This window comes from Chlorocebus sabaeus, chromosome 11 (assembly GCF_047675955.1).
Source record: "Chlorocebus sabaeus isolate Y175 chromosome 11, mChlSab1.0.hap1, whole genome shotgun sequence".
Lineage (NCBI taxonomy): Eukaryota > Metazoa > Chordata > Mammalia > Primates > Cercopithecidae > Chlorocebus > Chlorocebus sabaeus.
In genome coordinates, this window is record NC_132914.1 from 49,779,547 (window position 1) to 49,892,812 (window position 113,266).

General features: G+C 52.7%; 1 protein-coding gene, 2 long non-coding RNA genes and 1 pseudogene across 4 annotated transcripts; 2 read left to right on the forward strand and 2 right to left on the reverse strand.

The window, feature by feature from the left end:
- The first annotated feature begins 28,889 nt into the window (after positions 1 to 28,889).
- LOC119623895 (uncharacterized) lies at positions 28,890 to 63,204 on the forward strand. The gene is made up of 5 exons (XR_005239986.2): positions 28,890 to 30,113; positions 38,141 to 38,305; positions 39,657 to 39,798; positions 54,151 to 54,303; positions 54,617 to 63,204. It is a non-coding gene; the product is annotated as an uncharacterized lncRNA (long non-coding RNA).
- On the reverse strand, positions 50,164 to 73,529 carry KRT80 (keratin 80). Of its 2 annotated transcripts, none has more exons than XM_008003324.3 (9): positions 72,711 to 73,529; positions 66,495 to 66,703; positions 62,038 to 62,098; positions 61,648 to 61,743; positions 54,727 to 54,891; positions 54,172 to 54,297; positions 53,366 to 53,586; positions 52,827 to 52,882; positions 50,164 to 52,726 (listed from the first exon to the last, which is right to left on the reverse strand). In XM_008003324.3, exons 1-9 carry the CDS (start codon positions 73,008 to 73,010, stop codon positions 52,692 to 52,694), a joined length of 1,269 nt encoding a protein of 422 aa, XP_008001515.2. In that variant the 5' UTR covers positions 73,011 to 73,529; the 3' UTR covers positions 50,164 to 52,691. The 2 variants fall into 2 exon arrangements, with proteins under 2 accessions (XP_008001515.2, XP_008001514.2); XM_008003323.3 differs by having other exon boundaries at positions 50,164 to 52,691; positions 72,711 to 73,483.
- LOC140712766 (uncharacterized) lies at positions 67,503 to 69,030 on the forward strand. Its single transcript, XR_012094500.1, has 2 exons — positions 67,503 to 67,612; positions 68,637 to 69,030. It is a non-coding gene; the product is annotated as an uncharacterized lncRNA (long non-coding RNA).
- Positions 73,530 to 107,733: 34,204 nt separating the features above from the next.
- On the reverse strand, positions 107,734 to 111,170 carry LOC103239490 (thiol S-methyltransferase TMT1A pseudogene; annotated as a pseudogene).
- Between the last annotated feature and the right edge of the window lie 2,096 nt (positions 111,171 to 113,266).

Below are 113,266 nucleotides of genomic sequence, written 5' to 3' on the forward strand. Positions count from 1 at the left end.
AAAGACAGAGAGAAGATTTCAAAGCAGATTTGGCCGAATAATTCTTTCACCTCCTTCTTTTTTTTAAAGGAGCATCTCATGGGACCACCATTCCAACAGACATGGTTTGGGAAACATTCTAAAACCTTCCCTTTGGAAGAGTACAAAAATTTTAGAAAACAAAAAACAAAACAAAACAAAACAAAACAAAAACTACACAAAACAAAACCATGCCACCTCAGATGCATTTCCTTTGCTTTGTCAGGACAACAGCCTAAAATTAATTTTATTTCCAAGGATCGCAATGCCATGTTACTAAACTTAAATTTAATTTTTTTTAGTAAAGTAGTTTTTTAAAAACTCTTTTAAAGAGTGATTTAGAGAATACACATTTTGGGCCGGGCATGGTGGCTCATGCCTGTAATCCCAACACTTTGGGAGGTTGAGGCGGGCAGATCATGAAGTCAGAAGATCGAGACCATCCTGGCCGACATGGTGAAACCCCGTCTCTACTAAAATACAAAAAAAACAAAAAAAGATTAGCCGGGCGTGGTGGAGCACACCTGTAGTCCCAGCTACTCGAGAGGTTAAGGCAGGAGAATCGCTCGAACCCAGGAGGCAGAGGTTGTAGTGAGCTGAGATCTCACCACTGCACTCCAGCCTGGTGACAGAGCAAGACCCCGTCTCAACAACAACAACAAGCAACAAACAAAAAACCCCACACAGTTTGGAACTACAACTTACATGAAACAAACCTCTACAGGGAGTGATGGCCAAGGATGTTCAATAATTTCACACAGGACGGAAATGTAGCCCCAGAATTTCATTTCTGCCACAACTATCTTACCCAAACTTTGTTGTACTCTGTGGTTCCGGCAACTTGGCTGGTTTTCCTGCAGCATAGTAGTCACAAGGAAGGCCTGTTCCTTGCAGGTGAACTATTTCGTTTACTGATCTCTGTGGCAGCCCAGCAACCCTGTTGTCTAAAATGAACTGACCCAGAGACTGGGGTCAGTAGCCTGGGCCATTGGCTGAGGTATGGGAATTCCGGGCCAAGCCCAGGGAGCCTAAAGGCCTGACTCGCTGTTTCTGCTGGGAAGTTGGCTGTGTTGGCCAAGAGACTGGTAATGTTTTACTAAATTAATCAAGCTTGTCTTGGTATGTTTTTATCATGTTATACATTTGGAACTTTAGCTTCTGAGTTGTAATGCTGGCTTCTGTGGCTATGGCTGAAGATTGTCATGTTGGCTCTTTTGCTGGACTAACATAATGGAAATGGACAGATTCTTTATTCAAAAGCAACCCTTTTGGAAAAATCTGGCTGGGTAGGGTGTGGTGGCTCACACCTGTAATCCTAGCACTTTGGGAGACTGAGGCAGGTGGATCACCTGAGGTCAGGAGCTCGAGAACAGCCTGGCCAACATGGTGAAACCCTGTCTCTACTAAAAATACAAGAATTAGCCGGGCATGGTGGTGGGCGCCTGTAATCCCAGCTACTCAGGAGGCTGAGGCACAAGAATTGCTCGTACTTGGAAGGCAGAAGTTGCAGTGAGCTGAGATTGCGCCACTGCACTCCAGCCTGGGCAACAGAGCAAGACTCCATCTCCAAAAAAAAAAAAAAAAAAGAGAGAGAAAGAAAAATCTAACTTGAACAATTCCCACAAAGCTTTTTGAATTTTTTTTTTTTTTTTTTTTGAGACGGCGTCTTGCTCTGTCACCCAGGCTGGAGTGCAGTGGCATAATCTCAGTTCACTGAAACCTCTGCCTCCCAAGTTCAAGTGATTCTCCTGCTTCAGCCTCCCGAGTAGCTAGGACTACAGGCGTGCACTGCCACGGCCAGCTAATTTTTTTGGTATGTCTTTTTAGTAGAGACAGGGTTTCATCATGTTTGCCAGGCTGGTCTCGATCTCCTGACCTCAGGTGATCTGCCTGCCTCGGCCTTCCAAAGTGCTGGGATTATAGGCCAGAGCCACCGTGCCCGGCCAACACAAAGCTTTGTTCTTGTTGGGTTAAGGCTCACTCAAAGAGGGAAACTCTTCCACGCACATCCAGGTAACCTGTGCCTTTGTATGCCCTGGGATGTTGGTGAAGCTATGGCTTGGCCTCCAAAGGCACTTGCAGCTGACCATTGACTGCTCCTTCCTCTTGCAGTGCTCTCACCTCTTGGCTCTGTAGTGCTCTTTGCTGTCCTTGCCCCCTCTGTTGTCAGTCAGTGCAGGTGTTCTCTGGACTTAGTGGAGCTTCTGTCTCTCCTCTGGGTCTCTTATTTTAAAGTCTAGCTTGAGTGTCTTCACATGGTGCCGGGGATCTTGGCTCACTGCAACCTCCGCCTTCTGGGTTCAAGCAATCCTCCTGCCTCAGCCTCTGGAGTAGCTGGAACTACAGGCATGTGCCATCACACCCACCGAATTTTAAATTTTTTTTGTAGAGATGGGGTGTCACTATGTTGACCAGGCTGTTCTTGAACTCCTGGGCTCAAGTGATCCACTCTCCTTGGTCTCCCAAAGTGCTGGGATTATAGGCATGAGCCACTGTGCTTGGCCTCCTCCCACCTGAGCTTCTTTTTTTTTTTTTTTGAGACGGAGTCTCGCTCTGTCACCCAGGCTGGAGTGTAGATCTCGGCTCACTGCAAGCTCTGCCTCCCGGGTCCATGCTGTTCTCCTGCCTCAGGCTCCTGAGTAGCTGGGACTACAGGCGCCCGCCACCATGCCCGGCTAATTTTTTTGTATTTTTAGTAGAGACGGGGTTTCACCGTGTTCGTCAGGATGGTCTCGATCTCCTGACCTCATGATCCGTCCGCCTCGGCCTCCCAAAGTGCTGGGATTCCAGGCGTGAGCCACCGCGCCCGGCCTTTTTTTTTTTTTTTTTTTTTAAAAGTTTTTCCATTTGCTGTACTTCATGCTAAGTAGACTGCACCTTTTGCTGAGAGGAGTGCCCAAAGTCACACCATAAAGGGGCCTGTGACTATGTGTGTGGGGGTTGTTGTAAGTGTCTTTTTTTACATTTTTAAAAATTGTTTTTAGAGACAGTCTGGCTCTGTGACCCAGGCTGGAGTACAGTGTCACAATCATAGCTTACTGCAACCTTGGAGACCTGAACTTAGGTGAGCCTCCCACCTCAGCCTCTTGAGTACCTGGGTCTACAGGTACATGCTACCGTGCCCAGCTATTAAAAAAAAAAATTGTTTGTAGAGATGGGAGTTTTTTTATGTTGCCCAGGCTAGAGTGCAGCAGTGCAATCATAGCTTGTCCCAGCCTCAACCTCCTGGGCTCAAGTGATCCTCCTGCCTCAGCCTCCCAAATAGCTGGGGCTAGAAATGAACACCAACATGCCTGGGCAACAACATTTTTTGTAGGGATGGGGTCTTGCTGTATTGTCCATGCTGGTCTCAAGCTCCTGGCCTCAAGCCATCCTCCTGCCTTGGGCTTCCAAAGCCCTGGGATTACAGGGGTGGCAAGTCTCTTTTGCCACATCTACTTGGAGTGGGCAAATACGCTGCCCACTAGTGGTGTCTGCTGGCTGGGTGTCGGCCTGAGGAGGGGCTGCTAGGCAACTCTAGATGACTGTCGCATGAGGAAATTCAGGCCCAATGTTGTCAGATCTTCTCAGTTTTCAAGAGGAGATGGAAATCCAGATTTTTACATAAATTCTGCTCATCTAAAAATGTAGCCTCTGGCCGGGCGCGGTGGCTCACGCCTGTAATCCCAGCACTTTAGGAGGTGGAGGCGGATAGATCACTTGAGGTCAGGAGTTTGAGACCAGCCTGGCCAATGCGGTGAAACCCTGTCTCTACTAAAAATACAAAAATTAGGCTGGGCGCAGTGGCTCATGCCTGTAATCCCAGCACTTTGGGAGGCCAACGCGGGTGGATCACCTGAGGTCAGAAGTTCAGGACCAGCCTGGCCAACATGGTGAGACCCCATCTCTACTAAAAAAAATACAAAAATTAGCCGTGCATGGTGGCACGCACCTGTAATCCCAGCACCTCGGGAGGCTGAGGCAGGAGAATCACTTGAACCCGGGAGGTGGAGGTTGCAGTGAACTGAGATCGTGCCACTGCACTCCACCCTGAAAGATAGAGCGAGGCTTCATCTTAAAAAAAAAAAAAAAAAAAAAAAAGGCTCCATAAGAAATCAATGGTGTCAGCCAGTCTAAACCTCCATCTGTGACCTGAAGCTGGCCTATGGGCTGCCGGTTTCTGACCTCTGATGACTGACAGAGCTGTCTTCAGTTTCAGTTCCCTGCTGAGTATCAGAGCCATACACAGAACAGCCTATCAGATGCTTCCACTGGGATATCCTGAGGCTTCTCAGTTTCCATGTGTTCAAAACTGCACTTGTCATCTCCAAGCTGATTCATCATGGGTTCCTGTTCTTAGTGATGATACACAAGCACCCTGTTGCCCCAGCCAGACCCCCAGGAGACCTCCGAGGCCCTGAGCCTTCCTTCCCCTTTTCAGTGGATCTCCATGATTTCCTGGCTCTGCTCACTTGTGGCATGCCAGTTCTCACGAGCACAGGCCTCCGCAGGCCTCCATAACAACTGTTTCAGTACTGGCTGAGTGAATAAGTTAAATATTAAAAAGCCAGCGCCCTGACAATCCCAGGGTCCATGCCCTCCCCATTTCTTTGCCACCAGCTTCAGGCCGCTACCCTTCCTCACCTGGACCATCTTCACAGCCTCCTAACCGGTGTAGCTACTTACATTTGAATTAATTAAAAGGGACCAGGCTTGGTAGCTCACACCTGTAATCCCAGCACTTTGGGAGGCTGAGGTGGTGGATCACCTGAGGTCAGGAGTTCGAAACTAGCCTGGCCAACATAGTGAAACCCCGTCTCTACTAAAGATACAAAATTTAGCCGGCAGTGGTGTCACGTGCCTGTAGTCCCAGCTACTCGGGAGACTGAGGCAGGAGAATAGCTTGAACCCAGGAGATGGAGGTTGCAATGAGCCAAGATTGCACCACTGCACTCCAGCCTGGGTGACAGGGCAAGACTCTATCTCAAAAAAAAAAAAAAAAAATTAATTAAAAGTAAATAATGTTTAAAAATTAGTTCCTGCGTCTTACTAGCCACATTATTTCAAGGGCTCAATAGCCACACTTCGTTACTTCATAAAGTCCTGTGGGAGCACGCTGCCCTGTGATCATGTTTACTTTGCCTAAGCCCGCCCTGAGGGTCATTTCCCTCCTGCAAGAGTCCAGTCTCCTTGGTCCAGGTTACCTCCTCACCCTTGTCACCACCTCACCCTCCTGTTGCCCCTCCTCCTGTTTGTCCTCAGGTGCACCCTCTCTAGCCACTCCCGCCTGGCTGTCTCTACCTTCATGCTCCAGGGCCCTGATGCTTGGATCGCCTCCCGACACCTTGTTTACCTGCTCACCCCAGGCTCAGTTCCAACAGGGCTCACTTGGGGTTTGGTAGCACCCCACCCTCCCCCATGCACCTGCCTGCATCACCCACACAGGCGGGATGCCCTTGAGGGCTCCCTGTAGCACTTCTCACCCTGCTGATAATCTGTCCCCCTCTCCGGGTGAGGTCCAGCTGCGCTTCCTTCCTGTCTGCACTCTCCAGGCCTGCTCAGGAGGTGGCACCCAGGGTTGGGGCTGGAGTTGGGGAGCTGACGGGAGCCCGCATCTTGAGAAGTGACTCTGGGTTGGCAGCAGACTTTCATTTGCAAGGAAGCACCTCACTCACTTGGGGATAAGCAGGAAGGGGGCTTATCAGTTGGAGTAACTGGCCAGTGCAGGGCGTTTGACTGTGCTCTGGGGTGTTGGGGTCTCCTGTTCCAGGAGGGAGTGGTGCAGTCACCTGAGGCTGGCACCCCCGTGTGGCCCCAAGAGTATAGCCGCTCCCAGGGCCTGGACTACCTGGTGCAGGTCCCTGGCGGGAGGGGGAGGCTTTGGGAAGCTCTCCCAGGAGGGCGAGGAAGCAACTAAGAAGCCTACAGCAGGCCGGGCGCGGTGGGTCACGCCTGTAATCCCAGCACTTTGGGAGGCCAAGGCAGCCGGATCATGAGGTCAGGAGATCGAGACCACAGTGAAACCCCATCTCTACTAAAGATACAAAAAGAAAAAAAAAAAAAAATTAGCCGGGCACGGTGGCAGGAGCCTGTAGACCCAGCTACTCAGGAGGCTGAGGTGGGAAAATGGCGTGAACCCGGGAGGCGGAACTTGCAATGAGCTGAGATGGTGCCACAGCACTCCAGCCTGGGCGACAGAGAGAGACTCCATGGGTACAACCTTGTATGCCCAACCTAGAGCCCACGGAGGAGTCAGTTCCCAACAAAGATGTGGATCGCTTGGGGAGGTGTGTACACCGGAAATAAAATTAAAGATGTTACCAAGGAAAGGAGGAATGGTTGTGTTACCGGAAAGGGGTCCCAATCCAGAACCCAAGAGAGGGTTCCAGGATCTTGCACAAGAAAGAATTCAAGGTGAATCCATACAGTAAAGTGAGAGTAAGTTTATTAGGAAAGTAAAGGAATAAAAAAATGGCTACTCCATAGGCAGAGCAGCCCTGAGGGCTGATGGTTGCCCATTTTTATAGTTATTTCTTGACTATGTGCTAAACAAGGGGTGGATTTTTCATGCCTCCCCTTTTTAGACCATACAGGGTAAATTCCTGTCGTTGCCATGGCATTTGTAAACCGTCATGGCGCTCGTGGCAGTATAGCTGTGAGGATGTCTTGGTTTTGTTGGGTTTTGACCAGCTCCTTTACTGCAACCTGTTTTATAATCAAGATCTTGAACAACTTGTATCTTGTACAGATCTCCTATCTCATCCTGTGACTCAGAATGCCTTAACCATCTGGGTATGCAGCCCAGTAGCTCTCAGCCTCATTTTACCCAGCCCCTATTCAAGATGGAGTTGCTGTGGTTCACACGCCTCTGACAGTTGGCTAGGAAGAAAAGGAGGAGTGGCCGGTTGCTGGGGAGGATCTGTTGACTTTCCCAGAGGTGGTTAGCTGGGAGGCAGCAGCAACCCCCTCATGTAGGAGTGGGTGAAAATCCGAGAGGCACCCCCATTCTTTCCCTCCTCCAGCCTCAGGGAGGAACAGTCTCTGCCCACAGTTACTTAATGGAGAAGTTTGGGGAGGCGGTGGGGCGTCCCCCCACACCCGCCGTCCCCCCAGCTCCAGCTGCACTGGCCTCCATCTCCTCTGAGCATGCTGTCCTCACCAACCTCAGGGTCCCGGCAGAGGCTGGGCCTCTGTCCTGGAAAACTTCCCCCGAGGGTCCCCCGCCCATGCTCCCTTACCCGTGCTGTGGGTGGCTGGGGACTTGTCTCAGCTTAAACATACCCTGTATAAGCTCTCAAGCACTCTGAAAGGGTGGCCAGGGTGTTGCAGAGCCCGCTAGGTTCTTCACAGGGAAGCTGTGAGTCCAGGAAGGCCAACCACGCAGAGCCCTTCTTGCATTCTGGTTCCAGCAGGCCCTGGGGACCAGGAAGCAATAAAGGATTCTGGACAGAACAATGGGGACCTCTGGAGCAGCACAGGCTCCTTGCAAATGTGGAAATGCTCTTTTCTCAATCTTATTAGTCTGAACTTCTAGTCCCGGGGAGATGCTCTGATGTCCGTCGCAGCTGGAGCCACCTGGGAAGGAACTGGCGGGACTGTCGCGCCCTCTAGTGGGGGGTCCTGAGAAGGAACCAAATGCCAGGATTCAGTTCATTGTGGCCCCAGGACCCCAACCACCTCTCCCTCCAAGCCCCCCCCACGGTGCTGCTGAGGGCTGGCAGCAAGGAGTTGCTTCTTCTTCTTCTTCCACCCTCCCCTTGCTGAGGCTTGGGTGCTATTTAGGACCGCAGGACTCAGATCTGACGCTGGTGATGAAGGAAGGTGAAGGGGAAGGAGGCTGGGAGCAGGGTGGTTTCCTGATAGTCAGGGAGAGAAGGAGGGAGTTGCTGGGGGGTGGGGGGACCCCGAGAGCAGCTGGAGTGGGGATACTGTGGGTAGGGAGTCACTTCCTTGGGAAGGTCCGGGATCTTTAGGTACATTTTTACGTGAAACTCAAGGGAAAGTCCAAGTCAGTTGGGACTTTAACAGTTTTCTCTCAGAAGAGGAATAATTCCCCTTGAAATTGCTCAAACATGTGAGTAAAGAAATGTGCATGACTGGTAAATGTGTCCTCGGGAGATTTAAGGGATGCAGTGGCAGTGGGAGCCCGTGGCACTCATTTCTTCCACGTTGCAGCAGAGAAGGTGTCAGCCTGCTGAGTAGCCAGGAGGTTTATGGGGCAATCTAAGGCTCTAGAGGTGGTGAAACAGCAGCGGGATAAATAAACCAGAGGACATATGCAGTGGTGACAGAGACCAGGTCTTCTGATGGTGCCCAGAGAACAGAGAATTCTGCCAACCCTACCCTGGGAAGAAAAGGAGGGTTCCAGCTTCCCAGGGTCCTTCCCAGGAGCTCCAGGAGCACAGATGAGGTTCCTTCATGTGTGCTGGGAACAGTGTCCCAGCCCTCAGCATCCGTACTTCCTCCTTCTACATGTCTTTCTGGACTGCTGAGATGAGAAAGCCAAATGCGCTTCCCAAACTCCCTGCAGCTAGAGCACACTGGGCGCCTCTAATAGACAGTGCTCGGCAGGATTTGGCATGGTGAAGGCCATCTTCCTACCGCTGCTTCTGCTGACCAGCAGGGTTGTAGAAAGTGGCTGTGGCCTTTGGACTCTGTGTTCCAGTGTCTGGTCATGAGTGTCTTGGGTGTCCCGGCGTTGTGGAGGCAGCGGCAGTGCAGCAATTATTGATCCACAGATGGCAACGTGGTGGTGGGTGGGTGTGTCCTTGAGCTCAGCAGCCCCACTGGGAGCCTCCTGCCTCTCCAGCTGCCACCCACCACCCGCTCCCGTGATTTTACAAGCACCTGATTTCCTGTGCCCCACTTGCTCCTACTTTTTTTTTTCCCACCTAGAATGGTTTGTTTCTGCACTGCTGATGCAGTAGGCACACAGCAAAAGCTGGCTTGGATGGATAAAACAGGAGTTGAATCTACTTCTAAACAGATCTTTGGGACCCTTGGCTGTGAAAGGGAGGGTCACAGTGGATTGGCGGTAGGAAGTAGGAGGAACCCCAGAGGTGCAGGGCTGGATGGAGCCCTGTGTGATGGAAGGCAGTGCGAGGTGGGAGGGGAAAGTGTAGTTGGGTCATGAAGCAGAAGCTCCTGGGAGGAGCAGCCTCTGGCTAAATGGTGACATTGACTGAGTTGACCTTCAGGACCTTAGACTCCCCTTCTCTCCTCACTCTTCCCAGGATCCTGTTAGGGTGGACTTTTGGTAAAAACACAATGGCCCAGGTGCTCCATCCTCCCTCGGCCACAGTTGCTCCCTGCAGAGGCCTGGCGAGCCCACTGACATGGAGGCAGAAGGGGCGTCAGGGCCCAGTACTTCTCAAGGGTGGTGGGAGAGGGGTTAGGAGGAGCTGCTTTAGAATAAAAGTCCCCTCCAGATCGAAGCCTTTGATCTCTCTCTGGGAATTCCAAGCATCAGCTGTGGGAAGGGGAGTTATTTTTTGATGTTAGGACACCCTGAAATCATAGACCTGAACTGGCTGAGGAGACCTCAAGAGGGCGTCGCTTATGGCGTTATGGAGCATGGCAGTTTAAAACAAGCTCCCGCATTCTTTGACACTCCTTCCACGGAAGTGGGGTCTATGTCCCCACCCTTTGAAACTGGGGAGGCTTGTGACTACTGCCACCAATACAGCATAGGGGATGCAAGGCCACGTGACTTCTTCTGTTTTTTTTTTTTTTTTTTTTTTTTTTTTTTTTTTTTTTTACAGAGTCTCGCTCTGTTGCCCAGGCTGGAGTGCAGTGGCACAATCTCAGCTCATTGCAAGCTCTGCCTCCCAGGTTCACGCCATCCTCCTGCCTCAGCCTCCCGAGCAGCTGGGACTACAGGTGCCCGCTGCCACACCCGGCTAAGTTTTTGTATTTTTAGTAGAGACGGGGTTTCACTGTGTTAGCCAGGATGGTCTCGATCTCCTGATGCTGTGATCCGCCTGTCTCGGCCTCCCAAAGTGCTGGAATTACAGGCGTGAGCCACCACGCCTGGCCCTTTCTTCCATTTTCTTGAGACAGTGTCTCTCTCTGTCACCCAGGTTAGCATGCAGTGGTGCGATCTCAGCTCAGTGCAACCTCTGCCTCCCAGGTTCAAGCGATTCGCCTGCTTCAGCCTCCCAAGTAGCTGGGACTACAGGTGCCCGCCACCACGCCCAGCTAATTTTTGTATTTTTAGTAGAGATGGAGTTTTGCCATGTTGGCCAGGCCGGTCTTGAACTCCTGGCTTCAAGTGATCCACCCACCTCAGACTCCCAAAGTGCTCGGATTACAGGCGTGAGCCACCGCACCGGAAGGCCACATGACTTCTAAGTGCAGGTCATTAAAGGCCAGGCAGCTTTGGCCTGGGTGTCTCGAAATGCTGTTCTTCAGGTGTCCCTCTCTGACACTCCCTCTGAGAACCTCACTGCCAAGCTATGAGAAGTCATGGGGAGGTGTCCTGGAGGTGCTTCAGTTGACAGTCCTACCTGAGCCATGGTCCTGTCCAGATATGGGAGTGAAGAAGCTGGAGCAGTGAGTCCAACCCAGCCGTCCCAGTCACCCCCCAGCCATTCCAGTGCTCCCAGCTGAGGCTCCAGGCTTCAGCCCGTCACACCCCACACCCAGTTCCAAACCCCTGACCTCCCCAGACTCTGAAACATAATACAGTGATGGCTGTTGTAGGCCATGATATTGGAGGTGGTTCAAAACACAGCAGCACCTCAGTGCAACGTGGGGTCACTGTCCCTGCAAGAGCCCTGCTGTGGGCTGGTTGCTGACTCCAACATCAGTGGGTTGTGGTGGGGCCCAGCCCCTGTTAGATTCACATTCCCAGATGCACCTTCTGAAATCTGTCAAATGTGTGGCTCACTTCCCCTCCACCGTGTGTGCCACCCTCACGTGGCAGCCAGGTCACAAGTGGACCCCTTCACAAGGCTCAGTGTCTTCACCTGGCTCCGCAGAAATCCCATGACTGCAGTGTTTTGTGATGTTTAAGAAGACCTCACTGAGAGGTGGGGAAGGCAGCCTCCTGCCATTGTTCTCACCGGTCTTCCCTTCCCCCCTTCCCCCTCCCTTCCAGCCCCCAACACCCCATCCCCACTGTTTCTCCCTTTATAATGCAAAGGAGCTTCCCTCTGATGCCTGGTCACAGCCTGTCCTGCAGACCTTAGGTGCTGGCCTGGCCTCCAGACAGGCTTATCCAGGCATTTCCCCACAAATAGGGCCTCCACCGCTAACTGGGCAAGCAGTCTCTGCTTGGTTGAGCAGGTGAACAACAGGACCCAGCCCTCTCAGGGGAGCAAACACTGTGCAGCTGGCAGGCCTGGATTTGGGACTGGCTCCGCCAACCTTTGCTATTGAGCCCTCAGGCAGATTTGGCCATTCCTCCGAGCTTCGGTTTCCCCATCTGTAAAACAGGGATGGTGTTAAGTCCTTGTTGGGGGCTATTCTCCCTCTGGGAGTGTTGGTAGTGGAGACTGTGCCAGGAAGACATGCAGTTAGACACAGTGCTCAGGTGCCGGCCAGGTGGCCCTGGAGGAAGGCAGTGGCATTTCATTGGTAGCTCCTGGGACATGAGCTCATCTATAGACTTGTCTGTTGCATTAGAGACTCAAAACCACAGTGGTTTAAACAACATGGAAGCTTGGACTTCTCTCACATAACTGTCTTGGCAGGAGACTTTCAGGGCTGGAACAGCGGCTGCACAGGGCCAGTGCCTCAGGCTCTTTCATCTGGTTGCTCTGAAGGTTGATGGACAAGTTTGATCTGAGATGGCCAGCTACCACCTCCTCTGTGTTCTAGCCAGAGAGAGGACACAAGGCAGGGAGAGGGTGTGTTCAGGTTATCACTTCTACTCTCCTCTTGTTGCTCAGGACTCAGGTGTGTGACTCTCCCAATCGCAAGGGGTGCCGGAAAGCAACATGGGAAGCCATGTGTCCAACTACAGTTAGGGCTCCATGACTTCTACAGAAGCTAGGGGACGAAAGAAGAGTCTGCCACTTCTTTTGATTGAGGGACCCACCTCAATCATCCACCCACCTACCTTTTCCAGTCATCTCAGCTGTTGAGGGTGGGGAAGGGGCTGAGTTACAGAGATAGAAAGATATGTCCCTGCTCTCAAGGGACAACCAGTCTCTGGACTCAAGGGGCAACCAGTTCCTTGGCAAACAAAAGTGGGTAGAGGGTGTTCAGAGCAGGGCTTCGAAGGGCTGAGCTGTCCAGCTGGCTGCCGGGTACTCCGAGTTCTGGTCCTGACCAGACCCTCTGCCCTGGGAGAGTGTGTCCTTGGACCACTCTGGCCTCTCTTCTGGAGGACTCTGCCTCCCTGAGGGTTGTTGGCGTGGTGTCCTCTGTGTTGGTCAACAGTCACATGAAGTATGCTTTCCTTTTGCTGCAAAAGTGATTTTTCAGGACATAGCCAATCCATCGCATCACTCAGCGTTCCTTACAGGAAGGCCCAAGCGAGCAAATTTTATGAGAAAGTATTGTAGGGGGAAAGCTTTGTCCCTGCAGAGCAAACAGTCTGCTTCCTGCAGATAGTGATGGATCAGATTTCTTCTTCCGCCTTGGCTGCCTTGAGACGTCTGTAATCATGGCATCTGTTGCCGCCCAGTTCTGCCTTTTACAATCTCTGTTTTCTGCAGCCTAGCATTTTACATCTTTGAAGGATGTCGCCTCCTACATTCTCAGTCTATCATTACTGATAAAATAGAAAACGAGGGAAGAAGCAGACCTGGTGGCCATGAGGGGTGGTACCATTGCTGTGCTTGAGTATCGGCATTGTCTCTAGTTTCCCAGCAGCCGTGGCAGAAAGGGAGGGTTTACAAGACTGTCTCTGCAAGAAGGAAGCAGAGCAATGTTGTAAGAGAAGCCAGGCAGCAAGCCCTGAGCTTGCGGTAGAGGCCCCTGCAGCAGTTCCGGGTGCAGAGAGACCGGGAATCTGGGCACTGATTGCAGCTCCACCATCAGAAGCTGTGTGACCCTGGAGGAGTCACTTAACCTCTCTGTGCATCAGCGTAGTAATAGTTACTGCTAGATGGGTTGTTGGAAGGGTTGGATGTTTAAATTAATGCATGCAAAAGGTGAGAATAGAGGTTGGCACTTAGTAAGTGCTCAATACACGTGAGCTTGCATTATGCTTGTTACGGATGGAGGAAGGATTAGGGGGAGGGGGTGAGTATTATGGAGACCTTTAGCTCCATAAGTGTTGATAAGGATTTGGAAACCCAACAAAACCTAGAAGGCAGAGGGTGGGGGTAGTAAGCCCTGATGTAGAACTGCCAGCTGTGTTTTATCTCACTGAAGGTGGAAATTGGGATTCACTGGAATGGAGGAATTCAGGGTGGGGGCTCAGCTGCTTGGCATGGGCATGTCTGAGGTCATCCTCACTGTGGGCAGAGAGGCATCCCTGGGGACCTTCTTGATCCCTTTTGAGGCAGGTCTGAATTGAGTATACACTGACTGTCTGGTTTTGAGAGACTGGGGCAAGCTTGATTGAGGGTGGGCCCAGGCCCATAAGAAGGTAGCCTGGTCCTTCTATGTGAGGACAGACCGGCAACGGGACAGTTTCTTCAGAAATGGTCCCAGAGGATTTTAGGGAGGGCCTGGCAAAGGCCGGATCTCTTCTTAACCACCTGTGACTGTTGGACTATTATTATTTGGACGTGAGATGCAAGCAGGAGCTCTGAAGATCAGAGATGCTGGGACCTCTGAGATCACAGGGGGAAAGTGGGAGAAAGAGAGTAGGGAGATGATCAAGAGAAGCTAAGAGGAAGGAACACTAGGAAACATTTGAAGTGATGAATGTTTATTTTGATTGTGGTGATGGTATCACAGTGTATGTATATGTCCAAACTCATCAAATTGCATACGTTAAACATGGGCAGGTTTTTTTTGCTGTATCAATTTCTCAATAAAGCTATAAAAATGAACTGTTATACATCAGTAAGACAAAGTTAGATAGCCCACTATGAAAGTCTTAGAGATTTGAACAGGCACATTACAAAGGATAATACCCAAATAACCAATAAGGATGAAAAGTTGTTCACCCTCACCAGTTACCAAGGAAATACAAAATAAAACCACAAAGAGGCCGGGGGTGGTGGCTCATGCCTGTAATCCCAGCACTTTGGGAGGCTGAGGAGGGTGAATCACTTGAGGGCAGGAGTTGGCCAACATGGCGAAAACCCGTATCTACTAAAAATACAAAAATTAACTGGGCATGGTGGTGGGCGCCTGTAATCCCAGCTACTCGGGAGGCTGAGGCAGAGAATTGCTTGAACCCGGGAGGCAGAGGCTGCAGTGAGCCGAGATTGTGCCACTGCATTCCAGCTTGGGTGACAGAGCGACACTGTCTCAAAACAAAAACAGCAAACAAACGAACAAACAAAACCCCCACAATGAGACAGCTAGCTCTACAACTCCATCAGCATGGCTAAAACAAAAAAGACTAAATTGTTGGAGAAATAGAATTTCTCATACATTGCTGAGGGTTGCACAAATTGGTAGAGATACTTTGGAAACTATTTTGACATTAAGTATCAAATATGAAGATTCTCATATCCTATATCCTAGGCTTATGACCAACAGCAATGCATGCATATGAGCACCAAGACATATGGTCAAGGGTGTTCATAGTAACTTTATTTGTAATATCCAGAATGGAAACAACCCAAGTGCCCATCAACAGTAAAATGTATACATAAGGCCAGGCCCGGTATCACACCTGTAATCCCAGCACTTTAGGAGGCCGAGGCAGGTGGATTACGAGGTCAGGAGATTGAGACCATCCTGGCTAACACAGTGAAAACCTGTCTCTACTAAAAATACAAAAAATTAGCCAGGTGTGGTGGCGGGCTCTTGTAGTCCCAGCTACTCGGGAGGCTGAGGCAGGAGAATGGTGTAAACCCGGGAGGCGGAGCTTGCAGTGAGCTGAGATCCGGCCACTGCCCTCCAGCCTGGGCGACAGAGCACGACTCCGTCTCAAAAAAAAAAAAAAAAAAAAAAAAAAGTATACCGGCCGGGCGCGGTGGCTCAAGCCTGTAATCCCAGCACGTTGGGAGGCCGATGCGGGTGGATCACGAGGTCAGGAGATTGAGACCATCCTGGCTAACACGGTGAAACCCCGTCTCTACTAAAAAAAATATACAAAAAACTAGCCGGGTGAGGTGGCGGGCGCCTGTAGTCCCAGCTACTCGGGAGGCTGAGGCCGGAGAATGGCGTGAACCTGGGAGGCGGAGCTTGAGCTGAGATCCGGCCACTGCACTCCAGCCTGGGCGACAGAGCGAGACTCCGTCTCAAAAAAAAAAAAAAAGTATACCTAAATTATGGTGTATGTAGACAATGGAATTCTACACAGCAATGAGAATTTATAAACTACCAGAAATGCATGCAAAGCGTGAGAATAGAGAATAGAGCATGGTACTTAGTAAGTGCTCAATAAATATGAGCTTGCATTATGCTTGTTATGGACGGGGAGGATGAGTAAGTATTATGAAGACCTCTGTCTCCATAAGCGTTAATACAGTGTTGATAAGGATTTGGAGACATTTAACAAGATGAATAACACAAATCAGACACGAAAGAAAAAATACTGTATGGTTCTAGTTAGATTAAGTTCAAAATCAGGCAGAACTAAACTATAACATTAGATATTTACAGTGTAGAAGGCCAGGCATGGTGGCTCAAGCCTGTAATCCCAGCACTTTGGGAGGCTGAGGTGGGTGGATCACTCGAGGCCAGGAGTTTGAGACCAGCCTGACCAACATGGCAAAACTCCATCTCTACTAAAAATACAAAAATTAGCCAGGTGTGATGATACACTTCTGTAATCGAGCTACTCAGGAGGCTGAGGCACAAGAATCACTTGAACCCAGGGGATGGAGGTTGCAGTGAGCTGAGATCCTGCCACTGCACTCCAGCCTGGGTGACAGAGCGAGACCCTGTCTCAAAAAAAAAAAAAAAAAAAAAAAAAAAAAGAAATTTCTAGTGTGGAGATAGAGGGGTAGGCATGAGAGAGGTTAATGGGGTGGTAACAGTTCTCTTTCTTCACTTGGGTGGGGATTAAACAGGTATTTGCTTTATTATGATTTACTGAGCACTTTTAGCTTTTGTGAATACATGTATATGTACGTATATATTTTCTGTACGTGTGTTATACTTAATAAAAAAGTTAAAAGTAAACAAATCATACACACACACACACACACACACACACACACACACACACAAAAGAGAGAGGCTGAGAGTTGCTCACTTCTTTCTGGGGAGGAGGGTCTCCGCCATCTGGCATCCCACTAGGGGTCCTGGGAAGGAAGGAGCTGAATCCAAGTGCTGGGCTCAGTCCACAGTCCTTGGTGTGCTCCTCACACACCTGCCGAGTTCCAACACCATGGCAATCACCTCCCTGGCTCCTACTGTGAGTCTCAGGTGGCCCTGCACAGATGTCTCTCTCTTCCAGCCTCTCTGCAAACAAGCCCTGGAAGGCCGCTTTCTCCCAGAGAGCTCAGGAGTCCAGGCAGCCTGAGGCCTCCTCCCTGCCAGCTTCCCTTTTGCTGTCTGCCTCCAGCTGTGACTTCTGCGCTTTGGCCAGAACAGCCATTCAGCTGTTGATTGGTTCATTGATTCTTCTTCTTCTTTCTTCTTCTTCCTCTTCCTCGTCCTCTTCTTCTTCTTCTTCTTCTCTTTTTTCGTTGAGATAGAGTCTTGCTGTGTTGCCCAGGCTGGAGTGCAGTGGTGATCTTGGCTCACTGCAAACTCTGCCTCCTGGGTTCACGCCATTCTCCTGCCTCAGCCTCCCAAGTAGCTGGGACTACAGGAGCCTGCCACCTCGCCTGGCTAATTTTTTGTATTTTTAGTAGAGATGGAGTTTCACCATGTTAGCCAAGATGGTCTCGATCTCCTGACCTCGTGATCTGCCCACCTTGGCCTCCCAAAGTAGGGGGATTACAGGCATGAGCCACCCCGCCCGGCCTCATTTCTTCTTTTTTTTTTTTTTTGTTAAGACGGAGTCTTGCTCTGTTGCCCAGGCTGGAGTGCAGTGGAGCAATCTCGGCTCACTGCAAGCTCCGCCTCCTGGGTTCATGCCATTCTCTGGCCTCAGCCTTCCAAGTAGCTGGGACTACAGGCGCCCACCACCATGCCTGGCTAATTTTTTTTTGTATTTTTAGTAGAGACAGGGTTTCACCATGTTCGCCAGGATGGTCTCGATCTCCCGACCTCGTGATCCACCCGCATCGGCCTTCCAAAGTGCTGGGATTACAGGTGTGAGCCACTTGCCTGGCCTCTCATTTCTTCTTTTTAACAAACCTTTTATGAGCACATATTATGTGCCAGATGCTTTGTGAGACACTGAGAGTACAATGATGAAGAGTTCCTGCCCGCACAGGGCCTACAGTCTGGCAAGGTCCTATGGACATTAGCCGGCCAATCCCTCAAATGACGAAAAACTGCAACAAAGGCTACAAGGGAGAGGCTGAGACTTAGTCCGCAGCACAGGGAACAGGAAATGTGTCTGTGCAGAAGTGATATGTGGCCTTAGTGGATCTGAGGCTCGAGGAGTTAACTGGAGAGTCAGTGGGGGATTGGAAGAGCATTCTAGACAGAGGGAACAGCATGTGCTGAGAATGCATGGTGGTGATAGGTGAGGGTGGTGAGCACCACTGACAGAAAAAAAAAAAAAAAAAAGCCAGAGAGGCTGATGCAGTGAGACTGGCTGGGGAGGAGCTTACTGATTTGGCAGCACACTCCTGAGAGACAGGATTTCACCCCCTGGCAAGGACTCTGGGAGATGAGGTCAACTTACTACTAGGATGGAACCTAGAAGCCCAGAAGAGACAGATTGCACGAAGTGAAGTTGCAAGGCCAGCCTTGCTATGGCAGAGAGTGGAGGAGGGGAATAAAAGGCTCTGGGAGTGTGGCATGCTGGAGGGGATATGGTGTGTATGGCCAGGAGATTATCCTGATACGTTCTTGGGGCAGGACCAGAGCACACATCATTTACAACCGAGGCAAAAGAAATGGGCTGGAGAGAGGGGCACGGACCCCCTAAACATATGGGGAGGCTCTCCTCATGCCAGGCTGGTGGTAGGAGGGGCTTTTAGAGACCAGGCTCAGTGATTGCACAGGGAGGGGTGGGGTGGGCTGAATGAGGATAGGACCCTGTCCATAGACACTGTCCATCGTCTCTCGTGATGACTGTAATGAGCACAGGGTTGCAGCCAAGGAAACCTAACCTACAGAGCTAGGAGATGGTTAAGAGAATACAGTGTTCCTAGGGGCAAATTAGATGAAGAGCCAATCCAGAAACTACCCAACTTGTGCCATCAGGAGAAACCAAAGATAGATGACTATAAGACTGGGCAGTTATGACCCTGTGTCTGGTTTCTGGACATGGAAGCAGAGGAAGAGAATGAAGAGGAGGTTGGGTCTCTGTGAGGAAGGAACCTGCAACACCACAACAGCATTAACAGGATTGATTTCCCCAGTCCTTTCCCAAAGGGACCTGTGGCCATTTGCTTGGAGAAACTGTAGATGGGGGAAATGGTAGTAGCCAAACATTCAAGGGCTTTTAGACATGGAGCCTGAGTTGAGCTTGACACCCAGGAACAAGAAGCATCGCTGTTAGAGTGATGTGTGGGGGTTTCGAAGCGTCTCCCTTCAAGAGATGAGCTTATTTACCCTTCCCTTAAGGGTGGGTTGGACCTAGTGACTCACTTCTCGAGAATAGATTATGGCAGAAGGGAAGGCCTGTCACCTCCAACGCTAGATGAGGGGTTGGCACACTTTTGCTGAAAAGGGCCAGAGAGTAAATATTCTTGGCTTTGTAGGCGATATGGGTTCTGTTGCAATTGATTACTCAACTGTGCCATTGTAGTGTGAAAGCAGCTGTAAACAATATGTAAAGGAATGGGTGTGACCAGATTTGGCCAGCAGGCTGGAGTTTGCCAACTCCTGGACTGGTTCATAAAAGGCATCCTGACTTCTTTTCTGTCCTCTCTTATATCAGTCTCTTTGGAGGAAGCCAGCTGCCATATCATGAGGTCAAGTGAGTAGCCCGAGGAGAGGTTCACGTGGGTAGGTGCAGGACCTGAGGCCTTTTGCTTGCAGTCACGTGCATGAGCCATCTCAGGAATGGATCCTCTGTCAAGCCTCACCAGCAGCTTCACTGCAACCTCACACAAGACCCAGAGTTAGAACCAGCTGCTAAACCATGCCTAAATTTCAGACCCACAGAAATTATGAGAGGATAAATGTTTTTGGTTCTAGGCTGCTAAGTTTTGGAGTTATTTGTTACACAGCAATAGATGACATATCGGGGGACAAGTAGGGGCTGGGTAATAAGGTGTCCTAGCCAAGCTCTGAACTTAAAATGGCTTAAAGTTAATCGCATACACCCAGTGGCCATTTCCTTGATCCTGAGATGTATAATTGGGATTAAGAGGGAGTGCAACCCCCACCTTAGGTCCTTGGCCTGTGGGGTAGGGCTATCAGAGTGGGAAAGGCCAAGTGGAAACCTCTGAAACTGCCCCTCCCCACCACCCTCAGCCAAGAGTGAAAGTCAAAACAATATTTTATCCTGGGGGAATGGTCATTAGTGCTATCCTTAATCATTGAAAAAATGCAGAGGTGGTGGTCCCCTTCACATCTCCATTTAATTCCCCCACATGGTCTTAGCAGAAACCAGACAGAATCTGGAGGGTGGAAGTAGACTACCACATACTTGACCAAGTAGAAGCCCCAGTTGCAACTGCCATGCTGGATGTGGTGTCTTTGCTAGAGAAGATCAACACAGCCTCAGACACTTAATATACAAGCATGGACTTGGCAGACACATTCTTTTCTATTCCAATCAGAGAAGAGGATCATAAGACAGTTCACATTCATATGAACTGGGCAGTAAAATAATTTGCAGCTTTGCTCCAAGGTCCTATTAAATCTCCTGCATGCTGTCATATGATTTTTTTTGTGACAGGGTCTTCTTCTGTGCTCAGGCTGGAGTGCAGCGGCATGAACATGGCTCACTGTAGCTTCCACCTCCTGGGCTCAAGTGATCTTCTTGCCTCAGCCTCCCCAGTAGCTCTGACTACAGGCATGCACCATCACACCTGCTAATTTTTAAAAATTTTTATAGAAACGAGGTCTTGCCATATTGCCCTGGCTGTTCTCAAACTCCTGGGCTCAAGCAATCCATCTACCTCAGCATCCCAAAGTGCTGGGATTATAGGTGTGAGCCACCACACCCGGTCTGTCATATGAATTTGAAGAGATCCAGATTCTCTGGACATCTGCAGATGTTCTATTTATCTGTCACATGGATGATATTGTGCTAATAGGATCTGATGAGCAAGAAGTGGCTAGTTCTCTGGGGGCAAGATATGTGTGCTTCTGCTGGTGGGAGATAAACTCTACAAAGACTGGCCGGGTGTGGTGGCTCACACCTGTAATCTCAACATTTTGGGAGGCTGAGGGAGGTGGATCACCTGAGGTCAGGAGTTCAAGACCAGCCTGGTCAACATGTCGAAACCCAATCTCTACTAAAAACACAAAAAATAGCTGGGTGTGGTGGTGGGCACCTGTAATCCCAGCTACTTAGGAGCCTGAGGCAGGAGAATCACTTGGACCAGGTGGGTGGAAGTTGCACTGAGATGAGATCACGCCATTGCACTCCAGCCTGGGCGACAGAGTGAGACTCGGTCTCAACACAAACAAACAAACAAAAAAACTCTACAAAGATTCAGAGGACTATGAAATTGGTAAAACTTTCAGTGTCCAGTGATCAAGGTGAATGGCAGGACATCCCTCCCAAAGTAAATGAAGGGGAGAAACAAGAGTCTTATTTGACATGTTAACTTTGAAATGTCCATGAGGAATTTCAGTGGAGATGTGAGTAGGCAGGTGGGGATAAGAGTCTGGAGCTCAGGGGAGACCTTTCACCCTATACCTCTCATCTATGTTATCTATATGTGCATGAAAATACCTATCAATGACTTATCAACATCACCAAGGTGGAAGTGATCCCCCATGTCTCCCCTACGCCACCTCCCACTTTCTGTCTTATCTGTTGCTGTCTATGGGCAGGACTCATTTCCAACACAGAGGCCATGCTCTGTTGGCAGGAGACACGTCCAACTCACTCTTGGATTCCCAGCAGCTCACATAGGGCTTAGCATGTAGTAGGTGTTTACTAATTATTTTTCAAATGGATAAACTACCCTATGCAGCTCTGTACACTGAATTCCAGCAGCTCCACGGGCAGAGTTCTAAGGCTGGAGCTGCATGCAACTTCCTGATCTGCTCTCTGGGCTGATTTGATTGGCTGGTGGGTGGTGCAGAGCCACAGGTTGAGCTTTCCCTGTGGGCTTCTCGTCCAGGGCTGTTTGTGGTTCCCTGTGGGTGCTCCATTCAAATGCATGATACAGAGTTGATCTGAAACGGAAAGTTTGTCTTAAAGAATTAATACACTTTAAACAATATATTTCATATCTATAAATATGTACAAAGTTTAATAAAATGAATATCTATGTATCCACCACCCAGCTTAAGGAAGAGTGTTGCCAGCATGGTGGGTGGACACCCTCTCCCTTTCGGGGGTCTTGATAAGGTCACTGTTTCAAGTTTGCCTGACACCAGAAACAGGTACAACTTAGCTGCTCAGGGACTGTATGAGTCCTTCTGCTAAACCACTGGGTTTCAGAAGACTTTTTTTTTTTTTTTTTTTTTTTTTTTTTTTTTTTTGGAGCGGAGCCCAGGCCGGAGTGCAGTGGGGCCTGGAGTACAGCCGGGCAATCTTGGCTCACTGTGACCTCTGTCTCCTGGATTCAAGCGATTCTCTTGCCTCAGCCTCCCGAGTAGCTGGGATTACCGGCATGCACCAGCACGCCCGGCTAATTTTTGTATTTGTAGTAGAGACGGGGGTCTCACTGTGTTGTCTAGGCTGCTCTTGAACTCCTGACCTCAAGTGATCCACCCGCCTCAGCCTCCCAGAGTGTTGGGAGTACAGCCGTGAGCCACTGCGCCCGGCCGGGTTTCAGAACTCTTAAGGTCTCACCTGCGTTCATACCAAAAATGAGATGGGACCTTTGAACAAACAACAGAGTTTTAGCGGCACCGCTCTGCAGGGGGCTGTCTTCTGACTGGTAACTTTTGGAAGCAGATCAAATGTGCAGCATTGAACGGCACCCCCATAGTGGGGAGATGGATGGCGCTGGGGATTCTGAGTCTCTGCCTCAGGGCCCGGTGCCACTGCACTGAAACCTCTGCAGCGCACGCTTCTGTCCCTAGATGGCACTGCTGGACTGTGCCGCTTCCCACCTGGTCCAGGTGTTCTGGGGAAAAGAGGCTTTTTGTATTTTGGAGATGGTGGAAGAGAGAAATGATTTAAATTGAAAAGTGAAACTCTGGCCCAAACTTAAAACCGGCAGAGCTATGTGCTAATTTCAGCTGCCTGCTCCTCTGAGCATGGCTCCAGAGTTCACATTCTGCATGACTGGGCTGGTTGCATATGTGAAGAGAATAACAGAACCCGACCTATCTAGGGCTTTGGGAATAAAGAAATAGTTTGCTTTATATAAAGTGCTTAGAACAGTGCATATTACATGGTCATTGCTCAATAAAGTTCAATATTCTTTTTTTTTTTTTTTCTTGAGATGGAGTCTCGATCTGTAGCCTAGGCTGGAGTGCAGTGGTGTGCTCTCAGCTCATTGCAACCTCTGCCTCCTGGGTTCAAGTGATTCTCCCACCTCAGCCTCCTGACTAGCTGGGATTACAGACGTGTACCACCATGCCCGGCTAATTTTTGTGTTTTTCGTAGAGACGGGGTTTCACCATGCTGACCAGCCTGGCTTCAAACTCCTGACCTCAAGTGATCCACCTGCCTCAGCCTCCCAAAGTGCTGGGATTACAGGCGTGAGCCACTGCAACTGGCCTCTTTTCTTTTTTCATTGGCATTGTAGTGATCTATCTGAGAGAGTACCCTCTCTCCCCTGAGGGCAGAGACCATAGCTGACTGTTGATACCTGTGTCCCAGGGGCCTGGAACAAAGCAGGTGCTTCAGAAGCTAGTTCTCTCTCCACCCTGCCCCTATCACATGGAGGAGGAGTCGCTGCATTCCAGGTGTCTTCCATGGAGACCAGGCAGGGACTTAGAGAGAGCTCGATGGGTGGGTAGATTTGCAATCTGAGCTGTTGAAGAATGGAAGGGGCTTCCTGGTGAGGAAGTGAGTTGCTGGGCACTGGCAGTGCACAAGCAGAGTGCACTTGCCACACCGGATGCTGCAGAGGAGACCCTGATTTCAGGCTGGACTGAGCAGTGCTGTCCTATCTGGAGGTCCCCTCTGTGAGTGAAATGCTAATTCGCTATTGCAGAAGCTGTCATGCTTCCTGAGGTTGTGAGAGAGATGGGAAGGGGTGGGAAGATCTGAGGGAATCAGGAGGAGAAGGTGCCCTGATTCCAGAGAGCAGGAGAAGGTGAGAGGCAGCTCTAGGCCTTTATCCTCCTGTCAATATGTAGGAATGGTTGGGCTTCAGTGTGGGGTGGGGTGTAGGTGTCTGCAGGTGGGCCTTTGACTTTAGCAGGGCCTGTGGTCAGTTTCCGGGTGAAAGCTGCCATCCGTGGGCCCCTCGTCTCCCCATCATTCACCCTGCTCACTCTGTCTTCTGATGGTCTCTGGATTCGTTTGAGTGGCTCCTCTGCCCTCCTGGTTGCCCAGACCAGACACTTGTGTATACCCTCCAATGCCTCCACTCCTCCTCCCCGCCTCAGTCCAACAGGCCTACTGGGAGACAGAAAGGTGACTTCAAGTACATGTTAAGGTGACCTCCTGGCCTCAGCCCTTGCCCCTACAGCAGAGGTCCTGCTGAATCCTTAATCAGCTCATGTCACTTTGCTATGTGCCCCACTATGCTATGATGTGCATCTTCTGGTCTAAGTAAAAGAAAGCCAGTCTTAATGTGAGCCTCTCAGGCTCTCAGCCCCCACCTCCCACCACGCTCTCTCCATCCATCACCCGCTCCCACCCTCGACAACATTGCTGGCTCTCCTGTCTCCTTCAGGTCTTCAGAGACATTAGCTTCTAGTGAAGCCTTCCCTGATTACACTATTTAAATGTGTGATCCCTCCTCCTGCTCCTCCATTCCTCTCTCCTGCATTATTTCTCTCCATAGCAGTTGCTGCCTAACATACTGTCTTTGGACTGGCTGTATACTTTGTAGTCTCAGTGCAAAATGAAAATGTGGGGACTTTCGCTTAAAAATTATTAAGAACTCCCAGGCAGCAGTGCGGGGCCCTGGGTGGCTGCCTGGGCTGCCTGACCGCGTAGTGGTCCTCACAGTGTTCTGCTGGTTTATGGTCCTTCTTCCTCAGCCAAGAGGGAAGCCCTACTAGAGGAGGGATCTGGGCTTCGTCCACAGTAGTATTTTAGGATCTGCAGCATCTAGAATGAAGATTTCTTAAAGTGAGAAAGAAAAGAGTCACATTAGAGGTCAGCACAGAGAAGGAGCACCTCACTCAGCCAGGGGGCGTGGGGAAAGGCTTCAGTGAGGACACGTGAGGCAGCCGGGTCTGGAAAGGTGGGTGCAGGGCTGGGGAAAGCCAGCTGGGGCCTAGGCAGCCTGTGGGCATGAGTGCAAGCACAGGGGTAAGAGAGTGCAGACCCCCGGGCTCTGCTGTTTCTCCGTGGAGCGGTGCTGGGGATTCAGATGTTACCCTATAGGGCTGGGGTTGCATGTGCCTTATGTGGGCCATAAGGAATCTCCCTGCTTCCCTGCCATGTCCCTTGACTCACCAGAGCTTCAGACGTGAGCGTCCTCCTCCTGCTGGCCTCCACCAGGACGCTGCTCAGGTCCCTCAGACCCAGCATGTCTGAGACGAGCTCTTCAGCCGCCTTCCCAGTCCCTCGGTCCCCCCATCCAGCCAGTGCCAGAAACCTGGGAGTCGCATGAGATCCTTTCTTCATCTCCAGCCCCTGGCCCCTCCATCACTGAGCTCGAGGCGACATCTACACTTCGGCCACGCTGCCTTCCTCTGGCCACTGTGCTTTTGCTAGCGTGATGCCAGGCCTGCCCTCCCCTCTCCTCTTCTCCTGGGTCGTGCCCTCTAATGTGGGCCTGGGTGCTCAGTAAGGTCTAGAAGCAGTGGGTGGCCAGGAGGCCTGGGGCATGGAGGACTCCTTTTTTCTGGCCTGGGGCCTGGATGGGGTCCTTGTCTCCTGTGTGTCCCACACCTGTCAGCTGAGGGCGCTCCTGCCCCACAGAACCCCGGCATCCCGGCTCCAAGTGGGGGCGGGGAGCTCTGGAGCCTCTCCTGGCGGCTGGGCCTGCTCAGCCTGCCCAGCAGGTCTGGGCGTGGGTGGTGGAGGCCAGAAGAGGGAGTGGGGAGGAGCACATCTGTGTGTGGGTGCGGGCCTCGGGGTGTGGGGGTACAGGAGCTGGGTGTGTGCATGCAGCTTAGCTGTGTGTGTGTGGTGGGGACATAGGTCATGGTATGGGTTCTGTGGAGCCTGGGGACCTCACAGTAGGATTCCTTGGACTTAGGCGAAAGTCTGGGCCTGGCCCTGTCTGCCCTCCAGCCCCTTCCCCAGGGCACCCCACCTCGTCACCCACTTGAGGCAGATCTTCAACAGGCTGCTTTGGAGGGCGAGCTTTGAGGTGTAATCCCCACTGTTCACCTTGGTCCATCCCTAAAAGGTTGTAGCCTCGGTGTCCTTGTAAGTCCAGTGGGGACAAGGACACCAATGTTGCAGGACTGTTCTAAGAACAGTGGGAAGCACCTAGGGCCTGGCCCCCACACAGTGGCAGGAGGGATGGTGGCGTCACAGCTGTGCCAGGCAGCAAGTGCTATACCCAGAGAGGCTGTGCCCTCAGGAAGCTGGAGGGCTGGAGGGTGGCAGAGGCCCACCACAAAGCTGTGGGGCAGGGGCGGGGAAAGGGCCACCAGACCACGGAACACGGTGGTCTGGGCTCTGCTTGTAGGAAAGACAGGATTTCACCAGGGAGTGCACTCCAGGCTGTGGGCGGCCTACAAAACCAGTGGGGTGGAAACTGGGGCCTTTGGACAGCAGTAGTGGTCTGGTGCGGTGGGCTCTGTTGGGGTCAGGCTGCCGGGTGGGATGGCTGAGTGTTGGGGCCTTGACTGCTAGTGAAGAGCCTATAGTGGAGGGGAGGGCTCCAGCCAGGGAGACCAGCTGGGGTGGGGGTAGGGGCCCGAGTGGTCAGTGGACAAGAGGTGCCGGGGCCTGGGCCTGGATGGCAGCTGGAGGGGAGAGGTTCACTGGGAGGAGAATCTCCTTTTCCTCTTGGAATGCATTGTAGGGAATTGAGGTTAGATGACTAGAAGAACTTCCTGGCACAGATCTGGGGACGCCCTGGCCCAGGGGCCTGGCCCTTACCCATCCCTGGATCCCCTGCCTCTCCCCAGCTCCCACTGTCTTCAGACACCCCTTGCCCTTGTCTGGGCTTCTAGGAGTGAGCCCCACCCTGGCTGAGGCCTGCTGCGGGGTGAGAGTTCTGTTCCAGCTCCACTGAGTGACAAGTGATGCACTGCGACCTCTCTGGGTCTTCCTCGCCCACCACGGTGGGTCTTGGGGCCCCTGCTCCGTGGGCTGGGGCTTCTGACAAGACAGTGGCAGGCCAAGGGAAGGACCTACCAAGGCCACCTTGGCTTGAAGGCTGAGGGGGTGAGAGAGGGCTGGGCGGGGCCTGGTGAGTCTGGGGCACCTGGGCCTGCCTGTGAGGGGTCTCTGGAGCCTTTTGACAGTGACTGTAGCACAAGGGCTTCAGGCTGAGACTGAGGGAGGAGTCCCAGCAGCTTCCTGGGAAGCGGAGGAGGGTGCTGAGCTCAGCTTGTGTGTCCCTGAGTGGCAGGTCTGGGCTTTCTGGGAATGCAGCCTGGGCCTGAGGGCAGGCGAGGGAGGCCAGCCAGGGGCCCTGCACCCCCGCCTCCATCCGCAGACATTCCCAGTCTGGCTAGGAGAGTGGGGGGTCTCCAATTCAGCCTGCTCGGCCTTTAGAGCAGGGCAGGGGCTGGGGTGATCTGGGGGCGGGGCAAGAGTGAGTGGTGTGGGGTGAGTGGGGAGCTGAGCCCCCTGGGCGTATTAGAACCCATGCCTGGGGCTTGGGTTTGACTCCCTCCCCTGAGGCGCGCCTGGGGTGCGTCAGGGCCTGGGGGAGAGGAGTGGGCGTGGGAGTGTGCAGTGGAGCCCTGAGCTGGGAAGGCACAGAAGTGCCTGCTCTGAGCCATCCCCGACCTCTGCAGGGCAGGCAGGCTGGGGCTGGCCAGCAGGCCTGAGTCTGAATGACCCCATCCAAGTCCTGTCATAAAGCCACTGGTGCTGGGAGAGCGTCTGCTATTCTTAGTAGGGGACACGTCAGGTCCCCAGCCCCTGTTCCTCCATGTCAGCTCCCAGCCTGGGTGTGCACAGCCTGGTGCAGCAGAGGTTCCTGATGGCTGGACAGTGGGCCAGAGTGGGCGCAACGTGGGCAGTCTGCGCACAGGTGGGGTTTGTGAAGAGTGCGGAGGCTGCGAGGCTCAGTGGAGGGTTACTGGAGAGGATAGAGGTGTGCAGTGCTCCTGGGCTGTGGAATGGGGAGGAGGATTAGAAAGGGCCTGGGAAGGCAAGGCTTGGAGGGCTGGTTAGGTTTTGGAGTGGTGGTAGGGCTGACAATGGAATTTGGGGCACACAGATGATCTGAGAGGGGTGAGGGTCAGAGCTGGGTTTCGGATGGGATTGGTTTAGGGCTGAGTTGTGAGGATGGAGAAGGGCTTAAGCATAGAGAAGAAAGTAGAGTTTGGGGCACAGTTCAGATTTGTGGTTAGGGTTGGGATTAGTACCATGTCAGATGAAGGGATGGGGTCAGGGCTGAGAGTAAGGGTCATTTGCAGTTAGCACCGGGTACAGCTCGGGGTTGGTGAGGCTGGGTCAGGGCGAGGGCTTCTGGGGTAGGGTCAGGTGTGCGGGGCCTGCTGAGGGTGTCCGAGGATCGGCTCGTTCTGCCCTGTGGTGTCCCTGATGGGCCTTTTCTCCCTTTTTGCAGGGTTGCTCTCAGCTATGGCCTTGGTTGGAGACCCAGCTGGTGGCCAGACCCTGCCACCCTCTGGGTTTGGACCGGGGCTCCAGGAGGTGGCATCCTGCAGTGGAGCCCCAGACTCTCCAGTGCTGGAGTATCAGCCGAAGCAGGGGCCCCCATTTCACACTGGAAAGGGCCTGGGGTTTGGGGTTCCTCCCTGCCGGGGAATCTAGGGTCCCCACTCCTGGCTGCTGCCTGCCCTCCTGCCTCGGCCTCACCCTGGGTCCTTGTCTGGGAACCTTAGCACCTTCTTTGAGCCGCTGGTGGTGTTGGGGCACTTAACAGAACATGCTCCGGCCCCTCTCCTCACAAACCTTACTCCCAGGTCTAGACAGGGAGGCTGGGCTGCTCCGCATTGTCTTAAGCAGAGCTCAGTGAGAACCCATGGCTCTCACCAAGGTCCTCTACTTCTGCCTTGGTTTCCTTACAAGTCCAGCCCTGTGGGGAAGCTGGGCTCCTGGGCCTCAGGCCTGATGCTCCCCATCCTAGTGCCTGTCCCCTGCTACTGCACTGAGCTGGAGTCGGCAGCCCGGTTGTGGGCTTCTGCTCCTGGTCTCAGCGAGACCTCCAGGCTTCCTCGGGCCCAGCTCCTCAGCTCGGCCGGTCATACCTGGGCATGCCCAGTCAGAGTGAGGGGCTATCTCGGTTCCCTCACTGCAGCAGGGGTTGGGGGGGCTCCTGAGCCCTAGGCTGGGGTGGGTCCGGAGGGGTGGGGGCACCTGGCTGGGTGTGCCTGTGTGTGACTCAGTCTGGATGCCCAGGCTCTGAGCTGGCAGCTTTGTTCTCCCACTGGCCGGGTAGGCTGCGTGCTGCAGCCCTGAGTCACCCGGGTGTGGCCGAGCTGCTGGCGGGACATACATGGCCACATTCACAGAGAACCACACAGAAGCTCAGGACACAGTGCCCTGGGAGCGGAGGGGCCCCCTGGTGTGGGTGCTGTCGCTGGTGCCTTTCCCTCGGTGGTGCTGTGAGGCATTCCCGAGAAGCTCCTTGGTGACTAAGGGCCCTGTGCCCCTGGAGCAAACTCAGCTGTTTACTGAGAAAGGCTTCTCTCTCTTCATGGTCACTCCCTGGTTCGGGCCTGGAGGGGGACCTGCAGGCACAGCCAGAGACCCTGAGGGGTACACAGAACCTTCCCCAGCTACCTGATAAAGGGCATATGCAGGTGACCATGTGCCATCTGTCCAAACTGTGCACCCATTGGATCCTTGGAACAGCTCTGAGAGGAAGGTGCATTGTTCCCACTTTACAGATGAGGACACCAGGGTGGTTAATAGTTGTCTAGAGTCACCCGACTAGCGTGTGTCCCACCGGGACGCTCTTCCTCAGGTGCTCTGTGTGGCCTGGCTCCGGCCCTCCCTCCACTTCAGTCCAGCTCATCACTAGGATCCCCTCGACACCACCCCTTGCTCAGTCAGGCAGGGGCCCACAGGGACTGGGGCCAGATTTTCCCATGGGGAATGGTGTCACTGTCCCTCCCAGGCATGGGGCCTGGCGCCCAGGCCCTTCCACTGTCTCTGAGGATGAAGACACAGGGCTCTGCTGGACTCCCTGGAGGGTACCTGACCTGCTTTCTCTGGGCTAACAGCAGGAGGTCCTGGGGCCCTGAGGAGCAGCTCCCTACTTGGGGGATCCAGGCCTCACTGCCCCCAGGGACAGCGCAGGAAGTGTGTGCATATCTGTGTGTGTGGGATGGGACAGGAGAGGCAGCTTGGCTTATACCAGGTGTAGGGGGGAAGCAGTGCAGGCAGCCTGGGCTCTAAACTGCCTGTGGACAGCCCCCTCCCACAAGGGTGAGGATGGGCACACGGGGCCCCTGTGTCCTGGGCCAGGCTTGGGTTCTTGGAGGCCAGCTGGAGCTTGCCTGCTTTTCTCAGGTAGACCAGGGTCTGCTATGGACCCTGCTGCCCCCAGAAAGGCCTAGCCTGGTACAGTGGGGTGAGCAGCTGGGGTGTGGCCCCAGGAGCTGGCCCCACCCCCTGCACCATCCTGCTTTGTCAGAAGCTGTTTGAGGGAGAGAAGAAAGCACCTTATTAGGTAAGAAATGCCTTCTACAAGGTGGGGAGAGGCCAGGCCCGCCTCTACCTCCAGGCCCACCTGCCCCACCCTGGCAGAACACCAGCTTCTGTGGCATCTCAGTCCTGGCCCGAGCCCAGCAACCCCACACCCCCTCACCCCATGGAGCTCCGGCTTCCTGCTCCACACTCGGGTGGGGGCATCTGGTATGGGGAAGCCTGGCCTCCCACCTGGGAGGCAGAAGGGGCAGCCTCACGAGCGTCAGCTTGGGGGCTGTGTGACCTTGGCCAGGTGACCCCTCCTTCCCAAGCCTGAGCTTCCTCTTCTATACAATCAGCAGGTGTGCGAGGGACCTTGAATTGTCCTGAGGCTTCTTAACCCCATCGGGTGTCCCTCCACTTACAAACATGGGGCCAGGGTGCACCCGTCTCCAAGGGTGTAGTCTCAGCCCCCTTGCTCCAAACCCAGAGCTTGCCTATGGGGCTCCCTGTCTCTGTTCCAGGGAAGCGGGGGCTCCAGGGCAGGTCAGTCAGTTCTCCAGGCAGGGCAATCTGCTTGGCTTGGCCGCTTACAGCAATGGGGCCTTGTAGAGACAGGGCCTGAGGAAGCCGGCGCTGCCTCCTTAGATCTGTTTCTCTGCCAGAAATGCCTCCATTTCCAGCCGTCAGCTAATGCCGGCCCCAAAGCCCCCAGGCCAGGCCGTAGGTACATCATGTATTGCATCTTCTCCTGCCGTTGGAACTTGGCTTTGGATATAAAAACCCTGACTCCACATTTCCAAAGTGTCTTTTAAGCATTATCTGGTTTGACTCTTGTCTACAGGACACTTTGGCAAGTGAGGTTTCACAGCATGGCCGGTGCTCTCTGCCCTGGACCCCTGGTCAGCACAGTAAGGGAAGGGAGCCTGTCTCATTTCTGTCGGTCCTGGGAAGATTGGAGTTGGGGGCGTCCTTGGATAATGTCTAGTCCAGCCTCCCACTGTGGAGCCCAGATTGGCCAAGAACCCAGGATCCTTCCCTTCCTCCTGCCCCCGGTCCTGGCCAGAGGCTGCCTGCTCTCCCTATTCCCTGTGTCTGGCCCAGCCAGGGGAGACAGGGTTGGGACAGGTTCCAAGCCTCTGCCTCATGGAGGATCCCTGCTGTGGGCCTTCCTTCCCTCCGCCTCTGTCCCACGGAGCCTTCTGGCTTGCCCATTCCTAGCATAGCAATTGCACAGAGGTTTTTCAAGAGGGCTGACAAGGCAGCTTCTGCTGTGTGAAGAAAACAAGGCCAAACACGTGAGCATGGCTGCCATGCACAGCTGCCCTCTCCCGTTCCCAGCCTCCCCTGCGTGGAGTGGCTCTCAGAGGCTTTTTGCGCTCCCCTGGTCAAGTGCACAAAGGACCCTTCACTTCCAAGTCCCTGTGGCTGCACCCCCTCCTGAAAACCCTGGGGCTCAGGGAGTCCCCCAGTGTCATGCCAGTTTGGAATCCAGGCAGTCCGAGCAGGAAGTTCTCCCTGTTGTCTGGCTCCAGTCTCTCCTGCTGTGTTTCAAGCCCCCTCTCTTCTTGCCCTGTCCTCTGGAGGGAGCAGGCTGCCCAGTGCTCAGGCCACAGTAAGTTGGAGGTCAGAGTTACAGGGGCCCTAGTTCTTTCCTGTTTGTCCCTATCTGTGGGGTTTGGGCAAACTGAGGCTCCATGCTGAGCCCCCATTGGGGATGACCTCTGTTCTTCGCCAGCCCACTGGCCTGTCCTGGCTTTCCACACCTCATGCATGCTCCTCTCCAGGAAGATTCTGCATCTTAGTTGGTCCTCGCATCCTCTCTGTGTCCCCTGCCAGCCTGTGTCCCCAGTGCCTCTGCCAGTGTCTGACACTAGTTGGTGCTCATTACGTATTTAAGAGCTTGAACAGTTTCCACAATGGGGAGCTCACTACCTCATCATGGCACCAACCGCTGTGGGAAGCTCTAATTCTTAGAACGGTCTTTCTGGCACGGAACTGACACCTACCTCCCGTCAACCTCCATTCTGGGGAAGGACACACATGGGTCTCCACCCTCTTCCCAGGCCAGCAGCCCTTCAAACACATGCTGAGAACCATGGTCAGCTAACTTTTCCTGACTTTCCAAATGGAGATTCCAGAGTAGACCCTGTGGGTCCAACCCACTGGGACCTTTGGTTCACAATGCTTTACCTGGGGACATCTGAACACCACATGTAAACTTAGACTACCTTTTTCTCCCGGCCTGTAGGCTGATGCTAGGCCCTAGAGGGGGTTAAAGAGAAGAGGGGACTGTAGGGTCTCTTCAGATCACCACCCCCTCCGGGTCACTGATGTGGCTTCTTTAGGCCTGGACCAGGATTCATGAGAAGGTTCTAGAAGCCAGGAGGGCCAGGGCATGGGAGGCAGAGGGTGTGGCTTCTCCCAGGGCCTGGGATCAGAGAAGGCCTGAGAGCAGAGTTACAGTCTGTGAACAACTGTTAGTGAGCACTTACCGGATACAAAGCCCTATGACTCTGGGAAAGGAGAGCACATTTTAAAGTGAGTTAGGCCAGGCCTGCCCTGAACCCCAGATGCGCAGGTCTGATGTGGGTCTTAGAAACAGCTCTTCCAACCAACTCAGGGACTGAGGGCCCAGAGAGGGACATGTGCTGCCTTGGGCCACACAGCAGTATGTGGTGGCTGGGACTCGAGACCATGTTCCTTCCCCAGCGTCTACTCCCCAAGGAACTGCCTGAGCTCCTTCTCCTTGGGAATTCAGTAGTGGGGAAGAGGAGGCTCCGGCCCAGGGAGCAACAGACCGTGCCCAAGGTTCTGAAGCACAGCTGCCGGTGGCAAGGAGGCCCAGAAAGATCTGCAGAAGCCCAGTCCCAGGAACATAGAGCTACCGACAGGCACCAATGGGGGTGTGTGTGTGTGTGTGTGTGTGCATATACATGACATGTATGGGTGGCAGGGGCTGTGCAGGGTATGTTGTGGGCAGGTCGATGAAATGTGATAAAGCAGGAAGAACAGTGTTGCACATAGTAAGTACCGTGCTGTTATTGTGAGGGATCTTAGCCTAGGTAAGGCAAGGAGGACTGGAAAAGTTGCAGGTGGGGGACCCTGGCTGAGTTGTGGGCAGGAGGAGTGGGCGTCAGAGATAGCAGGACAGGTGGTCTTGGAGGGGTGCTGGAGATGCTGAGTCAGAAAGAGGAGGCTCCGGCTCTGCCCACCTCCTGGGCAAGAAAAGTCTAGAAACTGGAGGCCGCTTCTCCAGCCTAGCTGCCGGTTGTGCGGAGGCCGTGGCTGGTGTGGTCTGTTGGGTGGTGTGGCTCAGAGCCTTGGCAGGTCAGAAGGTCAGAGAGGGTGGAGGGCCAGAGAGGGCAAGGCTCTGGCTCTGTCCAGCTCCAAGACCCCCCGCTGTGCCTCAGGCACAGGCGGGAAGTGTTTGATGAGTGACTGATGGGGGTGGCGGGACATGAGAGGCTCCCTAGGGCTGGCGGCTGGGTGGACGCCGCGCTGCCTTCACCCGTGGCCTGCTCGGGGCCTGCAGAAGCCCGCGGCAGCCGGCAGGGGGCGGTGCCCGACCGGCTTTGGGAGACTCCCCTCCCCTGCCCCAGGCGGGGCGTCCCGAAGGCGGCGGGGCTCAGATGTGGCGGCGCCTCCAGTGTCCCGTCCCATCCCGTCCCGTTCCGTCCTGTCCCGTCCGGGCAGCCCTGAGCGGCCTTCCTGCCCGGGCATGTTGGCCTGCGGGCGGGCGGGCGGGCGGACACCAGGTGTCGGCGCTGCGGAAACAGAGGTTTCTGAGCCCCACCCAGGGACTTGGCACCCCACCCTGCTCACCCCACGCGGGGCGCCTGAGGGTGGGCGCGGCGCGGGCGTGTGGTCGGGGAGGGAACCGCCGCGGAGGACAGGCCCCAAGTGCCTGGGTTTGGGGTTCGGGGACCCTCCACGGGAGGAACCAGGGCAGCGTGAGACACACCTGCCCTGTAGGTGGGTGTCTGGGAGACCAGACCCCTAGTCCCAGCATCACTGGCTTACTGCCTGTCCTGGCCTGTGCTGGAGTCCTGGTTGGGCCTTGGTTTCCTCATCTGTCAAGAGAGTGATGATACCTGTAGTCCTAGCTACCTGGGAGGCTCAGACACGAGGATCCTTTGAGCCCAAGAGTTCCACTCCAGCTTGCGCATACTGAGACCCCGTCTCTAATACAACGCAAAATCCCAGTAAAACAAAACAAAAGAGAGAGTGATGATCCTACTTCGAAGCACTGTGGTGTTGACCAGTAGGTAAGGCTTATGACATCAGGCATCTCCCTCATCAGACTGGCAGCCCCCCAGGGCAAGGCTCCTCAGGAAGGGGCTTCTTGGGGCCCCAGCTCCATCCCATGGCTGCCTGTGGCTCCCAGGCTAGGTGGGTGGGTAGAAGGTGAGAGGCTGAGAAGGAACACAAACTTTGGCCTGTTCTGGTACTGCCTGGCCTGGCCTCCCCTGCCTGGTGTCTCTGAGGGGAAGCTGGGGCCATGGGGAGCCTGGAAGGGGCTGGAGAGTGGCTCACCCCTCAGCCTCTGCTGACCCTGCCCTTGACCCGCAAGGCCAGGACAGAGAGGGGAGTGGGAGGCACATTCCTGGCATTTGGAGGGAGAGACTGAGGCCACGAAGATCAGGCTCTGGCAGCATAGGAGAGGGGAAGGGGAGTACAAACTTCATTTCTGTCTGACAGATGGGTAAACTGAGGCTCAAGTTCCTCCAACAAGTTAGCGGCAGAAGCAGGACAAGAACCAGAGCCCTTGACTCCTAGCCTAGTGCTCTTTTCCCATTTCCCTATGTCCACATTTTTTGAGTTGTTTGAAGTGGCAAAGTCATGGTAGTAGAGAGGGTATGGGGTCTCAGAATATGTTCAGGGTCTCCTTCCCAAGCCAAGGTCTGGCTGTGGCCATACCAGTGACACTCTCCATGGTCTGGGTTTGGAAGTTCCAGAAGGGACCTTGTCTGGGCAATGTAAATCCCACCAACCCTAAGGCTCAGCCCTGGGGTAGGTCCCCCTCAGCCTGCTCCCTGACAGAGGGCATCAGCTGTTTCCACTGGTGTATCCCCTCTTTCCCTTTCTTCTCCACAAGTGGGGCAGTGCCAGGACACAGGGCAATGCTCAGAGCGCAGGGGTCACCTGGAGTCCTGACCGTCTCCAGAAACAGTGGGGAGGGGTTAGGAGGTCCAGCTCCTGGTTTAAAGTCCTGCTCTGTTGGTCGACAGGCTGTGTGGCTTAGAGCAAGGCCCTTCCTCTCTCTGGGCCTCAGTTTCTCCATCTGTAAAATGAGGGGGTAGGTGACATTCATGGTTTTAGTATGTCATCCCCTCAAGGGTGCCTGTGCTACCCACTATATCGCCAAACATGAGGTGTGAGGTGGCCCTGACCTATTTTGGAGGGAAATGGGAGGGGATGGGCCTATCTGGGCTCTACCAGCTACTTTTTGGCCGGTTTAGTTTTCAGAGGACTAAAGGAAGGGGATCATTGTCTGCTAAGTATGGCAGCAATTTCTGCTATTCCTCGAAGCTCTAATGTGCTCCAACTTCCCCTCAGAGACATCAGGTAGGAGAGGCCAAGTCAGGCAGTACCATAACAGGCACAAGTTTGTGTTTCTCTTCTGCTTGGGGTAAGGTCAGGCAAGGGGAAGGGACCCATATTAGCCTTTTGAGGCTTGATAGGTCGAGTGTTTGGTGTCTGAAAGCTACACTTTCTTTTCTTTTTTGGGACAGGGTCTCACTCTGTCACCCAGGATGGAGTGCAGTGGCACGATATCCACTCACTACAACCTCTGCCTCCCTGGCTCAAGCCATCCTCCCACCTCAGCCTCCTAAGTAGCTGGGACTACAGGCACATGTCACCATGTCCGGCTAATTTTTGTATTTTTTGTAGAGATGGCATTTCACCATGTTGCCCAGGCTGGTCTTGAACTCCTGTGCTCAAAGCCATCCGCCTGCCTTGGCCTCACAAAGTGTTGGGATCACACACAGGCATGAGCTGCTCCCAGCTAAAAGTTACACTGTTTTTTTTTTTTTTTTTGTCACCCAGGCTGGAGTGCAGCGGCGCGATCTCGGCTTACTGCAGCCTCCACTTCCTGGGTTCAAACTATTCTGCTTCAGCCTCCCAAGCAACTGGGATTACAGGTGTGGGCCACCACACCTGGCTAATTTTTTGTATTTTTAGTAGAGACAGAGGTTCACCATGTTGGCCAGGCTAGTCTTGAATTCCTGATCTCAGGTGATCCCCCTGCCTCGGCCTCCCAAGTTGCTGGGATTACAGGCGTGAGCCACTGCACCCGGCCGGAGAGCTATACTTTCGAAGGTTGACCTTGAAACTACGTGGGGACATGTGGCTATCCTTGATCCCCTGGAAGGTCTTCCGAGTTAGCTTATCAGCTCAAGTTATTCTCCACTCTGAGTACAGGACAGGGAACTCCTTTCCTTCAATGCTCAGGCACTGGGGTGGCCATAGGGGTGGGGTGGCAGTGGCCTGTCAGGGCAGGGTTTTGCAAGGGGATTTAGCATCCTCAGGAGAGGAGGACACTGGCCATCTTCCTTTTTCCAGGAGGTCATGGGGACGGTATGCGGTGGGACGCCGTGGGCCTCCCTCCACCAGAAACGTAGTCTTAGCAGCCACAGGCTTGTAGGGGGATGGAGCTGGGGAGAGGACTGTCAGGCAGGCTGGAGAGCCTCCAGGGGGACCCCAGGCTCCCCCAATCTCAGGGAGCTCCTTAAAGCAGCCACAATCCACTGCAGCAGGGCAAAGCCTATGGGGGGACCTGGGGGAAGTAGGTCTCCAAGGTCTCCATTTTGTACCCTTAAAGTCTGTAGCCAAGAAGAGGAGGAATGACCGATTCCCTGCCAGGCCCTGTTCCGACAGGCTGGGGAGGACGGGTGGGGCTCCCAGGTGAGCCCATGTGCTCCTGATCTCAGTTCGTAGCTAGGCAGCTTTGTAAACAGCAGAAACACAAAGCAGTCTCTCTCTCTCTCTGTGTGTGTTTGTGTGTGTGTGTTTGTGTGTGTGTGTGGGCCTGTGCTGGGGGACTCATGCCCCAGAGGGGGCCCTTCTCATTACTTTATAGTCACAGTTATATACAGGTCTGAGGCTGGGGTTCTGCCAGCGAGTGCTTGCTGAGCACTTGCTGTGTCGCAGGTCTGCTTCATGTATGGTGTCCTTTAATCTTCCCAACCCTGTAGGCAGGCACCCTTATTACCCAGTTTTATAGGTGGGGAAACTGAGGCTCTGAAAGTTGCAGATGCCCAGGGTCACAGAGCAACTGAGTGATAAAGCCAGGCCAGGGTTCAAATTGAGGTCTGTCTGACTTCAGTCCAGTTATACTCCTGGCACCTGTGGACGTGTGTGCATGTGAGCACTGATCAAGGGCTGTGTGTACACACGTGTGCGGATGTGTGCTTTGATGGTGGGCCTGAGTTGACCTGCGCCTGTTGAGGACACTTGCATGCAGGCGTGGCTATTTCTCCCCAGGGATGCAGGTGTGTGCACAGATGGCCACATGCACCTATGTTGGCACAATGCACATATATTGGGTACAAATGTGTGTGTATGTGTGCACATGTGAACATATGCATAAGAATATATGCTTGTGCACAGTGTGCCTGCATTTATGAGTAGGTGTATGCATAGGCTGTGCACATGCGTGTGCATATCTGCAGATAGCCATGTCCCCAGGTATACGTGGTCATCTCCAAAGGCTGACCTCACTCCAGTTCACTCAGCCTCTGTCCCCTTCTCAGGCTCCTGACTCAGGCACATGTGTGGAATCTATTTGCATGTTGGTCCCACTGAGTCAGTGTCACAGCAGGATGTGTGATGGCCTTGCTGGTGGTACAGGGACTTCTGAAGATTATTTGAAGGAAGGACACTTGGGGAGAGGTAGGATTGGCAGGGATGGGTGTTGAACAGGAAGGTGGCAGATGGGGTGGAGGCAGGCCTAGCTGTTTTTCAGCCCCCCAGTCAGGGGTAGAGGCCTCGCAGGAGCCTGATCCTGTACCCTGTACTTACCTCTTTCTTATTTATATTTATTTTTTATTTTATTTTTATTTTTAGATAGAGATGAGGTCTCACTGTATTACCCAGATTGGTCTCGAACTCCTGAGCTCAAGCGATCCTCTGACCTCAATCTCAAAAAGTGCTGGGATTACAGGCGTGAGCCGCCACGCTAGGCCTACCTACCTCTTTCAAGACTCAGCCCCACTACCTAGGGAAACCCAGGTAGGGAGGACATGTTTGTGCCCTGTCCCCGTATCTGTGTACCAGGCAATCCTCTGAGGGAATGGAAGGGTTGGGCGTGGGGGGCAAGATGGGAATGCTAAACCTCCTCTGAGGTTCACAGGTGTTGTAGAGAAGGGCTAAGGCCAAATTCCAGCCCCAGGAACCGCTCTTTGCACTGTCCCAGACCCCAGGCCATAGGTATCTGGCTCCCCATTGGGTGTGGAGGTGCAGATGAGGCAGTGGTCAGCAGAGGGCGCTCACAGCCTGCAGATGGTGGGGAGCCATGAAACAGGCAGGTGGGGATGGGAGTAGGGAGGGTAGGGCTGAACCACGGGCATAGACCCGCCTGTGGGGAAAGGGTGGAGGAACATGAACTTTGCAACACGAGGGGCAGACTCCTCGAGGGCCAGATATGCACATCCTCCCCAGAGAGACAGGCCCTCTCCAACAGACTCACAGACCCTCAGAAGGACAGACACAGGGACAATCCCTCACCCTCTGAGAGCACTCTGGGCCCAGTGAGCCAGAGGGAGGTGAGAGTGAGCATACCGGCCCACACGTCCCTCTGGAGGCAGGGGCTGCTGGCCCTTGGTGACAGTGAGGAGGGGAAGGAAGGCAAGGACTCTGCAGTCAGGCACGCTCGAGGTCCGACTCCAGAGCTGCCTCTGGGTGACCTGAGCTCTCCCGAATGGGGCAATGTCTGCCAGGTGTCCAGTTCAGGCCTTGACATACAATGTCACCCTGGAGGTTATGAGAGGTTGTCGGAGCCTCCGTCAATGATATGTCTGCAGAGTTCTCCAAGCACCTACTAAGTGCCAGGTCCATTGCAAGGCACTGGGGATACGGTGATGATCAAGTCACACCCAGTGGCTCCTGCCACTGTTAGGGAGCTAACATTCTAATGGGGGGAGTATCTTAGGATACTTGGGATACAAAATGGTCACTACTCCCCCCATTTGATTATTTGAAGTGGAAATTATGGGATAAAAGGCGGAGACTGGCAGGGAAGGCCCTTTCCTCTTTCATTGCTTATCAAATGCAGGCTGGGAAAAGTCCAGATATTATGGTACTGTTCTGGTCCCCTGCCTCTTACTGCAGAGGTCACATTCAAACCTTCCATCTCATTCAGTCAAAGCTGAGGTTCAACAGCGGCCCCTGAGGCCCAGTGTAGGCTGAACCCCCCACCTACTCTCCCCTCATCCCTCCTTGCAAGTCCTCAAACATGATAGGCAGGTTCTGCCTCTGGGCCTTTGCCTTTGCTGTTCCCTCTGCCTGGAATGCTCTTCCCCAGGCTTCTGCATGGCTTGTTTCTTCATCTCCCGGTTTTTCTTTTTTTTCTTTTTTTTTTCAGATGGAGTCTCCCTCTGTCGCCCAGGCTGGAGTGCAGTGGTTCAATCTCAGCTCACTGTAACCTCTGTCTCCTGGGTTCAAGCGATTCTCCTGCCTCAGCCTCCCCAGTAGCTGGGACTACAGGCACCTACCACCACACTCAGGTAATGTTTTGTACTTTTAGTAGAGACAGGGTTTTACCATGTTGGCCAGGCTGGTCTTGAACTCCTGACCTCAGGTGTTCTACCTGCCTCAGCCTGCCAAGATGCTGGGATTACAGGCGTGAGCCAATGCGCCCAGCCAAAATATTCCTTTCTTAGTGAGGCTTTTCCTAACCTCCCTATTAAGCACCCTACTCTCAACATTCCTTATGCTCTTTCTGCTTTAGTTTTCTCCATAGCACTTTTTATCAACATCTAGTCAACCACATCTTTTATATGAATACATTTCTTCCTTGTGTTTTTCTTCCCATGAGAACTTAAACTCCATGTGAGCAGGGATTTGGGCAGATTTGTTCACTGCCGTATCCACGGGCCTAGAATGTGCCTGGCACATTGTAAGCATCAATAAATATTTGTCAATGCATGTTTGTCAAATGAATGTTGAGTGCTGGCCCTGCAGTGGCATACCCCTCTTTCTGATGGGGGTTAATGATGGGTTGGGGGTCGGGGGCACGACTTAAAGGCTGCAGTTGAGTTGATGCTGGCATAACCTTTTGGGGCTAGGTGCCTGGGGATGTCTGCTATAACTGAAGACTATAGACTGGGTACTTTATAAACAGTAGAAGTTTATTTGGCATATGGTTCTGGAGGCTGGGAAGTCCAAGATCATGGGGCTACATTTTGTGATGGCCTGGTGGCCTCTTGCTGCATCATGACATGGCAGAAGGCATCACGTGGCGATACAGTGCATGACAGAGAACAAGAGAAGGCCAAACTCACTTTTATAACAAACCCATTCGTGCAGTAACATAAATTCATTCATGAGGGTAGAGCCCCCATGACCTAATCACCTCTTAAAGGTCCTGCCTCTCAACATGCTGCACTGGGAATTAAGCTCTAATACATGAATTTGGGGGACTTACTCAAACCATAGCATTCTACCCCTGGCCTCTAAAATTCATGTCCTTCTCTTATGCAAAATACATTCATTCCATCCCAATGGCCCTGAAAGTCTTAACTTGTTCCAGCATCAACTCAGAAGTCCAAAGTCTAGAGTCTAAATCTAAATCATATATAGATGAGACTGAAGGTATCATTTGCCCTGAAGCACATTCCCCTCCATCTGTGAGCCTGTGACATAAAAACAAGTGATCTACTTCTAAAATACAATGGTGGGACAGGCATAGGACAGAAGTTCACATGCCAAAGGGAGAAACAGGCAAGAAGAAAGGGGGCAGGGGGTAATAGGCCCCAAGCAATTCCAAAACCCAACATGACAGACAACATTACATCTTTTTCTTTTGAGATGGAGTCTAGCTCTGTTCCCTGGGCTGGTACAATCTCAGCTCACTGCAACCTCCGCCTCCTGGGTTCAAGTGATTCTTCTAGCTCAGCCTCCCAAATAGCTGGGATTAGAGGTGCGCGCCACCACACCTGGCTAATTTTTGTATTTTTGGTAGAGACAGGGCTTTGCCATGTTGGCCAGGCTGGTCTTGAACTCTTGACCTCAGGTGATCTGCCCACCTTGGCTTCCTAAAGTGCTGGGACCACAGGCATGAGCCACCATGCCCAGCCAACATTACAACTTAAGACTCCAGGATAATCTTTCTCTCCATGTGCTTCCTACACTGAGGGATTTGGGCCCCCAAAGCGTTGGGCAGCCCAGTTCCCATGGCTTTGCTGAACTCAGCCCATGCAGCAGCTCTCCCAGGCTGGAGTGGCACATTGGTAGTCTACAGTTCTGGGGTCTCTGAGGTGGCCTCACTCCTGTGGCTTCACTAGGCATTCCTGGCAGGAACTCTCTGTGGCGGCTCTGCCCCTGTGAAAATCTCTGTCTGGGCCTTCAGGCTGTCCATGACATCATTTGAAATCTAGATGGAGGCCACCAAAGTCCCACAGTTTTTTCATTCTGCCCACCTGCAGAATTAGCATCACAGGGATGCCACTAAGGTTTACAGCTTGTACCTTCTGGAGTGGTGGGTCAAACTGCACCTGGGCCTGCTTGAGCCGTGGCTGGGGCAGCCAAGGGGCACTGCACTGGAAATCGGGAGCAGAGTCTTGAGGTGGATGGGACAGTGAATGCCAATTTCCCTTGGGCAGCTCTCTGGAAACCTTGCCCTCAAGCTCCTTGTTTGCCTTGAAGATCTCTGAAATGCCTTCAGGTTCATTCCCCCAATTGTCTTGGTGAATAGAACCTGGCTTCCTTTTATCCATATTATTCTCTTTAGCAAAAGGTCACTTGGCTACATGCTTAGTGTTCTCCCCCAAACATCCTTTTTTTATTCTTTTTTTTTTTTGAGACAGAGTCTCGCTCTTGCCCAGGCTGAAATGCAGTGGCATAATCTTGGCTCACTGCAACCTTGGCCTCCCAGGTTCAAGCGATTCTCCTGCCTCAGCCTCCTGAGTAGCTGGGATTACAGGTGTGTGCCACCACGTCCAGCTAATTTTTTGTATTTTTTTTAGTAGGGACGGGGTTTCATGGTGTTAGCCAGGATGGTCTTGATCTCCTGACCTTGTGATCCACCCACCTCGGCCTCCCAAAGTGTTGGGATTACAGGCATAAGCCACCATGCATGGCTGCTTTTTTATTCTTTAAATGGCCAGGCTAAGAGTTTTCCAAATCTTTCTGTTCTGCTTTATTTGAAATTATAAATTCCATCTTTGAGTCATTCTCTCTTCTCCCACTTTATTGTAAGTGGACAAAAGAAGCCATGTGGCACCGTCGGCACTTTGCTGCCTTGCTGTTGCTCCTGCCGGATATCCTAGGCCATTACTCTAAAGTTCTGCCTTCCATAAAGTCCTTGGGCATGGACGTAATTTTGCCAGGTTCTTTACAACTGCAGAGCAAGGAAGGCCGTTACTCTGTTTTCCAATAGGATGGCCTTTACTCTATTTTGCAGTAAGATAGTCTGCTTTTCCCCCAAGACCTCATCAGACTGGTCTTTTCTGTCCAGATTTCTAGAACATTTTGATCATGACCACATAAGCAATCCCTAAGAAGATTTAGGTTCCCTCTACAGCTGTTGTCTTCTTCTGAGCCCTCATTGGAATTGCCCTTAATGCTCCTTTTTTAGCAATCTGGGTTTTCCTTTGCCTGCTCCCCTGAATTCTTCCAGCCTCTACCTGTTACCTGGTTCCAAAGCCACTTCTACATTTCCAGGTATTGATTATAACAACAGACCCACTTCTTGGTACCAGTTTCCTGTCTTGGTTTGTTTTGTGGTGTTATAACAGAATACTACAGACGGGGTAATTTATCAGCAATTAGAAGTTTATTTGTCTCACAGCCCTGGAGGCTGGGGAGTCCGAGATCAATGGCCTGTGTCTGGGAAGGCATCACATGGTGAGAGTGTGTGAGACAGCAACAGAGGGTAAGAACTGCTTTTCTTTTCTTTTCTTTTTTGTGATGGAGTCTCACTCTGTCACCAGGTTGGAGTGCAGTGGCACAGTCTCAGCTCACTGCAACCTTTGCCTCCCTGTTTCAAGTGATTCTCCTGCCTCAGCCTACCGAGTAGCCGGGACTACAGGTGCGCACCACCACGCTCAGTTGATTTTTGCATTTTTAGTAGAGACGGGGTTTCACCTTGTTGGTCAGGGTGGTCTCGATCTCTTGACCTTGCGATCTACCCATCTCAGCCTCCCAAAGTGTTGGGATTACAGGCGTGAACCACCGTGCCCGGCCCAGACCTGCTTTTCTAATAAACCCACTCCCACATCACATCAATCCATGCATGAGGGCAGAGCCCTAATGACCAAATCACCTCTTAGAGGTCCCGCCTCTCAACACTGTTGCACTGGGGGTTGTTGTGGGACACATTCAAACCACAGCAGTGGGTAGGGGTATTCTGGTTCTTTTTTGCTCTTGTTAGGACAGAAGTTGAGTGTTTCGGGGACATCTACCAAACTTACATATCTGAGTTGAGACATGGAGGGGTAGTTTCTCCCCTTGAAGAAAATTAAATGCCAGGTGCGGTGGCTCATGCCTGTAATTCCAGCACTTTGGGAGGCCGAGGAGGGCAGATCACTTGAGGTCAGGAGTTCGAGACCAGCCTGGCCAACATGGTGAAACCCCATCTCTACTAAATATACAAATTAGCTAGGCCTGGTGGTACGTGCCTGTAATTCCAGCTACTCAGGAGGCTGACACAGGAGAATCGCCTGAACCCGGGAGGCAGAGGTTGTAGTGAGCCAAGATCGTGCCAATGCACTCCAGCCTTGGTGACAGAGCCAGACTTTGTCTCCAAAAAAGAAAGAAAATTCAAACTACAAGAAAGCTAGCACATAACGGAAGGGTGTTTATTGTTTGTGAATAGAGGAGTTCAGGCAGGGGACCTGTGGGTGTTACCCACCTGGAGCACACGTGCAGCCCATCTTCTAAAAGCCCACACGGACTTTGGCCGCCTTGTCAGGACAAGTACCCAGTTCTTTAAGTCCCAGCTGCTCCTAATAGAAGGAAAACGTACTCCCTCCAATCTCTTCCTCTAGGCCCAAGAACTAGCCCCCTGGGGCCCTTGCCTGTGCTCCTGAGTTTGGGTAAGGCCACTTATTTTAGCTCTAGGGGAGGTATTGTATGCTGCTGACTAACTTCCACAGCACTGCAGCTTTCCTGCTTTGCCCTTGAAGCTTTCAATAGCCACTCTGTCATTTCCTCGCATTGAATCCCCTGTGTTTGAGCTAGCTAGCTTGGCTTCTCTTTTCCTGACTGGACCCCAACTGATTCACTAGAGAACACTGGACCCCAGCTGATTCACTAGAGAACACTGGACCCCAGCTGATTCACTAGAGAACACTGGACCCCAGCTGATTCACTAGAGAACACTGGACCCCAGCTGATTCACTAGAGAACACTGGACCCCAGCTGATTCACTAGAGAACACTGGACCCCAGCTGATTCACTAGAGAACACTGGACCCCAGCTGATTCACTAGAGAACACTGGACCCCAGCTGATTCACTAGAGAACACTGGACCCCAGCTGATTCACTAGCATCGACTGAAGAGAAAGTAGATTGTGCTGAGTGTGATGAAGAGCACAGCACAATAATAAGAAGTAAAAATGAAGAGTATTGTGGAGGAAGGAGGGGGCTATCTGAGATGGGCATCAGGGAAGGTCTCTGTGAGGAGGAAACTTTAGAGCTGAGACTTGGAAGATGAGGAAGAGCCAGATCTAGGGGTTGGGGTGAGGATTCCAGGTGGGATCAAGGTCCCTGAGTCCTGTGGGCTGTGGCAGCCCGCTCTGTGGAAGGCACTGAGCCTGCGCCTGCTGGGGAAGGGAGGCCAGGGCAGAAGAGACGGCTCAGCCCTGGGGGATTCTGGGTTTAAATCTGAAATTTGAGCCTGAGCATGTGGGGATCTGAGTTCTGGGTTTAGCTCCTGCCCCAGCTGTCTTCTCTCCTCCCCTCCCTAGGGGAGAGCCTGCAGGGCTCACTCAGGCTCCGAAGGAGCACGGTCTAGTCATGGCCAGCAGAGGGCAGTGGTTGCTGTGGTGCGGGCTGGCAGGGCAGGAGCTGACCTTTCCCGAATGGAATGCTGCCTGAGCAGTCAGCTCCAGAAGGGAAGGGGGTATTGGGCCACTTTCCTCACCCTCCCCAGTCCTCAGCTCCCCTGAGACAGATCTTGGAGCCCTGGCCTCTCTTGTGGGGAACGGGGAAGGTGGGGATGGCCGACTGTGTGGACACTTGCCTGATCACTTCAAGTCAAGCCCCCTGGGCCAGGCTGATTCCAACCCGACTTGGGATAACGGGAAAAGGGGAAAGTCTCTCAAAGTTTATTTAGTGTGCTTATTATTTTGTTATTATTAAGCACTTACCATGTGCCAGGCACTGTGCTAAATTTTTTTTTTTTTGAGACAGAGTCTGGCTCTGTCCACCAGGCTGGAATGCAATGGTGCAGTCTCGGCTCACTGCAGCCTCCGCCTCCCGGGTTCAAGCGATTCTCCCCCCTCAGCCTCTCAAGTAGCTGGGACTACATGCATAGGCCACTATGCTCGGCTGATTTTTGTACTTTTAGTAGAGACGGAGTTTCACCATATTGGCCAGGCTGGTCTTGAACTCCTGACCTCAAGTGATCCGCCCGCCTTGGCCTCCTAAAGTGCTGGGATTACAGGTGTGAGCCACCGCACAGGCTGCTAAATTCTTTTATCATGTATCATCGCTTTAAAGCTTCACAACAAACCTAGGAAGCAGACAGATGCTGTTTACCTCCTGGAGGCTGTCTAAGACCACACAGCTGGAACCAGGGTTTGCTCTACAGACCATGGTCTCAGTGATGATCCCTGCTACCTCCTGGGCAGGGACCGCCTAAGGAGTTGAGGTGGGTAGGGAGGCTGAACAGAATTTCATGGTATTGGTGTAGAAGGGATCTGCGGGGTCACTCAGTCTAACATCTTTATTTACAGATGAAGGAAACTCCAGAGAGGGACATGACTTGCCCCAGGTCCCACACAGCACAGGGCTGACCAAAACTGGAGGGACTTGGGTACAACAGGGAGCCGTGGGCCAGATCCTGGCTACCCCACATCAATTCAGAGGCGCTTGAGGGCAAGGACCCCATTTCACCCTTTATTCCCTCCTTCCGCCCCACTGTGCCGACCACAGGGCGGAGCGCAGAGTAGGTGCTCCAAACTTCCTCCACCATGGACCCACCTCTCATCCCTCCGCAGCTGACCACAGGGCGGAGCACAGAGTAGGTGCTCGAAACATCCTTGCGATGGACCCACCTCTTATCCCTCCGCAGCTGCAGCCCCCGGCCACTTAGGTCTCTGCATGTAACCAGCATTTAGTAAGTGCCGACTGCCTGCTTGGTGCATTACCAGACATTGGGGGGCACAGCTAAGATGCAGTCCCTGCACCAGTTGACTTACACCTTGTGGGGGCTTTAGGGGTCACCTCACATTACAACGTGTGCTCCCAAGTTTTCCTCATTCTCAACTCAGGTCTCCCCTGCTCCTGTCTGGTAACTCACAGCCCCAGACTGAAGACTGAGCAAATCCCTTCCACTTCCCTCCCTTGGGTCGTTTCCATTCCCTTCTTCTTTGCTAGCGCCATCACCCCTCCTTCCCAGCAGCCTCCTCCCCTCCTCCAGGAAGCCCTCTTTGACTAACTTCCCCAGCTGTTCTGCACGCCCCAGTTTTGAGGTCTGGAGCTCTGCCCAGGGGGCTCTGGTTGTGTCTGTCTCTCTGCTTCTGTGTGGGTCTTCCTCATCAGCTCTGGAGGACGAGGACTACTTTCCCTGCCCCCATCCCAGCCCCCAGCTATTTTCCCTCAGGCCTGAAAAGAGGAGGAGAAGGTGCAGGAGGGGCGTGGGCAGTCAGTCTGCAGCACACAGGGCCTGCCTTGGGCTCTCGTCCCGGGTCTTTCTCGGAGGTTTCTCTAGAGCCACCAGGGCACTGACTTGCCAGTCCTGGCACAAGGCCTCTGAGTTCTGATCTAGGCTGAGCCTGGGGAGTTGGGCTGGGCACCACCTCTTGGGTGCCTGCTTGAACCCACCTACATTTTGTGTTTCAGTCTTGCCTCACCAACTCTTAGGTTAGATCATTTTTTCTGCCCCTATGGCAGGCAGTCTGCAGGTAAGAAATCGTTCCAGGCAACCACAGTGCTTCCTTTCGCCTGCCTGGTGACCAGAGTTACAGTGCTTGGCCACTCTGAGTCTCCCTGATGACAGGAGAAACAGCCAGACCTGTGCAGGGGCTTACTGTTGCAGCCAGAGGAAGGCTGGCGCTGTTGGCCAGGGGTTCACTGAACAACTGAGGAGGGCAGGAGTGGGAAGGAGGAGAGAGGAGGTAGTTTTGTATGTGAAGGGGGGATCAGACTCTGTGCCTGTCGGAAACGGTTTAGGTTTTGCTAGCCTGAAAGGGGCAGGAACGTTTCCTTGTTTGGGTAGGGAAGCCCTTGTTTTCTCCCGTCTATTCATTCATCCTGCACACACTCACTCTGTTCCTTCAATGTCCAGGCATTGCACTAGCACCTGGGATCCAAAGGTCAAGAAGATGTGTCCTCACCTTCGTAGGACTTTTAGGCTGGAGATCTTGGCTGCGGAGGTACATTGCTCATTCATCCCTTCATTCATTTTGCATTTATTGAACACCTACTACGTGGCAGGCACTGTGTAAAGCCTTGGGAAGGCAGTAGGACATGATCTTTGCCCTCAAGGAGTTTAGAGTCTTCTGAGGATAAAAGTCACAAAAGCAGGTGACTGAAGCTCTGCTTAAGTAGAGGAGTGGGGAGTCAAGGACACAGAGAGAAATGTTGGATGAATTTAATGTCCCCCTGTGTGTCCAGAGCAGGGCCAGTCACAGGCTAAGTATGTGTTCAGTGAATGTTTGTGAAATGCAGGACCCATGGGTGGGTCGTAAGTTTCTTAAAACTTGTGAGTCAAAGAATCAAGTCATTTTAACTCTACAATAAAAATTCTACAAATGAAAATGACTGGAAGCAGTCAAATGATACTTAGAGGAAAATATATGGTCTTCAAAGCATCTTATATTTAAAAAGACGATAGAAAATTAAAGCATTTAACTCAAGAAGCTGAAAAGCAATAAAAATAATAAACTCAAAGAAAATAGGAAGGAAATAACAAATATGTCATCTAATTCTTTTATTTCTTCCTTTTTAAAAAATTTTTTGAGATGGGGTCTCACTCTGTTGCCCAGGCTGGAGTGCAATGGGCGTGATCATAGCTCACTGCAGCCTCCAATCCCTGGGCTCAAGTGATCCTTTTGCCTCAGCCTCCCAAGTAGCTAGGACTACAGGCGCTTGCCACCTGGGATTGCTGGGATCTTAGGCATAGCCATCACCTCCTGGCCTCATGAAATTCTTGACTATGAAATTCATATTCATATTCAGAAATTCAAACTCCAATTCAGAAATTAATAAAATAGAAAACAAAGATAAAATGAAAGAGCTGGTCTCAGCTCTAGGCCTCTCTTGGACGGTTATGTGGCTTATCAGTCTCTTCTGGGTTTTGAGAGTGGAGCCTGCCCTTCAGGGTCTTCAGGGGAATGGATAAACTCAAGCCTCTGAACTTTAGCCCAGGGGCCTGGCTGTGCTGTGCGCTGAGCTGGCCTGAGGTCTATTTGCTTGCATTTGAGTCTCCTGATTAGTTGGTCACCTTTAATCCTTAATGTCTGCTGTAATAATCACACCATCACTAATAAGCCTTTACAATTGTTGAGCTGTTATAGTTCAGAGTGCCAGAAGCAAGAGATGTGGCTTTCCTGAGAGGAATAAACATAGCCACCTCATCAAATGCCCAAGCACCCTGTGAGTTAAGTAGGGAAGGGGTGTGCCCCATTTTACAGATGAGGAAAGCAATGCTCTATTTGCCTGAAGTCTCCTTGCTGGTGAGTGGGTGGGCCAGGACACAAATGCTTCCACGTCCCTTCTCGCTATTCCTTTCCTTTGAGACACCTGTTCTTCCTTTGGTCTGTCTCCTAACTGAGTTCCTTTGTGTTCACTTAAAGTCCCCCTTCCTCTAAGCAGCCTGTTTTGATTCCCTGATTCCCTTCACAAACCCTTCTCTTCCCTGACCTTTGATAGCACCCACTTCTGCATGTGGCGAGGAAGTCCAGGGTGGCTACCTTGGGTGGATATCTCATCTCTCAGCCTAACTGTGAACTTCTTGCGGTGGAGGGGTAGACCCTTGTCTTGGAGGAGTCTCAGCACAAGGCTGGGCTTGGAGGAGGTCCTCAATCCTTATGCGTTGACTTGGGATTTGATTTGGCAGGATTGGGCCCATACCCATCAGAATACAGTCTGGGCTTTGTCAATTCCCAGTAGGGCAGAAGTGCTTAAGAAGAAAACCTGCCACCACTGGGAAATCCCTGGCATGTGTGCTGGCTAAAGCAGCCTGTGTGGTGCCTGGATATGTCAGGAGGCACTGGGAACATAGGACAACATTGGTGTAGTCTCAGGGCAGGACAGTGTATTAGTCAGCCTAGGGGCCTGGCTGTGCTTATAGTGTGTTCTTAAACACACTTAAACGCACTATAAAGAAATCCCTGGCTGAGCGTGGTGGCTCACGCCTGTAATCCCAGTACTTCAGGAGGCTGAGGCGGGCAGATCACTTGAGGTCAGGAGTTCGAGACCAGCCTGACCAACATGGTGAAACGCCATCTCTACTAAAAATACAAAAAATTAGCCGGACATGGTGGTGGGTGCCTGTAATCCCAGCTACTCGGGAGGCTGAGGCAGGAGAATTGCTTGAACCTGGGAGGCAGAGGTTGTAGTGAGCTGAGATCCGGTCACTGCACTCCAGCCTGGACGATAGAGCAAGATTCTGTCTCACACACACAGACACACACACACACACACAAAAAAAAAAAAAAAAAAAGAAAGAAAGAAAGAAAGAAAGAAAAATCCCTGAGACTCAGTAATTTATAAAGAAAAGACATTTATTTTGGCTCACAGTTCTGCAGGCTGTACTGGCATGGCACCAACATTTGCTCAGCTTCTGGTGAGGGCCTCAGGAAGCTTACAGTAAAGGCGGAAGGTGAAGGGGCAGCAGGCATATCACATGGCGAGAAAGAGGGGAGAGGTCTCAGACTCTTTTAAACAACCACATATACGTGAATTGAGTGAGAACTCACTCATCACCAAGCGGATGGTGCTGAGCCATTCATGAAGGATCCTCTCTCACGATCCAAGTACTTCCCACCAGGCCCCACTTCCAACACTGGGAATTACATTTCAACATGAGACTTGGAGGGGACGAGCATCCAAACCATACCAGACAGTGAGACAGGAGACCTGTGTGTGTCCAAGCTGCACTGGTCTGAAGATATAACTAGGTCCCTGGACTTTTTCTCCCTTACTTGGAGAATTCCTAATGTTCCATGGTCAGCCTGATTGACCAGTGGCTGACCGGTCCTGAGAGGGGAGATAAAAAATAGACATACAGCTTTCTCCATAGACAAATCTCAACACTTTATTCATCCTGTGGCAGCGAGAAGGGGACATGGCCCCAAGATAGCCAATCAGGTGAGGGGGCTGGAGCGTGTGCTATCTATCCAGATAGTACATACAGACTGATCATGCAGAAACAGGAAGGGAAGCAATAAGTTAAAAGCCACATAAGTTATGAAAAAATAATATATACTTTATATATCTTGTATCCCCACTGAGGATTTGCTCCCTTGGAAACCAACGAAGAGCCTGAGGAAAAGCACCAATCAGCACCCTCTTTTGGGACTTCGGGGATGAGAATATCTGAGTTCCCATGGCCGGAGAGTCAGTAACCCGCCAGTGCTCCCCACAGGCCTGGAGGGCCTTGAGGCCTGGGGGCCCAGACCTCTGGCCAGCATGTCCTGGAAAATGAGATGAACGAATCTAATGCAGTTTAGAAGAGGAGGTGAGGCGAGGGGCAGGGAGGGGAGATGAGAGAGAAGGAGGAAAGGAAGCTGTGCAGTGGGAGGCTGGTGCCACTGGGATGCCTCTGCAAGCCTCAGCATTGAGAGCCAAGAGGCGGAGACAGGAGTATGCCTGCCAGCACCCCCGTCTTCTGGTGGAATGTGGAATTTCCCTCTCTGGTAGAGCCCTTGTAAGGCTGTCATTCAGGCCCCACAGCTGGACCTCAAGGGCTTGGAAGCTCCCAGACTTGCCTGGACTGTGCCTTCTTGCTGGCCGGCCAGAGGCAGGGGGAATGGGCATGGAGGGAGGAGGGGGACAGGGTGAGAAGAAAGGAGGAGCTCTAACTCCATAGGTGTGGGGAGTTCCTGGGCTCCTCCATGAATGCCGAGGAGGGGAGGGCAAGGCTATTTGGCCCAATGGAGAGGAGAACAGAGGCCCTGAGAAGTGAGATTCCTGGGAAGTAGACCTGGGGCTTCATGGCAGGGGTGGGACCAGGGGTCTCCAGGGCTAGGTGCACCAAAACCAGGTGTTTAGGCTGGGAACAACCTGGGCTGGGGGCAGAGAGCTCAGATCCCAGGCTGGTAGGACGCCAGTATGGCAGGGAGGTGAAAGGAAGATCTAATGCTCCTGCCTAATCTCAAGCTGCCATCTGGCTTCCACTCCCAGGGAGCTGATTATGGCAAGAATAGCTTCCAGAGAAGGTGCTAGGAGCTGGTTGGGGGCAGCCTGTTCAGTTCTGACTGTGGCCTACTGGGAGGGACCCATAGGAGGAGGGAGGGGTGCAGGTGTTCGGGCTGATCTCTGGGGCCTAGGCTTAGGCCCCCAACACCCAGGGCCCCTCCTCCCTTCACTCCGTAATACTGTCGGGTCTCTGGGGAGCCCAAGGAGCATGGGAAAGCCAAGAGGGTCTTCAGCAGCCAGACTTCCCAGGAACTCCAGATACAGGACAGGGCCCACACCGTCCTCCTCGGCTCCCGCCTGTAGGTGGATGAGCCGGTCCCAGGCTCAGTTCCGAGGCAGAGGCAAGGCAAGGCTTGAGATAGGAGTCAAGGTCAAGGACTGGGCAAGAGTCAGAAGAGCCTTGGCAGAGCCCAATGCTGGAGGAGGGGCCTCAGAGGAACAAGGAGGTGGAGACAAAACTGACCCCTAATTCCAGCTCACCCATCAGGAAAACCTCTGGCCAGAAGGTTGGAAGGACGGGACTGTGAGATACTGATACGGAGCGGAGTGGCTCTGAGCAGCTGCTGATGCTCCTCTCCCACCCTGGCAGCCCACAAAACAGCAGTCAGTTTTGAACCCCCCCTCTCAGTTCAGTATCAGATTTTGCTTCTCCTCCCAACCTAGAGGCTCCAAGCTGCTCTCTTGAGTCTAGCTTAAGTCCTTTCTGCTGCAGTGGAGTGCCCTGGGGGTCCTGGGGTCCCGTCGCCTCACTCTGAGACCTCCGACTCCTGTGAGAAGTACTTCTCTGACATTTCGGTGATTTGGATCACGGGGCCTTTGCTGCCCTTCTTCTTTCGTGAGGGGGCCTTGGAGAGGCCTGACCTGGAGGCAGCTACAGGGAACATAAGGGGTAGGGGAGGGAAGGGGCTGGAGGTTTGGGAGCCACTTAAAATGATGCCTTTAGGATCATGATCCCCTACACCCTCACCCCCACCCCACCATGGGTTCTTAGGGCAAGAGGACTCACCGGTTTTGCACCTGGACTGCACAGCGCTGACCACAGTGGCTGAGGGCAAGTCCATCCTGGGGGTGAGGGGTGGGGGGTGGGAGAGGGATATGATGGGATGTGAAGGGAGCCTGTGGCTTAAACTGCCCTGGGGGCTGGCAAGTGGAGGGCAGTTCTTGGTGGTCTCTCCCAGCCCTGGGGTTGTTCTGTTGTGTGGCGCTGGCTAGCCAGCTTGTCCTCTGTGGACCTCTGGCCCCTCTCCATGGCATAAATGGCTAATAGCACTGAGCACTGAGTTTTGACAGGCATTTGCCTGCATAATCACATGAATCATCCCTGCCACAGGTGAACCATGTTTATGATCAGCCCACTTTCCAGATGGGAAAACAGGATGAAATGAACTGGGCCAAGGTCCCAGTTTGTAAGTGACTGAGCCAGGACTTAAACCCAGGCCTGCCAGGCTCACTGTATCATGTTGGAAAGGAGAAATGACTTTGTGTAGGCCTGGGCCTCCAGCCCTCCTTCCCCTCCAGCCCTTCCTCACCAGCCCTGGCTCTCACCGGCCCTCCTCGCCCTCCATCAGCTTCCTGTAGGTGGCGATCTCAATGTCCAGGGCCAGCTTGACATTCATCAGCTCCTGGTACTTGCGCAGCTGCCGCGCCATGTCCTGCTTGGCCTGCTGCAGGGCGGCCTCCAGCTGGGCCAGCTTGGTCTTGGCGTCCTGGAAGGCCAGCTCACCCTGCTCCTCAGCTGCCTTGATGTTCTCCTCCAGTTTCAGGCACTGCAGCCAGGAGGACAGAGGGAAAGGGCCTGTGAGCAGGGGAAGGAGGAGCAGGCCAGGGCCAGGAGTCATCTCTGTCCTTGGTGGGGTTGGGTGTGGGGAGGGAGGGCTGAGCAATGGCATTTCTGGGTGTGGTAACTGGTTGCTATGCAGCAAGAGGGAGTTCAGTTCAGCCCGAAGAGGCACCTTCCCAAGGCCACTAAAGGAGCCTGTCCTGGCTGTCCTTATGGGGCAGCACCTGCCCTGACGGTTTGTCCTGACTGGAAGCTGGGACTTAGGCCTCTACTCCCTCCTCTCTGTGTAGTTGTTGGGGGGCTCCCAGGAGGGAGGCAGTGGGCTCTGGGTGTGCGTGGTGCGGGGGCTTTCTAACGTTCCAGCAGCCTTGATCAGTTTATAGAGTATTTTTGTATGCGGAGCTCACACGATCCTCATAATTATTTTAGGAGGCTGTACTATTATCCCATTTGACAGATTAGGAAACTGAGGCACAGAGGCGCTAAGCGACTCACCCAGGGTCATTTAGCACATATGACTGTGTCTCCCTGCTCTCCTCCCCACCCCCAGGCACGTCCCCCAGATACTCACATGGCTCTTGACAGAGAGGATCTGGGACCGCAGCTTCTGGATGCGTACATTGAGGTCCGCGATCTCACTGCGGCTGCTCTGGAGGCTGCTCCCATACTCGGCCGAGCGGGCGACCTGCTCCTCCAGCTGGAGGTACGTGGAGGTCTCAGTGAGGGGCAGCTCAGTGCCATTCCCAGCACCTGTTACCCGCCTCTGCTTTTTCTTGCACCCCCCAGTCCCATCTCCAACTCTGCAGCCCACCACGCCATGCCAGGCTCCCTCTGCTTCCCCTACCACCTCACTTTCTAGGTGGCCTCCTCCTGGCTGCCCTAGCTGAGCCCCATGCCCACATCTGGCCTGGCATTGCTGATAACAGCACCACCTCGAACTCCTGGAGGGCACAGACCAGCTTCTGTGGTCTCCCCCCACCTGCCCGCCCCTGTGCTTCTCCATTCCTCTCTCATAGACTCTCAGGACAGAGAGCTGCAGGCAACCTCAGCCATCACCAGTCCAGCCCTTCCTGCCACCCGGAGAGCTGTCCAGGCTGCTTCTCCTGCCCTGCATGGTCAGCCCCACCTGGCTCCGAGAGTATGCCTCAGCCTCCTCCAGGCTGCGAGCCGCAACGGCGTCATACTGGGCCTTCACCTCCTCCACGATGCCGCTCAGGTCGATGTGGCAGCGGCTGTCCATGCCAACGGTCACCGACACATCCTTCACCTGTGCTGCCAGATCCTTCAGCTCCTGGCCGGGCACAGGTGTGGGGGCTCAGGGCTGGTGGGGAGGGCACAAGGACCCTCAGTCCCACACAGTCCCTTTGTCCCCGGGGTGAGCAGGGAGTGGAGCTGCTCCCTTCCTGTCCCTCTGGAGAGATGACGGAAGACCGAATGCCTCCCTGCTATGTCTCCCCAGCCAGGACTCTCAGAAGGCAGCTCACTGCCCACTGCTCACCCACCCTTGGTCCTCCTCTCTGGGTGGAGGGCAGGCTGGGACTGTAGGTTCTAAAAGCTACCCCGCAAGCTTCCCCACTGCTTGCCCTGCTGCCCTCCTCCAGGAGGGATAGCCTCCTCCTGGCTGATGGGAAAGCCCCGAGAAGTCAGGCTCTGGGGCTGTGAGTTGGGCCCCTCTGTTCACTGTTTCATTATTCCTGTGCTGTGGGGTGCAGCTCTGCCTCTCCCACTGGGTGAGGAGCTCCCTGTGAGCTTGGCAGAGCCGTGTTCATCTCTGAGTCCCTGTGTCTGGGAAAGGAGTGCCTCAGTTCATTTGGTAAATGTTGGGAGGGAAGCAAGTGAGTGACCAGGGTTGGGGAGGGGTGGAGGCTGACAAACCTGTACTCCCCTTTCCCGGCCCCACTGAAAGCCAACAGCCTGTGAGGGGCCTGGGCGCAGCCTCTGGTGCTGACTTCAGGGTCCCCCTGGAGACTCACCGCCCGCTCCCTCTCTAGCCAAGGGACATTGCCTGGATGACCACAATATTTTCACCATCTCCTCCCTATCCCTGGAGACTTCTGGAAATGGTAAAACCCACCATTCCCCGAGGACTTCCCTACAGGCTGGACTGTGTGCTGAGCGCTTTCCACACATCCTCACCAGGCTGGCACTGCTGCGGCCCCAGAGGAGGAAACTGAGGCACAAAGATGGTGTGGAGACAGCAGTGAGTGGCAGGATGGGCCCCAGAGCCCCTGCTGCTGTTGCTGCTGTGACACTCCTTTAGCGTGTGGAGACAAGGAGCTGACACCTTCTTCATTGTCCTTCTGGCCCCAGACCAGCTTTCTCTCCTGCCCACAGCCTTGCAGCTTTCTAGCCAGAATGCTCAGGGGTGTGTAGGGAGGCAGGTGGGACCAGGGAGCTCTAGAGGCTGCAAAGGGCCCTGGGTTGCTTACCCTGGAGATGCTGAAAAGGGTAGGGCCTCCCTGTGGGAAGGAGGAGCAAGGGGAGTCAACCGAGCATTGTGCCGAGTGAGCTGATGGCAGGGAGGGAGCCAGGTAGGAGGTGGGTGTTGGGCGCAGACACATCGTGCTCCTTCTGGCATTTACAGTCCACCCCGACCCCTATTTCAATCATCAAATTTCAGTCAGCATTCCCATTTTGCTGACCGCCTCATAATTTTTTAAACGTGTTTGTTTGAATCAAGATCCAGACAAGGCCTGTATACTGCAGTTGGTCCATATGTCTCTAGGTCTCTTGTAATCTCCATTTCTCTCTTTTTTGTTCTTTGCCATTGTTCTTATTGAACACACTGGCTGTCTGCCTTGCGGAGTCCCCACAGCTGGGTTTGATTGTTGTACCCTGTGCCAATGTTCAACGTGCTCTTCCAGCCCCAATATTTCCTGAAAACTGGCTGGTGCACCCGGATGCCTGCTGGGATCCAGGCTCAGCTTTTTAGCTCCTGACTGTGTTCTGATCCTGGTTCCTAACTCTGGGCTCCCTCCTGATCCTCTGTCCCTCTTTCTGCTCAGAGAGTTTGTGCTGAGGCCTTTGGTTTCTGTCTCAGGCAGAGGCTGGACTTCTGAACTGTAGACAACAGGGATGAGGGGCCAGCTAGGGCTGTGTGGGCAGCCGCAAAGGCCTGTCTGGGAACTGACTCTGCCCAACAGCACCTCGTGGTGACAAGGATGGTGTGGAAGTGGCAGGCATTCGGAAGCCCCTCTGGGGGACAGCCTATCTCTGCCCTGGAGTTGGCAGGACCCTGAGCTCAGTGGCCAGCTGCCCTTGCATGTCTCCTGCTGGGGGTTTTGGTTGATCTTCAAATGAAAATATAAATCTCTGGGAAAAGCAGGCTGATGGCCCAACCCGTGCCAGAGTAAGATCAATTGTTACCATAGCCCCACCTCTCCTGCCCCGGTCACTAGTGGACATTTCCCATGTGGCACCAGCACCCTGGCTGGGGCTTGGCTGGGGACAGTTTCAGAGTTGCAGCTTTGAGGCTGTTTTGGTTGACACATTGTGGGCATCAGTGGGGGTGGGGGGCCCCAGATAGAGCCCTCCAGTGTGCTTCTACACGAGGGCCTAACTTGGCATTCGTTATGGCCCCAGGAAAGGCCAGCGCACTGTGAGGACGCACTATAGTAGGACTTTCCAGTCAGGGTAAAAAGACTGGCCAGACATTTTCTGGAATGAGGCAGGCTAAGCAGGAGCTTGGTAAACAAAAGCAGGAAATGGAGCATTCAGAACATCCACAGACCTGTTCAGACACGCAGGCCCCTGCCGGGCTGCAGAGAGTATGACAATGCTGGCTGTGTGGTGTGGAGGTGCCCCATGGGATGGGCTCCCTGGAGAGCACGTGAGCCTCCAAATGGTTAAGAATTAAGCCGAAGTACAGTTTAGGGCTTCCCTTAGGAGGCTGCTGTGCATGTGAGCACCCTCACTGTGTTCCCCACGTCAGGGTAGATCGTGACTCTTACGGAGTAACAGTGTTGGAGAGTAAAATGTAGCGCTAATGGCTCTGGACACTGAATACCATCACTTCTTCTTCTTCTTTTTTTTTTTTTTTGAGACGGAGTTTCACTCTTGTTGCCCAGGCTGTAGTGCAATGGTGCAATCTTGGCTCACTGCAACCTCCGCCTCCTGGGTTAAAGCAATTCTCCTGCCTTAGCCTCCCAAGTAGCTGGGATTATAGGCATGCACCACCATGCCCAGCTAATTTTGTATTTTTAGTAGAGACGGGGTTTTACCATGTTGGTCAGGCTGGTCTTGAACTCCTGACCTCAGGTGATCCACCTGCCTCGGCCTCCCAAAGTGTTGGGATTACAGGCGTGAGCCACTGCGCCCGGCCAATCCCTTCTTATTAGTTGAGTAACCCTGGTCAAGCTTTTAAATGTGTCTAAGCCTTGGTTTTCTCATCTGTAAAATGGATCTAATTATAGAGCTGAAAACAGCTAATATTTACTGAATGCGTACCATGTGTCAGTTACTGTTCTAAGTATTTTAGGATACGTTAACAAAAAAAAATCCTCACAACAGCCCAGTGAGGTAGATGCTATTATTGTCCCCATTTTATAGATGGGGAAATTGAGGCATATAGAGATAAAATAGCCTGCTCCAGTTCCCACAGTTACTGAGCCAGGATTCAAATCCCAGCTGTTCAAAATCTGTGCTGTCTTAATTATTATCCCTACTTCATAGAGTCGTTGTGAGGGTTAACTGAGATTAAGACTGGAAAGTACTTAGCACAGTGTCTGGAATATATTAGGTGCTCACTAAATAGTAGTTAAGGATTCTCTATTATGGTAATTGGTAATAGTGATAAAGCTGGGACGAAGTGTCCAGAGGCAGAGCAGTCTAGTCTTGGGGCAGCCTCCATGCAGAAGTTTAGGCAGCACTGGCTTCTCTCTGCAGGGATGGGCCTCCCTCGAGGTGTGCCTGGCTGCAGGGGGTTGTCAGCAGATTCCACAGCTAATCTCCCTGGAGCCAGAGTGTAGGGGTGGGGTAGGTGGCATTCCAACTGGATGCAGCCAGGCCCAAACACACTTGGGAGCTGTACTGTGTCTCAGAAATTGCGGGGGACCCTTCCAGCCTGTGCCCCCGAGGAGAGAGGCAGAGGGTTTGCAGCAGATGCGGTCTGAGCAGATCATGGCCATGAGCCCCTGCTCAGTTGGCTGGGAAGGGCTTTTCAGAATGTATCCTGGCCGTGTGTGTGTGTGTGCACATGTATGTGCACACACACACACATGTGTTTTGGAGAGAGGAGAGGGCTGTTTTCTGGGACACAGGTGTGGGCCTATATTTCTGATCTGGTGTCTGCTCCAAAGCTGAAACTAGAATATCGGGGCCTCCTGGGCCACGCGTATTCTTCCACCTGAGGCAGACGTGGCTGGCACAGTCTTTGCTCAGAGCTGCTCTGTCCAATGAGGTAGATGTTGAAATAATTATATTTTGGATATATTGGGCTAAATGGAATATATTATTAAAATTATTTTTTCTGTTATTTTAAAATGTGGCAACTAGAAAACTTAAAATTACATATGCAGTTCACATTTCTATCAGACAACACTGAGTTAGACACCCTCTGGTGTGGGGAATATTTTTGGCAAAGAGTCAGCATTGCCCTCTTAGCCTGCAGCAGTGTATGGAGAGAAAGGCAAACCTCCAATTTCAATCCCATCTTTTTGCTCCCAAAAGTAATAATAACTGCTGTTGTGCCCTGGCCCCTACTGCCTTCACTGCAGGCCCTTCTCCATGGCAGGCTCAGGATAGCACAACCACACCTGAAACCCGCTGTGTGCCGCCCCGCCCCAGTGCCCACTGGAGGCTGCCTGTCACACTCAGAATGAGGTCCGAGTCGTGAGCCAAGCCTGTGAGGCGCTCTCTGACCCGAGGCTCCCACCCTGCCCTGTGCTCTGACCGGAGGCTTCTTTCTTTTCCTTTAATCGCCAGGCTCCCTCCTGCCTTAGGGGCTTTGCATAGCAATTCTGTGCCATCTCCAGTCTGCACCGGGCTGGATCTCTGCCACTCTTGGGGAGGGTACCGCCTCTGAGAGGCCCTGCCCATGGGCTCTGAGGCTCTCTACTCCCTCCAGCTCCAGTGCAGCACCCGGTTTCTTTGCATCCCAGAATCTGTCACCCTGCAAAGCCATCTTGTCCAGATATTTGCTGACTTGCTTATGACTTCTCTCAGCTAAGTCATGCCCTCCTTGAGAGAAGGGAGCTTGCCCAGGCTGTGGTATCAGTGCCTGGCACTTAGTAGGCATGCAATAAACATTTGTTAAATGAATGAGTGGGCTGAGTCCTCCTCACAGCCCTATGAGGCTGGTGCTGTTACTCTCTCCATGTTACGGATAAGGACACTAAGGTACAGAGAGGAGAAATGACTTGCCTAAAGTCACAGAAATAGTAAAAAAAAAAAAAGGCCAAGTTGGGATTGGGGCCCAAGGACTGCAAAATCCAAAGGGAACCCACAGGCCTGGCTACTGGGGCGGGGGCCAAGAAGTCTTGTGGGGTACAACTGGGCAATGCTCAGGAATATCACTGGTTATGCCCAGCCTTCTTCCAGTTATGTCTCTACAGCTGCAGGGCCTGCATCCTGGCTTACAGCTTGAGCTCTGAGCTTGCCGAGACATCAGTGAGCAGGTGGAGAAATGCTGGGCTCGGGTTTCAGAATCCGCACTCCACCTAGGCTCGGCAGAATCTGCACCCACCCATGGGCTCAGCCTCTCAGAGGCGGTACGAGTGGGTGGAGGCCCAAGGATGGCAGAGATCCAGTCCAGTGGAGATGCGAGATGGCCCTGCTGATGCCTGCCCGGTCTGCACAAGCCCACAGTGAGTCTGGGCAGAGGGGCCCCTAGCCCAGTTCCCACCCAGCTAGTGGGCATGGTGCCCTGGTCAGCCCCACAGCACGTGGCCTGGCTGTGGGGGGATTTGCTAGGGCCAGGAAGCTTTTCAGGGCTGTGGGGAGAGCAGACTGCCTGGGAGAGCTGCCTTCCTGCTGCTCCAAAGGGTTTGCTGTTCTCTCTGCTATGCTACATCTCGTGGCCACAAACAAGACTCAGTTCCATGGAGGCCCCAGCTGGAGGCTGGGACTGCTGGAAAGGAGTGTGGCTCATGACAGGGCCATGAGGCCCGGTCTTCCTTTCCACAGGATGCAGCCATGAAGCTGTGGTCAGCAGATCACAGGGCCATTTTAGCAGAATCTGTAAGTTGTGTTGGTGACTTTGATCTCAGCCTTGACCTTAGCTGCACTGCCATAGCTTGGCACCAGCAGTGTGCAGCACTTAGGTGGCCAAGCCCTGTTATCCCCAACAGTGGTGCTGCCTGCTCCTAGCTGAACTGAAGACCTCTGTGGAAGGAACTTTAGCCCAGGAGTGTCACCCCTGAACCTCCCCATCCCTGAAAGAAGCGGTGTGGAGAGGAGGACTCACATCCTGAAGGGTGCCTGGGAGTCAGCAGTTGGCATGGAGGAGCAGTGTCCCGAAGCCAGCGGCCGTGCCCATCTGATGGCTGTGCTGACACATACTACGCTGTTCTGGGCCCTTGTACACTAGGCCCCACTGAGGACTTAGGAAGCAAATGCAGATGTTTCCATTGTCTCCATTTACTAGGTCATTAGCCAAAAATGGGGAAGAGGGAAAGGCAGGCCTATCAGAACTAGCACTGTGAGTGCTGTGGTTTAGGCTGCAGGAATTAGAGAGAGAGATCAGTTCAATCAGAATGCTTGTTCCAGGCCCCTGGGTTCCATGCTCCTGAGGCCAGCCTCCTGACCCTTGTCTGAGGCACCTGGTCCCCCACATGCCCTCAGTACTCTAGCACACAAAGATGTAGTTCTTCCAGAAAGAGTGGCCTTTGGGGAACCGGCCCATGTTCCATGAGATGAATGGCCAGGGGCCATGCAGGGTTATTGACATAATCACAGGAAGGGGTTTAGGAAATTATTATGCTGGGGCTGGAAATTGTAAGTGACTGTTGGAGTCTCCATGCCCCACTGAATGGCTGTGCTTCCCCTGAGTCCTTTACCCATGGACCAGCCAGCTCTGGGCTTGGCGGGACACTGGCCCCATCTCACTCACCTGCTCATAGATGGTTTTCATCAGCTCCACGAAGCTCTGCAGGCTTTTTAACTTGGTTTCCAATTCAGTCCGACGAAGACACTCTGCATCCAGGTCCTGGGGTTGGGAGCAGTGGTGAGTGGTGGGAGAGGGAATGGAGGGTCCCCGGGCAGGAGTGGGTTGGGGAGACTGCCTCATGGGTGAGAGTGGGGGAGATTCCAGAGGAGATCTGGTTCAGAGCCTTGAAAAAGGAGCTGGATGGGGATGGGGGTATCTCCCTGTCTGTCTGTTGGTCCTGGGACTTAAGCCTCTGAGGGCTTTGATTGGGCATAGAGGAGAATAGGATATCTGGAGGGAAAGAAGGCCCAGGGCCCATGAGGAAGGAGCCCCTGGGCAGGCTGGGCAGGCTACCTTCTTCAGCTGGACAAAGGTGAACTCCATGTCTGTGCGCTTGGAGATCTCATCCTCATACCTGGGAGGGAGAGAGGTGTTGCTCAGCTGGGTGTGGTAGGGGCTTGGGCCTGGTGAACTCCCCTTGGTTGGGGCTCAGGGCCTCTGCTATCCCACTTGGGCTCTCTTTGCCAGTTAGAAAAAAGCAGCCCATCCTTCTCCCTCTTGCGTCTTCTATGACAAGTCCTCTCTCTCTCTCTCCCCCCAACCTCCTGGCATTGGTTTCCAGTTCCTCACTCACTCCTGATGACCCCGTCCTCTCCCAGCGGCTTCTGCCCTTTCCTGGCTCTGCTCCACACCCAACCCCCTCCAGGAGGCCTCCCTGATTGTGCAGCTCCTCACCCTGGCACTTTGTCCCCTCATCTTTACCTGACCTCCTTCCCTGACAATCTCAGGTTCAATCAAGTCCGCTGGGAGCATCCTGCTCACCCCTCACCTCTCCCACCTCCATGCCTTCCCTGCAGCCCCAGCCACCTCCCCTCTGCTTTGTGAGCCGGTAGGACACTAACCCATTGTGTTCCCTCCAAAGGGAGGATGGGAAGAGTGTGAACTTTGCTGTCAGCTGGACCCCCAGTGTGTTTTTGGGCAAGTTGCATCACCCCTCCTCCCTTGGCTTCCTGCCTCTAAGGGGTATGCGTGTGCCCACGTGTACAGGGGGCTGACAAAACCTACTCCTGACGCAGTGACAGCCAGCTACAGGCTATAGGCCATACTCAACAAAGCACAATAATGCTCTTCTCAGTTTGGACTTCTCCTTACTCACTCCCACCTTGTGTTTGGAACAAGAACATCACTGGATGGGGAGGACGGGACCCCCAGATCCCAGGCCCGACCCTCTTCCTCCAGTCAAGACATTTGTCTTAGTCCCCGGGGTGGGTGTCTGCTGGCTCCAGACTTCTTGCTGGCCCCAGTGGTCGTGGGGATTCAGCAGCTTCTGTTTTTTTCCCTCCTATTCGGGGAATGACTGAATCACAGGCAGCTCTAATTACAGCCGCCGGCCTACCTCAGGCCCTGGCCTCCCAGCCGGGCCACGTCACTCATCACCCATTGAGCTGGCTGTATCTGGCGCCCCACATGCCTTCTTTCCCACCAGCCCACCCGAGGAGCTGAGGGGTGTGGACCCAACGGCAGGACACATGGGTTTCTGGTCTCAGTGTGCCAGGGGCCCACACCCTCCCTGGCCACTGCCTTGGCTGCTAAGAGTCTGTTTGGGGCTCTGATGGTATAGGTCCTGGGGGTGGGGCAGAGGAGCACACCGGGGAGAATGTTTTGCTGTCTAGGCATTCCCAGAGAGAACTAAATGGGACTTGAGTGGGGAATGACACGTGCTGAGTGCTTCACCTGCACTCTCTCCTGTGGCCCTCAAAGCACCCAGTTAGGGAAGTCCCATTAGTCTCATTTTACAGATGAGGAAATGGAGGCTCAAGAGAGGGCTGGGGGCTGCTGGAGTGTGCTGATGAAGCAAGGGGACTAGAGCCAGGCTACTTGGGCTGAAATCCTGGCTTCCTTGCTAACCAGCTGTGTCCTGGGGTGCGTTCCTGTGTGCCTCAGCCATGATCACGTGATGCTGTGACAATTAAGTGGGGCAATTCACAGAGTGCTTGCAGCGGGGGCAGCACCTGCTGGGGCTCAGCCCCTCTGCTTCGGCCTCGGGAAGCCTCGCGGCAGAGCACAGGTGGTTGTCTGCCACTCACCCTGCCTGGGGGAACATAAGCAGGGTGAGCTGAGGGAGACAAGTGGCCTGGCAGCTGCCCTGGGAAACCTCCCCTGACAGAGAAGGACACCAGGAGTAAGGGGACTGGAGGGGCTAGGCCAGGTCTGCCTTGACCCTGGACCTCTAGGTGTGCTTTGTGGGTGGGGTGGGAGCAAGCCCTGAGCCCCAGGGGAGAGGACAGTGGGGAACATTGGGCTGAGGCTGGACGATGGGTTCCAGTCTGGAGCCAGTCCCCTTAAGGCCAACACTGTTTCATCTCCAGGCTTTGTGCCAATTAGAAAAAAACCCCCTTCCTCATGGGCTGTTTGACCTTGTACCAGCCTGCATGGTCTGATGCTTGGCTGGATTTCAACCCCTATCCATCGCCTGAATCATGTACTCTTGTGCAGCGCACAGTTTGCACAGCTGTATGTGGCATCTCTGAGTCACTTGCTGTGTGGCCTTGGGCAAGTTGCTTCCCCTTGCTGGGCCTCTGCTTTGTCCTTAGGAAACAGGAGGGGTAGACTGCTGATCCTTGGAGTTTCTGCTATTTCAAAGCCTTCGGAAGTCTCCATCCCCATAGAGGCTTTAGGTCCGCTATTCCACTCCCAATCCTCTGCCAGTCTGTCAGCCACCAATTCCCAAACCCGTTCTCAGGCCTTTTTTAGCTTGTCACACCTGCACCGCTCCCCCTCCCCCCAACTTGTTTATTTCTGGGAGTGAGGCTGATCTCATCGGCTCCGTAGAGACAGGGCACAGCCCTTCCCTACTGGGGCTTGGCCTGGCATCTCCGGGCTCCTGGGGGCCCTAGGCTCTGCACAGCCAGGTTTAGCTCCCCTGGCTCTGGCCTGAAGACCGAGAAGCCCTCCAGCTAGGCTGTTTGCCCAGTCTCTCCTTCCCAACTCGGGTGGGTTCGCTACCCAGAGAGAGGAAGAGAGGCTCAGCCTAAGCAGTACAGTCAGGTAGCAGGCGGATAGAAATCAGGCGGCAGGCCAAATGAGGGGGCTGAGCCAGATTAAAACAACAGGTAGTGTGTGTATAGGACTTCCAGTTACAAAGTGCTTCCATGGACGTGATCTGGCGGAGCTCGTGGGAGCAGCCTTACCCAGTGGCTGGCTGGGGTTAGGGATCGGACTTAGCATGCAAGGCTGTGTAACTGAGGACAAGCCCTGCCCTCTCTGGGTCTGTTTCCTTCCCTGTAAAAGGAGGATCCAGGACTTCCTCTAGCTCTGGCATTCTCTGATCCTTTGAGGGCCGAAGATCTACTAGGGATCAGGGAAGTGGGTCACAGATTCTAGTGAACTGCCCTGACTGCCCGGTCATGGCCAGGTGCTGGGAAGCTGGGCCTCTTGGGGCGGGTGGTCAGCTGCCCTGTGTGTTTCCCTAGACCTGGGAGGGCAGGGCTGGGGAGAGGCGTTGGGTAAACTCAGCCTCTGGAGTCCAGATAGCTCAGGTCTCTAGACTCCCGGACAGGACAGGTGCTCTCCACCCTCCAGCCTGCCTGGTCAGCTGCTCTGGAGGTTGCAGGTCTCACCTCAGATTGGCAGGGTTTGGGGCTGGGCGGCAGCACTACAGGAGGGGAGGCCAGGGTTTCAGCCTGCCCTGTCCTCGCCTCACCCTGGCTGGAGGTCTCCTTGCAAGTAGACCAGACCCAGGAGGTGGGCGCAGGGGCACAGCCGCTCTCCTCTGCCTCAGGCTCCTTGTTGCTGAAGCCCTGCCCACTACCTGACCAGAGAGGGTCACCTCTCTTCTAAGCAGCCCAAGTGACCAGCCTTCCCCTTTAGACTGGCCCATTCAGTTCAGCAAACCTGTGTCAAAGACCTGCTGTGTGCTGAGAACGTCAGTGTTCTAAGGATAGAAAAGCTGCCATTTATAACTGCCAGTCACCGTGCCACACTCTCAACTTCCTCCTTAGGTTAGATACCTACCTTAGGTTGGCATCGACCATAATCATTCCTGCTTCACACAGGAAGAAACTGAGGTTCAGATATTAAGCCACTTACTGGAGGTCACAAAGCTAGTGACGGGGGAGGGTGAAGATTAAACCTCATCCTGGTCTAATGCCCAAGCGGGGGCCCATAAATGCTCGAATATACTGCCTAGCAGCTGTCTGTCTGTCTGTCTGTCTGCCCCACTCAGTTGTAAAGGCACCTTGCATACTGTTTTCCTTATCTGTCTGATTCCAAGTCTACCTTGATGTCCGGCATGCATTGCTTCTCTATTCAAATAAAACCCACTCTTTCCATGCCCTGCCTGCTTCCCCGTGGCTTTCCTCTCCTTTCCAACCCAATCCAGATCAAAATCTAAAGCCACATCTAAAGCAGAAACCCATCTGTTCTAGTTAGTGACGTAATTTCCCATTGCCAGAGCAATGTGTGGGCAAGAGCAAGTGTGTCCACAGGTGCAAGGGGGCGGCTGCTCGAGGCAGGGGTGTGGGTTATGATGATGCCCAAGGGCCAGCAGGCGCAGGGGTTCGCTGGGAGCCAGCACAAGATTCACTTTGTTGTAAGGGTCGCTATTAGGGACGGGGCGGCTGTAGGTTCACAGCCATATCTTCAGTATTTAGAATACTGCCTGGCGCATACCAGTCCCTCAATAAACGTCTCAGGTAAAGAAATGTTCCAGAACATCTTCCCTCTTTCTCTGGCTTAAGTGCCTCCTGTCTTAGGACAGCTTGTTCCCAGCCCTCAGGCCTTGCTCATGGCTCCCATGGGGCTCTGTGTACCTGATTCGAAACTCCTCGACCTTCTCCAGCACCTGCAGCAGGTTGGCCTCCAGCTGCCCCCGCTCCTGGCTCACTTTGCGCAGCTCCTCCTGCAGCCGGCCTTGGTATTCCTCATAGAGATGCCCGAGGTCGAAGATGGCTGAGTCCTGGCCCTGCAGGAAGCTCCAGCGTGTCTCCAGCAGCTGGTTGCGCTGTTCCAGGGCTTGCACCTGGGAGAGCAGGAGGGCGGTGAATGGGTCAGGTGTGGACCAGTCAGGGGCTGAGGCCCCGGGCTGACCAGCAAGAGCCCGCGGGGGACTCCCTGGGAAGTGGCAGCTCATCTGTGCACACCACCCAGGGCCCTCACTCAGCAGAATGCACCTCCAATGACTGATTGTTAAAACTGAAGATGGTAAGATAAGGACAGGATCAGAGCAAGGTGGAGCCAATTAGCAAAGGTTTCCAGGCGAGGGCAGGGCAGGGCTGGCAGAGGAAGGGGGGATGAGGGTGTGAGAGTGCCAAGCATGCGACAGGCTCTCCGTGCCTGCCTGGGACTGGGGCGGGGGGATCCCAGGGAACATGGGGTGTCAGAGGCCCATCTGCCCCCTTCCCGCCACGACAAGCGTGGTCTCATCTTGTCTTGGAAACTCAGTAGGGTAGGGCCTGGTTAGTACTGTGGTTAAGCGCGCATCCTCTCAACGACGCAGCCTCTCTGAACCTCAGTTTCCCCAGCTAGAAGTTAGGAGTGATAACACCTGCCTGAGCGGTCCTCTCCTTCCCTCCACCCTGTCCAGCCCAGCTCAGCCTGGGGCTCTCCCTGCCTCCTCCCCACCCGCCTGTCTTCTCTACTCTCCTTCCCATCACCAGGCCTCTGCTCTTCCCATTTGTTCTTCCAGCTCCCTCCTGCAGGAAGTCCTCTGGGACTTATGTTGAAAGACTCCCCTCTTCCCTCCAGCACCGAGGCCCTCAGTTTAGCTGCTCCTCCTTTGTCCTGACCCACCACTCTCGCCATGAGACTGCGGGGACACCTGGGGATGTGCTTTGGGATGGGACCAACAGCGAGTGCTCGTGTGGCCCCTGCTGTGTGCCAGGCCTTGCTCTACACGCTTGACCCATGAAATCCTGCAGCACCCCCATGGGTGGGTACTATTATAAGCTGCATTTTACAGATGAAGAAACCAGAGGGGATGGAACTCGCCCAAGGTCACAAAATTAGCAAGTGGCAGAGACAGGCCTGGAATCCAGGCACTTTGGGTTTAGAACCTTTTAACCACTGTGACACATGCCTCTTGTACGTTGCTGGAGTCACTGTGGGCCCTGGGATCCCGGCTGCCCTTTGTGGGCTGGCTTCTGCCTCCAGTTAAGGACAGTTTTGCCTCGCGGTGAAACCCTGGAAGGGCTCTGAGCCCTGCTGCGCCTCTCAAACTCTGCCTCCCATATGCCTCTTGCTGGCAGGGTACTGCGCGGTCCTCCCTTCCTTCAACCCAGTCCAGCCCAGCTCAGCCTGGGGCTCCCCCTGCCTCCCTCCTCCCCACCCTTGCCTGTCCTCTCTACTCTCCTTCCCATCACCAGGCCGTCCCCTCCTCCCCATTTGTTCTTCCAGCTCCCTCCTGCAGGAAGCCCTCCATGACTCATATCTTGAAAGGCCCCCAGTTTACCTGTTTCCCATTTGTCCTGACCCACCACTTTCCCCATCACACTGGGAGCCATCTGCTCCCCCTTGGGGCCTCTACTCCCTTGGTGCCAGGGATAGGCCATGAGGGTAGGCCATGAGGTTGGAGGGCTGGCTGGGGCCTGGCTCCCGTCAGTGTGGGTTGTTTGTCATGAGGATGTTGTGATAACCAGCCCAGTGATGCTCCCTATGGTCACAGGTGAGTAGCTGGGCCTTCTCCTGCCACTGGCGGTGCTGCTGGCCCAGGCTCCCAGAATCGTAGCCTGAAAAAGCTGCCAGGAGCCTTTTGGATCAGCTGGGCTGGGTCCTTCATTTACAGAGGAGGCAATGGAGGCCAGGGGTGTCAAGTGACTTCTCCAGGGTCTCAAAGCAACTTGGTGGTCCAGCTTCCCAGACAGCCCCATCTGACAGCCACTGCCTACTCTGCACCTTCGTGGGCTCCCGAAGGGTCAGGTGGGGCCAGCCCCTCTCTCTCTGCTCTGCTTCTTCAGGGTGTCCTTGTTTTCCCCGAAGTGCTCTGACGATCCTTCGACATTCACAGCAGACAATGCCAGCGGGAATACTGGATGATGGCGTTTGACGCTGTTTGTGGGCTGCCATTCCCCTGCGTATCTGTACTGGTAGATTCTACTTGAAGCCAACCTTAATCCTGCTCTCTGCTGTACTCACAGCCAAACAGGTTCAGTAGGGATGGAGGTCAAGAGGGTTTCTGCCCTGCCTTGTGTGTGTGAGAGGGAGTGTTGGGGGGGCAGGTATCTGTTCACCCCACCTTGCCTCCGTTTTGACAAGCAGGAGCTCCATGTTTACACTGAGGGTGGAGTGAGAGGAGAGATGTGAGGCTCCTTCCTCCACCCGTGAGCAGCAAATAAATCTTCACACCAGGAAGTTCTTCCTACTGTCTAACCTCAATTCCCTATGCTTCAGCACTAGCTCGCTGGAACATGGTGTGTGTTTGGCCAGCCAGTCCAGCTAGAAGGCATTTGTGTCTCAGGGGATTAGGGACAGCCCCCTGTTTTCTGCTGCCCTTGGGGGAGTCTCTGGTTGTCTCTGTGGGTGGGGATGGAAACTCATCCCCCACCTGGGACCTTCCTTGTAGAAAGGCTCCTCCCTCTCGGAACAAAGACCTAGGGAGGGCTGATAATCCTGGCGCCCTGAGAGGTGCCAGGTTAATTGCTCCAACCCAGGAAGACTGTCGAGTCTTCACCTCTGATTCCTCCTCTCTGCTCTGCCTGGCCCGCTGCCCTTAGATCATACCGTAGCAGCTGTAGCAGGGACCTCTCCATTTTACAGATGAAGAAACTGAAGCCCAGTTGAAAAGTAGGCCAGGTTGGGGCTGAGGTTAGGGGAGAGACATGTTTTGTAGGGGAAACCGAGCAGTCTAACCTGGAGCTCCTGGAGGGAGACAGGCTGGACATCTTAGAGGCTGCAGGTCCCCAGCTTATAGGGCAGGGCCTCTGGGCCACACAGGTAGTGTTCCTCAGCGGGGGCCGTTGAATCCCCGGCCTTCAGCAGACATTGGCTTTGGCCAGGGAGCCTCACAGCCTCATCAGGAGTGGCTGGTTTGTGCTTTTCTGCATACAGGCAGGGGGATGGCTGACTTCAGTTCTTCCAGAGGTCACACAGGCCTCAGTGAAGACATTGTCTCCATCCCTCTGTCTCCAGGCATTTTACCACTGCTCTTGGGTTCCCGCTCTACAGCCTCCCCAGGAGGACCTCAGGCAGTCCTGCCTCTTGCCTCCTTCTCCATCTCCTCTGTTGTCCATGTGTGCGTGAAGGCAAGAAGCCTAGCCAGCAGCCTCTGCTGGAGGTCGGCTTTGCTCCCTCCCTGCCTCCCCTGGCCTCTTCTGCTGCTGCTGCTTCTCCTCATCCCCCTTCATCTCATGACTGTGACCTTACCAGTCATTCCACTGGGATGAGCTCAGGGCCACTGGCAGAGCAGAGCAGAGCAGAGCAGAGGAATCTGAGGCACAGAGAGGGTAAATAACTTGCCCAGGAAATCGCAGCCAGCAAGTTGAAGAAACCACACTGCTCCAGGGCCTCTGCCACCTCCTGAAAGTCTCTGCTCCTCCTCATTGCTCCCTGGTTCCTCTCAGTTCCTCAGAGGGCCCCCACCCCTCTCCTCTCTTTGCCCAGAGCCCCTGCCCACTCATCATGGCATCTCACCCCAGTCCTTCCTCTAAGTCCATACATTGCTCAACAGCCCTGCGTTGTACCCCCTGCCCACTGAGTCCCTTCACTCCTCTATCCCGCAGGGGGCCTCTCCCCACCTCCTCTCCATGCTCCTGCCTGGAAGGGGCTAACTGGGTTCTAGCTGCTCCCTGGGCGAGGCCCATTCATTTGATTTTTTATTTAACAGTTATAATGCACTTAACATGTACCAGGTATGTTCTAACTGCTTTTCAAAAATTCTCCCTTTTGATTCTGATGAGCCCATTAACCTAATGTGTGCTGAGGCACAGAGAGATTAAATCATCTGCCTGAAATAACACAACTGGTCAGTGGTGGACCGGGATTTAAACCCCTCAATGCTGCTCCAGATTTCACATCTTAACCGCTGCCTGCTTCCATCTGGGCCCTCACAGCCTCCACAAGGAGGCAAGGAGGGTGGGGCTAATAGATCTTCTTCATAGAGTTGAAGGGTCAGCTGGGACCCCTTGGGGCAGAGCTCCTGCAACCAGGGCCCCCACAGGGTCGGTACCCACAGCTCCCTGTGTCCCACCCTGAAGGGCACCCCGTCTCAAGGTCAAGGCTAAGGGTTGGGAGGCTCCAATTCTGCTAAAGAACTTCAAGGGCATTGCCCTGGTCTCTAGGCACAGGACCCCAACCCCAAGGGCCTCCTCCCTGGGCTTACATCCCCCCATCCCCATGGCAGTGGCACAGGGTGATATCAGTGCTGGTGTTTGAGGGAGAAAAATCACCCATCTGAGCCAAATTACATAGCTCAGTGAAGCATTCCTTCTAAAGGATTAAACTGGGTTTGGTGAGGAGGTGGCTCTGTAGGGACCTGCCTCCCCAGGGCAGCTGGGCTGCTCTTAGAGGGAGAACCAACCCAGCAATGCAGGGCTCTGTGCAGCTAGGGCTGGGGGAAGGGATGTTCTGCCTCAGTGGACAGTGGTCCTTCCCCTCTGGGTACCCAGGGGTACCCCAGGTGTGGATGATGAAACTCTGGTCTAGGCACATGAATGGAAGAGGGAAAGAAAAGATTCCCACCACAGAGACCACTGACTTCGTGTCTCAACAGACCTGAGTTCAAATCCAGACTACCATTTGTTGGTTGTGTGACCTTGGGCAAGGCACTTAGCCTTGCTGGTCCTCAGTTTCCTCATCTGCACGGTTGGAAAAATAACAACCACTGCAGGGTAGCCGTGTGGCTTGAATGTCATTGCATTTGCAAAGTTCCTCCAGAGGGCGAGGCACAAGTAGATGCTCAGTGCATGTTACTTTCTTCCCTCTGCCCCTCTCTGTGAGCTCCCACTTCATGGGAGAGACCAGCAACGTGCAGAGGAACACAGAATCAGAGGCCAAGAGCAGACAAGGATGGAGCCAGGGGCTGAAGGCTGGACCTCTGGTTTACTGGGAGGGTCAGAAATGTACAGTTTTCCTTATCTGTGAAATGGACATAAAATTGTCTTCTCCCATAAGGTTGTTGAGAGAAATACAGATAAATGTGAAAAGCATCAGCACAGTGCCTGGCACATAGTAAGCAATTAACTGATAGCAGCTGGTACTGTCATGATTATTCTTGAGGGTGCAGGAGGGTGCAGAGTCAGGAGGAGTTTCTTGGAGAAGATGAGTAAAGAACAGATTTGGGAAGTGGATAGGACTTCCTTGGGAGCTCCCTTGCCCTGGGAGCAGAGATGGACACGAGTACCCCAGACCTGTTGCAGGCCATGGACAGTGGAGTCTGGGAAAGGTGGTTGTGATGCTGAGGCCACACTCCTGCAGTCAGGCGGGGTGCAGGGTGCAGGAAGGCCCAGCTGGCTACCCTGTTCTGACTTGAGGCATTGTCCCCTGCATTCCTATCTCCTGACACCCGAGCTGCACCCTCACTTGCGGCAGTCTGGGCAGCAGCCCCACACGCCCCGTCCATCCTGCTGGCTTTTCTGACTGGGGCAGCTGAGAGAGATGCTGCGGGACCAGAGGCTTGAGGGATAAACAGGAGCGTGGAGCCTGGGAGGCCATCTCCCCTGTCCACCTGCCTCAGAGTAGGACCGCAGAGCACGTCTCCATCAGCCATTCCTGCAAGAGGGCACCCCTGGCCACACTAGGTGGTCCTTCCCAGTCCCTGTCTGGGTGGTGGGTGACCCCAGGTCATGCAGCATATTATCAAGACATCCCTCAAAGGCCATCCTGGGGTCCCTTTCTCCCCACATGCCAGGATGGATCAGGGACTTCCCTCCCCCAGCCTCTGCTCAGAGCTAGGCTGCCGGGTTAGCAGTGCCATCTCCCCATTGGCTGGGTGCAGGGGTGGGGCGCAGTGATCGATGCTCAGGGAAACACAGAGCTTGGCTACCTGCCCGGGCCTGGCAGCCCTTCATATTTGGGACCCCCCAACTTGTGCTCACCTTGCCAATCAGGGAGGCAAATTTATCATTGAGGGCCTTCATCTCCTCCTTCTCCTGGTTCTTCAGCTGCTGAACAGCGGGGTCCAACTTGAGGTCCAGGGGCACCAGCAGGCTGGGGTTCACAGTCACCTTGGAGATGGTGCCAGCCGACAAGCAGCCTGTGAGGCTGCGGGAGCTGAAGCCCAGCCCGGGGTCCCCGCAGGTGTCCCATCCGGAGGTTCCAGGCCGGGGGCTGCCCACCGGGGTCACCTCACAGCTGCTAAGGCTGCTGAAGCCAACCACGCAGGAGCGGCAGGCCATGGCGCCCCCGGCCGGAAGCAGGAGGGCCCGGGGGCTGAGTGAGTGAGTCTGGGAGTGCAGCGGGTGGCGGGCTCTGGTTGCTCTGGTCACAGCTGGGGCAGGCTGGGGACTGAGGAGCAGACACCTGTCGCACAGTGCTCATTAGCTGCAGGAGGGCGGGACGCCTCCCAGCCTGACCAACCTGTTGGATGATCAGGTGCTCCCGCCCCTCCCCCAGCAGCATGTAGGTCTCCCTCCCCACAGCGATCTGCACTGCTTAGGGGGCTGGTCCATAGCCCCCTGCCCCCAAGAAAGCAGGCCTAGCTCTGGGGAGGGGGCCAAAGCTAGGCTGGCCGGGTGGGTTGAGGGTGGGGAGTTGGCAAAAGGAAGGCCATTCAAGGAGGAAAGAGAGAAGAGAGATCGCCTCACCGCAGACCTCACTGCATACCTGAAGGCTGACGTATCTGGGCTCACATACTTCTGGAAAAGATGAGGCAAGCATAGGCCTTGAGCTCCTGAGTGTAGGGCAGCTATCCTGGGCACGGTGCCAGCCTGGCACTGGCAAACAGCACTTATGATTTATTTTCTAGCTGCCAAAGAGTCTCCCTGGCTTATCTTCCCCCTTCCTTCTACCCCCTCTCCCTTCCTGCCTTCCTTCACGTTAACTGGCATTGACTAAGGACCTACTATGTACACCCCACTGTCTCAGAGGCTGGGAGGACATAGATGGTCAAGGCCAAGGAGCTCTCAGCATTGGAAACGTGAGACCTGGTTCAAGACTCAGCTGGGCTGCTTACCACTCATGTGATCTCAGGCACGTTACTTGACTTTTGTCTTCGTTTGTAAAGTGGGGATGAAAACACCCACCTCATGGGAGATAGCATGTACAAAGCACATGGTAGAGGACAGGGGACAAAGTTGGCCTCAATCAATCGTGCTACCTTCCAGGCGCTGAGTCTAGCAGGGCGATGGGTATGGCCGAATGCAGCTCTGCTCTGGGGCAATGAGAATCCCTGCCTTCCTCACACTCTTTCCTCCCTATTCTTCTTTTTCTTCTCTGCCTCCTTTGACCTCTTTTACACCATCTGTGAAGTAGAAACAGAAAAGATGCCATTTTGCCCCCACAGAGCCTCTGACAGGGCAGCAGAGGCCCACACAGACCAAGGCAACCCCTACCTTCCCACAGTTCCTGAGACCCCACTCTTCCACCCCAGGGGTTTACCAGCTCTCCCAGTCCCGCGTCTTCTTTCCTGGCCTGGTGGTCCTGATGTTCTGGCCCTGGTGGCTGGCTCTGCATGTCTTTCCTGGACCTGGCTCACCCCTGCTCTCGGTGGCAGGGGCCAGAGCAGAGAGAGGAGTGTGTCTGGGAAAGTTGCAGATGGTCAGAGATAGAAGGGGTAGCAGCCCCCTCTGGGCCCAGAGGAAGACAGCCCCTGAGAGGGACAACCATTTGCCAGTCACATCACCACCCTGGGCCTCCGCCTTCCAGGGCAGACATCTTTCTCACACACTGGGCACTTCTGGCTCACAAGGGCACAGGACCCTGTCCAGAGGCCATGGGTCCATCCTGAGCCTGATCCCAGGATCCGGTGCTGGGTAGGGTAGCGAGGCACTGGTAGGTGACTGATGTGTGCGGCCCTCCCCACTCAACACCCACGTGTGGGGCCACCTTGGCCTCCCACCATCCTCACTCTGGTCTGGTATCTGAATGGCATGTGGTTGAGCACAGCACCTTGCCCCCCACCCTGTCACCCCTGTGTGCTCTGTGGGGAAGGGAGCGGGCAGCAGTGGCATCTGGGCTCTGCCAAGGCCAGAATAACAGCTGATCTATCAGGTATGTCCCAGATGTTTTACAGGAATTAGCTCTTCAATCCTCCTGACAACTGTCACTTGAGGTGGACGCTTTAATTCTCATCACCCTAACTGACAGAGAAGGAGGCTCAGGGGGCTTGAGTGTCTAGTCTAAGGCCACAGGATTATGATGAATGGGAACCTGGACAGTTGGGGTGAGGAGCTCTTTAATCTGAGCCTCTAAGTTTTAAGACCCCTAGGAAGGGTAGCGGGTTAGAGAAGGAAGTTGCCTTCTTGCTGTCTGGGGCGCAGTTTAGGGCAGCCCTGCCACCTAATTCTCTTGGAGCTGAATGCCTTTTTCTCGCAAGTGCCTGTGCACTTGAAATCTACTTCTTGCTTCCTTCCTCTGGCCTCAGTCAGCTCCTGAGAGTTGACACGTCTTGGTTAATTGCCGAGTCCCTGGCTCCTCGGCTGGCTTTGCAGGGCTTGCCTTTGGGGCCCCAGGGGGCTTTCCCTGCGGATGTCTTAACCTCCTTGGAGAGGACTGGAAGGCATGCTAGCCTGGGGCTCTGGGCTGGGGGAGGTAGGTGGGGCTTGCCTGTTGCTTCCTTTCTGGTCCGACAGTCTTCCTTGGGTGCAGTCCGTAGAGATGTCTTTGACTGTCACTGCTCTGGCTGCCAAACAGGAACAGCCACAAAAAAACCCCAAATAAACAAAACTCCATAAACAGCCCAGCCCTACCTGCTCCCTCTCCCCTCCTTACCCCTTGTCTCCTTTCCTCCCCCAGCTCACCTTCGATCCTCCCGGCAACCACCACTTGAGGTGGATGCTTTAATTCTCATCACTCCAATTGACAGAGGAGGAAGTTAGAGGGCTTGAGTGCCTAGTCTGAGGTCACCCAATTATGATGGATGGGAACCTGGACAGTTGGAGTGAGGTGCTCTACTCCCTCTACTCTGGAACTAGCATCCCTGGGGGTCCTGGTCCAGGCTGCTGTCTCTGAGCAGGGCTCTCTGTACCAGCCAGTGCCATCCTCCACCCTCACCGAGGGCCTGACATCACCCTCTCCTGGCCTTGGTACAGAGCCTGAACCACCTGGGGCCTTGGACCCCCCACCCAGGGAAGCAGGAGGCCTGGCAGGGGTTGGGAGGTGGGAGATGGAAAGTGGGGGAAGGTTTCAGTCTCTCTGAGGATGTTTAGGTACCCAAGCAGTCTCCAACTCCCTCCTGGATATACAAATAAACCTGCTTGTGGCTTCAGGTGAGGATGGGACAACCCCAGCTAGAAATGACACCTGGGTATCCCGTACCCTCTGTGATTCCGGAACCCTGCCCTTCTAGTCCTTACATGGTCCAGGGACAGGAATCTGCATCTCCTTTTCCTGCCTCTTGAGTCTATCCCCTTTACCCCACTCCCCTGTCACTGGTGACAGGACGCAATCCTCATGATCCAGGAGGCAGAGAAGGAGCAGAGGAGGGGAAGGGCTGGCTAGAGGCGAGGAATGGGGAAGAGGCTTAGGCTGGGCTGCCAGAGCCTCCTGGAACTGGTCTTGAAGTGAGGGGGAGTTTTCTTGTTTTTCCTCTCTCCTCCTCCCATTTCCTTCTCCACGTCAGTCCCACCCAACCTGTGGTCTGTCTCCCTCGAATTCTCATCCGCCTCCTCTGTGTTTTCGATTGTCGTGCTCTCTCTCACTTGTCTTACTGTCTGCCTGTCCCTCTCGGAGTCACCTGCCCACTCAGAGTCCTGGCCTGGAGCTCCTCCTTTCTGCCCTGGGTGGGGGCAGAGGGAACAGGGTTTGTGCCCCTGCAGCCCAGCTGGATGTCCTTATGAGAATGGCATCCCTGTGTCATAGTTTCAGCGCCTCCTCTTTGCCCTGCTCCCCATTTGGCCTGAGGCCTCCTGGCCGTGGAGCAACAGGTCTCTGGAGACGCTGGATGGCAAGATAAAGTTGTTGGGTGAATGTTCCAGTGGGCACATCCTAGCCTGGGTCAGGCTCTGGGGCAGGATGTGACTCTTGGGGAGACAGACAGGGACTCTCTGGGCAGGGGAGCCAGCAAAGGGTTTGGAATCTACAGGGGAAAATCTTCGTGTTACTGAAGGACACGATGGGAAGGAGGGCCACTCCTCCAAGAAGCCTTCCCAGATGAGCCTGCTCAAGTTCCTGTCAATCTTCCATCTTCTCTCCTAAATGCATGTCCCCACCTATGGTCGCGATCTGGGTCAGTGCCATCTCCCTTATGAAGTTAGCAACTCCTGGCCTTTTTTCTCTGGATCTTCCCTTTGAGCAGGGCTGGTCCAGGGGCCAAGTCCTGGGAGTGGGAGGACCTAGGCTGGGGACTGAGAGTCTTTGGCAGACTGTGGCTATGTGATTAGAAGTTCTTTTTTTTTTTTTTTTTGAGATGGAGTCTTGCCCTGTCACCCAGGCTAGAGTGCAGTGGCATGTTCTTGGCTCACTGCAACCTCTGCCTCCTGGGTTCAAGTAATTCTCCTGTCTCAGCCTTCCGAGTAGCTGGGACTACATGCGCATGCCACCATGCCCAACTAAATTTTTTTTTTTTCAGTAAAGATGGAGTTTCAAAGGCCAGATGGTCTTGATCTCTTGACCTCATGATCCATCTGCCTTGGCATCCCAAAGTGCTGGGATTACAGGTGTGAGCCACTGTACCTGGCCCCCCCTTTTTTTGTAACAGGATTTTACTCTGTCACCCAGGCTTGAGTGCAGTGGTGCGATCTTGGCTCACTGCAAGCTTCGCTTCCCGGGTTCAAGCAATTCTCCCGTCTCAGCCTCCCGAGTAGCTGGGATTACTGGTGTGCACCACCGTGCCTGGCTAACTTTTGTATTTTTTGGTAGAGACAGGGTTTCACCATGTTGACCAGGCTGGTCTTGAACTCCTGACCTCAAGCAATCTGCTTGCCTCGGCCTCCCAAAGTGCCAGGATTATAGGCACGAGCCACTGTGCCCCACCTGTGGTCAGAATTTCTGAGGGTCCCAGAGCTGGGGATTGGGGACGTAAGTGTAGGTGTGGGAAGGGTCAAGAAAGGAGAACTAATAGCAAAGACAGAGAAATTAAGCCTCCTCCACATGCCAGGCAGGCTATGGAGACATGGAAGAGGCACTGACCCAGATGAGGGTGTCTACGATGCCTTCCCAGATGGGGACAGTGAGCTCAGGCCTGAAGGAAGAGCAAGAGCTGTCCAGGCAGGGGAGGGGAAGGGTATTTCAGGTTGGGCCAGCATTATGAGCTGCGGGTGTGAGAAATTGTTTGTGTGGGGTTTTGACAAAGAATGACAACGAATGAATAAATGACCACTCCAGCTGGTGTTGTTGGAGTGTCAGAGGTACTGTAGAGCTCAGAGGAGCAGTGACACCCTTGGGGTCCCACAGAGGCTTTGATCAAGGCATGTCCTTACTGTGCAGAGTATCCTTCAGGGGCTCTTCGCGGCTTTGGGGATGGAAGATTCCTTGAAATGTCAAACCCAATCCTTCTTCCTTGCTGGGTCTCACCTCCACCGTGCCTTTTTCTCCCACAGCCCTGCCCATTCTCCCACCCCCCGACCCCACCACACTGGCCACCTTTCCCTGCACCTGCTGAGTGGTGTCAGGTGATTGAGTTGAACAGCACAGATACAGAACAATTCCATTATCACATCCGGTCCTATTGGACAGTGCTGACCTGCAAAGCAGGCATCTGAGATGGGCCAGGAGGCTGCAGATTCCTGGGGGCTGTGAAAGGGTTCAAGACTGTCCAGTGGGCAGCCTGGGATGTGGCAGGAACACTGGACCTGGACTTAGGAGACCTGGTTTCTGGTCTGGGGCTCTGCCACTCACCAGCTATGTGGTTTGGGGCCAAATGCTTGGCCTCTCTGGGCCTCAATGGCCTGTACAATTAGGTTGTACTACATATTCTTTTTTTTTTTTTTTCCAGTTCAGTTCAACAAATGTTCCTCAAACTACAGTGAGCCCTCTTACTCTGCTGGGTACTTGGCTGCCAGTGCGATCCACGGTCCCAGGCCAAGCAGCATGCTGGGAGGTTGGGCAGGGATGGTTGTTCTGTAATGAGGCCAGGCCTCTGGGGCCAGGGAGAGGTAGGCACAGGCTAATTACACTTTCCCGTCTTCGCAGCACTCAGCCCAATTTGTAATTATTTATTGTTGGTGTTTACGTGTTTGTGTCTGCCTCCCCTGCGCAGCTCTGTGAGCACAGGGACTGTGTGGTGGCTTTGTTTCTTCAGTGTCAAAATGCCTGGCATGGTGCCTGGCAGACATCATAAGTGTTTGATAACTATTTCTTTTTGGAATGAGTAAAAGGCCACCCTTCCTCCCAGCTCCCATGTTACACTGGATTTCGACACAGGGTACAGCCGCAAGAGCTTCGGGATGCTGTAGAGTGACAGAGCCCAGGCGGGATGTGGAAGGAGGTCAGGGTGTCCCCCGATCTCTGGAAGCCAGCTTTGGGGCCCCTGCCCCACCCTTGCTAGGCTGTGCTGGGCTCACTGGGATGAGTTGCAACACTGGGTCCTCTGCCTGGAGGGGTCAGGCAGACCAGTGCCATTTGACTCCTAGGCCTGGCTTCCTGCTCCTTCAGCTTCTGGCCCAGCGTCTGGTCATGGCCAAATGCCTCGGAGGGGTGAAAATATTAGGGTCCCTCTTGCAAAGCCAAGAAGCAGAAGGAAGCCTCCCCAAGATGGCAGAGGCCCCACCAAGCCTAGAATTTTGTCAGACATGCACGTGGGGCCGAGCGGGACCAAGCCATAGGCTCCCCAGGTCCCTCTCCTTGGAGGTGGGACACAGGGATGGAGCATGTTGGGGTTGGTAGGTTTCCTCTGGTCCAGGTGTAGGGTAGGCCCAGCCTTCCTGGGGAACCCTAGACCCTGCCCCGCTGTGTGGGTGCTTGGTTCATGCCAGTGGCATTTTGGCACGGCTGCCAGGCCTGCTTCTGGGTGGAGAGGAGCAGGAAGGAGGATTGCACAAAGGGAAACTGGCAGGAGAGCCTCACTTCTTCCGGCTGCTCAACTCCTTGCAGGGAGGGCCAAGGGGAAGCACAGGCTGTCTTGGTTCCCTGGGAGACACCACATCCTTGCATCTGTGTCATCTCCCAGGAGGAGAGGCCAGGTCCCGGAAACAGGGGTCCTGTGCCTGGCTGTGAGCCATGAGGGAGGTTCCTACAACCCTCATTTCTTAGACCTCAGACAACACTCAGCTGCTCCGCTCCCTCCCTCTGTCTCTGGGCTTCGCACTGGCCCTCAGCCACTTCTGCCTGCTTCCTCCCTGCAGGAAGCCCCCTCACTTGTCTTTTGAGCAAGACAGTTCTCAAAAGCAACCTCCACCACGGCAGGGCCTGTGTTGTTCACTGTTGTATTGCCACCGGCACATGGCAAGTATGCAGTAAACAGTTGTTCAATTAAGACACAGCACGCCCTCTATTATTAGCACTTTCTCTATGGCTGTCTTGGGCAAGGGTCTCTTCCCTCCCTCCCCCATTAAACAGGGCTGAGGACCCTGTTTCTCCTCCTCCTAGTCTCCCATGCCTGGAATCCTGGTCACTGCAGAAACTGGCCAATCTTACTTACCTCTGCTATTTGGGCATTTCTGAGTCTCTACTGGGTGCCCGTCCCTGTGCTGAGCAGTGGTGCAAATATGAAGATAAGCGAGGCAGGGTTGTGACGGGTGTTCACCCCACAATTCCAGATCCCCCCTGCCCCTGAGACCAGCACTTCCTGAGCTCTGGAGTCTCTTTCCATCCATCCCTGCCTCTGGGCCAGCTGCCCGCTGGTTGCAGCCTCCTCACCCTTCCACTCCTGACACTGTATACGGCTATTTAGGAGGTTTCTTCCTCCCTGGGGCTGCTTTCAGAAAAGAACAAAGAGGGACGGCGAGGCTGGGGAGTGGCAGGGCATCTGGAGACACTTATTTGTAAACCCAACTAGCTCCCCTGAGCTTCAGCTGCTGCCTTTATCTGGCCCGATAATAGACCGAAACCACAGTCTGCTCCCTGCTGAGCGCTCTGTGGGCCTGCCAGGGTGGCAGCGGCCCAGGGTGGCGCTAAGCACTGCTCCAGCTGACACAGGGCGGGGAGCCACCAGTCTGCAGGCTGCCTGCCATGCAAGGATGTTCTGTCCATCCAGGGGTCCTCAATGCCGTCTAGGAGGCTCAGGACATATCTGGAGAAGGGCAGCTTCATCTACTGTGGTGTGTGGTATTTCCAGCACTGAGCACAGTGCCTGGCATATAGTAGGAGCTCCGTAACTGAATGTTAAGCGTTCAGCACCTATTTATCAGAGACCAACGAAGTGCAGGAAGCTGTGTTTCCCCCTCCCCATCCTTCTGTATGCTTCCTTCAGCACCTGTTGGGGATTCCTTGATGCAGTGACAGGCAGGGAGTCTCCAAAGCAGTTGGTCTGTGAAAGGCCAGTCGGGGGCCAGCCCTGCCCACCGTGTCTCAGGGAGGAAGCATCAGTGCCTAGGATAACAGCAAATGCTTGCTCATGTGGCCAATGCCATCTCCTCAGCACCAGCAGGCAGGCATGGGGCTGTTGCACTCCCATTTTGCAGAGGAATGGGGTTTGCGCCCAGATTTCCCGCCTCATCCTTCAGCAGCTAGAGTGCCGCTGCCACCCCGGCAGGCTCACAGATAGCTTAACAGGGAGTAGAATATGGTTTCGGTCTATTATCAGGCCAGATAAAGGCAGCAGCTGAAGCTCAGGGGAACTAGTTGGACTTCCAAATAAGCATCTCCAGATGCCCTGCCACTCCCTGGCCTTGCTGTCCCTCTGTTGGGTGGGATAAGAGCTGGGGTTGGGCTGGGCTGGGCTGGGGACGGGCAGCCAATGGAGATGAGGTGAGGAGGAGCAGAGGGAGGGGGCGGGCTGGGTCAGTGGGCAGCCAATGGAGATGAGGTGAGGAGCAGAGGGAGGGGTCGGGCTGGGTCAGTGGGCATAGATGGGCTCAGGATCAGCCTCCCGGCCTGGGCTGCTGGATGGAGCAGGGCAACTGGTGGGAATCCAATGACCCCAACTCCCCTCTGAGCAGCCACTGGCTACTTCTTGAGAGGGCAAATAGTGCTGGGCGGGATCGGGGGCTAATGACTGTTTTCCAGCAGGCGATTCCTCTATGTGGGGTTTATCTGCTGGGTCATCATTCTGTAGGCTGCACTTACCAGGGTAATAGCAGGCTGGTCTGGGGCCTCTGCCTGCCCATTGGCCTTGAGGCCCTGCAAACAGATGGCAGTAGATGAGGGAGGGGAGGGCAGGAATAAACAGGAGCAGCACCCCCTGTGTTTTCTGAAGGGCGGCTCCCTGCCTGTGTTTTCTGAAGGGCAGCTCCACAGCTTGGCGGGGGAAAGCCTGGTGAGGACAGGAGAGAAGATTCAATCCAGGGCCAGGGGCTGGGTTTCGGTTGCTCTCCTCCCCCTCCTCCTCCAACTCCAGCCTCCAGCTTCCTGTGCCTCTCCCACAGGGAGGCGGGCAGAGAAACATGCCCACAGCAGCCCATTTCAGGGGACTGAGTGCTGGGTCCCTGCAGCTGTGTGTCCTCAGCTCAGGGTGGCTCCCCCACCACAGGCTCATTCCCGCCCGGATCCAGGGAACCCCCGTGTGTTCCTCCCAGTCCTTACCCCGAGTGTCGGCCCCTGCCCAAGTCCACACGGACCCCCTTACTGACCTCAGGGTCCCTCCTCACCCTCTCCTGGTGCACACTGCTTCAAAGCCATCTTCAGGAAGCCCAAGCTGGAGAGGGCAGTGCAGCTGATTGAGGTGGCCCGGGTGAGTGGTGCAGTGCTTTGAGGACTCACGTGGCTTTCCAAATCCCATGGCCACCCATGTGGAGGAGTTATTTTCAGTTTACAGTTGAAGATGCTGAGACTCTGAGAGCTTAAATGACTTGTCCCAGTGTGGGCAGAATAACAGCCTCCCAAAGATGTCCACATCCTAATCCGCGGAACCCGTGAACATGTTCCCTTACGTGGCAGAAGGGACTTTGCAGATGAGATTAAGGATCCTGTGGTGGAGAGACTATCCTGATTATCTGTGTGGGCCCAGTGTCATCATGAGCGTCCTTTAAACTGGACGAGGGAGGCAGGAGACTGAGGCGGTGTGAGGGAGATGGAAGGGAGCCCAGGAACGTGGGCAGCCATGGGAAGCTGGAAAGGGCAGGAAAATGGGTTCCCCTATGGAGTCTCCAGGGGGAATGCAGCCCCACCGCACCTTGATTTCAGCCAGTGAGACTGTTTTGAACTTCTGGCCTCCAGAGCTGCAGTAGTAAGTAAGATTTATCTATCTATTTATTCATTTATTTAGAGACAGGGTCTCGCTCTGTCGCCCAGGCTGGAGTGCAGTGGTGAGATCTCAGCTCACTGTAGCCTCCGCCTTCTGGGTTCAAGTGATTCTCATGCCTCAACCTCCTGAGTAGCTGGGACTATGGGCACGTGCCACCACACCTGGCTAAGTTTTGTATTTTTAGTAGAGATGGAGTTTCACCATATTGCCCAGGCTGGTCTTGAACTCCTGACCTCAAGTGATCCTCCCACCTCAGCCTCCCAAAGTGCTAGGATTAGAGGCATGAGCTACCATGCCCGGCCAGTAAGATTTATTTAAATAAAGAAATACAGTTGTGTTGCGTGGAGCCCCTAAATTCATGGAAATCTGTTACAGCAGCCGCAGGAAGCTAATGCTACCAGCTGGTAAGTGGTGGAGCTAGACGTTGAACCCAGAGCGGAGGGCTGGGTTCCAGGCTACTCTCTTGGCCTGGCGTGGCTGTGCCCGCCACTTTCTCTGCCTCTCTTCCCACTGCTTGCCTGTGTTTTCTGAAGGGCAGCTCCACAGCTTGGCGAGGGAAAGCCTGGTGAGGACGGGAGAGAATTCAACCCAGGGCCAGGGGCTAAGTTTCAGTTGCTCTTCTCCCCCTCCTCCTCCAACTCCAGCCTCCCGCTTCCTGTCCCTCTCCCACAGGGAAGCGGGCAGAGAACACACCTACAGCAGCCTATTTCTTGGGGGTTCATGTTGGGAGCAGGTTTGTGCTGGCCATCAGGGCTGGGAGTGTGGAGAGCCCTGCGGCGGCACAGCCGACGCGGCCTCTGCCGAGGTCCATGCAGCCTGGCTGCCTCCTCACTTCACTGGGTTTTTCCTTCCTAGCTGCTGCATCATTTGAAGCAGGGAGTGGATGGGATGAGGGGCTGTCTTTGGGTCTCTCCTCGGGGGCCCCCGAGGCTCTGTATGTCTATCTCAGGGTAGGGGGTGTCTGGGTGCCTGGCGTGGGGAGGATCCGAGGGCCCTGCCCCTGGGGTGTGTGTGGGTGGGGGTGTCCCAGACACTGTGGCCCTCTCTGGGCCATGTGTCCCTCAGCCCCTGCGTGTGAGTGTGGAAATGTGAGCGTGTGAGTGTGCCTGTGTGCCTGTGTGAATTTGTTGTACTGTAAGTGTTTGAACATGTGTCTCTGTGCCCTGTGCTCACTCCTTCCTCTGTGTGAACATGTGAGTGTGCAAATGTGGCTGTCTGCTCATGCTCCTGCATGTGACTGTGTGAACACGTGGGAGCGCATGCCTCCTCACACCCTGCATGTGAATGCGTGTGGACATGTGAGCATGTGAGTGTGCAGACACACCCACTCATGCCCCCACGTGTGGATGTGTGTGTCTCTAGATGTCCTTGTGGGAGTGAGTGCTTCAGCATGTCTGCTTCCTCCTTGTGTGTGAACGTGTGTGTGTGTGTGAGTGTGTGGCTGGGGAAGCGCCACCCCCAGCCAGCCAGCATTGCCTCACCCCTGTGACACAGCCGCTAATGACTGTTTGCCATTGTCTGAGCGGTGGTGGCATCACCCGCACTAATGACAGTCTCCCTGCCTAATGACCTGGCTCCTGCCCCATCATTGAGGAGCCTCAGGAGCACTGGCCCTGTGACCGGAGAGATGTTGACCAACTCAACACATTTCCCATTGGGGTGTTGCGGGGGGTGGGGAAGTCATAAATCCCGCCCCTCCCCAACAGCCCTGGGGTGCCGGCGTGGGCTGGAATTTCGGCTGGCTGATGGCATCCTGGGCGGGAAGCCCGAGGTCTGGCCCTGCCCTCTGTCTCCGGCAGAGCTGGGCGGCTGCTGCCCCTCCCCACAGGTGACCCTGGACGCTGGCAGCCAGATCCACATCAGGTCCCAAAGACAGGGTTTTGCATTTCCACCATGAAACCCGCAGGACCTCTCACCTCTGCGAATGGAGATGTCCCTTCTGAGCAGGGCTCTCTGTGCCCAGGAGGCTGTGGTCTGCAGCTGACCTTGGGGAGTGAGGGCATCTGGAGCAGCCAGGGAACCACAGGGTCCAGAGCAGGCTACCTGCATGGAGGCCACCACGGAGCCCGATTCAGCCACACCATCAATATTTCTTTTATGATCAACATTAAACTAAAATAGCCTCTGGATTCAGGAGAGTTGGGCAGGAGGAGCTGCCCCCTTTCTGTGAGCCCACAGCCACAGCTGTTCATTCATATTCTCTTCTAGCTTTCAATCTGCTCCCTCCCATTGATGTTCCCCACTTACAGGCAGGCCTCCTCCTAGCTGAAGTTCACCTGGATCTGCAGGGAAGCCTAGGACTCTGCCTGGGGCAGGAGGGACTTCTTAAAGGTTTTCTGGTTTGAGAGATGCAGGTCTGCAATTGGCCGTGAGACCTTGAGCAGGGGGCTGGGGAAGCTGTGGTGTCCTGCTCTGCCAAGTGCCGATGCAGCGGTACCAGCTGCCTAGGGCTGCTCTGGGGACTAGATAAGCGCTGTGCATTATATAAACCATTCAGAACATTGCCGGCACACAGCAAGCACACGGTAAATCTTTTTAAAGCCTCTGAGCCTGCATTGCCCCCTCTCCAAAATGGAACAGATAACTGCTGGTGCTCATGGCTGTCGTGAGGATTAGTGAGAATCCAGGGGAAGCACCTGCTGCAGAGTGGGGCAGCTCCGGCATCTTTCTCATGGAGTCCTCGGCTTGGCCGCTTCTCTCCTCACCCATGAGGGGCTGAGCAGGGGGAAAAGGAAGGAGTGGTTGCACCGGCTGTTTTCATTGCTACCTCAGTGTCCCTGTCCCGGTGGGGCACTTCCTCACTTGCCAGCCAGGGACTGTGGCTTGCTTACGTTACTTATAGCGGGATTTCTCAGACTCATCTGCAACTCACTAGAGGGTCGTGAGGATAGAAAACCATCCCAGTGCGATACAGAGTATCGTTTTGTAAATGTATGTGTCTGTTGGTTGCTGTTAAATATATTTGTTACTGTGCATTGAGATTAAGAAGCTGGAGACACCTGCTCCACTGTCTCTGGGCAGGGCAGAAGCAGGGGGCTGGGGACTCCCTGGTTTTGCCTTGCTCCTCCTCTGCTCCATCATGCGATTCACACTAAGTGCCCATGTGCACTGTCCTGGCATGGCTAGGCCCCAAAATGGAAGAACCCAGATCCAGCTGGAGACACATCCCTTCCTGCCACCAACAACCCACAGAAGTGCCCCCTCCTGCCATGTGCCTGGGAAGGCCCACACTTGACATCCAAGGTGCTATGCCACCCAGGAGTGGCCTGCAGGCTGGAGGGTGCTGCAGGACAGGCAAGGGTACAAGGGAAGGCCTCCCAGGCATGCCTCTCATCTGGACCTAGGCCTGGATGAGTTTCAGGGCTGAAGCAAGTGTCGCTGAACCCTGCTTCTTTCCTCATGATGCTGGACACTTAGTCAATCAGCCCAGGGGTAGGGTGAAGGCATCAAAAAAGCCTTCCCACAAAAGCAGACCAGTTGGGGGTGGGGGCCCTGCAACCCAGGCATGGTCTTTCTTTCCTACCCCCAACACAACAGCCACACCCTCAGTGTGGGCCTAAGTGAAAGCCAGTGGTGGGCAGGGGCAAGGGGTGTAGAGGCACCCCAATAGCAATGGCTGCCATTTACTGAGGGAGGCCTCTGTGCCAGGCACAGCACAGATCAACTTCAATCTTTATGACTCTCCTCAAGTGTTCATATCTATAAAATGGTTCTCATTTTATAGATAGCAAAGCTGAGGTCCAGACCAGTTATGTCCACACAATTAGTAAGTGCTAGGGCGGAGAATCAATCCCAGGTTGGTCCCTCTCTGCATCTTTCTGTGGCTTCTGAGGGAGAGACTCGTGTGTGTTACTGGGGACACAGCACTGGCACACAGGCAGGTTCTAGAGGCCAGGAGAAGGGAACTTGGTCTTGGAAGGGTGTGCAGTACACCAGCTGGAGAGGCTTCCTTTGAGGAGAAGCTGACCTCTTACAGGTACTCGCAGAGATTCCTTTCCCAGTATAACCTTAGCTGGGGCCTCCCTGGCAGTCAAGGCAAGAACTTGCTCATGGGGAGAGCTGCCCTTTGTTGAGAATTTTATCAGTGAGATTGCTTGATTATCAAAAGGAAAAAAATTGCAGCAGGGGAGATGTGACTTAGATCCCAAAGTCTTCTTTGGCACTCTTTAAGGACAGGGACTAATCCTCCAGCAAAATAGGCTTAATGAACACTGGAGAATCTCGCAACTAGTGATGATCATGGCATGTGTAGCTCTGTGAGAATATCTGCAAAGTAACACGTAAACAAGGGCAAATGAGCACAGGGTAACTTGGGATCGAAGTGCTGAGGGTACGCGAAGTAAGTGGTGTAGTAAGTGGTAAAAGTTGGGTGGGGTTGACCAGGTAAGGCTTCCAAGAGCAGGGAATGTGTGATGGTCTGGGAGGGACAAGGCTTTCTTTGAGGCTGGGGCAGGCAGGGGGAGCAGCTGGCATCTGGCATCCCAGCGGCATCATTCCAGAACCAGCCAGTCTTTGGGAGCCCTACCCCAGAGATGGCTCAGTGACCTGGTACTCTGGGAATTTGCCCTGCCTCCTGGGTGGGGGTTGTCCAGCCACATGCCTGTCCAGCTCAGTTGGTGCCACTGGAAAATGACATGGAAATGTGATATGGCCTTGAGCCAGGTCCTCCTCTCCAGGGTTTTGGCCCAATTTTGGCCTGTGGCCCATCCAAGTGTCTTCTCTGTGAGATGCTGGGGAGAGAAAAGAGGGGAGTGTGACTTCTACCAAGGTGGGGCTGAGGGAGATTCTGGAAAGTGGAGTGGGGAATGCTACCAAGGCCAGCTGCCCCCCTCCTCAGGAGCCAGAGGCCAGTCAGGAGGGTGTGTGCCCTGTGGTCAGCCAGCCTCCAGACTTGGTTGCATCCAGGGCGGGAGCCCCGACCTGAGGCTGTGGAGAGAAACCTCAGATTCATAGAGGTCCTGGGCTGGAGGGGATTTCAGTCTCCCCAGTTTCCTTACAGAGAGGGAGGTGGGGGCCAGGGGTTAGGAGGGGAGGACAGAGCATGTATATGTGTGTGTTTGTGTGTGTGTGTGTGTGTGTGTATGGTAGATGGACCCATGTTATGAGGTTTTTGATTTTTGAGGAATTCCCTGAGGGTGGGGAAGGCTGGTGTCTCCCAGGCCAAGGTCTGAGGTGGGAGCAGCAGGGGCACCTGGACTCTAGGGCTGGGGTGGTGACTGTGGAGGGAGAGACAGGCAGAGCCCAGGTGACTCCCTGTAGGAAGGGTAGGCCAGGAAGCAGGGCCAGGAAGCTGAAAGGGGTGGGACCGGGAAGCTGGAAGGGGTGGAACCTACTCGGGGAGATCCTTGGTGGGGACAAGGAGGCACATGTGTCTGGCTGCACTGGAGCTGAAAGTCTGAGAGCAGGCAGTGAGACTGGGAGCAGAGAGAGCACCCTGAGGGCAGAGCTCTGGGCCATGTGGAGGCCTCTTCCTGTAATCAGGAGGCAGAGGGAGCCCCTGGTGGTCCAGCAGGACCAGACGGCTCCTTCCCCTGGGACTGCCAGCCAGGCCTGCCATGCTGTGTTCCAGAAGCTGCAGTCTGTCCAGCCAGGCTCAGGGGAGGGTCTTTGGACCCCCAGTGGTGGATTTTGGGGTGAGTGGAGGGGATAATTTGGGGAGAGACATATCCAGGAATTGGCTGAGGAAGGAGAGGTTGTGGGTCAAGATACAGGAGAACTTGGGATTGGGGTTAACTCAAGGTCTGTCTGATCTCTACAGACACCCTGAAACAGAGAGAGAGAGAGGCATCTCTTTGGGGATTACAGGCCCTTTACAGTTGGCATTTAGTTGCATGCCTGCGGCAGCCTCAGGAGTGACAGCATTTGGCCACCTGTCTCCTGCCCAGTGAACTTCCCGTGCTTTAAAGCAAGGGTGTCCTGTTCAGGGTCAGCAGAAAGAGATGCAGGGGAGGGAATGGCCCCTGTCGAGGAGGAGAGCCTCCCCTCCCCTCACCCATTGTCTTTTGGTGTGAGGGGGCAGCACAGGGAGGCTACTGGGGAGCATGGAAGGGCCTTGAAGGAGGGACAGAGACGGTGAGTCACTAGCTAAAGGTTACACGTGGAGGCCGGAGGAAACTTGTGTCTGAGCCCCATGGGGACAGCTCTGTTGTCGGCTCTCCACAGCCTTCCCATCTTCTTGTCTTGGGCTTCTTGCCCAGGCCCTGCTGTCAGTACCTGCTCCCTGAGCCAGTGCCTGGCACACACAGCCATGAGATCATGGGGCGGGGTAAATTGGCAGGACCCCGATCTCCCCTGGAGCGGCGGCAGGTGCATGTTGGAGCTCTGGGCCTGGCGCCTCTGTAATCTCCCTCCTGGCCCCTTGCAGGGACGTGGCTCCTCCAATCAGCCAGTTCTGCTTTTTCCACCTCAGTCCCCGGACTCCAATTAAGGTGGAACATTGGCCCAATCCGTGGCATGAAGGCTTGAGATTAGACTTCAAAAAGGACTTCCTACTCAACCTGTGGGATGGTGGGATAAGGGCAGAGGGAGTTAAAATTAGGGACAAATAATAATAATAAGTGTATTATTCATCATCGAGGGCTTACTCTGTGCCCTGCTCTGTGCTAAGTGCTTTGCAGGCAGTTCTCATGTGATCTTCACCGTAACCTTGTAGAACACAGAAACTCAGCCCGAGCTTTTGCAGCCAGTCAGCAGAGGAGCTGGTGCTTGCCCTGAGCTTCTAGCTGTGGGATAAATCTGGAGGGCACAGTGAGGCTGGCCACTGGAGGATCACGTGGGCTCCCAAGTGCCCATCATCCATCATTTGGCATTCTGTTGTGAATAAGACAGGGGTCTGGAGGTCAAACAGGTAGGAAAGGTAAGAGCTGAGTTCATGTTCCAGAAGGCGAAAGTCAGGACGCAGAAGTGGGTGGGCCTGTTTCTGTTTGGCATCTCTTGAGTCAGAAAAGAAGCAAGCGCATCAGAACTACAGCAAGAGGGAGCAAGGTGAGACAGCAAGACGTTCTGACTTCCAGGGCTGCATGTCATCAGCACGTGAGGGGTGTGTTTGCTGGAGAGGGAGAGCTGCTTACCAGGCTCAACTGGGAAGTGGGAGGATGGACGGCCCACGGTGGGGTCTCTGTTCAGGCTTGTGTGCGAGCACCTGTGTGTGCCCAGATATGTGTGTCCACAGTCTCTAGTGAGGCATCTTCTGCCTCCACGGGCTCTGAGCTCTCCAGCAGCATCTGTTGTTGTGAGCACAGGCCCCTGAGACAGGACTGTTTCCTTTTCTGATGGTCTGGAAGGTACTTTATGTTTGGGTGCAGTGCTGTCTTGATTGGGGACCATTCTTTTTCCTCAAATGTCCTCCAATTTGGCAGACCATGTATTCCAATCTGAAAACCTCCACCCTTACTTTCAGGAAGTTTTCTTTGCCCCTTCTCTAAGCACCTCCATTCCCTTTGCCTTTCCTTGAGGACAAATGCCTTTCCTTGAGTATACGACTCTTTCGCCCCTGCTGCATTCTAGCTTCCACAGGATTGGATCCACTGTAGCGAGTCCACACATGCTTAGTAGCACGGATGCAGGGGGAGAAGGGGCGCGTGAGTGACTGCCTGTGGATGGGGATAGCCCTTGGGTGCTCCCTGTCAGGTGTCTTGTTAGCTGCTGGCCCTGTCTGCCCTTGGTGTCCAAGTCTGTACCACATGTCAGGGGTCTGGGGTCAGATTCTGTGTTTCAAGGTCCAATGGCAACACAAAAATTCCTGGGATGTCAGGGCCAGGTGGGACCCCAGAGGCCACCTAGGTGCATCTATCCTTCACTGATAGACAAGGCACCCCCCAGAGAGGGAAGGGCCTTCCTTGCCCAAGATCACACAGGAAGTTGACGGGACACAGCTGGGTCTCCTGACTCCCAGTCACAGCTCTGTTCACCATGCCACATTCTCTCCCTAATTTTGACAACCCCCTCTCCCTTCCTCTCTCCCTCTCTTTGCTGTCATCTTTGTACTCTTCTCTTGCCCTCCCCTTTCAAGAACACACATTCAGAGCCTGCCCATTTCTCAAGGCCTAGCCTGGCCCTCCTTCACTCTGGAACCTGCCTGATTCCTCTCCCCTAACTTCTTCTGCACCATTAGCAACATGTCCTGCTAATTCTCATTCTCTAATTGTCTGTAACACAAATTAATGCTTGATTACTTGATGCTCTAATGACCTGAGCCCTAACCAGGCTCAATTGCTTTCTAGTTGCGTGACCTTGGGCTAGTTACTTAACATTCTTAGTTCTCTGTTTTGTCATCTGTAAAGTGGGGCTGGATTTGAGCCTGAGTAAACAGCAGAAGCCAAGACTCATAGGGGTAAACTTCAAAAACGGCAGTGTTAAAATCTAAGGTGTGATGGTGGTGTGCTGGGAGCAATGGTGAGAAGGCAGGCAGGGGTCATCCAGGGGAGTCTCAGCTGTGGGGGGCTTATGTTATTGGTAATGGGGCTCCCACGAGGCTTTTTGTAAGGGAAGTAACAAATCCCCACCTAGAGCTTGAAGTGGGGTAGAAAGGGCACTGGCTTTGGAGCTGGCAGATCTGGACTGAAATTCCAGCTCTACCACTGACTAGCTGTGTGATGCTGCACACATTGCTAGAACTCTCTGAGCCTCCTTTCCCAAACTATAAATTAAGGATTATACTCACCCTATGGAATTATGGTAAGGATTAAACAAGAAAAGGTCTATTAATTGCTTAGCTTGGAGTCTTGCACTTAGTAAGTACTTAATAAGGAGTAGTCGTGATTAGTGGTGCTGTCGTCATCACCCAGCAGCACGTGTCTGCCTCCTGGCCTGCCTCTGTCCTGGGTCTCTCTGGGCCCTGGGTGTCAGGCTCATTCCTCATTTCCCAACCTGGAGGCTTCCCAAGGGCAGGGCTCACATGCATCATCTTCTTGCTCTGGCTGTTTCAGGAAGTGATGGGAGTGGGAAAGGCTGTTGAACTGGTGATGTCACACTTTGGGGCTTCTGGGTGGTTCTGCAGAGTGTCTCCTCGGTCCATGCGGATGGAGCGGGGAACCAGACTACACTATCAATGAAATAATTAGAGCCTAATATTAGACAGTATTTCTTAAACACCTACTAGGTGTTCAGGGGTGTGCTGGGTGCAGAGGATAATCATTTGGCAAGATTGGCTGGGCCCCTGCCTGCAGAGAGGTTACAGTTTAGAGGGGATTCAGACAAGCACACAGAGGATACGCACCAGGAAGGGAGGAAGCCTGGGGGCTACAGGAGCTCTGAGGGGTGCCCTTGGCCTCTCTAGAACGGCCGTGTGAAGTTTTGTGGGGGTGAGACATAGCTGGCCCTGCAGGCTGAGCCAGGGACATGCAAGCAGTTGTGTGTTTGGAGAGCAGACCAGGGTGTTAAGACGGTCGGGTGGAGGTGGCGGTGGGGGGTGACGGTGGCTGGAGATGAAGCCAGAAAAGTACGCGGGGCTCTTGAATGCCGACATGAGGAGTGAGCTTTCTGTCCCAGGGGAAACTGGGAGCTGTTGAAGAGTTTTAAGCAGGGAGGGATGTGGTCAGATGCAGGGCTGTAATGCTATGGGAATGGGGAGGATTGCGGGGGGTCTGCCTTTGGGTTTCATGGAGCAGGGGAGTGATGGCGGGGGCATGCTCCTGTGGAGGGAGAAGGGGATGGGGTGTGTGGGTCTGCAGCAGGCAGTCTGAGGTGGGCCTGCCCAGGTGAGACTCCATCAGGTCAGGGTTTGGAGCCCAGGGCAGGGCTGAGGGAGGGGGAAGGGTGAGGTGGAAGGCTGGACAGGAAGACCAGGCAGGAGAACTGCGGCTTCAGCTCCGCCAGCACTTCCTTTAGGGCTCCCAGGGTGGTCTGCTCCACTGGCCCTCAAAAAGACTTGCCGCCTCGCGGAGCCTCAGTGTTCTCATCTGAAGAATAGAGTTTGCAAGGCCTTTCTCCTACACACTTATTTATCTGATTAGTGAACAGTCACAGTGTCTCCATCTGGGCCCTGAGTTATGGGACACAGGAACTGGGAGACGTAAGCCCGTGACCCACCAGGCCCCCCGAAGAGCCATGCCACAGCCTGAGGTGGGCTCTCGGTGCTGACCAGCTCTTGGAGTACTTCAGGAGGAGGTGGAGGGACTGGGGAGTTCTAGGAGAGTGTCCATGATAAAGAGCCGCAAACAAGATCCCAGGTCCAAGGCCGCCTCTCTTCCTCTGTGACATTGTGTGCTCTCAGACCCTTGCAGCTCAGTGGGCTTTTGAGCCACCCCTGCGTAGTGGGACCAGAACCCTTAGGGCTGGGAGGACAGGGAATACAGGGTTGTAGCTTAGGCATAATGGGGTGAGGACCCCAGGACTCACCCAGCTCTGAAGGTCGCCAGATCTTTGCATTTTACTGTTCATCTTCTGCCTCTGCAGAGCCCTGAATGGGAAGAAATGGGTTCCATGTGTAGCAGGCCAGGAGAGATTTAGGCAACAAGAACTTCCAGTTCTGTCTCAGGGTTCCCAGCTTTCTCCATGTCCTGAGGGAGCCGCTGAGCCTGTGGGAGATGAGGGGTGCCCATTCCCCAGTCTCAGCCTCCCCCACCTGCTCTCCTGGGATACGTTTGTCTGCCACTTGCATCCCGTTGGAAGCTGTCCCCGTGTGGGTGTCAGGCAGGTGGCACGTGCTGGAGCAGAGTGCACCACCCCATTGCCTCCCCCTCTGGGGATCACTGTGAGTTGGGGTAAGAGTAGGGTGTTCCAGCCAGCCCCAGGAGAGGGGAAAGCAGACCCCGTCTGCCCTGGTGGATCTCTGCTCCTGGAAAAGGTTCTCTAGCAGGCTCATCTATGTGAGTCACTGCCTTCCATGTGGGGTAAGTGGAGCCTGGCCTTTTGGATGTCAAAATCCAGGGATGCAAAGATCCTGGGTCTGGAGAAGGGAAGGGACACAGTGCAGCAGAGCCTTGGCCTGTCTTTCCTGACGGGGGATGGAGCTGGCAGGACAGGGAGGCCAGGTGGCTGGTGGTGCAGGGCGTGCCCATCCCTCTACCTCCTTCCTCACACCCCTGAACTGCTCTGTTCGCGTCTGGCCCCTCTTCTCTCCTCACTTTTTCTTCTCTTCTTCTCTTCTCTGTCCCTCCCCTCCTGTCCTCAACCTTTTCGTCTCCCTCCCCACAGTCCTTCCCTCTGTCTCCTTTATTTCTTCCTTAACCCCTGCCCTTCCATTTCCCATCTCCTCCTCCACCCTCCGGTTCTATTCCATCCACTTACCCCACCACAGACCCACCTCCCTGAGTTCAAGCTGCCCATTCTTCCTTCTTGCAGCCCCTGTCCATCTGAGGAGCAGAGTTCATCCCATACCCTGCAGGGAGTCCAGTGCCACCACGATGCCCCCTCTTCCCTCCTTGAGGCTGGCTGGGTCCAGCCTGAGCTGTGCCACCTGTTGGCTCAGGCCAGTGGGAGTGTGCCTAAGGCAGGCTCCTGCCCTTCCAAGCCCAGGGCTTGGCTGCAGACCCGACAGTGGCTCCCAGAGGTGAGGCTGGGGATTGCAGCATCCTGCCAGCTGTGGTTTCCTCCCTGCTGTACTCTCACTCCTGATGTCCTGAATGTCCCACTTGTGTGTCTACTGGTGGGCATGAGCATGTGAATGCTGTGTGGACACCTGGGCATAGTCTGTTGTTCATGCATGCACGTGTGTGTCTGGGGGTGTGCATGATTTGAGTGTGTACCTCCTGCCTTGAGTGCGCACCCCCCCGGGGAACCGCGGTGTATGTGTGAGTGCTGAGTGCACATGGGTGTGCAGGTGTGTGATGGAATTCAGGCTCCTGCAGACTTTGCATATTTGTGAGTGTGTACATTTGGGAGCATGTGCGATAGCACAAAGTCATGTGTTTTCCTGCATACCTGGAGAAACTTAAGTGCCCTGCCAAGTGTGTCCTTGTCTGTGCCTGGGGACACCAGTGAGCATGGGAATAGCATGAAGCCACGTGGACATGTGTGAGGTGGGAGGGGGCTGTGGGCACTTGCACAAGGCTGCTTGTAGCATGCACCTGTGTGCCCCAGAAAGACTATCTGCCTGTGTGAGTTATGTGCACACATGTGTATTCACTGCACGTGTGAGGGATACGAGACCACCCTCGCCCCCAGAAGGTCTGTGGTGCCATAAAGGCACGTGTGAGCAATGAGCAGGGCCTGAGGGAAGCTGTCTGTGTCTACATGAGGAGATGCATCCTCCCAGGCCCAGGGTGTGGCTGTGCTGAAAGGGACATATTTAGTAATTTATGAGTTTTTAAGGAAAAGCCTCAGCCCCCATTCAGGCCTCAGACACAGTGACCTCCTGCCCCCCGCTGCCACTCCACTCAGGTCTGACATCAGCCAGGCACCTGCAACCACAGGAATGAGAGGTGATCTCATTGCCACTGCCACCTCACCTGCTCACCCACTGTAGGGCTGATGCCAGGGGAGAGCAAGGATGCCTCCCGAAGCACCTGCTGGGTGCAGGAGTGAGCTGCCAGGACCATGCTGCAGTCCAGGCCACAGACCCGCTGCAGCCACCGAGGCCACCTAGCTCCACCCCCCGGCTCAGAGAGGGTTGCAGGGAGTAGGGATACCTGTTTCTGCCTTGGTGGACTTGGGGTCCAAGTGCCCCCTTTCCCAGCCAAGCCTGGCTCCTTCAGGAGAGCTGGTGGGCCTCCCGAAGTCTGCCCTCTGGGACCGACTGGCCACGAAGCAGAAGGGAGAAAGCCCTTGATAAATGTGGGTTGGAGGAATGAATGAAGAAACGGTGAGGCTGGGTGAGGTAGCTCACATCTGTAATCTTAGAGCTTTAGGAAGCTGAGGCAGGAAGATTGCTTGAGTTCAGGAGTTGGAGACCAGCCTTGGCAACATAGTGAGACCCTGTTTCTACATTTTTTTTTGAGACAGAGTCTCACTCTGTCACTGAGGCTGGAGTGCAGTGGCACGATCTCAGCCCACTGCAACCTCTGCCTCCTGGGTTCAAGCGATTCTTATGCCTCAGCCTCCCAAGTAGCTGGAATTATGGGATTGTGCCACCACACCCAGCTGATTTTTTGTATTTTTTAGTAGGAATGGGGTTTCACCATGTTGGCCAGGCTGGTCTACAACTCCTGATCTCAAGTGATCCGCCTGCCTTAGCCTCCCAAAGTGTTGGGATTACAGGTGTAAGCCACCACGCCTTGCCCAATCTTTTTTTTTTTTTTTTTTTTTTTTTAACTTAAAAAAGAAACTGCGGTTCCCAGGGGTGGTGCTGGCTGGCCCCAGGAAGTGCACTGAGGGTGAGTGGATGGTTGTGCTCAGTGCTATGAGATTGGCCTTTGAATTCACTTCTGCCTGATCCTCACTTTTCTCCTTTCTAGGAAAGATCAGAAATCCCCTACAAGTTAATTATACCAAAGAAATTCAGAGGTGCGCCTGGTGCCTGGCACATGGTAGGTGCTCAGGAAATGACAGGTGTCTCCTCCCTGAGAGCTGACAGCTGCCCTGAACCCCTTCCAGAGCAACCCCTGGACCAGCCATGAGTCAGCTATGGCTGGGCAGCAGAGATCTTCGAGTTCCTGCTCTGGAAGCATGAGTCAGGCCCAGGTGGGAGAGGAGGGAGGTCATACTGGGGTCAGATGCCGGACCCAGACAGGATCAGACAGGCGTCTGGCTGCCATCTTATCATGGTGCTAGTAACTGGATCTCAGAAGATAAGGCCCTGGGGCTGAATGAAGCATTCTGGCTCTGTGGGCCGAAATGTTGTTGACGTGGGCTGTACGATGCGTAGATGCTTTTCAGATAGCACAGCCTGAAAAGGGCCAGCAAGCCCCCAAAGGCATTGCCTTCACAGCTGCTTTTGCTGCTACTTCTGGGGACAGAACGTCCATCAACTGGGGACCCCCATCACCTCCATGAGAGCTCCTGAATCTAACTTGCCAGCCCAGAGCCCATCTCTGATTTCCTGAGAGCCTCTGTTCTTTATCTAGATCTTAGCAGTCACCAGTGAGGACCCAGATGCGCTTTCCACCAGGCTTTGGAGAACATCTGAGGAGTGGAAATTCCTATTTTAACCCTCTTTCCCACACCTCTGACTCTTGAGCAGCGTCCATCATCCGCTGTTGCTGTAAACTGTGACCATTGAGTACAATGGACAGTGCTCATGAGTGGGGTGGGGTGGGGACAAGCTTCTCTGTGCTGTGCAAAAGTCAGTGTTTCAGCCATATTAGGCATATGCCCAGTGCCCAGCTCCTTATCTCTAGGAGCCATTGTCTCTCTTGTTTCTTATGGCAGAAAACCATGGCTTATCCATCTCTCAGGAGCAAAGCACGTCACTTTAAACAGTCAAACACATTAACGACCTTATTTAGGAATTAGGTGCCTCAGAGAGAGCCTTTGCAGGCTGAAACATGGAGGGAAGTGGTGTGGTGATGGGACTTATCTCTTTGCTTCCCAGATATGCAGAAAAAGGCAGTGTGGGAACACACACACACACAACCCTGGACAGAGAAACAAAGCATTCATTGAGCGCCTGCTGTGGACCGACCCTTATTAGGCACTGGGAGGGAGTGGACAGAAAAGCGAGTTTGCACAGTGCTTGCCTTTAGCAGCTCACAGTTGCATGGAGAAGATATGCATCAGCAAACGCTTACTGCTTTTCCATTTTTGAAATCTGTAGGACTATCCCAGGGAAAACATCAAACCTGTTAAAATACGCAAAAAGTGAAGCAGCGGCTTGGCTGTGGGGAAAAACAAACCTCAGAAACCCTTAGTGACAGGCCATTGAACACTGGTTCCTAAGGCAGTCCTCTCCTGGTTCCACTGGCAACTGCACCGGCCAGGCCTCTGCCACCCCTGCTGGGAAACAGTGAAGGGGAAATGGCATAGAGGGCCAAGGACAACAGGCTCTGGTGACTTAGATAAAACAAATACTGTGTGTGTGTGTGTGTGTGTGTGTGTGTATATATAAAATGTGACAATACCAGAGCAAAGGCACTCCTCTCTTCCTCTCCCCTCCTCCCTTCCCCAATCTCCTCCTTTTCTGAGCCTTCAGGGCCTGATGGGAAGGTCTTGGTCCCAGTGGAGGGTAGGAAATGTCCTGGTTTGCTTCACTTCCTATCCCAAGCCCCAGAGGCCACAGGTGACCGACCTCCTCCTGGAGTGCTTAGTGCTGAGGTTCCTCACTGGAGCCTTGGCCCACAGCCAGCATCCAGCCCTCCCTGGCCAGCCTCAGGCCTGAACCCCTGCACAGGGAGGTGTTTGTCTGCCCACGCCTGGTAGGCTACCCCGAGACAGTCAGGATGAACAGGTTTGGCCACCTGAACTGGCTGCAACCTTTGCCTTTAGTGAGATAAACAAAGACTCAGAGCTTTCGGCTGCAGCCAGAATGAAGTTTTGGGACTTTTTCTTCCTCTTTGAAATAATTTTTAACTTATGAAAAAGTTGCAAGAATAGTACAAAGAACTTTTTTTTTTTTTTCTGTATCATCTGAGAGTAAGTTGCTGGCCTGATGACCCCTCACTCCTGAATAGTTTAATGTGTATTTCCTCAAACAAGGACATTCTCACTCTCACATAACCACAACACAGCCATTAACACCAGGGATTTCATCTCAATACGTTACTGCCATCAAGTCCTCAGACCCCATTTGTTTTTCCCAGTTGTCCTGGTGATGTCCTTTAGAGCAAAAGGTTCCAGTTCAGAGTCAGGCATGGTTGCGTGCGACTGTCATGTCTAGTTAGCGTTCTCGAATCTGAAATAGTTCCTGCGTCTTGATTTCCATGACCTTGGCACTTGAGTTTCGTAGAATGTCCCTCCATTGGGGTTTGCGTGATGTTTCTTCATGAATAGATTCTGATTCTGCATTTCTGGCAGGAAAATCACAGAAGCCATGCTGTGTTCTTCCTACAGCATCCGGTCAGGCCCTGCATCATCTTAACTTGTTCCATTACCGGTGATGTTAACTTTGATCGCTTGATTAAGATGGTGTCTGCCAGGCTTCTCCAAGGTAACTTACATTTTTCCTCTTTGTAATTAAAAAGCACTTTATGGAGAGATCCTTTGAGACTATGTAAGTATCTTGATCTTCATCAAACTTCCTCCCACTAGTGTTAGCATCATTGATGTTTCTTGGCCTAATTATTACTGTGATAGTTGCCAAGTCCACTATTACTTCTGCATTTATCAGTTGGCATCTTCTATACAGAAAAAGAAAAAGCTCTTTCTCTTCTCTACATTTATTTATTCATATTTTTATTTATATTAGGATAGACTCAGGGATTCCTATTTTACTCATGATTTATTTTGGTTTTATTTTATTAATTTTAATTTATTTTTGTTAATTTATTTTTGAGATAGGGTCTTGCTCTGTCACCCAGGCTGGGGTACAGCGGTGTGATCATAACTCACTGTAACCTCGAACTCTTGGGTCCAAGCAATCCTCCTGTCTCAGCCTCTCAAGTACCTGGGACTTCAGGTGTGCACCACCATGCCGGGGCTCATTTTTTTTTTAAAGACAGGGTCTTGTTATGTTGCCCAGGCTGGTCTTGAACTCTTGGCCTCAAGTGATCTTCCTGCCTTGGTATCCCAAAGTGCTGGGATGACAGCACCTGGCCTCATTATTTATTTTGGTGCTAAAAATCTCCCTGCTTGGCCAAGGGGTCACCCCTTCAGCAGGCTTCTGTGTCCTTTTGCGATACCCCCTCCATTCTTTAGGCACTTCCTTGCTTTCTAAAACAAGGTGTTCCTGGCTCATCTTGTGCTTTCCCTGTCCCACCCGTGATATTGGCCATTTTTCCAAGGAACAGTCGTTTCTCTTGGTGGAGAATGGGATATGGAAACCGAGATCCGGGCACTAGCTCTCCTCATTGCTTTCGAGAGTTGGTCAGTTTGTCAGTGATTCTTGGACTGGAGTCAGGGGAAGGATGTTTCCTTTAAGCTTTAATATTTGAAACCAGCAACTCTAAGGCTTGTTTGGGTGGTGGGCAACATGGAAAAATGAGACCTTTAATGAAAAAATATAATCTATTGATTGAATAAACAATATTCTATAGGAAATAAGATCATCAGTGGAGTTAGCAAATATATGTACATATCTGTATATGTGTTTATGTAAATATACATCTACACAATTTAAATCTGTATATATTTTATCTACTATCTATCTATCTATCTATCTATCTATCTATCTATCTATCTACCCATCCATCCATCTATCTGTCCATCTGCCTGTCTGTCTTGAAGGCCTTGAGCCACACTCAATCTCCAATACCAAACCCATGATCACATGGTTCATGCAGTTCCTCCCTTACCATATTTATAAATCCTTTCTCCTTTAGTGAGAAGCGTGTCTTCCATCATACCTGTGTGTATAATCAGTCTCTCCGTGTAGGCACCACTGCCGGCACAAGTGCCCTCGTCTGTACTGGGACAAAAAACCTCCCCGCTGCTGCCCTGGCACAATGCCTGCCTTCCCGGCCCCATCTAACAGCTTTGGGACTAAATTATTCAGGCAGGCCAGCAGCTCTTTGGACTTTTTGTGGACCAATGAATCATGACTTTTCCTGATCTTTGGAATGTTTTGCTCATAACTTTTTTTTAAAAAATGATACATTTTGCCATTTTTTTTTTTTTTTTTTGAGACAAGGTTTCACTTCTATCACCCAGGCTGGAGTGCAGTGGCAAGATCTCGGCTCACTGTAACCTCTGCCTCCCAAGCTCAAACGATTCTCCTGTCTTAGCCTCCTAGTAGCTGGGACTACAAGCTCGTGCCACCATGCCTAGTTAATTTTTTTTTTTTTTCCTGTGGAGACTGGGTTTTTCTATGTTCCTCCAAGCTGGTCTCAAATTCCTGAGCTCAAGTGATCCGCCTGCCTCAGCCTCCCAAAGAGCTGGGATTACAGGCATGAGCCACCGTGCCCGGCCTGTTTTGCCATTATTAAAGTATCAAGTTTCATGGAATAATATCTGCAAAGGAAAACCATTTCTTTATGCACAACACTTCTGACAGCAAATGTGTGGGTTTTCTACACAATTCTGCAGTTCTCTGGAGACACCAACTGGGTGTCCTACAATTTAATTTAGTTTGAACACTAACTACCCAGGGTAGGGGAGAGCCTGCAGGTTAAAGTGTCAGTCCCACAAAATTGCCCCCATTTCAGATGTCAGTTGCAAGTACTGGGTGCCCACACCTCTGTTTAGTTTGGCTACAAATCCAGGATTCCCACAACCTCCTCCTTAGGTTCAATAATTTACTCTTAATGGCTCACAGAACTCAGAAACACTTTATTTAGATTTACTGGTTTATCACAGAGGAGATTATAGAAGATAGACATGAATAGCCAGATGAAGAGGAAATAGGACAAGGTCTGGAAGTGTCCTGAGTGCAGGAGCTTCTGTCCCCATGGAGCTGCGATGCACCACTGTCCTGGCAAGTGGATGCATTCTCCAACCTGGAAGCTCTCCTACCTCGTAGTTTAGGGATTTTTATGGACGCTTCATCACATAAGCATTAGCGATTATTACTCAATCCTTAGCCCCACTCTCCTCCCCAGAGCATGGGGGAGGGGGCTGAAAGTTCCAAGCTTCTAATCAGACATTGACCTTTCTTATGACCAGCCCCTATCCTGACGCTATCTAGGAGCCCACTGGCAGTCAGTTCATTAGAATAAAAACCGCAATCCTATTGTCCAGGAAATTAGGAGCTCTGTGTCAGGAACAGGGATTGAAGACTAAATATTAGAACAAAAGGTGCTGCTAGCACCCCTGTCACTCAGGATATTACAAGGGTTTAGGAGCTCTGTGTCAGGTGCTGGGGGCAGAGACCCAATATATATATACTGAATTATGACATAATTTGGATAACAGAGAAAGGGAGTCAATCATAATTCCAGCCCTCAGTACAACCACTGTTTAGTATTTAAATGCATTTCCTTTTAGTTTTTTCCTCCAATGCACCTGTTTTTCTTTTAAGCATAATTGTAAGTGTAATATTGCTACCTCTTTCCATTCTGCATGTTTACTTAAGACAATAAAAACATTTATTACTTACAAAATACCTGGCATGTACCAAGATCTGTATAAATTGTTTTCTCTTTCTCATTAAATCCTTAACATAATCCTGGGAAGTAGGCATTTTCCTGACACTACAGATAAAGAAACCAAGGCTCCGGGAGTCTCAGTTGCACTTTGGATAAGCAATAGAGCTAGGATTGGAACCTGGATATCTTTGACTCTGAAATCTCTGCTCTACCCATTGTGGTATCCAGCCTCCCCAAAGCTTAAGTACTTTTTTGATAGTACAACACTATTCCCATAACTCTGATTTTACATGCAGACATATTATGCTAATGAGAGATGGTTTCACAACTTAACCATGCCTCTGTTGTAGAACACATGAGCTACTTTCTGTCACTCTATAAATAATACCATGATTAACATCTTCATGGATACGGCTTTTAACCAAACTGTTTTTCTAAAGGGTTGCCCTAATTTGAATGCCAGACTTAAACCGTAATAGCATATTATTATTTTAAAAAATAGTTGATGCTTTTTTAGGCAACAGTATCTTGGTTGAATCAGCACATGGTTGAATACAGGCTTGGCTTTATTCAAGAAACATTTAAAGGGTACCTGCTGTATGCCAGGAATGATGGTAGGAATGGAAGATACAGAGGTGTTTGTATTATACGACTCACTCAGAAAGCCAAAACCAGGGCGTTTCAATTACTTTAACCCATGACTCACTCAGCTGATGGTTTCAGGGGCTGTGCTGGAGAAGCCTTGGTGATACGGGTGCAAATGCCAAAAAAATGGGTAGGTCTCATCAGCTTAGGGAAAATGTGATGCAGAGTAGTGGCATTGCCGGCTGATGAGTGTGACAGTTACTGAGTTACTGTCTCTTTGCTCCAGACCCAACTCAGACTCTCAGCTTTGGGGTGCTGGAGCCGACTCTGTGGCTCACCTATGCCTTGTCAACTGGCTCCTGCCTGGGATGTGCAGATAGGGGGCGCCAGAGGGAGACTCAAGGCGTTGCTTTTTGTGGGCGTCCCATCTGTTTGCTGTTCTTGTGAGCAGTGTGTCTTCACCCTGCCATCCGGTTGGCAGTTTTCCCTACACTTGGAGAATCAGCCTCATTGTGCCCTCCCACTCAGAGATGCCAGCACCAGCCAGCCTGGTACGGGTACTGTACTACCCCTTTCTCAGAGCTCTGGGTCCCAGGCCCACAGGGCCCTGCTTTTAGCACCTGCCAAGCAGGGTTTCCTCCTTAAAAGTCTGAGTTTCAGGGGCTCCTCCTCTAAGTTTCCAAGTTTTCGTAACCTCTAACTTCTTCCCTCTGTCACCTCAGCCCTAGCTATGGTAGCTACTTCTGCTAGTTCTGTGATATTTTATAGCTAGTTACTCTTTCACTTACCCAGTCAACAACTCTAAACCTAGTTAATAATTCTATTTATGTATTTATTTTTTGAGACAGGGTCTCACTCTGTCACCAAGGCTGGAGTGCAGTGGCATGATCTTGGTTCACTGCAACCTGAGGGCTCAAGCCATCCCTCTGACTCTGTCTTCTGAGTAGCTGGAATTATAGATGTACACCACCACACCTGACTAGTTTTTTAAATTTTTGTAAAGACGGAGTTTTGCAGTGTTTCCTGGGCTGGTCTCAAACTCCTGGGCTCAAGTGATCCAACTGCTTCTGCCTCCCAAAGTGCTGGGATTAGAGATGTGAGCCACCGTGCCAGCCTTAGTTAATACTTCTTTACTCTGTTCAAATAACTAGTGTGGGTATTGTCTCCTTATTGAACCTGACTGATAAAGGACAGGTCTTGAGCCCCTGAGTTGCTGAGGCCCTTGTGGTAACCACATGAGTTATTTTGTTTTATTTAACAGTGTACACAGAGACATGAGGAAATTGTAAAGTTGATTTTAAATCAACTTTAAATCAATATGGTTGATTTTTAAAAAAACTTTGAGGTTTGGTTGAAGTCTGTTTAATAAGCCATTCAGACTTGGGATCCCCTACCCCACTCAGAATAGCCAAATTCTGTCCCTCCTCACCTCAGCAGAGGTTTATTCTCTGGAGATGGCTAGATAGAGGGTCTTTGTAACAAGGTACAGTGCATCCTATTTAGGGCATAGACACCTACTAAAAAGATAAGAGAGTAAGTGAAGATTTACAACTGAATGGTGAGACCCCTCTGTCCTCTTTTCTCATTTTGTTTCCAGAATGCTGGAAGCCAAGCTTGCACATTCCAGGCAGCGATTTGGAAGATTCTTTTCTGTGGGTGACCAACTGGAAAGGAAAAACCCCGAAACATTGGCACTGTGACTTCTCCATGTGAACAGTTTAACTAGTTCGTCGAGGTGGACATGCCTCATTCATGCTTATGGAGTGACCAACCAGCCTTTAGTGACACCCCCTGAAATGTGAATTATCCATGGGTCACTAGTCGTTGGAGAAGAGCCTCTCACACAAAAATTGGAACTCAGATCACAAACAACAACAACAATCCAAAAAATAAAAAAATAAAAAATTAGGAGCAGAGACTAAATGGAAAGATGGAAATAGTAAAAGAAAAATATTATTTAAAAAATTAATATGTATTAAAATTTTATTTAAATAAAGTAAAAATAAATAAAAATAAAAATGATATTAATTAATACCAATATTCTCCCTTTTATTAATATCTTCAGAGAGAAAAAGAAGATATTTCATCCTGGAAACAAGAGCAGAATGCAATAAAAAAGGTGTAGTCAGAAAACAAGATGAGCCCTAGGAAGTTAAAACAATGATAGCAGAAATGAAAAATTTAGTAAAAAGCTTTGAAGAGAATATGAAAGAAATCTAGAGAGTAGAGAAAAAGGACAAAGCACTAGGAAACAGGAGAGCAAAGATTAGAAAATCAGAGACCCAGTTCAGGCGTTAGTTCCAGCACTGAATAAGGAGAGTTCCAGAAAGAGAAAACAGAAAGAATGTAAAGGAAGAAAACTCAAAGAAATAGCCTGAGCAAATTTCCAGAACCAAAAGATAGGAGCTTGTTAATGCAATAGCCCACTAAATCTCCAAAAGATCAAGTCATTTCACTGTGACAGGGAAGATTCAACAAACATATGGTTCGGGGGAGAAGATTTCACATAAGAAATCTAGAATCAGATGGTTTCAGACTTTTCAGCAGCGATACTGGTGGCTAGAAGGCAATGGACACCCTTAAACTACTGAGGGCAAACATTTTACAACTCAGAATTCCACAGCTGCCAAAATTATGAATTAGTCTTGAGAATAAAAAAGTTCAGACGTGTACTTTCTCAACACATTTTCCTCACAAACCTCAGAAAGCTACCAAAACTAGAAAGTAAACTAAGGAAGAGATAGAATGTAGGAGATAGAAAGTCCCCAGCAAGAGACAAATCCTAGCCTCATGATGGTGATGTGAGGCACCAAGGTGAGAGCAGTGCATCAGGTCTAGAGAGCACCCAGTCCCAGTGGGAACAGGGAGAGACTTTGGGAAAAACAACTCCAGATGATGAAATTGATAGAATCGTTGACATGTTCTATCAATTTATCAATGAGGGAGATTCTGGAACGATTCATTAACTCTGGGAAAAGCAAAAGTAGGGAAGCATATTGATTGAATAGTCCCAAAACTAAATGAAGTATACTATACCCCTTTGCTCTGAATATCAATTAATGAAATAATTCTATCAGGATGAGGGGAGATGGGTAATATGGTGGCCCTGGGATGGTTGTTAAAGAGAGGTAAATTCTTACTTTTCAGAGTGAGAAGTCAATAGTTAATGCTCAAACCTGAAAAGTTGAGAAGTAGCAGTATAAATATGTTATTTAGAGATATGGATATAAAATTTAAAATAGAAGGCCAAAACTTGAATGTGGTTGCCATTGGGGAGCAGACATTGTATGTAAGTAAGAGCTGTTATTTTTCATAATAAGTCTAACGGTTTGCTTCTTTAAATCACACAAGTATAAATTTTTTTTGTTTTGTTTTTGAAACAAGGTCTCACTCTGTTATCCAGGCTGAAGTGCAAAGGTACAATCATGGCTCACTGGAGCCTTTGTCTCCTGGGTTCAAGCGATCCTCCCACCTCAGTCTTCTGAGTAGCTAGGACTACAGGTGCATGCCACTTTGTTTTAAAAAAAATTTTTTTTTTTTTTTTTGTAGAGACGGGGTCTCACTATGTTGCTCAGGCTGGTCTTGAATGCCTGGACTCAAGTGATCTTTCTGCCTTGGCCTCTTAAAGTGTTAGGATTATAGGTGTGAGCCACCATGCCTGGCCAGCATGTATAACTTTGATAAAAATGTATATATCTGTATCAATATTTATCTATCTCTGGAGCATATTGGAAAGTGGTGGCTGAAGTGGAGAAGGGTGACTTTTTTTTTTTTTTTTTCCCCTCATTGTGCTGCTGGGATAATCAGTCAATAGTATAAAAAGCTAATCAGTTAAATGATGGTGGATGGGGAAGTTTGGTCTTTTGCTAGAGCCCAAAGCAGCTCCATCAGAAGCTTTGAGTTCCTAGAACCCTGGACCCAAAGGCCTTGGGGGAAGCTTGTTTGTCTAGCAGAGCCAAGATCCTCTGAGTTACTTGAGCTGGGTGGATCCACTCTCTCAGGACAAAAGAAGGATCCAGCCCTGGCCATAAAATCTACTGACACTGGCTGCCCTCTATAGAGGGGGACTCACTCTGTTTACCTGAGCTGGGAGAAGAGCGCCTTCATCCGTTAATACCTGTAACAGCAAGAAAACTTGGGGGCTCTCCTCACTCTTCAGAGTGCTGCCAGCTTGAAGGAGGGAACCAACAATCAAACAGGTGCCTACTACTGAGGACAACGGAACAAAGAAAATATAACTTTTTTTGTTTGTTTTTGTTTTCTGAGATAGAGTTTCACTGTTTTCGCCCAGGCTGGAGTGCAATGGTGCAATCTTGGCTCACTGCAACCTCTGCCTCCTGCGTTCTAGTGGTTCTCGTGCCTCAGCCTCCCCAGTAGCTGGGAGTACAGGCATGTGCCACCATGCCCAGCTCATTTTTTGTATTTTTAGTAGAGACAGGGTTTCACCACGTTGACCAGCCTGGTCTCGAACTCCTGATCTCAGGTGATCTGCCCGCCTCGGCCTCCCAAAGTGCTGGGATTACAGGCGTGAGCCACTGTGCCCGGTCAAGAAAATAGAACTTTAAAACAATCTACAGCACCAAATATAACCTCCATAGGCATCCAGCAGCATATTACTAAGAAATGATATGGAAATAAGAATAAGGTTTTTGGCAATTAAAAAGAAATCTTAAACTTAAAATTCAACAGCAGAAGTAAAAAGTATAATAAATACTGCTGGGCCATGGGGGAGGTCATCTAGAAGGTCGAATGAAGGAACTATGTTGCAACACAAAACAAAAGCATAAAGAAATGGAAATAATGAGCGAGAAGAGCAGTGATGCTAAAGCTAGGAGATCTTGTATCTGAATAATATTTGTTCCAGAAGAAGAGAAATGAACAAATGGAGTAGGGCCAATAAAGAAAGAAACAAGGCAAGAAAACTACTCTGACCTAAAGAAGACTTGAATATTGAGCTCAAAAGCATTCTTTGAATGCCTAGAAATAGTAACAAAAACAAGACACATACCTAATCATATGCTGGTGAAATTTCTGAACTTTAAAGGAACTTCAAAAGAAAATAATCCTTAAAAATTCCAGATGTAAAAACAACCAAGAACAAAATCAGTTACCTGAAGAGGAAAGAGAATCAGAAGGTCACTGAAGGCATCTTCTGCAATTTGGGAAAACCAAGGACCATGGAACAATACTTACTATTTCTGGGGAAAGTTCTCAGATCTAAGAATCTTGGCCAAAATAGTATTTAAGTGTGAGGAGCGAAAATAGACATTTTTGGATATACAAAGATTATCCCCATGAACCATTTCTAAGGAAACTATCCAAGAAGGTAGTCTAGGCAATTGAAACTTAAATTTGAAAATCAAGTGAGCAAAACAATTTAAAACTCACAATAGGGGAAGACAAATAGCACAAGAAACAGTGGAGACCAATACATTTAGTGGAATGTGTAGTAAATAAATGAATGACGATAAAGTGATTTAAACTATTATAAATTAGAAAGAGTTTTTGAAAGAGAAGACAAGGAAGAAAAACCCTTAGAATAGTTTGAAACTAAAATGACAGGTTATTTCCGCCAAATCCAGGATTTGAGATAGAGGGGCTTGTGGGGATGAGGATGGGGAAATAAAAGGTGCTATAGGTGTGATCTAAATTGAGGGGATTACGTTACTCTATGCTTTTGGTATGATGATAGTGAAATACAGGTTCAAGTATAACTTGAAAGATGAAAGTAACTATTAGTAATAGGTCTTACTCTGTCATCCATGCTGGAGTGCAGTGACACAATCTCGGTTCGCTGCACCTTCTGCCTTCTAGGCTCAAGAGATCCCCTCTCCTCAGCCTCCCATGTAACTGTAACTGGGACTACAGGCACGCACCACCACGCCCAGCTACTCTCCTCCTCCCCCTCCCCCTTCTTCTCCTTCTTCTTCTCCTTCTCCTTCTCCTTCTTCTTCTTGGATATATTTTGAAGACGTGGGGTTTTGCCATGTTGCCCGGGCTGGTCTTGAACTCCTGAGCTCAAGCAATTGCCTGCCTTGGCCTCCCGAAGTGCTGGGATTACAGGCATGAGCCATCACACCTGGCCGGTGTTCTTTAAGTTTTGAATTCTTCTTAATGACAAGGCTGCGTTGATTAGTTGCCCTTATAATTATAATCAATGAAGTAAGAAACATTGTAAAATAAATGGTGTTCAAAGATACCCTGTGGTTCCATAAGCAATGTCTTTGGCGAAACTCCTTTCTTTCATTTCTTACATTCTTTCCCTGTATGCTTTCCCCATTACCCAGAAACAATGACTAATGACTGTTACTAGGGAAAAGGGCTAGAGAATGGCATGTAGGTGACTTTGTGAGGGCCCAGAATAAGAACTGAATAACATATGATGCCAATAAAGATGGATATCTGAGTACTTATAAGCTCTTATTTGTTAGGGAAGGGAGCTGTTCTGGCATGCACTATAGGGGATTTGTAATCCTCATTTTTAGAAAACCGGACTCTGTGATGGGATTTAGAAGACACCAGGTTGAAAGTCACCAATGGAGCAGCATGGTGAGGTCTCCGGCCTAGAAATTAAGGTGCCTCAGTTTAGTTGTGTCTCTGCCGTTTTTGTGAACCATGTGTCTTTGCGGAACTCATTTAAGCCCTCTGAGACTAATTTTCCCACTCCAGGAAAACTGTTGCTGCACGTAGTTAGCACTCTTAAAATCTCTCGAAATGTCTGTTGAATAAATAATGAATAAACAAGGCTGGGCGCGGTGGCTCAAGCCTGTAATCCCAGCACTTTGGGAGGCCGAGAAGGGCGGATCACAAGGTCAGGAGATCGAGACCATCCTGGCTAACCCGGTGAAACCCCATCTCTACTAAAAAATACAAAAAACTAGCCGGGCGTGGTGGCGGGCACCTGTAGTCCCAGCTACTCGGGAGGCTGAGGCAGGAGAATGGCGGGAACCCGGGAGGTGGAGCTTGCAGTGAGCTGAGATCTGGCCACTGCACTCCAGTCTGGGCGACAGAGCGAGACTCCGTCTCAAAAAAACAAAACAAAACAAAACAAGAATAAACAAATGAGTAAAATGACTTGTTTAAGGTTGCCCTCAGTGTGAGCTGTGCCTGAGCCCACAGGTGTCCGGATGCAGCCTGATGCTCCATCCAGCTTAGCACACCTCCCCAACTCACTCACGGGTTTCAGCACTCTGCACACCTCGCAGAGACTCTGCTCCTGGTTCTCCACAGAGCACAGCACCAGGGTGCAGACCACCACGTCCACAGAGCCATCGGCCACCTGGTTCATGTTCTCCCTGGCAGCTACCACAAAGCACTCAAACTGCAGGTGTCGGTTCTCTGCAATGCTCTTGATCAAAAACTTCTTAAAGTTGGGGTTGGGGTCAATACAGGTCACCCTGCACCCAGGTAGGTAGAACTTGAAGTTGGCTCCAGTGCCACAGCCCACCCCCAGCAGGGAGAGCTTCCCGGAGGGGTCTGCAAACTCCTGCAGGTTACCGAAGAGCTCCCGCTTCTTGCTTGCCCTCTGTTCTTTGTACATCACAGTGAACCTCACCAAGAAGTAGGGGAAGCATTTCTGCATATCCAGTTCTACAAGCCCGTAAAGTTCAGCAGGTACATGGGAAATGCCAGGATGTCAATGGTCAGCCACCAGGAGGCCCAGGAGACACTGCTGGCCAAAGGCAGGGAGAAGTGCCCAGTGGCAAAGTGGATGCCGCTGAGCTGGAGACTGCATTGGTGGTCACACCCAATCTCGAGGATGTGACTTTCTCCACTAATGCTCTGCAGGCTAGAGCTCGAGGAGAGGAGTCCAAGGTTTAGTCTGAATAGGGCTGGAGATTTATCCAGGTGGGGACTGAAGAGTCAGGGGTCAGATCGTGAGGGTAATGGTCAGGGAGCCCAAGCTGGAAAGAAAGGCGAAAGGAGGGTGGTAGGTGGGGAGAAAACGGAACAGCCAACTTCAGGACTGGGGTACTGGGGTGCTGGTGTACCTGAGGAATCCATCAATGACAGTGAGAGTTGTTATCAATGGTCCTGCAGTGTAGGATCTCGAGTGTGACCTCAGGTGTAGGCAAGAGAAAAAGCATGCAGTGAAAGAATTGAGGAGCTCAAGGAACTCAAAGGGTAAGATGCTGGGTGGGTCATTTGCACTGAGAATGAGGGAGCTCAGGGTGGAGAGGAAGCAGGACCCGAGTAACAGAGTCCACAGTGAGCATGAAGGGAGTCAGGTCAGGAGGTGGCTATGGGGCCAGCAGGGGTCAGCCTCGGGAGAGGGGCAGGAGTGGTGGAGCTGGATGGCAGGAGCCCACAGGATTTTTAGAATCACAGTGATCATGCAATCAATATATAAAGGTTAAAAACTCAATCAGTGTATAAAGGATTTTCTTTTCAACCAATAGCATTCCAGTGAATGGTCAATTCACTGGATTAAATGAATTAGTCAATTCATTGAATCGCTTCTCTATTGACAGGCATTTAGGATGTTTCTATTTTTTCACAAATATACCACATTCCAATCTGAATTTCAAGATAACGAAAAAATTAGTTTTTTTTTCTTTATGAGTCAGAGGACGTGTTTTTAGGGGATAGACAATGAGTAATAGTTCCCTAAGTGCAGCAAGGAGCCAAACAGAATGCCTCCTCTTTGGGAAAGGAGTAGCAGGGACCGCAGGGGCAGAGGTGTCTAGGGCAGGTTTAGCAAAGCCAGGTAATGTGGATGACCTGGGGCTGCTTTGAGATCATAGCTCGGTTCTAGAGCGTGAGGTGGGACAGCTAGGAGGGTGGTGGGAAGACAGAGAGTGTGTGTGTGTGTGTGTGTGTGTGTGTGTGTGTGTGTGACAGAGTGCTATGGAGACAGGAGCCTGCATTTGGGGCAGGCAGATGACCAACGAGGAAAGACTGTGGGATTAACTCACCTCATGATTCTGCCCAGGATTTCCTAAGGTGGTCTTGGTGAGGCCAACAAAGGCCGGGTGGGGTGGAGACAGAAGCTGGATGGATGGCTGAGCTGTGAACTCTTGTGGGCAGGAATCTTATCTGTAGCCTCTTGGGTTGGCAGCACTTTGGGAAGCCCTTCAGGGGATGTTTACATGCTCCACCTGGCACCGAGTGGGCTCCCAGTGCTGCCCTGTGCATGGAGAGGCAGGAGGAGACTGGCCAGGGCTGGGATGGCCTGGAATGCTTCAGGGAGGGGAGGAGAGGCCAAGGGGTGAATGTCAGGCAGGCCCTGGAATGGGGAAATGTTGCTCAAAGTGGTCACCCACCCTCAACCCCAGATGTGAACCTGAAAAGTCCAGAGACCTTTTCTCCTTCCCGTTGCCCTCCCCAGCCCTCTCTAGGTATGGAATCTGGGAATTTCATCTTGGGTGAAAATTCCATGACCCAGGGAAGGGCAGTGATATGTCCAGGGCCTCAAGGCAGCAACAGTGCCCTGACAAAGATTTCCCAGCCAGGCTTTAGGAGAGAAGCGAATGCAGGAACTCCTGGCCTGGGTGGGCACAGCCTCCAGAGTGCAGATCCTGTAGGGGGCTGGAGGTGGGGATGGATGAGAGGGCCAGAGGCAGAACTTGTTGGGGGAGGTGAGGGAAGGCAGGCATTGGTATGAGAGGCAGTGGTGAAAACAGAGTTGAAGATGAGCCCTGAGGGGTAAGGAAGTTGGAGTGTGTGTACGTGTGTGTGTGTGTGTATGTGTATAAATTAAACAATTGGTCTCTTTGCCTGCTTGGGTGTTGGGGAAGGAGGGCAGTGAGATTCCTATGAATGCAAATATCACAGGGCCAGCTAATCCGTATGCTCTTCAAGCTACAACCAGGCACAATTCCAGGTCGAATCTCTCTTGCCTCACGCACACATACATGCTCCACAACTGATACCACAGCAGGTCTCCTTGGGCACCCCTCTGCCTCTGAGCTGACCCAACACCAAAGGCTAGGGCCGGGAGGGGAGACAGGGAGGGAGGCTGGTGAGCCTCCACTAAGATCACTGAGAAGGGGTGACATTCTTTAGCCTCGCCAGAAGTCCTTGTGCTTTAACTGAAATGGCCAACCAGGAAGGACATTCCATCCCCACCCTCATCTCCCCCAAGGGCTTGGTCTGAGGTGACGAATCTGGCCAACTTATTGGGAGGGGTTAGAGGTGGGCTAAGGGCAGACGGAAGCCAGGCCTGAGAACAGGGTGTGGCAAGCATGATTGGCCCTACTGGGAAGTGAGGCTAGCACTCAGGCTTTGTCGGGTATTCCCTGTTCCAGCACTGGAGGCTTACCCCGCTTGACTGGGTTTGAAACTGCTGGGAATTGTTTGGTGGTGGCTTCATGGGAGAAAGATAATGAGAGCTGAGGACTTTTAAATAGGAAAATGGTGGGGGGAGCGGGAGGAGAGTTGAGCGCTAATAGAAGCACACGCACTCAGGCAGGCTTGCAAATGTGTGTCATTGTGTAGCCACAGCTGCCCCCTCGCCCAGGATGCACGCACAGACCCCAATCTGTGTAAGCAGGCTCAGACATGTGCGTGCATATGCCTGGGGGTGTGAGCACAGCAGAGCCCAAAGGCCTGCAGGTGTGTACACACAGAAGTGTACACACATCCACAAAGTGTCACAAATACGCACGAGTGTCCCCTTCCTCTACAGGGACGCATA

Excerpts from the sequence above, each read along its gene's own strand:
- KRT80 (XM_008003323.3), bottom strand. The coding sequence starts at position 73,010 with ATGGCCTGCCGCTCCTGCGTGGTTGGCTTCAGCAGCCTTAGCAGCTGT. Across the intron at positions 62,099-66,494 it reads GTCGAGGAGTTTCGAATCAG|GTATGAGGATGAGATCTCCA; the intron begins GTACACAGAGCC and ends TCTCCCTCCCAG. Across the intron at positions 54,298-54,726 it reads AGGCATACTCTCGGAGCCAG|CTGGAGGAGCAGGTCGCCCG; the intron begins GTGGGGCTGACC and ends ACGTACCTCCAG.